Source organism: Heptranchias perlo, chromosome 8 (genome assembly GCF_035084215.1).
Source record: "Heptranchias perlo isolate sHepPer1 chromosome 8, sHepPer1.hap1, whole genome shotgun sequence".
NCBI classification, from domain to species: domain Eukaryota; kingdom Metazoa; phylum Chordata; class Chondrichthyes; order Hexanchiformes; family Hexanchidae; genus Heptranchias; species Heptranchias perlo.
Genome location: NC_090332.1, coordinates 59995702 through 60139880, shown reverse-complemented (window position 1 = coordinate 60139880; position 144179 = coordinate 59995702). Strand labels below are relative to the sequence as shown.

At 43.8% G+C, this 144179-nt stretch overlaps 1 protein-coding gene and 3 non-coding genes across 8 annotated transcripts; 1 reads left to right on the top strand and 3 right to left on the bottom strand.

Moving 5' to 3' along the window:
- Positions 1 to 23152: 23152 nt before the first annotated feature.
- On the bottom strand, positions 23153 to 23316 carry LOC137324872 (U1 spliceosomal RNA). The gene has a single exon (XR_010963748.1). It is a non-coding gene; the product is annotated as a U1 spliceosomal RNA (small nuclear RNA).
- Positions 23317 to 28063: 4747 nt separating this feature from the next.
- On the bottom strand, positions 28064 to 28227 carry LOC137324875 (U1 spliceosomal RNA). The gene has a single exon (XR_010963751.1). It is a non-coding gene; the product is annotated as a U1 spliceosomal RNA (small nuclear RNA).
- Positions 28228 to 37351: 9124 nt separating this feature from the next.
- LOC137324851 (U1 spliceosomal RNA) lies at positions 37352 to 37516 on the bottom strand. The gene has a single exon (XR_010963730.1). It is a non-coding gene; the product is annotated as a U1 spliceosomal RNA (small nuclear RNA).
- An 8424-nt stretch (positions 37517 to 45940) lies between these two features.
- serac1 (serine active site containing 1) lies at positions 45941 to 139999 on the top strand. Of its 5 annotated transcripts, none has more exons than XM_067989157.1 (16): positions 45941 to 46125; positions 50358 to 50394; positions 51873 to 52009; positions 64872 to 64961; positions 67449 to 67580; positions 78124 to 78242; positions 80535 to 80663; positions 84379 to 84492; positions 102578 to 102740; positions 103032 to 103182; positions 108148 to 108274; positions 116216 to 116316; positions 128932 to 129029; positions 133988 to 134170; positions 137335 to 137478; positions 139058 to 139999. In XM_067989157.1, the coding sequence occupies exons 1-16, from the start codon at positions 46035 to 46037 to the stop codon at positions 139192 to 139194; spliced, it is 1953 nt and encodes a 650-aa protein (XP_067845258.1). In that variant the 5' UTR covers positions 45941 to 46034; the 3' UTR covers positions 139195 to 139999. The 5 variants fall into 5 exon arrangements, with proteins under 5 accessions (XP_067845258.1, XP_067845260.1, XP_067845261.1 ...); XM_067989158.1 differs by lacking the exon at positions 45941 to 46125 and adding an exon at positions 47935 to 48751; XM_067989159.1 differs by lacking the exon at positions 84379 to 84492.
- Positions 140000 to 144179: the final 4180 nt, after the last annotated feature.

Sequence of the window (144179 nt, the reverse complement as noted above, 5' to 3'; positions counted from 1 at the left end):
CCTAGAAAACATCCTGGCTCGGGCTAATAAGTGGCAAGTAACATTCGCACCAGACAAGTGCCAGGCAATGACCATCTCCAACAAGAGAGAGTCTAACCACCTCCCCTTGACATTCAATGGTATTACCATCACTGAATTCCCCCATCAACATCCTGGGGGTTACCATTGACCAGAAACTTAACTGGACCAGCCACATAAATACTGTGACTACAAGAGCAGGTCAGAGGCTGGGTATTCTGCAGCAAGTGACTCACCTCCTGACTCCCCAAAGCCTTTCCACCACCTACATGGCACAAGTCAGGAATGTGATGGAATACTCTCCACTGCTTGGATGAGTGCAGCTCCAACAACACTCAAAAAGCTCGACACCATCCAGGACAAAGCAGCCCACTTGATTGGCACCCTATCCACCACCCTAAACATTCACTCCCTTCACCGTGGCTGCAGTGTGTACCATCTACAGGATGCACTGCAGCTACTTGCCAAAGCTTCTTCGACAGCACCTCCCAAACCCGCGATCTCTACCACTTAGAAGTACAAGGGCAGCAAGCACATGGGAACAACACCACCTGCACGTTCCCTCCAAGTCATACACCAATCCGACTTGGAAATATATCGCCGTTCCTTCATCATCGCTGGGTCAAAACCCTGGAACTCCCTCCCAAACAGCACTGTGGGAGAATCTTCACCACACGGACAGCAGCGGTTCAAGAAGATGGCTTACCACCACCTTCTCAAGGGCAATTAGGGGTGGGAAATAAATGCTGGCCTTGCCAGCGATGCCCACGTCCCATGAACTAATAATAAAAAAAGATGCTCTGGGCTATGTCACCTCCCTGATGTATAAAGACAGACTAGAGGAAGTTAATCCCAGGAATCCTACGTTAGTACAAGAATGAGAATTTTGGCTTTATGTTTGGCCTCTTCTGTGCATCAGATGGTGCCAAGGATATGAGGAGCCAAGGGCGGAAAACACAAATGGCCAGTCTGCTTTGCATTAGCCCTCAACCCCAGGCCAACATCACAACTGAGAAGATTATTTCACATAGGAACATAAGAACAATAGGCCATTAAGTCCCTCAAGCCTGTTCCACCATTCAATGAAACGATGGCTGCTCTGTACCCAAACTCTATCCACCTGCCTTGGCTCCATATTTTTTTTTTTTTATTCGTTCACGGGATGTGGGCGTCGCTGGCAAGGCCGGCATTTATTGCCCATCCCTAATTGCCCTCGAGAAGGTGGTGGTGAGCCACCTTCTTGAACCGCTGCAGTCCGTGTGGTGACGGTTCTCCCACAGTGCTGTTAGGAAGGGAGTTCCAGGATTTTGACCCAGCGACAATGAAGGAACGGCGATATATTTCCAAGTCGGGATGGTGTGTGACTTGGAGGGGAACGTGCAGGTGGTGTTGTTCCCATGCGCCTGCTGCCCTTGTCCTTCTAGGTGGTAGAGGTCGCGGGTTTGGGAGGTGCTGTCGAAGAAGCCTTGGCGAGTTGCTGCAGTGCATCCTGTGGATGGTGCACACTGCAGCCACAGTGCGCCGGTGGTGAAGGGAGTGAATGTTTAGGGTGGTGGATGGGGTGCCAATCAAGCGGGCTGCTTTATCTTGGATGGTGTCGAGCTTCTTGAGTGTTGTTGGAGCTGCACTCATCCAGGCAAGTGGAGAGTATTCCATCACACTCCTGACTTGTGCCTTGTAGATGGTGGAAAGGCTTTGGGGAGTCAGGAGGTGAGTCACTCGCCGCAGAATACCCAGCCTCTGACCTGCTCTCGTAGCCACAGTATTTATATGGCTGGTCCAGTTCAGTTTCTGGTCAATGGTGACCCCCAGGATGTTGATGGTGGGGGATTCGGCGATGGTAATGCCGTTGAATGTCAAGGGGAGGTGGTTAGACTCTCTCTTGTTGGAGATGGTCATTGCCTGGCACTTATCTGGCGCGAATGTTACTTGCCACTTATTAGCCCAAGCCTGGATGTTGTCCAGGTCTTGCTGCATGCAGGCTCGGACTGCTTCATTATCTGAGGGGTTGCGAATGGAACTGAACACTGTGCAGTCATCAGCGAACATCCCCATTTCTGACCTTATGATGGAGGGAAGGTCATTGATGAAGCAGCTGAAGATGGTTGGGCCTAGGACACTGCCCTGAGGAACTCCTGCAGCAATGCCCTGGGGCTGAGATGATTGGCCTCCAACAACCACTACCAACTTCCTTTGTGCTAGGTATGACTCCAGCCACTGGAGAGTTTTCCACCTGATTCCCATTGACTTCAATTTTACTAGGGCTCCTTGGTGCCACACTCGGTCAAATGCTGCCTTGATGTCAAGGGCAGTCACTCTCACCTCACCTCTGGAATTCAGCTCTTTTGTCCATGTTTGGACCAAGGCTGTAATGAGGTCTGGAGCCGAGTGGTCCTGGCGGAACCCAAACTGAGCATCGGTGAGCAGGTTATTGGTGAGTAAGTGCCGCTTGATAGCACTGTCGACGACACCTTCCATCACTTTGCTGATGATTGAGAGTAGACTGATGGGGTGGTAATTGGCCGGATTGGATTTGTCCTGCTTTTTGTGGACAGGACATACCTGGGCAATTTTCCACATTGTCGGGTGGATGCCAATGTTGTAGCTGTACTGGAACAGCTTGGCTAGAGGCGCAGCTAGTTCTGGAGCACAAGTCTTCAGCACTACAGCTGGGATGTTGTCGGGGCCCATAGCCTTTGCTGTATCCAGTGCACTCAGCCGTTTCTTGATATCACGTGGAGTGAATCGAATTGGCCGAAGACTGGCTTCCGTGATGGTGGGGATATCAGGAGGAGGCTGAGATGGATTATCAAGCGGGCTGCTTTGTCCTGGATGGTGTCGAGCTTCTTGAGTGTTGTTGGAGCTGCACTCATCCAGGCAAGTGGAGAGGATTCCATCACACTCCTGACTTGTGCCTTGTAGATGGTGGAAAGGCTTTGGGGAGTCAGGAGGTGAGTCACTCGCTGCAGAATACCCAGCCTCTGACCTGCTCTTGTAACCACTGTATTTATATGGCTGGTCCAGTTAAGTTTCTGATCAATGGTGACCCCCAGGATGTTGATGGTGGGGGATTCGGTGATGGGAATGCTGTTGAATGTCAAGGGGAGGTGGTTAGACTTTGTCTTTTTGGAGATGGTCATTGCTTGGCACTTGTCTGGGGCGAATGTTACTTGCCACTTATGAGCCCAAGCCTGGATGTTATCCAGGTCTTGCTGCATGCGGGCTCAGACTGCTTCGTTATCTGAGGGGTTGCGAATGGAACTGAACTCTGTGCAATCATCAGCAAATATCCCCATTTCTGCCCTTATGATGGAGGGAAGGTCATTGATGAAGCAGCTGAAGATGATTGGGCCTAGGACACTATCCTGAGGAACTCCTGCAGCAATGTCCCGGGGCTGAGATGATTGGCCTCCAACAACCACTACCATCTTCCTTTGAGCTAGGTATGACTCCAGCCACTGGAGAGTTTTCCCCCTGGTTCCTATTGACTTCAATTGAGCTTGCAACTACTACTTTTTGTGGGAGAGTGTTTCACATTTGTACCACCCTTTGTGACAAGAAATGTTTCCTAACTTCTCTCCTATGATTTTAAGGTTATGTCCCCTTGTCCTAGACTCCCCCACCAGCGGAAAAAATTTCTCTCTATCTACCCTATGAATTCTTTTCAAAATCCTAAAAACCTCAATCATAATTTCACAATGAAAACCATAGCTTCCCAGAGGCAATAGCAACAAAACAACAAAAATGGAAGGTTAAAGACTCATGATGTATTTGTGCCTGTGAGACGAGACAAGGAAACAACGAGATCTTCAACTTCACCAGTTCTGTGAAATCACTTGGCATCAGATTAAAAACTCTGGTCCAAGCAACTGTGTTAATGAACAGAAAAATAACGACAAGAGAAAAGAGAGTCATCTGAAGTTATTTGATCTCAGACAGCAAATGAAAGAAGAAAAGCATTATCTGGCAACTAACCGCTGTGCTTATGGGATTGAATAATAATAATTGGAATTACAGCAAAAAACAAAACAGGACATCAAAATATTCAAAACTCCCTCCACTACCAGTGGCTGCAGCGTGTACTATCTACAGGATACACTGCATCAACTCGCCTAAGCTTCTTTAACAGCACCTCCAAAAGCCGCAACCTCAACTACCTAGAAGGACAAGGGGGCAGGTGCATGAGAATACCATCACCTGCAAGTTCCCCTCCAAGCCACACACCATCCTGACTTGGACATATATCACTGTTCCTTTACTGTCTGTCACTGGGTCAAAATCCTAGAACTCCCTACCTAACAGTACTGTGGGAGAACCTTCACCACACGGACTGCAGTGGTTCAAAAAAAGGTGGCTCACCACCACCTTCTCAAGGGCAACTAGGGATGGGCAATAAAAGTTGGCCTTGCCAGCAGCACCCATTTGCAAAGAATGAATTAAAGAAAAACTTGAGCTTCAGAATAATATCCATCAGAAGAAAATGGATTCGTGTCCCTTGAGCTCAAGCTACACATTGGTGCATAAAAGAATGGGTGATTAAGTCAAAACATTCTCTGAGTTGAAGAGCTTGTTATTTCCTTGTCTCTTCTCACAAGCATAAATACACCGTGAGTATTTAGTCTTCAGATTTTATTGTTTTGTTGCTATTGCCTCTTTATAGCTACAGTTCTCATTGTGACAGAATCTTCTCAGTTATGATGTGAGCTCAGGGCTGTGAGTCCATGCGGGCCTAGTGAGCATGCTTGAAGGCCTAAATGCTCATCAGCTTATAGCAGACATCTTATATCAAGTGGAACGCCACCACCCACAACGGGTGCTAATGGCCTATCATATTTATCTCTGGCACCATGACATGCTGCATGATGTGCAGTTTGTATTGATATGAAAGAGCATAGAAATGGTCGCCATGGACACCCGCTGCCAAATTAGTGAGCCAGCACTTCTGAAACATATGCGTTTAGCTTCACTGTGGATGACTGCATCAAGAAGAACACGTCTCAAAAGCCCAGGATACTCAAGTGGCTTTCTGATTTCTTTCAGGTTTAGAATTTTTAATAAAGTTGTACAATTGATGATGATGATGATGACTACCCAGTGCTGAGGGCATGATTTGAAGCAAGGCCATACACAGTGAAGACACTAATAAAAAATAAAATGGAAAGGGCATGTGCATTTGCTAAAGTCCATTTCTCTATGATACCTTTGCTCATGAAAATAAAGAAAGATGACACGAAATCTGTCTTTGCCCTCAGCACTGGGTAGTTTCAGTACAAGCATCCTCATTTTTGTGAAAAATACAGAGAAAGCCACAGCACTTACAGTAATAAAAGAGGTTCCTCCGACATCTACCTTGCCTGTAATTTTCTTCTCAATGTGCAGCTCAAAGAGGAGGAAAGTAAAGTGAACATTACCATTACCATAGTGGAAGCTGTAGGCTGTCATCTCCCTAATATCCAAAAACAGACTAGAAGAGGAGCTAATTTAATCTCAGGATCACGTCTGTTCAAGAAACACTCAACCTTTTTTTACATCACCCATGGTCTGTGCTGTGTACCAAAAATTACCATGGATAGGAGAGGTCAGACACTTAAAACACAGATAGACAATCTGTATAACCATCTACTCCAATAGATTTATGCTCCTGTAGATTTTAATAAATGGCTCATTGCAAAGAATCACGATTACATCCTTTTCGGGTTCATTGTTCTGGCCCGAGTTTATACAGACCTCCCAATCAAGCCCAGCTAGAGAACAAGAATCAATAAATTATTGCAGGAACACTAACTGTGCTGAAGCATCTTATCAGCTTTGTCTCTTCAAAGCTAGAGAGTAAGAAGGTTAGACTGGGGCTGCCATGAAACCGATGCTTTTAGATAACAATAATAATGTGAAGAAGCTAATTGCCCAAGTAATATGTGCCAAGGCACATCAACATTACCTTAATTTAGAGGGAGGAAAGACAGTGGTAAAATTTATCATCCAACAGTTGTGCACAATCTTAATTCTATCCTGTCATGATCTAAATAAGATTACAGATAAAAACTTAATTAAACTATATCAAGGTAATGGAGGTTGAGGGGAAGGGGTGGGGGGTAGCAGGGGCATTTGGACTTGATCCCACAGCCTTCTAACTTAGAGGCAAGAGTGCTACCACTGGGCCAAGGCTGACAACTAAATGCCATTGACTGTTCAGCACAAGGTAACCTGTTGGAGTTGGGTTTTACGCCATGGAGCTTTGATGACCCCTTCAGTTGCCTAGAGGATTTTAAAACATAAATTACTCAAGAAGTTTCTTCAGCATTGTTGGGGACAAGTCTGATTTTGGTGTGCATAAACCTAAGAGCGCACCAGTTCTGTGTTACAGGTACTTGACACTATGGGCATCCCATGATCTTGTTCGATCCAAAATAAGGAGCACGTTCCACAAGTTAGAATCATAGAATCATAGAAAGGTTATAGCACGAATGGAGGCCATTTGGCCCATTGAGTCCATGTTGGCTCTATGCAAGAGCAATCCAGCCAGTAACACTCCCCCGCCCTATCGCCATAGCCCTGCAATTTTTTTCCTTTCAAGTACTTATCCAGTTCCCGTTTGAAAGCCATGATTGAATCTGCCTCCACCACCCCCTCAGACAGTGCATTTCAGATCCTAACCACTTGCTGTGTAAAAATGTTTTTCCTCATGTCACCTTTGGTTCTTTTGCCAATCACCTTAATCTATGTCCTCTTGTACCTCTATCCAATCTCCTCTGTCCAGGGAGAATACCCCCAGCTTCTCCAGTCTATCCACATAACTAAAGTCCCTCATTCCTGGAATCATTCAAGTAAATCTCTTCTGGACCCTCTCTAAGGCCTTCACAACTTTCCTAAAGTGTGGTGCCCAGAACCGGACACAATACTCCAATTGTGGCCAAACCAGTGTTTTATAAAAGTTCATCACGACATCCATACTTTTGTACTCTATGCTTCTGTTTATAAAGCCCAAGATCCCATGTGCTTTTTTGACCGCTTTCTCAACTTGCCCTGCCACTTTCAATGATTTGTGCACATATACCCCCAGGTCTCTCTGATCCTACACCCCTTTTAGAGTTGTGCCCTCCAGTTTATATTGCCTCTCCTTGTTCTTCCTATCAAAATGTATAATTTCGCATTTTTCAGCATTAAATTTCATTTGCCACGTGTCCGCCCATGCCACCAGTCTGTCTATATCCTCTTGAAGTCTATCACTATCCTCCTCACTGTTTATTACCATAAAGGAGATCTACTAATAGAAGCAGAGAGCATCTGCAAATTTTGAAATTGTGCCCTGTACACCCAAGTCCAAGTCATTAATATATATCAAGAAAAGCAGTGGTCCCAACACTGACCCCTGGGGAACACCACTGTACACCTCCCTCCAGTCTGAAAAACAACCATTCACCACTACTCTCTGTTTCCTATCACTTAGCCAATTCTGTATCCAAGTTGCTACTGGCTCCTTTATTCCATGGGCCGCAATCTTGATGATAAGCCTACCATACGGCACTTTATCAAACGTCTTTTGAAGGCCCATACACACCACATCAACTGCATTGCCCTCATCTACCCTCTCTGTTACCTCATCAAAACCTCTGTCAGGTTAGTTAAACACAATTTGCCTTCAACAAATCTGTGCTGGCTTTCCCTAATCAATCCACACTCATCCAAGTGACTGTTAATTCAGTCCCGGATTATCGTTTCTAAAAGTTTCCCCACCACTGAGGTTAAACTGACTGGCCTATAGTTGCTGGGTTTATCCTTACACCCATTTTTAAACAAGGGTGTAACATTTGCAATTCTCTAGTCCTCTGGCACCACCCTCGTATCTACAGATGTTTGGAAGATTATGGCCAGTACCTCTGCAATTTCCACCCTTACTTCCCTCAGCAACCTGGGATGCATCCCATCCGGACCGGGAGACTTATCTACCTTAAGTACAGCTAGCCTTTCAAGTGCCTCTTCTTTATCAATTTTTAGCCCATCTAGTATCTCAACTATATCTTCCTTTACTGAGACTCTGGCAGTAAAGACAGATGCAAACTTCTCATTTAGTACCTTGGCTATGCTCTCTGCTTCCATTAGTAGATCTCCTTTATGGTCCCTAATCGGCCCCAACGCTCCTGTAACTACCCGTTTACTGTTTACATGCCTGTGGAAGACTTTTGGATTCCCTTTTATGTTGGCCATCAGTCTATTCTCATACTCTCTCTTTGCCCCTCTTATTTCCTTTTTCACTTCCCCTCTGAACTTTCTATATTCTGCCTGGTTCTCACTTGTGTTATCAACCTGACATCTGTCATATGCCCCTTTTTTCCATTTCATCTTACTCATTATCTCTTTTGTCATCCAGGGAGCTCTGGCTTTAGTTGCCCTACCTTTCTGCCTCGTGGGAATGTGCCTAGACTGTATCTGAACTATCTCCTCTTTAAAGTGTTCAATTACAGTTTTGCCTGCCAATCTTTGATTCCAATTTATCCGGGCCAGATCTCTTCTCATCCCATTGAAATTTGTCCTCCTCCAATAGAATATTTTTACTTTAGAGTGATCCGTGTCCTTTTCCATAGCTAATCTAAACCTTATGATACTATGATCGCTGCTCCCTAAATGCTCCCCCAGTGACACTTGCTCCACTTGGCCCACCTCATTCTCTAAAACCAAGTCCAGCAATGCCTCCTTCCTCATTGGCTGGAAATGTACTGGTTAAGAAAGTTATCCTGAACACATTTCAAAAATTCCTCCCCCTCTTTGCCCCTGATATTATTATTGTTATCCCAATCTATATTAGGATAGTTGAAGTCCCCAGTTATCACTACACTAAAGCTTTTGCACCTCTCTGTAATTTCGCTGCAAATTTGCTCCTCTATATCCTTTCTACTAGTTGGTGGCCTATAGAATACACCCAGTAGTGTAATGGCACCTCTTTTATTTCTTAACTGTAACCAAATAGATTCTGTCCTTGACCCCTCCAGGACATCCTCTCTCTCCAGTAAGGCAATATTCTCCTTCATCAATAATGCCACCATCACCCCCTCCTTTCTTTCCTTCCCTATCTTTCCTGAACATCTTATATCCAGGAATATTTAATACCCAATCCTGCCCTTTTTTGAGTCAGGTCTCCGTTATCGCCACATTGTATTCCCATGTGACTATTTGCGCCTACATCTCACCAACCTTGTTTACCACACTTCATGCGTTTACATACATGCACTCTTTCTTGTACTTTCTCTTAGTCTGATCCCACCTAATACCATACCATTACTTGCTCTAGTGCTATCTTTCTCCCCCAATCCTTTGTGCCCCTTGTTTCTCCTTTCCATTACTACATCCTGGTGCCCATCCCCCTGCCAAATTAGTTTAAACTCCCCCCCTCCCACAGCACTAGCGAACCTCCCCGCGAGGACATTGGTCCCAGCTCCATTGAGGTGCAATCTGTCCGGCCTGCACAAGTCCCACCTTCCCCAGAACTGGTCCCAATGACCCAGGAATCTAAAGCCCTCCCTCCTGCACCATCTCTCCAGCCACACATTGATCTGCTGTATCCTCCTATTTCTATACTCACTAGTGCGTGGCACCGGGAGTAATCCGGAGATTATTACCTTTGAGGTCCTGCTTATAACTCCTTTCCTAACTCCTTAAAATCTGCCTGCAGGACCTCATCCCTCTTTCTACCTATGTCGTTGGTACCGATATGGACAATGACCTTTGTCCCCCCTCCCCCAAGAATGTTCTGCAGCTGCTCAGTGACATCCTTGACCCTGGCACCAGGGAGGCAACATACCATCCTGGAATCACAACTGCGGCCGCAGAAATGCCAGTCTGCTCCCCTAACTATAGAATCCCCTATCACTATTGCTCTCCTGACCTTTCTCCTCCCCCCCCCCACCCCGTACAGCTGAGCCATCCATGGTGCTGTGGTCTTGGCTCTGGCTGCACTCCGCAGAGGAACCCTCTCCCTCACCAGTATTCACTGATCAGAGAGTGAGATGCACTCAGGGGACTCCTGCACGACCTGCCTGGTCCTCCTTTTCTGTCTGGCAGTCACCGAGTCCCTCTCTGCCTGCAATCTCTTAAGCTTTGGGGTGACCACCTCCTGAAACGTGCTATCCACGTACTACCAACCTCGCGAACTAATTCAACACGAATGGACAGGAGTTAAAGGTTGAATGACAGGATGTTATACAACAGTTGAGCCTGTAGCCTAAAAATTCTGGTGGCGTCATTATGGCGCTGGAAGTGTGGCAGGGCAGAACTTCTATTTGTCACTCTGTTCCCGCTGTGACCCCCATCCACAGAAAAAGGCCCTTTAAATAATAGGGGCAGTCACCCATGCCTGTCGCAGCACTCAACCCAACAAAGGCAGTGTGATCTCGCCTTCTCTGCTGCTTAGGGTGATGAGATAAAGGTGCCACATTTTTCAAGTTAGTTTCTGCTGTGCGACATCAGGTCCTTGTCCCAATGGGAGTCAATCCTTACGGAAGTAATTTAGGCCCAGAGTGGGATCTAGACCTGCTTTCAGCAGACATAGGTTCCACTGGGTCAGAGGCCTATCTAGTGAGATTCCCACCCTCGCAAACTACAACTGCTGGGATGTAATGGTCAGTGGAAAGAAGTGCCTGCCCTCCTCACAACAGGCTTTCTACTACCCTGGTAAATAGGAAGGATTCCTGGCTGATCCAGGTTCTGTCCTATTTTTTGACTTTCCCTCCCTCCCAAATTGTGCTGATACTGGGCCAGAAACAAAGCACAGTTTCTACCTCCATGACTCCGATAGCCAGATTCATTCCAGTTGACAGAAACTGCCTTTCAACTTCATCAGAGCTGCTGATGAGAATACCTACGAGGTGCCCCTCTAATGAAATGCATATGTAGTAAGCTTTCAGTAGTTCAATAAGATACCTCCATAGCAAGATGGCAGTGTGGTAAACCAGGGGTTAATATAATTCTAGCTAGCTTTGCTAGCTAGAATTAGAACAATGAGCTTTTCTTTGATCATTCGTTATGTTATTAATTTTCTGTATGAAAATGTATGCTTTATGATTCATCAAGTAAAGAGATATGATAAAGCTGAATTCTGGGGTAAGGAGGTGCAGGGAATGTTGTTTTGCAGCTACCTAATGAATGGATCCTTATTTCGGACAAGGTCGAAAAACATCCCAGGCCAGAGATAAGCAAGACTCCCTTTCCTTTGAGCTACGCACGAACAGGTATCACCTGTGAGTGGTCGGTCATTATGTCAGTTAGTATGGCTTGCCCAGACTCAGCTTATGATTGGTTTTAACCCCTTGCTAATCATGTCCCTCCCCACTCTGAAAATGTATAATTGTGTGAACTCTGACTATGTATTTTGCCTGTTCTATGAGATTGACCAGACTCTGTCAAGAGTTGAAATCAATTCTATAGATAAGGTCAGCTGCAGCTAATAAAATTGTATTAAACTTTCAAGTGTATTCGCTTTCAGTTTTTGCTGAACCAGACTAAGAGTAAAGAAATCCGGTGGGAACACTTACTTTCTCCCATTGGGATTCCTTTGAAATCATTACGTTGTAGACATAGTTTTCCCTGTGGGGTCCCAACTCCCACGATATTAGTTAAGGCAAGGGAGTCTTGCTTATCTCTGGCCTGGGATGTTTTTCGACCTTGTCCGAAATAAGGATCCATTCATTCTTTACTTGATTAATCATAAAGCATACATTTTCATACAGAAAATTAATAACATAACGAATGATCAAAGAAAAGCTCATTGTTCTAATTCTAGCTAGCAAAATGGGCCACTTATATTAACCCCTGGTTTACCACACTGCCATCTTGCTATGGAGGTATCTTATTGAACTACTGAAAGCTTACTACATATGCATTTCATTAGAGGGGCACCTCGTAGGTATTTTCACTGACATATGTGCAGGAGCTTATCAAGGCTGAGTCAACAGGGCTGCTACAGAGTCCTTTTCAAAAGTCTGCAATGAATGCCTGCACATATCTTGTACAACTGCACCCTCAATTTAATAAAGCCCACATCCCTGACTCAAAACCTGCTGCAACGAATATTTTCAGCCGTGTACCTTTAGAATTTAATGAGAGGCACCCTGAGCAAGATTTCCGCATCGTTCACCTGAGGAAGGAGGTAGCCTCCGAAAGCTTGTGAATTTAAAATAAAATTGCTGGACTATAACTTGGTGTTGTAAAATTGTTTACAAGATAAAGAAGGTCACGTCATTCTGGTATTGCCACCAACAGGATGTGGGAGGGTAATACTCACCCAACCCTTTGCCTGAAATGTGTAATTTGATCCAGTCTGCTGCAGAGTAATTCAAATTGTCTGGAAAGTGTAATTTGATCCAGTCATTGTCAGGCAGGCTACAGACTTCAGGCAAGGCACAGTGTCAACACTACTGATTTCAGAGAACAGACAGTGCTAACACTACCAGCGCAGACCGGTAGTCTCCACATCATGACTACCGGTCTGCGCTTTTAGTGAATGCCAGCACTACAACGCGCACGGGCGGCTCAACACGCTCCGGGCCTGAGTGTGCATGCGTAACATTGATAGAGGAAGCAGTTAGTCCCTGGTGCTAGTCACAGCATTGCTTACCACACACGCTGTGACTGTCACCAGGGATTAAGTACTTCCTCTTTCAAAGACGTACATGTGTGGGTCGGCGATCTTCACGTGCATGCGCATTGCAGGTCATCAACTGCCCTCACTGCCGTTCACTAAAAGCACGGTGGGAAGCGGGGGGGGGGGGGGGGGAGGAGAAATCGGGGGTGGTGGGGGGAAGGCCCCATTAGAGCTGGATCAAGCTCTTGAGCATGAACACCAAGGCAGCGAGTTGATTTCTCAGAAAGCCTGGTGCATGCGCGGCAAATGACGTCATCGGACGCAGTGTCACTATTCACTTTCTAATGTAAAAGGTGACCCCCCCCACAATTTCTATCCAATAAACCTGAAAACAATCCATGACCCACACACAATGCCCCATCGGTCAATGCAGCTCTCACCCAGTGTGTTTGGTTTGACGGAGCGATTAATGACAGTGTGGGTACATCCAGTTTTCGATCAACACGTAACCTCCTCCTGCGCATGTGCCAGGCCACCCGACGACATCACTTTCAGCGTATGCTAAAAAGCTATGGCTCCGCTGGTGACGTCACTTCCAATGATGTCCCCCTTACCCGTTCTCGTTGAATGAAATGAGCCTCACTAAACCAACCTTGCAACTCAAATTATGTTAAATAGTCAGTGCTGCAGATTTGTCAAATTCAGCCTCAGAGAAACAGCTACAGCCCCCCGCATAATCTTGCAGTGTCCATTCATAGGGTCACATATTTGAAGGGGTCCACAAGTCAATTGCTGGGTTGGCTTGGCGTGGAGTGTTTTCAGAGTCAAAGCGAGGTGGGAGGCTGCTCAATGTGGAGGCCTCACTCCTCCAGCAGACAGGGGAGATTTTACAGATCATGCTCATACTGTGCCATGTGTGATGCCAGGCTCACAACGACTGGCACAAATTGGGACCATGCAGCCCTCCATAGAGTGGGGCCTTGCTTGCCAGTGGAAATAATCTTTCACTATTTGCCCACAGTAAGGTCCCCAGGTTTCACTCACCCGTTTACTAGCTGCTCCTCTCTCAGCATCACTCCCACTCACAGTGTTCTTGCTGCTGATCCCGACTCTGCCCGACTTATCCCACCGCATTCCTCTCTCCCCACCCCCATTCCCCAGTCTCCCTCTTATCAGGTTGCATCTAAGTCTACGCTGCTCTAAGTAAATAGACCCGGCTCTTTATGCCTATCTGAGTAACCAAGGTGCTTTAAGCTAGGAATTATTTTTGTAGCTCTCTTTGAACCTTTTCCAAAGCCACTATTATCACCCACCATGTGAGGGACCAAAACTGGGTGCAGTACTCCAGATGCAGTCCAACCAGTGACCTGTATAATGACAGAAGGGGTCCTTTGATTTGTATTGATACAACCCAATACTGTCAGTTTTTGCTGCAGCTTCTCTATATTGGTCATGAACCTTCCAGTCATAGCCAGAGTATCCCTGCAATGGCTTCTCTTCCCACCCCGCACCGTTACCTCTGGAGTCCCCCATGGATCTATCCTTGGCCCCATCCTATTTCTCATCTACATGCTGCCCCTTGGCGACATCATTCAAAGACATGACGTCAGGTTCCACATGTATACTGATGATACCCAGTTCGACCTTACCACTAGCACCTATCTCGACCCCTCCACTGCCTCTGTGTTGTCAGACTGCTTGTCTAACATTCAGTCTTGGATGAACTGTAAATTTTTTTTTTCAAAATTTCCTTTATTCATAAAATTTGCAGCAATACATACAATATAGTTGTCATCTGTACACAATAACACCTAGATCTTTTTCTCTCTCAACCTCTCCCTGTAAATGATAGCATATTCTTGTTGGACCTACCAACATGCATGACACTACATTCCTGTAATGTTCACCATTTTGGTGTTTAGCAGCAGGCAGGCCTTCATGGTAGTTTCACTAGGTTCATATGCCATTCAAAGGTACACCTGTTGCTGCTCCCGAGATGCCCTTCCACACCATGCATTGCAGCAGGCCTAGTCCCCAGGCATGGTGGTGATCAATGTCTATGGGTTATGAGGTTGAGGACGAGGTGGGGGATAGTGCACCATAGTGACAGTGAGTTCCTTGCAACTTGTTGGAGCTGAGGGGTAGGTAGGACCGAATTTAAGGAAATGATTGATGGTGCAGTAAAGAAATGGAAGGGTATCCTTTCTCTCCAGGATGACCCTGGAGTAGTAGGCGGTCTTGGCAGAGGAGGGTGAGGCCTGAAAGCGCTTGATGTTGTCCATCCTGATATGGTGATGGATGGTTAAGCATGTTATGCACTGGTTACAGCCAAGCCTACGCCCTTTGGGCTTGCAGTAGAGATGGGGGCCATACCAGGGGAAGGAAGGAAGGAAATAAAGGAACCAAAACACAGCAGCCAACTTGCACACAGCGAGGTCTCACAAACAGCAACGAGATGGTGTTGAAGAAGTGGCAGGGTGGGACTTATACTTGCCCAGGCAGCTTCTCGCTATGTGGAGACCTCATTGCCCCAGCAGACGGAAGTTTCATTGGAGTTTTTACAGATTATGCTGATAGTTTTCAACAAGGTTCCACAACAGAGACTGTTAACAAAAATGAGAGTGCATGGAATTGGAGGCAGCTTCTTGGCTTGGATTGGGAATTGGTTAGGAAGTAGGAGACAGAGAGTAAGGATAATGGATATGTACTCAAATTGGCAGGATGTGATGAGTGGTGTCCCCCAGGGATCTGTACTGGGGCCACAGCTTTTCACTATATTTATAAATGACTTGGATGAAGGAATAGAGAGCCATATATCTAAGTTTGTTGATGACACTAAGTTAGGTAGCACACTAAATAGTGTAGATGGGAGCAGAAAGTTGCAAAGGGACATTGATAAAGTGAGTGGGCAAAACTGTGGCAGATGGAGTTCAATGTAGGAATGTATGAGGTCATCCACTTTGGACCTATGTTGCTGTGGCAGTCCAGGAGATCAATGAAGCTGCTAGCCAAAAATTAGGAGGAGGATAGAAGTGCTGTTTAAGTGACAACAGTTACTGCCCCCTCCCCCCCCCCACCTCCCCTCCCTCTCCCCCCTCCTCGTTCATTTGATTCTGGTGGGTGCACTGACAGCAGAATGATCATGGGAAGGAAATCATGGCAGAAATTGAGGTGGCCGGTTCTGGTGGGGAGTTTTGGTTGAGGCGCCCTGCCCCACTTCACTTGCCAGACCACCACCCGGCAGTGGGTGATTTTCATAAGGAAAGTCCAGACCTTTATGTCAGAGGAAGTTGTGAACAGTCTGCCGTTCAAACCACACTTTGACTCTTTTGTGCAGTGCTGGTCACTGAGGCATAAGGGAGCCACTGATGTGCTGAGGCCAGTGCAGAGAAAAGGAGGATCACTAGTATAGGAGAAAACAACGTAGATTCAAATGTAGGAATGATATCAAGAAATCATTCTTCACACAAAGAGGGATCAACACTTAATTCAAGGTGAGACAAATGGCCTTGCTCATCCATATCTTGTGATCTCTTTTTCTTGAATGAAGAGAAGGAGCAATGGAAGGAGGATGAGCAGCATTCATAGACACACATAACCCAACTGGCAGAGCAGCTGTAGGAGTGAAGAGGAGGCACTGTGCAGTTTGTGTTCCCTGCAATTCCCAACAGCTATCACCTATATTCCAAAAGACACTGTGGGTTATCTGCAGCTGTGGAGTAGAAGGCAATACTGCTGTCCGTGGGCCCCATGAGACCCTGTCTGCCATCTTTCCCACAACTCCATGTTTGAATCTCTCCGATCAGGTTTTGGCCCTAAACAAGGTCAATAGTGACATCCTGTGTGACTGTGGCCGTGGTGCACTATCCCTCCTCATCTTTATTTCAGTAGCTTTTAAACATGGTTAACCACATCATCCTTCTCCAATGCCTCTCCTCCGTTGTCGAGCTGAGTGGGAATGCCCTTGCTTTGTTCCACTATTGCCTATCCAGTCATAGCCAGAGTATCCCTGCAATGGCTTCTCTTCCCACCCCGCACCGTTACCTCTGGAGTCCCCCATGGATCTATCCTTGGCCCCATCCTATTTCTCATCTACATGCTGCCCCTTGGCGACATCATTCAAAGACATGACGTCAGGTTCCACATGTATACTGATGATACCCAGTTCGACCTTACCACTAGCACCTATCTCGACCCCTCCACTGCCTCTGTGTTGTCAGACTGCTTGTCTAACATTCAGTCTTGGATGAACTGTAAATTTTTTTTTTCAAAAAATTTCCTTTATTCATAAAATTTGCAGCAATACATACAATATAGTTGTCATCTCACATTCCAAACGTACACAATGCAGATTATACAATTTGCAGGTTACATCAAGTACAGTTCAATGAACACATTGTACATAATTACAGTTCATGACACTCTGGGGTGCCTCATTGCATCACAATCAATACAGATTATTGATTACAGATTCATTACAGGTACATTACATCAATTTGAATTTTACATTCTGCCCAAGGGGTTTTTCCCTGATTGCAGCCCCTCGGTATACAATGGTGGGAAGGCTCTAAACGGTTGCCTTTCCCCACAGAGCCTTTGCGGCGGCCGCACCCATCCTCAGTGCGTCCCTCAGCACGTAGTCCTGGACCTTGGAATGTGCCAGTCTGCAACACTCGGTCGAGGACAGCTCTGTGCACTGGAAGACCAGCAAGTTTCGGGCAGACCAGAGGGCGTCTTTCACCGAGTTGATGGTCTTCCAGCAGCAGCCGATGTCCGTCTCAGTGTGCGTCCCCGGGAACAGCCCGTAGAGCACAGAATCCTGTGTTACGGAACTGCTCGGGACGAACCTGGACAGATACCACTGCATCTCTCTCCAGACCTTCTTTGCAAAGGCACATTCCAGAAGGAGATGGGTGACGGTCTCGTCTCCACCGCAGCCTCCTCGGGGACAGCGCGCGGTGGCGCTGAGAGTCCGGAGTGCATGAAGGATCTGACGGGAAGGGCCCTTCTCACCACCAGCCAAGCTGGGTCTTGGTGCTTGTTTGAGAGCTCTGGCGATGAGGCGTTCTGCCAAATGACATTGACAGTCTGCTCGGGGAACCAACCGACAGGATCCACCATCTCCTTTTCCCGCAGGGTCTCGAGGACGTTACGTGCGGACCACTTGCTGATCGCCTTGTGGTCAAAGGTGTTTTCCTGCACAAACCTTTCCACGCAGGACAGGTGGGGCGGAACGGTCCAACTGGACGGAGCGTTCCGTGGCAGCGTGGCCAGGCCCATCCTTCTCAACACCGGGGACAGGTAGAACCTCAGCACGTAGTGACACTTTGTGTTTGCGTACTGAGGGTCTATGCACAGCTTGATGCAGCCGCACACAAAGGTGGCCATCAGGATGAGGGCCACGTTGGGCACGCCTTTCCCCCCTTTCTCTGGAGATTTGTACATCGTGACCCTGCGGACACGGTCCATTTTTGATCTCCAGACAAAGTGGAAGATGGCTCGGGTGACTGTCGCGGCGCAGGAGCGAGGTATGGGCCAGACCTGCGCCACGTACAGCAACACCGAGAGCACCTCGCACCTGATGACCAGGTTCTTGCCCACGATCGAGAGGGATCGTTGATCCCACAGTCCCAGTTTCTGCTTAACCTTGGAGATACGCTCCTCCCAGTTTTTGGTGCACGCCCCGGCCCCCCCGAACCAGATCCCAAGCACCTTCAGGTAATCCGACCTGACGGTGAAGGGGACAAAGGATCGGTCGGTCCAGTTCCCAAAGAACATGGCCTCGCTCTTGCTACGATTTACCCTGGCCCCCGAGGCCAGTTCGAAACGGTCGCAGATGCTCATCAATCTGCGGACCGACAGCTGGTCCGAGCAAAAGACGGCGACGTCATCCATGTACAGGGAGGCCTTGACCTGAGTGCCTCCGCTGCCTGGGATTGTCACCCCTCTTATGCCCGCATCCCTCCTGATGGACTCGGCAAAGGGTTCGATGCAACACACGAACAAGACGGAGGAGAGAGGACAGCCCTGCCTGACTCCAGATTTGATCGGAAAGCTTTCTGATTCCCACCCGTTGATTGAAACTGCGCTACTGATGTTTGTGTAGAGCAGTTGGATCCAATTGCGGATTCCCTCCCCAAACCCCATTTTGGAGAGTACGTCCATCATGTACGTGTGGGATATTCTGTCAAAGGCCTTCTCCTGGTCCAGGCTGATCAGGCAGGTGTTCACCCCCCTGTCCTGTACGTAGGCAATCGTATCCCTGAGTAGCGCCAGGCTATCAGAGATCTTCCTGCCGGGTACGGTGCAGGTCTGATCGGGGTGGATCACCACCTCCAGGGCTGACTTGACCCGATTGGCGATGACCTTGGACAGAATTTTGTAGTCCACGTTAAGTAGTGAGATAGGTCGCCAATTTTTGATTTCTTCCCTCTCCCCCTTCCGTTTGTAGATGAGGGTGATGATGCCTTTCCTCATGGAGTCTGACATGCTGCCTGCCAGAAGCATACCCCCGTACACTTCCAGCAGGTCTGGGCCTATCCAGTCCCACAGAGCCGAGTACAACTCCATCGGTAAGCCGTCGCTTCCGGGAGTCTTACTCTTCTCGAAGGATCGGACGGCCTTTGTCAGTTCGTCCAGAGTTAGCGGGTGATCCAGACTCTCCCGCTTGCTGTCGTCTAGAACCTCCGTGATAGACGACAAGAAGGAGTGGGAGGCCGCGCTGTCTGTGGGCTTCGCGTCGTACAGTCCGGCATAAAAGGATTTGCAGATCCTCAGTATGTCGGGCTGCGAGGACGTGACCGAGCCGTTCTCTTCCTTCAGGCTGCTGATCACAGAGCTCTCTCTGTGCACCTTTCGGAAGAAGAAGCGCGAGCAAGTCTCGTCCTGCTCCACGGAGCGGACTCTGGACCGGAAGATGATCTTGGAGGCCTCGGAGGCAAAGAGCGAGGCTTGCTGGTCCTTCACCTCTCTGAGTTCCTCCCCGACATCGATCCCCATCGACTGCAGCAGGAGAAGATTCTGCATGCTTTTCTGGAGTCGGGACGTTTCCCTCTGCCTCTCTCTCGCCTTCTGAACACCTTTGAGGATGAAGAACCTCTTGATGTTCACCTTGATGGCTTCCCACCAGTGCACTGGGGAATCAAAGAGGGGCTTTACGGTTCTCCAACCTTTGTAATCCCTCGTCAGTTCCTCAATGTTTCCCGGGGTCAACAGTTTCACGTTCAGCTTCCATGTCCCCCTGCCCACTCTCTGATCGTCCTGTAGGTGACAGTCGGCCAGGAGGAGGCAGTGGTCAGAGAAGAACACCGGTGTGACCTTGGTGGATCTGACCTTGAGCTTCGGGGATACAAACAGGAAGTCTATCCTGGAACGGACGGACCCGTCTGGTCTGGACCAGGTGTATTGACGCGCCGCTCCGTCTGCAGGGTTGCTGAAGATGTCGCACAGCTTGGCGTCTTTCACCGCTTCCATCAGGAGTTTGGACGTGGTGTCCAGTTTGCTGTCGGCTCTGCCGGATCGTCCAGCCGCATCGATGATGCAGTTGAAGTCACCGCCGAGAATGACCGGCTTGGACGTCGCCAGCAGCAGTGGGAGCTGCTGGAAGACGGCCAGCCGCTCGTCCTTCAGAGCCGGGGCGTACACGTTGATCAGCCGGAGCGGAGCGTTTTTGTACATTACGTCTGCTACGAGGAGACGGCCCCCCACCACCTCCTTTACTTCAGTGATGGTGAAGTTGCCCCCCCGCAGCAGAATCCCCAGGCCGGAGGCACGGTTATCGTTGCCTCCCGACCAGATAGACGGCCCGTGGGCCCAGCGCTGCGACCATTGCCTGTAATTGCTGAGATGCGGCAGGCCGCACTCCTGTAAGAACAGCAGGTCGCTCTTGACCTTGGCCAGGTAGTCCAAGGTCGACACACATCACGTAGTGCATTTAACGCTACGCACGTTAATGGATGCGACTTTCAGACCCATTTTAACAACTGTTTAAAGTCTCACCCGTCAGTCCGTTTGCTGTTTCCAGCTCTTGGCCGTGTTTCTGCATATAGGTGATCTGTGTAAAGTGTTCCACGATCCCTGAGCTGAGGTACGAGTTCTGTTCTGCCTCAGAGAGGGGGTCGTCGTTCCGCCGGGGTGACATCGGCGGCCTGGTGTCGGGTGAAGAGTCCGTGCGATCCTCGATCGGTTGGGGCTCCTCGTTGTCGCTTCTCCCGGTTTCCCGGAGCTGGTCTTCGCTCTCTGCGGTGCTGCTCCCGGTGTCCCGGAGCTGGTGTGCGCTGGGCACTACGATGCTGCCGGCTTCCCGGAGCTGGAGGGCACTGGAGGTGTTGTCGCTCCCAGTGTTCTGGAGATGGGGGCTGCCGATCGCGTCGGGGTCACCTTGGGTATTTTGCCGCTTTCGGTGGGACGGCTGACCACTTCGCTCCTGTCGTCCCTCCTCGTCAGACTCGGGGTAGTCGTTGCAGTCCGATTGCGACTCGAGTGCTCTTTTAACCCCTGGTGTAGTGTCGGCAGTGGCTTGTTTCCTTTTCTCTGGCTTCTTCTTTTTGGTTTTTTTGACCACCAGCTGCCATCCTCCCTCTGCTGCCTCCTCGTCCATGGACTCTGTCGTCTGGTGGGGAGGCTCGGAGCTGGGTGTCGGGGTCTGGCAGTTTTCGGCTTGACCCTTTCCTCGTTCATTGTTTTCCTGGGCTAGGGGCTTCTTGGAGGAGGTCGCGGCCGGGCGCTGACTCTTGGCCTTCTTTGGGGCATCCTTGCTTGTTGCCCCCTCCTCCTCCGCTGTGTTGTTCTTGGCCGCCTGGGCGTAGCTGAGGTTGCGTTCGGGGCAGACCCTGCAGAGATGGCCTTCCAGCCCGCACAGGTTGCAGCGCTTGCTCTCCTTGCAGTCCTTAGTCTGGTGTCCTTCCTGCTTGCAGTTCTTGCAGACGGTTGCAGTGCAAGTGTTCGCCAAATGGCCGGATTTGCCGCAGGTGCGACAGACTCTGGGCTGCCCCACGTACGTGATGTATCCTCGACTTCCTCCGATGGCGAAGCTGGAGGGAGGGTGGACGATGTTGCCGTGGGCGTCCAGTCTCAACGTTGCCGTGACCTCCCTCTTGCTGGTCCAGATCCCAAACTGGTCGGTGACATCGACGCTGTTCTGCGCCCCGTCGACGTATCTGGCGAGGAACGTCAGCACATCGGCGACCGGGACGTGTGGGTTGTACATGTGTACAATCAGCTTGCGATTCCTCTGCGTTGGGAGGGTGAAAAGCGGCTCCGCAGCGAGCATGGCCAGCAGTCCGACGCTCCCCTTCTCCTTGAAGACTTGAAGAAGCTTCTGGCATCCAGCGACGGTCTTGAAGGTGACGTCAAAATGTCCGCTTCGAGGGAAATCCTGGAGGCAGAAGATGTCCGTCGCTTTGAATCCACAGCAGTCGAGCAGAACGCGTTTGACGAAAAGCTCCCGATCCACCGGCGAAACACATTCGACTGTCGTTACCGTCACCCTGACGGTGTTTGGCACACCATGGCCGACTGCCCGGGTGCCCTTCCCTGCCATTGCAGTGTTGATGTGGTCCTTATGCAAATTTTGGGGCGGAAGTGTTCCCCGACTGGGAGGGAACCCTCCTGTCTGGCGATTGTTGCGCGGTGTCCGTTCATCCGTTGTCACAGTGTCTGCATGGTCTCGCCAATGTACCATGCTCCGGGGCATCCTTTCCTGCAACGTATGAGGTGGACAACGTTGGCCGAGTCACAGGAGTATGAACCATGCACCTGGTGGGTGGTGTCCTCCCGTGTGATGGTGGTACCTCACTCATGCCTCGAGTTAAAATCTCTCCGGCACCTCACTCACGCCTCGAGTTAAAATCTGTCCAGCACCTCAAGCTATGTCTTGGTGCTTGTTTGAAAGCTCTGGCGATGAGGCGTTCTGCCAAATGACTTTGACAGTCTACTCGGGGAACCAACCGACAGGATCCATCATCTCCTTTTCCCGCAGGGTCTCGAGGACGTTATGTGCGGACCACTTACTGATCGCCTTGTGGTCGAAGGTGTCTTTTTGCATAAACTTTTCGACGAAGGACAGGTGGGGCGGAACGGTCCAACTGGACGGAGTGTTCCGTGGTAGCGTGGCCAGGCCCATCCTTCGCAACAGTGGGGACAGATAGAACCTCAAGGGTCCACGCAAAGCTTGATGCAGCCGCACACGAAAGTGGCCATCAGGACGAGGGCCAAGTCGGGCACGCCTTTCCCCCCTTTCTCCAGAGATTTTGTACATTGTGTCCCTATGGACACAGTCCATTTTTGATCTCCAGATAAAGTGGAAGATGGGTCGGGTAACTATCGCGGTGCAGGAGTTAGCTTTTGCAGCGGCTGCACCTCAGCACCCAGTCCTGGAAACGTTTTAATGTCTAAAGGTTGCTAGGTATTTTGCTGAAAAATGTAAGGGGACATTAACTATAAACACCATTATTAATCGGCCAGCCCCTCGTTCCCGCTGATATTTCGGATGGAGAGAGTTTCCAGCTTGAATGTCATTGCTCGCCACGATCAGAATGCATGATTGGTCTGTTTTTAAGTTAGGGGAGAGCGCGAACGCAGTCCCCCACTACCACAAATTTTGCAGTCGAGTATCCCGCATTTGGGGACATCGCAGGCGTCAGCACACCCGAAGTGCAATGGGCTAGCCTCGTCCTGGGAGAACCTCCTTCGTGATCAAGGTCTCTCCCCTGCCAGGTAAGTATGCTTAAACGGTGTTGCAAATCCCCATCCAACGGCAATCAATACTTTTTAAGTTTATTGTAAGTAAGAATCATAAACGCTTCATTTCCCCTTTTTAAAAGAGCATACACTGGAAATATAGGCATGGTTGTTTTGCCATCAGTTCTTTCGTTAAATACGATCGCTTTAAAGATTGTATTGCATTTCGCTGCTTCATTTGCATATCATCCATAAAAGGAAAGAGCATCACCATTCGCTGCATTCCTGAATGGTTCTGCCCATTTACAGCTCATCCAGACACATCTTTTGTTTCTCTCCTTGTCCCATTACCACCCTCCTTGCACCATCATCCCTTTTGTCATTTAATCACTCCTACCCTCCCACCCATTTGTTTCCCCCCCCCCCCTTTACCTGGCTCTGTACTTGATTAAAAACTTTTAAATCTTTTAACTTCTTCCGGTTCTGACTTGAAACTTTTTTTTCAAAAAATAGACTTTATTCATAAAATTTGTAACAATACATACAATACAGTCGTCATATCACATTTCAAATGTACACAATACAGATTATACAATTTGAAGGTTACATAAAGTACAGTTCAAATATGATTCCAACAATACAGTTACACATTGTACATAATTACAGTTCATGACACTCTTGGGGTGCCTCATTGCATTACACTCAATACAGATTATTGATTACAGATTCATTACAGGTGCATTACATTTCATTACATCAATTTGAATTTTACATTCTGCCCGAGGGGGTTTTTCCCTGATTGCAGCCCCTCAGTATACAATGGCTGGAAGGCTCTAAATGGTTGCCTTTCCCCACAGAGCCTCTGCGGCATTAACTCTGTTTCTTTCTCCACAGATGCTGTCTGACTTGCTGAATATTTCCAGCATTTTCTGTTTTTATACCTGAAACTGACCTCAGTCACTGTCATGAATGTGGGAATTTTTTTAATTTCAAAAATATACTTTATTTATAAGGTGCACAGTCCAATCCTAATATCACAATTCAAACAATACAATTACAGGTTATATATGATAAACCCAGTTCATGACACTCTAGGGTGCCCCCATTGCACTTGCAATCAGTACAGATTAGTTACATTACATCAATTACAGTCATCCCGAGGAGGTTCATCCCGAGGAGGTTCTTTTGGGTTCCAGCCCCTCGGTGTATGATGGCGGGAGGGCCCTAAACTTTGGCCTTTCCCCATTGAGCCTTTGCGGCGGCCCCACCAAACTTCAGTGTGTCCCTCAGCACCTAATCCTGGAAAAAAAATTTTCAAAAAATATACTTCTTTGCAAAGGCACATTCCAGAAGGAGATGGGTGACGGCCTCGTTTCCACCGCAGCCTCCTCGGGGACAGCGCGCGGTGGCGCTGAGACTCCGTGAGTGCATGAAGGATCTGACGGGAAGGGCCCTTCTCACCACCAGCCAAGCTGGGTCTTGGTGCTTGTTTGAGAGCTCTGGCGATGAGGCGTTCTGCCAAATGACATTGACAGTCTGCTCGGGGAACCAACCGACAGGATCCACCATCTCCTTTTCCCGCAGGGTCTCGAGGACATTACGTGTGGACCACTTGCTGATCGCCTTGTGGTCAAAGGTGTTTTTTTGCATAAACTTTTCGACGAAGGACAGGTGGGGCGGAATGGTCCAACTGGACGGAGTGTTCCGTGGCAGCGTGGCCAGGCCCATCCTTCTCAACACTGGGGACAGGTAGAACGTAGTGACACTTTGTGTTTGCATACCGAGGGTCCACGCAGAGCTTGATGCAGCCGCACACAAAGGTGGCTATCAGGATGAGGACCACGTTGGGCACGTCTTTCCCCCCTTTCTCCGGAGATTTGTACATCGTGACCCTGCAGACACGGTCCATTTTTGATTTCCAGATAAAGTGGAAGATGGCTCGGGTGACTGTCGCGGCGCAGGAGCGAGGTATGGGCCAGACCTGCGCCACGTACAGCAACACCGAGAGCACCTCGCACCTGATGACCAGGTTCTTGCCCACGAAGAACGTGGATCGTCGATCCCACAGTCCCAGTTTCTGCTTGACCATGGCAATACGCTCCTCCCAGTTTTTGGTGCACGCCCCGGCCCCCCCGAACCAGATCCCCAGCACCTTCAGGTAATCCGACCTGACGGTGAAGGGGACAAAGGATCGGTCGGTCCAGTTCCCAAAGAACATGGCCTCACTCTTGGTACAATTTATCCTGGCCCCTGAGGCCAGTTCGAACTGGTCGCAGATGCTCATCAATCTGCGGACCGACAGCTGATCCGAGCAAAAGACAGTGACGCCGTCCATGTACAGGGAGGCCTTGACCTGAGTGCCTCCGCTGCCTGGGATTGTCACCCCTCTTATGCCCGCATCCCTTCTGATGGACTCGGCAAAGGGTTTGATGCAGCACACGAACAAGACGGAGGAGAGAGGACAGCCCTGCCTGACTCCAGATTTGATCAGAAAGCTTTCTGATTCCCACCCGTTGATTGAAACAGCGCTACTGATGTTTATGTAGAGCAGTTGGATCCAATTGCGGATTCCCTCCCCAAAACCTATTTTGGAGAGCACATCCATCATGTACGTGTGGGATATTCTGTCAAAGGCCTTCTCCTGGTCCAGGCTGATCAGGCATGTGTTCACCCCCCTGTCCTGTACGTAGGCAATCGTATCCCTGAGTAGCACCAGGCTATCAGAGATCTTCCTGCCGGGTACGGTGCAGGTCTGATCGGGGTGGATCACCACCTCCAGGGCTGACTTGACCCGATTGGCGATGACCGTGGACAGAATTTTGTAGTCCACGTTAAGTAGTGAGATGGGTCGCCAATTTTTGATTTCTTCCCTCTCCCCCTTCCGCTTGTAGATGAGGAGTCTGACATGCTGCCTGCCAGGAGCATATCCCCGTAGGGATCTGGTTCGGGGGGGCCGGGCGTGCACCAAAAAATGGGAGGAGCGTATTTCCAAGGTTAAGCAGAAACTGGGAATGTAGGATCGATGATCCCTCTCGATCGAGGTGCTCTCGGTGTTGCTGTACGTGGCGCAGGTCTGGCCCATACCTCGGTCCTGCGCCGCGACAGTCACCCGAGCCATCTTCCGCTTTGTCTGGAGATCAAAAATGGACCGTGTCCGTAGGGTCACGATGTACAAATCTCCAGAGAAAAGGGGAAAGGCGTGCCCAACGTGGCCCTCATCCTGATGGCCACCTTTGTGTGCGGCTGCATCAAGCTGTGCATAGACCCTCGGTACGCAAACACAAAGTGTCACTACGTGCTGAGGTTCTACCTGTCCCCGGTGTTGAGAAGGATGGGCCTGGCCACGCTGCCACGGAACACTCTGTCCAGTTGGACCGTTCCGCCCCACCTGTCCTTCGTCGAAAAGTTTGTGCAGAAAAACACCTTTGACCACAAGGCGATCAGCAAGTGGTCCGCACGTAACGTCCTCGAGACCCTGCGGGAAAAGGAGATGGTGGATCCTGTCGGTTGGTTCCCCGAGCAGACTGTCAATGTCATTTGGCAGAACACCTCATCGCCAGAGCTTTCAAACAAGCACCAAGACCCAGCTTGGCTGGTGGTGAGAAGGGCCCTTCCCGTCAGATCCTTCATGTACTCCCGGACTCTCAGTGCCACCGCGCGCTGTCCCCGAGGAGGCTGCGGTGGAAACGAGGCCGTCACCCATCTCCTTCTGGAATGTGCCTTTGCAAAGAAGGTCTGGAGAGAGATGCATTGGTATCTGTCCGGGTTCGTCCCGAGCAGTTCCGTAACACAGGATTCTGTGCTCTACGGGCTGTTCCCGGGGACGCACAGTGAGACGGATATCAGCTGCTGCTGGAAGACCATCAACTCGGTGAAAGACGCCCTTTGGTCTGCCCGAAACTTGCTGGTCTTCCAGTGCAAGGAGCTGTCCTCGACCGAGTGTTGCAGACTGGCACATTCCAAGGTCCAGGACTACGTGCTGAGGGACGCACTGAGGAAGGGTGCGGCCGCCGCAAAGGCTCTGTGGGGAAAGGCAACCGTTTAGAGCCTTCCCGCCATTGTATACCGAGGGGCTGCAATCAGGGAAAAACCCCCTCGGGCAGAATGTAAAATTCAAAATTGATGTAATGTACCCGCAATAAATCTGCAATGAATCACCTGTATTGATTGTGATGCAATGAGGCACCCTATAGTGTCATGAACTGTAATGATGTCCAATGTGTTTCATTGAACTGTACTTGATGTAACCTGCAAATTGCATAATCGATATTGTGTATGTTTGGAATGTGATATGAGAACTGTATTGCATGAACTGCTGCAAATTTTATGAATAAAGTATATTTTTTGAAAAAAAAATACCCCCGTAAACTTCCAGCAGGTCTGGGCCTATCCAGTCCCACAGAGCCGAGTACAACTCCACCGGTAAGTCGTCGCAATCAGTACAGAGTACAGTTACATTACATCAATTATAGTCATTACACATTTGTTACAAGGAGTTTTTTTTGGTTTCCAGTCCCTCAGCGTACGATGGCGAAAGCGTCCTAAACTGTGGCCTTTCCCCATCCAGCTTTTGCGGCAGCTGCATCTCAGCACCCAGTCCTAGAAATGCTTTAATCTCTAAGGGTTGCTAGGTATTTTGCTGAAAAATTAAACGGACGTGAAAGACGAACACCACCATTAATCGGCCAGCAAGTCCTTCACGCTGATAGACAGTGATTAACGCTTGGAAGTTATTCCATTAAAAACTCACCACGCTAGGAGCGCACGTTATTTCTGTTTTTAGTTTTGAATCAGGGGAGAGCGCGAACGCAGTCCCCCACTACCACAAATTTTGCAGTCGAGTATCCCGCATTTGGGGACATCGCAGGCGTCAGCACACCCGAAGTGCAATGGGCTAGCCTCGTCCTGGGAGAACCTCCTTCGTGATCAAGGTCTCTCCCCTGCCAGGTAAGTATGCTTAAACGGTGTTGCAAATCCCCATCCAACGGCAATCAATACTTTTTAAGTTTATTGTAAGTAAGAATCATAAACGCTTCATTTCCCCTTTTTAAAAGAGCATACACTGGAAATATAGGCATGGTTGTTTTGCCATCAGTTCTTTCGTTAAATACGATCGCTTTAAAGATTGTATTGCATTTCGCTGCTTCATTTGCATATCATCCATAAAAGGAAAGAGCATCACCATTCGCTGCATTCCTGAATGGTTCTGCCCATTTACAGCTCATCCAGACACATCTTTTGTTTCTCTACTTGTCCCATTACCACCCTCCTTGCACCATCATCCCTTTTGTCATTTAATCACTCCTACCCTCCCACCCATTTGTTTCCCCCCCCCCTTTACCTGGCTCTGTACTTGATTAAAAACTTTTAAATCTTTTAACTTCTTCCGGTTCTGACTTGAAACTTTTTTTTCAAAAAATAGACTTTATTCATAAAATTTGTAACAATACATACAATACAGTCGTCATATCACATTTCAAATGTACACAATACAGATTATACAATTTGAAGGTTACATAAAGTACAGTTCAAATATGATTCCAACAATAGTTACACATTGTACATAATTACAGTTCATGACACTCTTGGGGTGCCTCATTGCATTACACTCAATACAGATTATTGATTACAGATTCATTACAGGTGCATTACATTTCATTACATCAATTTGAATTTTACGTTCTGCCCGAGGGGGTTTTTCCCTGATTGCAGCCCCTCAGTATACAATGGCTGGAAGGCTCTAAATGGTTGCCTTTCCCCACAGAGCCTCTGCGGCATTAACTCTGTTTCTTTCTCCACAGATGCTGTCTGACTTGCTGAATATTTCCAGCATTTAGCACTTGAAATGCCATAGCAGCACTTGAAATGCCATAGCATACAAGGCTACGGACCAAATGCTGGAATATGGGATTAGAGTAGACAGGGCTGATGGCCGGCACGGACACGATGGGCCGAAGGGCCTCTATCCGTGCTGTATGACTCTATGACATTTTCTGTTTTTATACCTGAAACTGACCTCAGTCACTGTCATGAATGTGGGAATTTTTTTAATTTCAAAAATATACTTTATTTATAAGGTGCACAGTCCAATCCTAATATCACAATTCAAACAATACAATTACAGGTTATATATGATAAACCCAGTTCATGACACTCTAGGGTGCCCCCATTGCACTTGCAATCAGTACAGATTAGTTACATTACATCAATTACAGTCATCCCGAGGAGGTTCATCCCGAGGAGGTTCTTTTGGGTTCCAGCCCCTCGGTGTATGATGGCGGGAGGGCCCTAAACTTTGGCCTTTCCCCATTGAGCCTTTGCGGCGGCCCCACCAAACTTCAGTGTGTCCCTCAGCACCTAATCCTGGAAAAAAAATTTTCAAAAAATATACTTCTTTGCAAAGGCACATTCCAGAAGGAGATGGGTGATGGTCTCGTCTCCACCGCAGCCTCCTCGGGGACAGCGCGCGGTGGCGCTGAGACTCCGTGAGTGCATGAAGGATCTGACAGGAAGGGCCCTTCTCACCACCAGCCAAGCTGGGTCTTGGTGCTTGTTTGAAAGCTCTGGCAATGAGGCGTTCTGCCAAATGACATTGACAGTCTGCTCGGGGAACCAACCGACAGGATCCACCATCTCCTTTTCCCGCAGGGTCTCGAGGACATTACGTGTGGACCACTTGCTGATCGCCTTGTGGTCAAAGGTGTTTTTTTGCATAAACTTTTCGACGAAGGACAGGTGGGGCGGAATGGTCCAACTGGACGGAGTGTTCCGTGGCAGCGTGGCCAGGCCCATCCTTCTCAACACCGGGGACAGGTAGAACCTCAGCACGTAGTGACACTTTGTGTTTGCATACCGAGGGTCCACGCAGAGCTTGATGCAGCCGCACACAAAGGTGGCTATCAGGATGAGGACCACGTTGGGCACGCCTTTCCCCCTTTCTCCGGAGATTTGTACATCTGCGGACACGATCCATTTTTGATCTCCAGATAAAGTGGAAGATGGCTCGGGTGACTGTCGCAGCACAGGAGCAAGGTATGGGCCAGAGCTGCGCCACGTACAGCAACACCGAGAGCACCTCGCACCTGATGACCAGGTTCTTGCCCACGATCGAGAGGGATCGTCAATCCCACAGTCCCAGTTTCTGCTTGACCTTGGCAATACGCTCCTCCCAGTTTTTGGAAATACTTTAATTACTAACAGCCAGATTTTGGCGAAAAAATAACAAGGCCTGAACAATGCATGCCATTATTAATGTTCTAATCGGCTAGCAACTTGAGGCGAGGAAGAGATACCCTGTGTTTGCGAAGTTGCTGGCCAAAGACGGCCTCTCGCCCTTAAACCTCCAGACACTTGAAATATTTCTTTGCTATTTGTTTCTTCGCTAATCTCCCCCTTTTCCTCCTCTCCCCATCACCTAGGACCAGTCTATATGTGGCATCCCTAGTGCCACGCTGCCTAAACTAGAACTACAGGACAGCATTGAACTGGGGCCTTCCTGCTTTGTACGACTCAACTGCAGACTGAACTTGCTGAGGCCTCTGCTCCTTTAAAAGCAATTTGCACAGAGTTTCATTCAAATATTAATTTGCAAAGCTCTGTTTCGGCCCCACGTCCACTTGTGATTACAACTGCTCCATCTTTTGGATGTTGGTGGAACTGCAGGCTTAAAAAAGTAAAGGGACAATTTTACAAAAGCGCGTTTAATTTGAATGGATTAGAAGTTGTGGGAATCACAGGCCCAAGTTCCTGAAATGCACTCCCGGTGGACGATGTTCCACATTGGGAGCACAAAAACTCAGTGTAATGCATTGGTCATAAACAATAACAACTTGCATTTATATAGTGCCAAAATGGTATGGGGAAAGGTTAGGGCAATGGAGTGAAGTGGGTAGTGCTTTGAGAGCTGAAACAGGTACCACAGGCTGAATGGTCTTGCGTTCGTAGGAACAACACGGGGGGTGGGGATTAAGCTAAAAGAGAGCGAGCGAGAAAAGGAGAGAGTGAGAAAACAAAGAGAGCGCGAGGAAAGGAGAGAGAGAAAAGAAGAGAGAGAGAGAAAAGAAGAGAGAGCGAGAAAAGAGGGAGAGAGCGAGCAAGAAAAGAAAGGGAGAGCGAGAAAAGGAGAGAGTGCGAGAAAAGGAGAGGGCGAGAAAGGGAGGAGAGCGAGAAAAGGAGAGAGAGAGTGAGAAGACAAAGAGAAAAAGAGAGCGAGGAAAGAAAGAGGGGATACTCACCCCGCACACGGGCACTGCTCCCACTCGGCAACTCATCGCCTCACAGATTTTTTTTCAAAAAATATACTTTATTCATAAAATTTGCAACAATACATACAATATAGTTGTCATATCACATTCCAAACGTACACAATACAGATTATACAATTTGCAGGTTACATCAAGTACAATTCAATGAACACATTGTACATAATTACAGTTCATGACACTCTAGGTGCCTCATTGCATTACACTCAATACAGATTATTGATTACAGGTACGGTACAGATTCATTACAGTTACATTAAAGATTCATTACAGGTACATTACATTAATTTGAATTTTACATTCTGGCTGAGGTTTTTTTTCCCTGATTGCAGCCCCTCGGTGTATAGTGGCGGGAAGGCTCTAAACGGTTGCCTTATTTCCATGTCCCCTTATGACACCATGCAGTCTGCAGTCTGTGTGTACACATCCCTGTGCTTCAGTCAGCCTTCGTCTCTCTGTCCATTTGAGTCACTGTACCGCAGGCTGTTTTTAATCAGCCCTCTCATTGTCCATTTGTATCACACAGAAGTGCGGACCCAGTGATACAGAGAGACACCAGCAGAGGGAGATAGAGAGCGGTGTAACTGAGTACAGTAACCATTTTGTGGAGATGCCGGTGATGGACTGGGGTGGACAAATGTAAGGACTTGCACAACCGAATCGGTTTCATTCTTAGACACACAAATCTCCATCAAAGACAGGATCTGCTCAGACGAGGAGGAACGCGATGGACACCTACAGACGCTGAAAGACGCCCTCGTAAGAACGGGATATGACGCTCGACTCGTCGATCGACAGTTCCGACGGGACACAGCGAAAAATCGCATAGACCTCCTCAGAAGACAAACACGGGACACAACCAACAGAGTACCCTTCGTCGTCCAGTACTTCCCCGGAGCGGAGAAACTACACCATGTTCTCCGCAGCCTTCAACATGTCATCGATGACGACGAACACCTCACTAAGGCCATCCCCACGCCTCCACTACTCGCCTTCAAACAGCCACCCAACCTCAAACAGACCATCGTTCGCAGCAAATTACCCAGCTTTCAGGAGAACAGCGTCCACGACACCACACAACCCTGCCACGGCAAACTCTGCAAGACATGCCAGATCATCGACACAGATACCACCATCACATGAGAGGACACCACCCACCAGGTACATGGTTCATACTCCTGTGACTCGGCCAACGTTGTCTACCTCATACGTTGCAGGAAAGGATGCCCCGGAGCATGGTACATTGGAGAGACCATGCAGACACTGCGACAACGGATGAACGGACACCGCACAACAATCGCCAGACAGGAGGGTTCCCTCCCATTCGGGGAACACTTCAGCAGTCAAGGACATTCAGCCTCCGATCTTCGGGTAAGCGTTCTCCAAGGCGGCCTTCGAGACACACAACTCAAAATCGTCGAGCAGAAATTGATAGCCAAGTTCCGCACCCATGAGGATGGCCTCAACCGGGATCTTGGGTTCTTGTCACGCTACATGTAACCCCACCAGCGAGAAAAAGTTATCTGTTTTTAATACAACTGGACATTCTCTCTCTCTCTGCCTTTCGGGTCTCTTTCTCTCTCTGTCTTTGTAATCTGACCCATTGTGTATTCAGTATACTGGGATGTAATGTTTTCCGTGGCTAACCTGTCTGAACACCAACGACACCTTTGATTGCTGTGATCGTCTCCCAGCCGAGATGTGTTAGGGGGCAGTTGGAAAGATTATCTGTAGTCACCAGGCATTGTTCTCTGACTATATATGCTATGCATTTTCAGAACCTGAGGAAGGAGGTAAGCTCCAAAAGCTTGTGATTTAAAATAAAACTGTTGGACTATAACCTGGTGTTGTGCAAGTCCTTACATTTGAGTACAGTAATACAGAGAGACACCAGCAGAGGGAGATAGTGAGCGGTATAACTGAGTACAGAGATACAGCAGAGTTTCCAGCAAATCAACCTTTTACCTGAAATCTGAGGCGAGATCTAAACTACACAGTGCAGAGGGAGCTTTACTCTGTATCTAACCTGTGCTGTGCCTGCCCTTGGATTGTTTCATGGGACAGTGTAGAGGGAGCCTTACACTGAATGAACCCATGCTCTATCTATCCAGGAAGTATTTGATGGGATAGTGTGGAGGGAGCATTACTGTATCATAGTAGGTACAGTACAGGAGGAGGCCATTCGGCCCATCGCACCTGTGCTGGCTCTTTGAAAGAGCTATCCAATTAGTCCCATTCCCCTGCTCTTCTCCATAGCCCTGTAAATTTTTTCCCTTCAAGTATTTATCCAATTCCCTTTTGAAAGTTACTATTGAATCTGCTTCCACCACCCTTTCAGGCAGTGTGTTCCAGATCATTACAACACACTGCGTAAAAGAATGTTTCATCCCGCCTCTGGCTCTTCTGCCGATCATCTTAAATCTGTGTCCTCTGGTTACTGACCAGTCTGCTACTGGAAACAGTTTCTCCTTATTTACTCTGTCAAAACTGTTCATGATTTTGAACACCTCTATCAAATCTCCCCTTATCCTCCTCTGTTCTAAGGAGGACAATCCCAGTTTCTCCACATAACTGAAGTCCCTCATCCCTGGCACCATTCTAGTAAATCTCCTCTGCACCCTCTCTAAGGCCTTGACATCCTTCCTAAAGTGTGGTGCCCAGAATTGAACACAATACTCCAGCTGAGGCCTAACCAGTGTTTTATAAAGGTTTAGCATAACTTCCTTGCTTTTGTACTCTATGCTTCTATTTATAAAGCCCAGAATCCAATATGCTTTTTTAACAGCCTTTTCAATTTGTCCTGCCACCTTCAAAGATTTGTGTATGTGCACCCCCAGGTCTCCCTGTTCCTGCACGCCCTTTAAAATTGTACCATTTTGTTTATATTGCCTCTCCTCATTCTCCCTACCAAAATGTATCACTTCACACTTCTCTGCATTAAATTTCATCTGCCATGTGTCTGCCCATTTCACCAGTCTGCCTATGCCCTCCTGAAGTCTGTTACTATCCTCCACATTGTTTACTACATTTCTGAGTTTCGTGCCATCTGCAAACTTTGAAATTATACCCTCTATACCCAAGTCCAGGTGAGTAATATATATCAAAGAGAACAGTCATCCTAATACTAATCCCTGGGGCGCACCTTTGTATACTTCCCTCCAGTCTGTAAAACAACCGTTCGCCAGTACCCTCTGATTTCTGTCCCTTAGCCAATTTTGTATCCACGCTGCCACTGTCCCTTTAATCCCATGGTCTTTAATATTGATAGCAAGCCTATTATGTGGTACTTTATCTGTAACCAACCCGTGCTGTACCTGTCCTTGGAGTGTTTGACCCGCTCCCCCCTCCCCCATTCTAGCCCCTTTCTCTCTCTCACCCCCACTCGTCCTGGAGAAAAGAGCCTCTCTCCCCCAGCGCCCATCCCTCTCTCCTCCTCAGCCTGGAGAAAAGAGCGTCTCTCACATCCCGCCAATGTCAGATACTGGGCCACCGTTTTGTTTTAGATGCTGGGCCACCATTTTATTTCAGATGCTGGGCCGCCATTTTGTTTCAGATACTGGGCCACCATTTTATTTCAGATGCTGGGCCGCCATTTTGTTTCAGATACTGGGCCACCATTTTATTTCAGATGCTGGGCCGCCATTTTGTTTCAGATACTGGGCCACCATTTTTTTCAAGTTACTGGGCCACCATTTTGATTTAGATGCGGCACCGTCATTTTGTTTCAGATGCTGTGCCACTATTTTGTTTGATACTGGGCTACCATTTTGACGAGATTATGCCCGAGCTGAAGCGAGACGTCGAGTTTTATTAACACAGCACAGGGGCACTTATTACAGAGTCTGACTCCTCACTGGGAGGGACACAGGGGGCTTCAGAGACAAACTCTTACCGACAGCGTTAGCTCCACATCAGTGTAAGATTCCTGTGTAGAACCTACTGTCTACTGCAACCTCAGAGGGCGAGCCAGGGTGGGGGGGGGGGGGGTGGCGTTGGGAATAGAGAGGGAGGGAGAGAGAACCGTCATGGCCAATTTGTGCACTGACCTTCTCTCTCTGTGGCCCTCCCTGAACTTTAACCCAGCCTGCCTTGTGAGAATGGGCCGAGAGTTTGACGGAGAGTAAAATGGGATGGGCTCCCAGTGGAGAGTCCTACAGCCCCTCAGTTTTCAAAAAATGACAGGGTACCGCATGGTAGGTTGTTACATAAAGTTAAATCTCACGGGATCCAAGGTGAGGTAGCCAATTGGATACAAAATTGGATTGACGACAGAAGACAGAGGGTGGTTGTAGAGGGTTGTTTTTCAAACTGGAGGCCTGTGACCAGCGGTGTGCCTCAGGGATCGGTGCTGGGTCCGCTGTTATTTGTTATTTATATTAATGATTTGGATGAGAATTTAGGAGGCATGGTTAGTAAGTTTGCAGATGACACCAAGATTGGTGGCATTGTGGACAGTGAAGAAGGTTATCTAGGATTGCAACGGGATCTTGATAAATTGGGCCAGTGGGCCGATGAATGGCAGATGGAGTTTAATTTAGATAAATGTGAGGTGATGCATTTTGGTAGATCGAATCCGGCCAGGACCTACTCCGTTAATGGTAGGGCGTTGGGGAGAGTTATAGAACAAAGAGATCTAGGAGTACAGGTTCATAGCTCCTTGAAAGTGGAGTCACAGGTGGATAGGGTGGTGAAGAAGGCATTCAGCATGCTTGGTTTCATTGGTCAGAACATTGAATACAGGAGTTGGGATGTCTTGTTGAAGTTGTACAGGGCATTGGTGAGGCCACACTTGGAATACTGTGTACAGTTCTGGTCACCCTATTATAGAAAGGATATTATTAAACTAGAGAGTGCAGAAAAGATTTACTAGGATGCTACCGGGACTTGATGGTTTGACTTATAGGGAGAGGTTGGATAGGCTGAGACTTTTTTCCCTGGAGAGTAGGAGGTTTCGGGGTGATCTTATAGAAGTCTATAAAATAATGAGGGGCATAGATAAGGTAGATAGTCAAAATCTTTTCCCAAAGGTAGGGGAGTCTATAACGAGGGGGCATAGATTTAAGGTGAGAGGGGAGAGATACAAAAGGGTCCAGAGGGGCAATTTTTTCACTCAAAGGGTGGTGAGTGTCTGGAACGAGCTGCCAGAGGCAGTCGTAGAGGCGGGTACAATTTTGTCTTTTAAAACGCATTTGGACAGTTACATGGGTAAGATGGGTATAGAGGGATATGGGCCAAGTGCAGGCAATTGGGACTAGCTTAGTGGTATAAACTGGGCGACATGGACATGTTGGGCCGAAGGGCCTGCTTCCATGTTGTAAACTTCTATGATTCTATATACTTTATTCATAAAATTTGCAACAATATATAAAATACAGTTGTCATATCACATTTCAAGCATATACAATATACAATTTGCAAGATACATACAGTTCAAAAATGATTCCAACAATACAGTTACATCGTACAGCCCCTCCGAGTTGCTGGGGAACAAACCAGGGGTGCTCAGGGTCTGTTTGATGCAGTGTTGAGATGTACCTGGCTGGAGCACTGATGGGAATCACTCATTAACCGGCCTAACTGCAGGGGGAGTTTACCTCCCCATTTGCAGGCAGGCACGACATCAAGCGATGGTGAATTCTGATTGCTTTAACAGCACGAGTGGAGGCTCATTTTCTTTCTGAACACTCATACCGAAAAAAAACATTAATTTTTGGTGCTGAGCTCACCGATGCCAGATCTTACTTATTGCGAACGCTAACACTCTTACAAGAGGTTGCAGCTCAATAACAACAGAGTTGATCTACTTTTGGTTATAAACCAGGGGAGAGCGCGAACGCAGTCCCCCACTACCACAAATTTTGCAGTCGAGTATCCCGCATTTGGGGACATCGCAGGCGTCAGCACACCCGAAGTGCAATGGGCTAGCCTCGTCCTGGGGGAACCTCCTTTTTTTTTCATAAAATATACTTTATTCATAAAATTTGCAGCAATACATACAATACAGTTGTCATATCATATTCCACACATACACAATACAGATTATACAATTTGCAGGTTACATCAAGTACAATTCAATGAACACATTGTACATAATTACAGTTCATGACAGTCTAGGGTGCCTCATTGCATTACACTCAATACGGATTATTGATTACAGATTCATTACAGGTACATTACATCAATTTGAATTTTACATTCTGCCCAAGGGGTTTTTCCCTGATTGCAGCCCCTCGGTATACAATGGTGGGAAGGCTCTAAACGGTTGCCTTTCCCCACAGAGCCTTTGCGGCGGCCGCACCCATCCTCAGTGCGTCCCTCAGCACGTAGTCCTGGACCTTGGAATGTGCCAGTCTGCAACACTTGGTCGAGGACAGCTCCTTGCACTGGAAGACCAGCAAGTTTTGGGCAGACCAAAGGGCGTCTTTCACCGAGTTGATGGTCTTCCAGCAGCAGTTGATGTCCGTCTCACTGTGCGTCCCCGGGAACAGCCCGTAGAGCACAGAATCCTGTGTTACGGAACTGCTCGGGACAAACCTGGACAGATACCACTGCATCTCTCTCCAGACCTTCTTTGCAAAGGCACATTCCCCCGCTCTTTCCCCGTAGCCCTGCAATTTCTTTCCCCTTAAGTATTTATCCAATTCCTTTTTGAAAGCCACGATTGAATCTGCTTCCACCACCCTTTCAGACAGCGCATTCCAGATCATAATTACTCGTTGTGTAAAAAAGTTTTTCATCATGTCGCCTTTGGTTCTTTTGCCAATCGCCTTAAATATGTGTCCTCTGGTTCTCGACCCTTCTGCCACTGGGGACAATTTTTTTTATTTACTTTATCTAAACCCTTCATGATTTTGAACACTTCCATCAAATCTCCTCTCAACCTTCTCTGCTTTAAGGAGAGCAACCCCAGCTTCTCCAGTCTATCCAAATAACTGAAGTCCTTCATCTCTGGAACCATTCTAGTAAATCTTTTCTGCACCCTCTCTAAGGCCTTCACATCCTTCCTAAAGTGCGGTGCCCAGAATTGGACACAATACTCAAGTAGTGGCCGAACCAGTGTTTTATAAAGGTTCAAGGTAATTTCCTTGCTTTTGTACTCTATGCCTCTATATATAAAGCTCAGAATCCCATATGCTTTTTTAACTGCATTCTCAACCTGTCCTGCCACCGTCAAAGATTTGTGCACATATACCTCCGTGTCCTGCAACACCTTTAGAATTGTACCACTTAGTTTATATTTTCTTTCCGTGTTCTTCTTGCCAAAATGTATCACTTCACACTGCTCTGCGTTAAATTTCATCTGCCATGTGTCCGCCCATTCCACCAGACTGTCTATGTGCTCTTGAAGTCTATTACTATCCTCCTCAATGTTTACTACACTTCCAAGTTTTGTGTCATCTGCAAATTTTGTAATTGTGCCCTGTACACTCAAGTTATTAATATATATATATATATATATATAAAAAAGCAGTGCTCCTAGTACCGACCCCTGGGGAACACCACTGTACACCTTCCTCTAGTCTGAAAGACAACTGTTCGCCACTATTCTCTGTTTCCTGTCACTTAGCCAATTTCGTATCCATGCTGCCACTGCCCCTTTTATTCCATGGATTTCAATGTTGCTGACAAGCCTATTATACGGTACTTTATCAAACGCCTTTTGAAAGTCCATATACACAACATCAACTGCATTGCCCTCATCAACCCTCTCTGTTTCCTCATCAAAAAACTCAATCAAGTTAAACATGATTTGCCTTTAACAAATCCGTGCTGGCTTTCCTTTATTAATCCACACTTGTCCAAGCGACTATTAACTTTGTCTCGGATTATTGTTTCTAAAAGCTTCTCCACCACCGACGTTAAACTGACTGGCCGGGTTTATTCTTACACCCTTTTTTGATCAAGGGTGTAACATTTGCAATTCTCCAGTCCTCAGGCACCTCCCCAGTATCGAAGGAGGATTAGAAGATTATGGCTGGCACCTCTACTATTTCCACCCTTACTCCCCTCAGCAACCTAGAATGCATCCCATCTGGACCTGGTGACTTATCCACTTTTAAGTACAGCCAGCCTTTTTAGTACCTCCTCTTTATCAATTTTTAGCCCATCCAATATCTCAATTACCTCCTCTTTTACTGTGACTGGCAGCATCTTCTTCCTTGGTAAAGACAGATGCAAAGTACTCATTTAATAACTCAGCTACGCTCTCAGCCTCCATGCGTAGATCTCCTTTTTGGTTCCTAATCGGCCCCACCCCTCCTCTTGTCACCCGTTTACTATTTATATGCCTATAGAAGACTTTTGGATTCCCTTTTACGTTAGCCACCTGTCTATTCTCAACCCACTGAAATTCGCCCTGCTCCAATTAAGTATTTTTACTCTAGATTGCTCCTTGTCCGTTTCCATAACTAATCTAAACCTTATGACACTATGATCCCTGTTCCCTAAATGTTCCCCCTCTGTCACTTGCTCCACTTGACCCATCTCATTCCCCAGAACCAAATCCAGCAATACTTCCTTCCACTTTGTGCCGGAAACATACTTATCAAGAAAGTTCTCCTGAACACACTTCAGAAATTTCTCCCACTCTCTGCCCTTTACACTATTACTATCCCAGTCTATATTAGGACAGCTGATGGCAATAGCAGATTGTGTTACTTCCACTACAGTGGTGGCAATATATGTGAGTTTTGTGGAATATTTTTGAAGCAATATAACCTGCTATTGCCACCAACCTCCTGTTGATAGCAATAGCAGGTTATGTTACTTCCATTATAGTGGTCGCAATCACAGGACTGCAAAGCTTCGATCTGTTACGTTGATTGTGGAATTGCTTAGCTCGTCTATAGCATGTTGCTTTCCCTGTTTAGCATGCATTTAGTCCTGTGTTGTAGCTTCACCACATTGGCACCTCATTTTTAGGTACACCTGGTGCTGCTCCTGGCATGCTCTTCTACACTCCTCATTGAACCAGGGTTGATCCCCAGGCTTGTTGGTAATGGTAGACTGAGGGATATGCCGGGCCATGAGGTTAGATTGTGGTGGAATTTGTCTCCACAAAGACTGTGCAGTGGTCACTCCTACCAATACTATCATGGACAGATGCATCTGCGACAGGTAGATTGGTGAGGACGAGGTCAAGGTCAAGTCGTTTTTTCCCGCCTGTTGGTTCTCTCAGCACCTGCCGCAATCCCAGTCTGGCAGCTACGTCTTTCAGGACTCAGCCAGCTCGGTCAGTAGTGGTGCTACAGAGCCACTTTTGGTGATGGACATTGAAGTCCCGTCCCCCCCCAAACAAATAGTATATTCTGTGCCCTTGCTACCCTCAGTGCTTCCTCCAAGTGGTGCTCAACATGGAGGAGTACTGATTCATCAGCTGAGGGAGGGGAGTAGGTGGTAATCAGCAGGAGGTTTCCTTGCCCATGTTTTATCTGGTGCCATGAGACTTCATGGGGTCCGGAGTCAATGTTGAGGACTCCCAGGGCCATTCCCTCCTGACTATATACCACTGTGCTGCAACTTCTAGTGGGTCTGTCCTGCCAGTGGGACAGGACCTCCCCAGGGATGGTGATGGAGGAGTCTGGGACGTCGGCTGAAAGGTACAATTCTGTGAGCATGGCTATGTCAGGCTGTTGCGTGACTAGTCTGTGGGACCGCTCTCCCACTTTTGGCACAAGTCCCCAGATATTAGTGAGGAGGACTTTGCAAGGTCGACTGGGCTTGGTTTGCCTTTGCCTTTGTCGTGTCCGGTACCTAGTGGTCCGAAGCCTGGTGGTCCATCTGGTTTTATTCTTATGATGACTTTTTGTAACAAGGTGACAAAAGATGCAACTCTTGAGCCCCTTGCTATTGTATGTGCTCTATAGGATATGCTCTCTATTCCAGAATCTGCAGAGGATGTAATCAAACTATATCTGCAGTTATTCTGCACCCTGCTAGTTCATCACAGCTCCTGCACCAATGTCTATTTGCCTGATGATTTTCTTCCCAATTGTGAATCAAGGCAGAAAGTTCAGCCTGAACTCAAACGTCCAAAGCAGAGATGCTTGGGTTTACACTGTGGAAACACTGATACCTATGCTGGCTCAGGCACCAAATGAAGAAGTGGTAAATTTCATGAATGAACACAGAGAATGGGAATGCACAATGGCTCCACGAACATACCACAAGGTAAGAGCAACAGTTAAATACACTGGGCCTCATATGATTGGTAGTCTCTCTTTAAATACTTGAATCCAAGAGCCATTGTAGCTGCCTTCGAAGAATTTTTAAAATATCCAGTGGTGCGATTCCTGGTACTCACAAACACGTTAATACAGCAGCTGCATGGATGTTGCATTTTCCTCTGGTTGTCCGGTTGCTCTGCATTAAGGCACTGGGTAAGGTTAGACTAGGGAGTTCCCTACCAGATCCAAAAATATTCCACAAAATTGCTGTGCAACATTTGGAGTGATGGAAAACAAGGACAACCAGAACCACCTCCTAAAGCTTGAGGTGATACCATTCCTTTCTAGAGTCTTCAATCAGTTAAGTACAAACAGTCACACCTTTCCTGATTGAAATATTCATTAGGATTCTCACTTTCTCTGAGGAAAAGTCTGATAAAGTGCAGGCTGCAGCATTTACTGTGCTCAGGCACTTGGTCGAGTGTGGAAATGAGTATTCAAAATCCAGCTTTTTAGAAGTGGCTCTGTTTGAAGATGGACAGCTTGTTGGTGCAAATTAATGAAAACAAAGAGGGCACCAGGGCTGGTAAATCAGCATTGGGCATATAGACTCATTTCTATTGGGTTATATGGCCTTTTTCAAAAGAAAGAGGCATGATCCTAGAGCAAATGTAATTTTCATTCAGTTTATTTTTGCTACCTTAAGAACATTTCCAAGCTGCCAGAGGGGAGCCGTTTTGGTGCTCCAACATCAACCAGCAAACTCAACTCAGAACAGGTGCTGATCCTCCTCCAAGTGCTCTGGACTAATGAGTCAGAACTGTTGTCTTAAAATGTCTGTCATTTTAACTTGCTTAAGACTGAAATGATTTCAGTGAGAAAGTGTTTTTTTGTTTGAAAAGGTTTTGTTAAATAAAATCTGTTGTGACATACATACATTATTAGAATGACAATACAGAAACAAGCCTTTCGGCCCAACTAGCTCATGTTAGTGCTTATCCTCCACACAAGCATTAGTCCTAATTTCATGTTTCATAGAATCATAGAAGTTACAACATGGAAACAGGCCCTTCGGCCCAACATGTCCATGTCGCCCAGTTTATACCACTAAGCTAGTCCCAATTGCCTGCACTTGGCCCATATCCCTCTATACCCATCTTACCCATGTAACTGTCCAAATGCTCTTTAAAAGACAAAATTGTACCCGCCTCTACTACTGCCTCTGGCAGCTCGTTCCAGACACTCACCACCCTTTGAGTGAAAAAATTGCCCCTCTGGACCCTTTTGTATCTCTCCCCTCTCACCTTAAATCTATGCCCCCTCGTTATAGACTCCCCTACCTTTGGGAAAAGATTTTGACTATCGACCTTATCTATGCCCCTCATTATTTTATAGACTTCTATAAGATCACCCCTTAACCTCCTACTCTCCAGGGAAAAAAGTCCCAGTCTGTCTAACCTCTCCCTGTAAGTCAAACCATCAAGTCCCGGTAGCATCCTAGTAAATCTTTTCTGCACTCTTTATAGTTTAATAATATCCTTTCTATAATAGGGTGACCAGAACTGTACACAGTACTCCAAGTGTGGCCTCACCAATGCCCTGTACAACTTCAACAAGACATCCCAACTCCTGCATTCAATGTTCTGACCAATGAAACCAAGCATGCTGAATGCCTTCTTCACCACCCTATCCACCTGTGACTCCACTTTCAAGGAGCTATGAATCTGTACTCCCAGATCTCTTTGTTCTATAACTCTCCCCAACGCCCTACCATTAACGGAGTAGGTCCTGGCCCGATTCGATCTACCAAAATGCATCACCTCACATTTATCTAAATTAAACTCCATCTGCCATTCATCGGCCCACTGGCCCAATTTATCAAGATCCCGTTGCAATCCTAGATAACCTTCTTCACTGTCCACAATGCCACCAATCTTGGTGTCATCTGCAAACTTACTAACCATGCCTCCTAAATTCTCATCCAAATCATTAATATAAATAACAAATAACAGCGGACCCAGCACCGATCCCTGAGGCACACCGCTGGACACAGGCATCCAGTTTGAAAAACAACCCTCCACAACCACCCTCTGTCTTCTGTCGTCAAGCCAATTTTGTATCCAATTGGCTACCTCACCTTGGATCCCATGAGATTTAACCTTATGTAACAACCTACCATGCGGTACCTTGTCAAATGCTTTGCTGAAGTCCATGTAGACCACGTCTACTGCACAGCCCTCATCTATCTTCTTGGTTACCCCTTCAAAAAACTCAATCAAATTCATGAGACATGATTTTCCTCTCACAAAACCATGCTGACGGTTCCTAATTAGTCCCTGCCTCTCCAAATGCCTGTAGATCCTGTCTCTCAGAATACCCTCTAACAACTTACCCACTACAGATGTCTGTAGTTCCCAGGCTTTTCCCTGCCGCCCTTCTTAAACAAAGGCACAACATTTGCTACCCTCCAATCTTCAGGCACCTCACCTGTAGCGGTGGATGATTCAAATATCTCTGCTAGGGGACCCGCAATTTCCTCCCTAACCTCCCATAACGTCCTGGGATACATTTCATCAGGTCCCGGAGATTTATCTACCTTGATGCGCGTTAAGACTTCCAGCACCTCCCTCTCTGTAATATGTACACTCCTCAAGACATCACTATTTATTTCCCCAAGTTCCCTAACATCCATGCCTTTCTCAACCGTAAATACCGATGTGAAATATTCATTCAGGATCTCACCCATCTCTTGTGGTTCCGCACATAGATGACCTTGTTGATCCTTAAGAGGCCCTACTCTCTCCCTAGTTACCCTTTTGCCCTTTATGTATTTGTAGAAGCTCTTTGGATTCACCTTTGCCTGATCTGCCAAAGCAATCTCATATCCCCTTTTTGCCCTCCTGATTTCTCTCTTAACTCTACTCCGGCAATCTCTATACTCTTCAAGGGATCCACTTGATCCCAGCTGCCTATGCATGTCATATGCCTCCTTCTTCTTTTTGACTAGTGCCTCAATCTCCCGAGTCATCCAAGGTTCCCTACTTCTACCAGCCTTGCCCTTCACTTTATAAGGAATGTGCTTACTCTGAACCCTGGTTAACACACTTTTGAAAGCCTCCCACTTACCAGACGTCCCTTTGCCTGCCAACAGACTCTCCCAATCAACTTCTGAAAGTTCCTGTCTAATACCATCAAAATTGGCCTTTCCCCAATTTAGAATTTTAACTTTTGGGCCAGACCTATCCTTCTCCATAGCTATCTTAAAACTAATGGAATTATGATCACTGGTCCCAAAGTGATCCCTCACGAACACTTCTGTCACCTGCCCTTCCTTATTTCCCAGTTACCATATCCTTTTATTTCCCCCTTTCCTTCAACCACCCATCTACCATATTCTTAAATGTTGACATGGTCTCTGCTTCAATCACTAACTCCCACAGTGCAGGCCACATCCTCACAATCCTCTACATAAAAAGGTTTCTCTTTCTTCCTGCCTTAATTCTCTTTGATTTAATCGTGTTTCTATGTCCTCTCGTTCTGGACCATTCAACCACTGGAAATAGTCAGTTTCTACTTATAATTTTTAAACACCTCCATCAAATCACTCCATAATCTCTGTTCTAATGAAAACAGCTCCAATTTGCTGATTGACAGTATGATTAAATACTTACACACTCAGGATATACTGACAATTAACTGGCCAATTCAGATGAGTGGTGCTCTGATAACTGTTTACTTGTACAGGCAGAATCAGTTTAATAAAAACATAGTAGTTCTCTTTCAAACTGAGTACAAGTGTAGGACCCATTGCTGTGTGAAACACTTATGTAGTAATTAAAAACCACTCGCCCCTCAATCATGGAATTCCTCTGTTTGTAACGATGCACACTTTAGGGGGTTAAGGTTATGAGTTAGTGTCAATAGCGAAACCCACTATTACAAACACGGAGTCACGCGACGTGTAATTTAAATATATTTTTGGGCTATTTATTTTGGGACAAAAAGAAATGAATTAAAGGTTCAGATGACAAAATCTCCCTGAAACCATGAGTTTAGCTCGGGTGGGGCGGTTATTACCCTAGTAGGGTTCCTCATTCCGGCCTGCCTACCTTCCTTTCTCTCTCAATTTCCAGTTTCAGCCATTTGCCCGCCGCTTACTTAACGCTCACACCTGTCCTCTGCGTATGACGAATCATGTCAGCTACGCGCTTGCGTAATGCGGATAATAGAGAGCACGCCGCGTTACGTTGCTACGGTGTGTGCGGAGAGGACGTCGGGTTGAGGCAGTTGTGGTTGGATCGGGGTTGAGTTTGCGCCCGGCCGGCCGGCTGCTTCATGTCGCTAACAGCGCGCTGCGTCTTCTGCTGCAGGGGTCTGGCTACGACAGCCTCTGCGGCCAAAGGCTACAATCGCTGGAGGAGCGTCAGTAAGAGAGACATTTGCTGTGTTTACCGCTTTTTAAAGGGCCTCAGCCTGTTAGGAGATTTTATTGTAGTAAATTACAATGCTTATAAAGTATGCGGCTTGTTAAGTAATTAATATTTGATTTGAAAGATTAGGCATAAATAAATTGTAGACCAGGCACCATGTGGCACTGCTTGCAGAGTGTCAGAAGTCACATCAAAGTGTGATGTCTAAATTGTGATAAATGTAAGGAATCTTACAACACCAGGTTATAGTCCAACAAATTTATTTTAAAATAAATTTGTTGGACTATAACCTGGTGTTGTAAGATTCCTTACATTTGTCCACCCCAGTCCATCACCGGCATCTCCACATCATAAATTGTGATAGGAAACAAGGTTGTGACAGGGATGCAGGAACAGAGAGACCTGGGGGTCTATGTACACAAATCGTTGAAGGTGGCAGGGCAGGTTGAGAAAGTGGTTAAAAAACAAACTCGATCCTGGGCTCTATAAATAGAGGTATAGAGTACAAAAGCAAGGAAGTTATGATGAACCTTTATAAAACACTGGTTCGGCCACAACTGGAGTATTGTGTTCAATTCTGGGCAACGCACTTTAGGAAGGATGTGAAGGCCATAAAGAAGATGCAGAAAAAATTTACTAGAATGGTTCCTGGGATGAGGTTTTTCATTTGCATGGATAGACTGGAAAAGCTGGGGTTGCTCTCCTTAGAGCAGAGAAGGTTGAGAGGAGATTTAATAGAGGTGCTCAAAATCAAGAGGGATTTAGATAAAGTAAATAAAGAGAAACTGTTCCCATTGGCGGAATGGTCAAGAACTAGAGGACACGGATTTAAGGTGATTGGCAAAAGAAGCAAAGGCGACATGAGGAAAAACTTTTTTACGCAGCGAGTGGTTATTATCTGGAATGCACTGCCTGAAAGGGTGGCGAAGGCAAATTCAATCGTGGCTTTCAAAAGGGAAATGGCTAAGTACTTGAAGGGGAAAATATTTGCAGGGCTTCAGGGGGGGGGGGGTGGTGGAACCAGCTGGATTGCTCTTGCAGAGAGCCGGCACGGGCTTGACGGGCCGAATGGTGGCCTCCTGTGATGTAACCATTCTATGATTCTATGAAATAAGTGTGACAAGGAAGTGAGCATTATTGGTGAGACTTTGTGTGTTGCAACAACAACCTGCATTTATATAGCGCCTTTTAGGTAGTGAAATGTCCTAAGGTGCTTCACAGGAGTGTAATTAGACAATAATTAGCTGAACTCGCGTGGCCTTGCTCTAGTGGTGCAGTCGTGTGAGACATTCCCCCCACCCATGAGGGTGCATTAATTGAACTTGACACCATATGGAGTGCTGTGCTGAGACAAGTTAAAAAAGTTCAGGTGATATACCCTGTTGGACCTCCTGGCTGTTTTATAAACCAAAACAGAACTTGTTTTAAATATTCTGAGAATGTAGATGCTATCACCTGGCCTCTCAGTGCATTTAACATTTATTGGCCTGGAGCAGGTCTGTGCATTCATGTAAGTACTTGTGTGTAGAACTCTCTTCTGGTCATGAGAGTCAGAATCTGAGATTGGTAGCTACAGTTTAACTGTGGCCAAAATACTTCTGAGGGCATAATATATTCCAGCTGCTTTCAAACTCATTTTAAAAATTGTTCAAGATATCACTTGTCATTTGGATATTTTCTCAGATTAACTTCACTTTTTTTTTCCTTTTTTAATTTGTTTTTTCTCTCTTACTTTAAGTGCCCTTATGCAACATTCCCAGCCAGGTGGGCAAGCAGGTGACTTAGTCCCTGGACTTTGGCAGTACTGCTGTGTAATTGGCCAGTGTGGAGGGTGTCTTCCCTTTTGATTTTCAAATCCTGGAGCATAGATTCCAACAGTCTCCTTCATGATGGTCCAGCTGTGGTTACCAACTCATCGGCTGTTCTGGTTAGGCCATATCGATATGAAAGACTGCCAGATGACAAAAGAGACCTTCAACAGTGAGCTGGAACAGTGCAAGTGGAAGCATGGTGCGCAGCTCAAGACAAACTTGAGCTATAAAAAAGAAAGAACTTGCATTTATATAAGCACCTTTCACAACTTCAAGATGTTCCAAAGCGCTTTACAACCAATCTTTTCAAGTGTAGTCACTGTATTAATGTAGGAAACGTGGCAGCCAATTTGCACACAGCAAGCTCCCACAAACAGCAATGAGATAATGACCAGATAATCTGTTTTAGTGATGTTATTTACTGGGAGAACTCCCCTGCTGTTCTTCAAAAATTGCAATGGGATCTTTTACGTCCATCTGAGAGGGCAGATGGAGCCTTGGTTTAACGTCTTATCTGAAAGATGGCACCTCTGACAGTACTCCCTCACTACTGCAATGGAATATCAGCCTGGATTATGTGCTTAAGTCTCGAGTGGGTTGAACTCACGACCTTCTGACACAGAGGCGAGAGTGCTACCACTGAGCCATGGCTGATACTTTGTAATATTGGTGTCAACAGTTGGGAAAATCTTGCAGCTGATCACACGAGCTGCCAAGCAGCGAAGCACGGCAGTGTCAGATGGTACAAGTACTAGCACATATGGCTTTTGCAACAGTGGAAACATGAACAGCGGCAACCTATTGACCGCAGGTGGGCTTGCCTTTCTCTTATTGGCCTTAATAGTCATCAGCGCAGTCATGAAGACTTAATCCTCTTTCCAAAAAGAATCATCTTCAAGTACGAAGGGCTGACAAAAAAATTATTGGTCTGCTATCTGAATACTTATTTTAATCTTGATAGTAGATTGAACTGGTGACCACTGTTCCAAGATGCTTTCCAACAGGAACTGTTTTTCTTCTTGTCATTTTTATTCAGGATTACTAATTGTCCTGGTTTCTGGAATAGTTGAAGTTTGGTGGTTCCTCACGGGAATGAATGAAGGGAGGGAATATCAGAGGGCAGGTTAATCTAGGTTGGCGCAGTGCAGCCCCTATACCTTTTTAGAGGCTTTGATGAAAACCTGGGAGTTGGTCACCTGTCTGCCTCTTCTGTTAACAAATGGAGCGTGTCATAAAGTGGATGGGGGAAGGGAAAGAACTAAAAACGTAAAGATGGTTAATGATTTTTAAAAAAAACAATACTGTGAATGTTTCAGCTCGACTAGTGTGCTGAAAATAGCTGCATTCCTGTTTGTATTAGAGCACTTCAACAATTGCACAGTGAAATGTACATTGAAGGGGAAGGGCACTCTTTGGGGAGCAGTGGGAGGTGGAAGAATACTTTTTAATTTCAATCAATGTATTCAGAAATACTGTGGTTTGTCTCTCAGAAGAAAGTTTTTATTTTGACTTGTAGAGGCCAGAAATGCAGTCTCATGGTGACCTGTTAAATACTAGCCATGACTATATATGCGGTAACCTTCAAGGAATTCCACACTCACCTGACGAAGGAGAAAGCCTCTGAAAGCTTGTGATTTTTAAATAAAACTGTTGGTATAACCTGGTGTTGTAAAAATACTAGCCAGGCAGAGAGATCAACCTCGAGTCTAAATCAGGCTTGTTTTACTGTGCATTTGTATTGAAGGGACAGAAAATCTAGCCCACCCAAATGGGGAGGCGGGGGTGGTGAGTGAATGTTTCAGACACAAGGACCAACAGGATAGGTCTCATCTTAGGGAGAAGGTATTCCCTCTGGATTTTCTTTCTCCCCTCAATATTTCTGGACAGGTGCTATATATTTCTTCTTCCATCCCCGGAATGTTATTCGTCCGTTAAGATGTAGTGTGTAATACATTTTAATTATTGCTGTGCCTTTAACAAAGTGTAAAGAATTTAGTGAACATGTTAATTGACTGTAATCCCCTTTTTATTTTCTCCGGGGAATTACTTTCCATTTCTAGACGTGGACATGTAAGTTGCTGCCTGGTGTCGCAACATTTCAAAGGTGACTTACAGACCTATTTGACACAATTATGTCAACACTCACCCATCAAGTGTGTTTGGATGACTTGAACTAGAAGAACAGAGTTTAAAAAAAAAGTTAGTAATAAAGGCATTGTTGGTTCTGCTAAGGAAAAAATAAGACATGAGCAGATAAAGCAGTCCTGTATTAGCAAACTGTCCAGTTCTCTGCAATCAGATTTATCATCTTCACAGCGCAGACTGTGTTTATCTGCTCAATGTGTGACCTGACAGCAGTACTCCTCTCTTGAATTTAATATTCTAAAATTCTTTTATCTTTCTAACTATTTTGGCAGAAAAATTTGGAAAATACGCTGGGCCTGTTATTGTGGGGTAAGTGGTATGTTTTAGAATGGACATTTAGCTATGTTTGAAGTTATTCTACTACATGTTGGGATCATATCTGAAGTATATACAACTCAAGCCTGCAGTGATTGGTTTGGGCCTGGCTCATCAAACACTGAAGGACCTGTTAGTTTGATGCATTTTCAAAAACATAAATGAGCTTCTCAAATAATATAAAAGCCTGTGTATCCCTTGCAGAGTCATAATAGTTGCACCCTTCACTATCATGCCACATAGCAAATATTCTTTCCACTGTGCTTCAGTCATTTTGAATGAAGTTGTTTTGAATTCTCCACATTTTTACAGAACTATATTATAGATGACCCTGAAATTGTTCAAGTATTATGATGTTAAACAGTTGTATACATTCTGGAAATTTTCATTAACAATTATATAACCTGAAGGGAAATGTGTCAATTAAATTGCTGTGAGCAATTTAAAAACATAATTAAAGTGGAAGGTAACTCTGTCTATGTATTTGCTTCACAGAATCTTCCTGCTGTTTACTTTTGAAGTGAAGAGATTGCGGGGGAGGTGGTGGGGTGGGGGGAGATGAGATCGGGGGTCAGCCTGGCGATTGCCGGGGCAGGGGGATCGGATCGTGGGGTTGGGTGGGGGGAGTCAGCCTGGAGATCGCGGGGGCGGGGTGGTTTGTTGGATAGTGGGGACAGAGGGGGTATGGCTGGTTTGCTTGGGGAGGCCAGGGGGAAGCACTCCTGCTCCTCCTGGCCCACAAGCAGTGCTGGAAAAGCACTTACCTGTTGGGTCTGGAAGTTTCTGCCTCCCTTTAGCTGCTGGGTTTCCTGAGCCCTGGGCAGCTGATCAATCTAAATGGCTGCTAAAATCTGAGGCACGCAGCCTCATTAACATATTTAAATTACTGACCCGTCCCTCGAGAGCAGGTTACTTGCCCGCCCTCAAACCTGCCCTGGTTAAACCCGAAGTAGGCGTTTTCGTGGCGGGTTGGGGTTGAGTTTCGCATTTTTAAGAATTTAACCCCCCCCCCCCCCCCCCCCCCGGTGCCTCTCCCGCTGACCCTGGAGGGGGTTACAATTCCCCCCCATTGAGCCTCAGGCTTCTGTCATTTTTGTATAAAAACTTCATGCTTCATTCTTGGTATGCCATGTCACCAGAAAAAATTGATCAAATTTGCCACCTTTTATTTCAACTGCCAACTGAACAGCGTCTCAGAGAGAAAGCTAGGCTCATGAATTGCGTGTGATCCTTCATCAGGATTACATTGAAACATTACCCAGAGATTCTCGTCCAAGTGCTCACTGGGACACAATGTATTTCCAACATTTTCGGATATTTCAGATTTCCAATATCCACGCTTTTTCCATTACCCTAAACATTATGTATTCAATGGAAATGTGTTTATTTTTAAAAAATCAGATTACTTGACCGTGAAAACTTTTTTGCGGTTTGTTGAAGTATGTTAATCTGTCTTTTCTTGCCTACTTTAGCGGCTGCATATTTATTACCTATGAAATCCTGGCATTGGGAGAAAACGTGACTCTTGACACACAGGCTGTGGAACAAGAGAAGCTGAAATCATATATCTATGTGCACACTATTCCACTAGAACAGCAAGGGTTGCAGGGTGAGTACTACCATTACATTAAGTTCACTCCTATTGTGTGTTTTTTTTAAAAGATGCAGTCCTCTACAATGTTTGTGTATGGATGACCCCTGCAGATATTGACACACTTCTAGGGACCTCCCAACTTCTGAATGACAGTGTCACCTAGCCAAAGGAATACAGTGCTATCATTTGTAGAAAGCAATCTTTTTTACAGCAATAGAAATAATATGCTAGGAAGTCAACAAATGTGGAAACTGATGACATCAAGGGCCCCATAATTCCCCATGAGCATCCAAAGGCCTAGGGAGCATACGTTATGTTATACAATTTCTACAGAACATAAGAGAACAATGAGAAGTCTATATGTAATCATGACATTTGGATTACACAAATGGAAAGACCGTCTTGTTCGGGTTACCTAGCCGATTTTGTATGGCTTTATAAAAGATGTTGTGGAGTTTGTTAGAACTGCAATGCTTTTGAGGTTTTGGTTGGTTTAGTCTGAAAATGTAATATGATATTTGTGGTAGAAATCGTGTTTCTGGATGCGCAATGAATGAAACTCATCCGGCTATCCGAAAACGAACTAATGTTTGGCTGGAGTAAATGCTCACTTGTATTTGTTTAATGAGATAATATTTGAAGTTACTGCACCACACTGGCACTTGATGAGTTTTTAATGCAAAATCTGACGTGTGGAGTGTGTTGCAGAAGGATGGTAATATTGGTGAAATTAGTCTGTGAATGTTACAGAAAGTAAGAACAATTGTGAAAGGAGAAAAATATATAAACTGTCAATATGCCTGACACAGTTCTACACCAGCACTGGCTTTGATTACTGTTTTCTAGATAGAAACATACAAAAAGGGCAGAAAAAAGACCACCAGGCCCATTAAGCATGTCCAATCTAATACAGTATAACTACACACAGCACTGACCCACCCCCTAACCATGCAATCTCCTGGGGACAGGCAAACAAAAACCGAAAAATACCTATGGCCAATTCAAGAAAAACTCTGGGGAAATTCCTCTCTGACTGCCTGAGCCCACAGCGGCCCATAGCTCCTGACTATCAACTAGTGACTCACCAGCAACTTACCCTCTAAGTTGAAATGTGCTCTTTGCACAGGAGCCCGTCAAATTCCCTTCAAAAGGCAGTAGAGAATCCACCCTCACTACATCTTCAGGTCGTCTGTCCCAGAGGGCACTGACTCGGCAAAAATAAATACTTGCTGACAAGTCGCCTATGTGTGCTGCAAGTTGTCATCCTCCACCCCATCTTGTAAACTAATTTCTGCCACATTGGTAACCAATATGTTGCCATTCAATATATGTGTTTTAAAATAAAGTAGCACTGCCTTTTAATAAAGAATCCAGTACTTCCAGGAAGTACAATTTCAAAATTTGCAGACGATACCAAATTGGGGATTATAGTTAATACTGAGGAAGACTGCAACAAAATACAGGAAGACAATAATAAACTTGCAGAATGGGCATGTAATTGGCAAATGAATTTCAATATAGACAAGTGTGAGGTGTTACATTTTGGTAGGAAGAATAAGGAGGTCACATACTGCTTGGAAAATAAGAGTCTAAATGGGGTAGAGGAGCAAAGGTATCTAGGGGTACAGGTACACAAATCATTAAAAGTAGTCATGCAGGTTAATAAGGCCATTTAAAACAAAAGCAAACCAAGCAATGGGGTTCATTTCTAGCTGAATAGAATTGAAAAGCAGAGAAGTTGTGTTAAACTTGTATAGAACCTTGGTCAGACCACACTTGGAGTATTGTGCACAGTTCTGGTCTCCATATTATAAAAATGATATAGAGGCAGTGGAGAAGGTGCAGAAAAGATTCATAAGGGTGATTCAGAACTGAGAGGATATACTTACCAGGAAAGGCTGAACAGGCTGGGGCTCTTTTTTTCTCTAGAAAAGAGAAGGCTTAGGGTTAACCTAATAGAGGTCTTTAAAATTATGAAGGGGTTTGATAGGATAGATGTAGAGAAGATGTTTCCACTTTTGGGGAGACTAAAACTAGGGGCCATAAATATAAGATAGTCACTAATAAATCTAATAGGGAATTCAGGAGAAACTTCTTTACCCAAAGAATGGTAAGCATGTGGCACTCGCTACCACAAGGAATAGTTGAGGTGACTCCAGAGAGTATAGGCCCATTCTACTCAACCTTTCCTCATAGGACAACCCTCTCATCCCAAGGATTAATCTAGTGAACTTTCGTTGCACTGCCTCTAAGGCAAGTATATCCTTCCTTGGATAAGGAGACCAAAACTGTATTCAGTACTCCAGGTGAGGTCTCACTAAAGCCCTGTACAATTGTAATAAGACGTCCTTATTCTTGTATTCCAACCCTCTTGCAATAAAGGCCAACATGCCATTTGCTTTCCTAATTGCTTGCTGTATCTGCATGCTAACTTTGTGTTTCTTGTACGAGGACACCCAAGTCTCTCTGAACATCAACACTTATTTTCTAAGTGGTGAGAAACAATTATTCTGTTTTTCTATTCTTCCTGCCAAAGTGAATAACCTCACATTTCCCCAAATTATACTCCATCTGCCACCTTCTTGCCCACTTACTTAACCTATCTATATCCCTTTGCAGATTCTTTGTGTCCTCCTCACAGCTTACTTTCTCACCTAGCTTTGTATCGTCATCAAACTTGGATACATTACACTCGGTCCCTTCATCTAAATCATTAATATAGATTGTAAATAGCTGAGGCCCAAGCACTGATCTTGCGGTATCCCACCAGTTACAGGCTGCCAACCTGAAAATGACCCGTTTTATCCCTATTCTGTTTTCTGTCCGATAACCAATCCTCTATCCATGCTAATGTGTTACCCTCCAACCACACGAGCCCTTATCTTGCGTAACAACCTTTTATGTGGCACTTTATCGAATGCCTTTTGAAAATCCAAGTATACTGCATCCACTGGTCCCCCTTCATCCAACCTGCTAGTTACATCTGCAAAGAATTCTAATAAATTTGTCAAACACGATTTCTCTTTCATAAAACCATGTTGACTCTGCCTAATCATATTATGATGTTGTAAGTGCCCTGTTACCATTTCCTTAATAATGGATTCCAGCATTTTCCCGAGGACCGATGTCCAGCGATTGGCTTGTAGTTCCCTGTTTTCTCTCTCCCTCTCTTGAATAACGGGGTCACATTTGCTACCTTCCAATCCGCTGGGACCGTTCTAGAATCTAGAGAACTTTGGAAGATCATAACCAATGCATTCATTATCTCTGCAGCCACCTCTTTTAGAAACATCGAAACATAGAAAATAGGAGCAAGAGTAGGCCATTAGGCCCTTCGGGCCTGCTCCGCCATTCAAAATGATCATGGCTGATCGTCTAACTCAGTACCCTGTTCCCGCTTTTTCCCCATATCCCTTGATCCATTTAGCATTAAGAAATATATCTATCTCCTTCTTGAATACATCTAATGACTTGGCCTCCACTGCCTTCTGTGGTAGAGAATTCCACAGGTTCACCACCCTCTGAGTGAAGAAATTTCTCCTCATCTCTGTTCTAAATGGCATACCCCTTATCCTGATACTGTGACCCCTGGTTCTGGACTCCCCAGCCATTTAGAACCCTCGGATGTAGGCCATCAGGTCCAGGCGATTTATCAGCTTTTAGTCCCATTAGTTTCTCAAGTACTTTTTCTCCACTGATAATTACTTTAAGTTCCTCACTCTCATTAGCCCCTTGGTTCCCCACTATTTCTGGTATGATTTTTGTGTCTTCTACTGTGAAAACAGATATAAAATATTTGTTTAACACATCTGCCATTTCCTGATTTCCCCATTATAATTTCTCCAGTCTCAGCCTCTAAGGGACCAATGTTTACTTCTGCTGCTACTCTTCCTTTTTACATACTTGTAGAAGCTTTTACAATCCGTTTTTATATTTCTTGCTAGTTTACTTCCATATTCTATTTTCTCTCTTTTCATCCATTTTTTGGTTGTCCTTTGCTGGTTTCTAAAACTCTCCCAACCCTCAGGCTTCCTACTCTTGGGAACATTTTAGGCCTCTTCTTTTAATCTAATGCTATCCTTAACTTCATTAGTTAGCCACGGGTGGATTACTTTTCCCGTGGAGCTTTTATTTCTCAATGGAATGTATATTTGTTGAGAATATTGAAATATTTCTTTAAATGTCATACCCTTTAATTTAATTTCCCAATCTACCTTAGCCAACTCGCTACTCATACCTATGTAATTGGCTTTATTTAGATTTTAAGACCCTAGTTTCTGACTTAAGTACGTAACTCTCAAACTCAATGTGAAATACGATCATATTATGATCACTCTTCCTCAGAGGTTCCTTTACTGTGAGATTACTAATTAACCCTGTATCATTACACAATACAAGATCTAAAATAGCCTGTTCCAGGTTTGTTCCATGACACATTGCTCTAGGAAACCACCTTGAATGCATTCTATGAACTCGTCCTCCAAGCTACCTTCTCCAATTTGATTTGCCCAGTCTATATGAAGATTAAAGTCCCCCATGCTTACTGCATTACCTTTGTTACAAGCTCCTATTATTTCTTGATTAATACTCTGTCCAATGGTATTACTACTATTAGGGGGCCTATAAACTACTGCCACCAGTGATTTCTGCCCCTTGTTATTTCTTATTTCCACCCATACTGATTCTACTCCCTGATCTTCCAAGCCAAGATCCTTTCTCACCACTGTCTTTATGTCATCCTTTATTATTAGGGCTACACCCCCTCCTTTTGCATTCTGCCTGTCTTTTCTAAAAGTCAAATACCCTGGAATATTTAGTTCCCAACCTTGGTCACTTTGCAACCATGTCTCTAATGGCTATTGGATTAAACCCATTTATCTCTATTTGTGCAACCAATTCATCTATCTTGTTGCGAATGCTCTGTGCATTCAGATAAAGAGCCTTTAATTTTGACTTTTTACTATTTTTTTTTCCTGCTTCGACATTATTTGTTGATGCACTACTATTGGTAAACTGTCTGTCCCTTCCTCCCCTCATGTGGAGCATATACACCAGTACAGACCAGTTGGGCTGAATGGCCTGTTTCTGTGCTGTGCATTCCATGTAATTCTGCCTTATTTATTTGTCCTTTTTTAAGTTCAAATTAATCTATATACTTGGGCACAGGATATGAAATGAAGTATTATAGGGTAGGCTGGTAGTACACCATCAGATAGAACATGTCTGCGATTTATCTTATCTGGGTGTTGGGGAGTCACAGAGTGCGCCCCCATAGGATGCACAGAACATCAGTGGACAAGGCACCAGGATGATCTCCGAGTAAATGGTGGGTGAGCGGCATTTAGGCTGTACTTCACTTTCCGGTCTTTCTGCTGCCACTAGTGTGCGATTATAAGGTAATTAAATGTTGGAGAAAATAAAGATGAATGATTAATACGGCAAAGTTTTCAAGGACTAGTCACAAATGTTGGAGATGTGCGAGATTTTATTGGTAAGCAAAAAGGTCTCTTGATTGCATTCTGCAAAAAAGATGCCTTGGACAGTTCAGAAAACAAGTTGTGAAATTAGGACATTTAAAAAAAAAAGTCTGATATTGCCTGGCAGCCTCTGAGTGATTGGAATGAAATTGTTAATCATAATTCAGTAGGTTCAATCAGTGTAAACTGGGATGAATGCATATTGTAATGCTGGTGAAATGAGGAAAGCCTCTGATGGATTATGCTAGAATTTCCATTCATGTCTGTCCGACTTTCCTTCAGTTCACTTTTAGTCATCCTTCAAAGACAAAGCTTTTAGGAAGAGGTAGATTAACCAGAATTTAACGACATTGGCTAAGTGACAGGAAACAGAGAATAGTGGTAAACGGTTGTTTTGCGGACTGGAGGAAGGTATATAGTGGTGTTCCCCAGGGGTCAGTACTAGGAGCACTGCTTTTTTATATATATATTAATGACTTAGACTTGGATGTGCAGGGCACAATTTGTAAATTTGCAGATGACACAAAACTTGGAAGTGTTAAGAACAGTGAGGAGGATAGTAATAGACTTCAAGAGGACATAGACAGGCTGGTGGAATGGGCAGATGCAATTTAACGCAGAGAAGTGTGAAGTGATACATTTTGGCAGGAAGAATGAGGAGAGATAATATAAACTAAATGGTACAATTCTAAAGGGGGTGCAGGAACAGAGAGACCTGGGGGTTTATGTGCATAAATCTTTGAAGGTGGCAGGACAGGTTGAGAAAGTAGTTAAAAATGCATACTGAGCTTTATAAATAGAGGCATAGAGTACAAAAGCAAGGAAGTTATGTTGAACCTTTATAAAATACTGGTTCGGCCACAACTGAAGCATTGTGTCCAATTCTGGGCACGCACTTTAAGAAGGATGTGACGGCCTTAGAGAGAGAGTGCGGAAAGTTTTACTAAAATGCTTCGAGGGATGAGGGACTTCATTTACGTGGATAGACTGGAGAGGCTGGGGTTGTTCTCCTTAGAGCAGAGAAGGTTGAGAGGATATTTGATGGAAGTGTTCAAAATCATGAAGGGTTTAGATAAAGTAAATAGAGAAACTGTTCCCATTGGCGGAAGGGTCGAGAACCAGAGGACACATATTTAAGATGATTGGCAAAAGAACCAAAGGCAACATGAGGAAAAGCTTTTTTATTCAATGGGTGGTTATGATCTGGAATGTGCTGCCTGAAAGGGTGGTGGAAGCAGATTCAGTCGTGGCTTTCAAAAAGGAATTGGATAAATACTTGAAGGGAAAAAAATTGCAGGGCTACAGGGAAAAAGCTGGGGAGTGGGACTAACTGGATTGCTCTTACAAGGAGCTGGCATGGGCTTGATGGGCTGAATGGCCTCCTTTGATGTAATCATTCTGTGATACTAACTGAAGAAATGTGAAAGAAATGTGCAAAAGTCCTATAGATTTGGTGACAACTCATTCATTTTTCTTTGTGGTTTTGAGCCACAAATAATTTGCCAACAAGTCTCACCCAAATGAACAGGAACTTGTGCAATTGTAATGGAAGTCCTGAAGTTTCACACCTCAATTCTTGGAAGACTCTCTTTCGTTACTAAATTGGAGTCGGGATGTAGTTGGATAAAACAAAAGCAGTTCACTGAGATGCAGAAAGCGGGTTATCAATCAGTATAGCCAGGTCACATGCCATGGTGGAATCAATTTTGTCAGTACACAACGGCCAAGAATTTGCTTCAGGTTTTAATTATTGTTGGAGATTTAACAAAAATGTAAAATTATTTTTTTTAATTTTTTTTCTTTGTCTCTTTTTTTTTTCTCTCACTCTTTATCTCTCTTTCTGCACCTGATTTGACATTGAATTCACCATTCTAACTTACACTTCCTTGTTCAGTCTCTGCGCTGCTCATTTCACAATCCTGTAATGTGATTGGTTAAGGAGATACATAGTTGCTTGCCGTATTCACTCAGATCCCAGATACCCTGTAGAGGGCGTCGTGCTGTTTCCATCTCACACTTCCAGCAACTTGCAGCGCAAAATATTACGCTGATTAAACAGGCAAGGGCGGGTGCCATTCGGTGACCGGTTACAGCAAATTCTGGGTCATTATTAATCTGCTTCAGCAGACTTGGCTCTGCATACACCTCAGCAAGATATCTTGAATTAAATACTTTTGTGTTACACAAGTAATATCTTAAAACTACTGTTAACAAAGCCAAAAAGAAAGAGACTAGCTCAATATCTCGATTGAAAGAAATGGTGCTCTTCAAATTCCAATCAAATTAGGAACATAGGAACAGGAGTAGGCCATTCAGCCCCCCAAGCCTGTTCCGCCACTCAATTAGATCATGGCTGATCTGTATCTTAACTCCATCTACCCGCCTTGATTCCATAACCCTTAACACCCTTGCCTAACAAATTTATCAATCTCAGTTTTGAATTTTTCAGTTGACCTATCCTCAACAGCTTTTTGGGGGAAGAGAATTCCAGAGGATAAATTTTAACCTGGAGCCGGGAAGAGGGCAGGGTGGGGAGAAGAGGATTTCTGATGGGAAACCCGGAAGTAAGGGTTTCCCAGATGTCCTTGCGATTTTGACGTAAGGATGTCTTTTAATCTTTCTTTATTGTCGGTTTCCCGCCCAACAGGCCAGCCAGAATGACAGGCTGGTCATCAGTCAGAGGGGAGAAGAGCCAGGAAGTGGATGCCAGCATACAAGTCTTGGGTGGGGGGGGGTCGGGGGTCATTGCGGGTCATCGAGGGGAGTCGGTCATTGGGGGGAGTCGTGAGTCATTGGGGGTTCGGTCATCGGGGGAGTCATTGTGGGGTCGGTCATCGGGTGGCTCAGTGGTCGTCGGGCGTCTGGGGGGGGGTCAGTCATCAGGGTTGGGGGTCGTGAGGGGGGCTCGGAGATCTTAGGGGGGCTGGGAGATCGCGGGGGGGGGGGGGGGGGTTGCGGGTCGGGGGTCGGTCGATCGCGTGTGTGGGATCGCTACAGGTAGGCTTGTGTGCCTGGGGGAAGCATTCCTGCTCCTCCGGGCCCACAAGCAGTGCGATAAAGGCACTTACCTGCTGAGCTGGGCTTCTTGCCTCCCCTCACATGGCATGAAGCAGAAGGTCTAGGAATCTCGGCCCCTGGGAGTTCAAAATAAAAAAGCTGTCAAAATGGAGGCCCGCAGCCTCCTTAAAAGCTTTCACTACCGACCCGCCTCCTGAGAGCAGGTTGGTCACCCGCCTCTGTTAAAACCGGAAGTGAGCGGGTTGGAGGCAAGTTGGGGTCAGGCTTTAGTTTTTTACAATTTTTGCCTTCCCTCCTGCCTCCAATCCTCCCATTCGTGTGCTTAAAATTTAGGCCCAGATTTCCACTACCTTTTGTGTGCAGAAGTGTTTTCTGACATCATCTCTGAATGGCCTAGTTCTAAATTTAAGGTTATGCCCCTTTGTTCTGGACTTTCCCACCAGAGGAAATAGTTTCTCTCCATCTACCCTATCAAATCCTTTAATCATCTTAAACATCTCAATTAGATCACCCTTTAGTCTTCTATATTCAAGGGAATACAAGCCTAGTCTATGCAACCTGTCCTCATAATTTAACCCTTCAGCCCCAGTATCATTCTAATGAATCTGTGCCACACCCCTTCCGAGGCCAATACATCCTTCCTGAGATGCGGTATCCAGAACTGAATGCAATACTGAAGATGGGGTCAGATCACAGCTCTGTACAGCTGTAACATAAATTCCACCCCTTTGTATTCCAGCCCTCGAGATAAAGGCCAACATTCCATTAGCCTTTTTAATTATTTTTTGTACCTGTCCACTAGCTTTTAATGATTTCTGTACTTGGACCCCTAAATCTCTCTGGTCATCCGTAGTTCCTAGCTTCTCGCAATTTAGAAAGAAATCAAACTAGTTTGATTGTCCTGCCAGCCCAACCTTATCAGGGCAGTTCTGCCAAGGTTGACTTCATTTCTTGTCATCTGTCATCATGGCAGATTTAGGATTAGCACAGAACACCGATTTCAGACATTGCATTGTTGGCAGCAATGGATTTCTATTTGGATTCTTGAGGGTAGATTTTCCATTTCTTCCAATGTTTGAGCAACAGTGTGTATCTTTAAAAGGAATATTTGTTAAAAGTGGCTAAGTGGATTAGCACACTGTTTTTTCACTTAGCAGCGCAGCTTGAATCTGGCTCAGACTGATATGCTTAATTCTTCTCGCTGTGCTGGAGATGGATCTTAAGTGAAATGAGCTTTAACAATCTTAACATAGCTCCCACTTGATGGGAGCCCCTGCAGTTCAACACTATGGCAACAAATTGATGATCCCATTCAGAGGTGTCACTGAAGGTTGGAGCAATATAGCAGCAGCTTTATCAAGGTTTACCCCAGCTATGGTGTGAAACTGTTAATGGATTTACAGAGTAAGAATAACATTCCTATTCTTCAATATATCTAAGTTAATAAAAACAAAAATTCTCCCTTCTACCCCTACCCTCAAAGTGGAGTGCAAATTTGATTTTTAAAAAAAAATTGCTCTTGGAATGAGTGTAAGGGCCGATGAATGGCAGATGGAGTTTAATTTAGATAAATGTGAGGTGATGCATTTTGGTAGATCGAATCGGGCCAGGACCTACTCCGTTAATGGTAGGGCGTTGGGGAGAGTTATAGAACAAAGAGATCTAGGAGTACAGATTCATAGCTCCTTGAAAGTGGAGTCACAGGTGGATAGGGTGGTGAAGAAGGCATTCGGCATGCTTGGTTTCATTGGTCAGAACATTGAATGCAGGAGTTGGGATGTCTTGTTGAAGTTGTACAGGGCATTGGTGAGGCCACACTTGGAATACTGTGTACAGTTCTGGTCACCCTATTATAGAAAGGATATTATTAAACTAGAAAGAGTGCAGAAAAGATTTACTAGGATGCTACCGAGACTTGATGGTTTGACTTATAGGGAGAGGCTAGACAGACTGGGACTTTTTTCCCTGGAGAGTAGGAGGTTAAGGGGTGATCTTATAGAAGTCTATAAAATAATGAGGGGCATAGATAAGGTAGATAGTCAAAATCTTTTCCCAAAGGTAGGGGAGTCTATAACGAGGGGGCATAGATTTAAGGTGAGAGGGGAGAGATACAAAAGGGTCCAGAGGGGCAATTTTTTCACTCAAAGGGTGGTGAGTGTTTGGAACGAGCTGCCAGAGGCAGTAGTAGAGGCGGGTACAATTTTGTCTTTTAAAAAGCATTTGGACAGTTACATGGGTAAGATGGGTATAGAGGGATATGGGCCAAGTGCAGGCAATTGGGACTAGCTTAGTGGTATAAACTGGGCGACATGGACATGTTGGGCCGAAGGGCCTGTTTCCATGTTGTAACTTCTATGATTCTATGATTCTATAAGGAATCTTACAACACCAGGTTATAGTCCAACAGTTTTATTTGAAAATCACAAGCTTTCGGAGATTATCTCCTTCGTCACCTGACGAAGGAGATAATCTCTGAAAGCTTGTGATTTTCAAATAAAACTGTTGGACTATAACCTGGTGTTGTAAGATTCCTTACATTTGTCCACCCCAGTCCATCACCGGCATCTCCACATCTTGGAATGAGGGCATTGCTGGCAAGGATGGTATTTATTACCCATCCCTGGTTGCCCTGAGAAGGTGGTGGTTGCCCTTCTCCTGGAATCACTGCAGATCCTATGGTGATGGTGATCCCACAATGATGTTGGGTAGGGAATTCCAAGATTTTAACCCAGTAACATGAAGGAACAGTGATACGTGTCCAAGTCTTGGACTTGGAGGAGAATTTGGAGGTGATGGTGTTCCCACCTTAGGAAGGATATATTGGCCTTGGAGGGAGTGCAGTGTAGATTTACTAGAATGATACCTGGACTCCAAGGGTTAAATTACGAGGAGAACTTAAGGTTGTTTTCGCTGGAATTTAGAAGATTAAGGGGTGATTTGATCGGAGTTTTCAAGATATTAAGGGGAACTGATGGAGTATCATAGTAGGTTCAGCACAGGAGGAGGCCATTTGGCCCATTGTGCCTGTGCTGGCTCTTTGAAAGAGCTATCCAATTAGTCCCATTCCCCTGCTCTTTCCCCATAGCCCTGTAATTTTTTTCCCTTCCAGTATTTATCCAGTTGCCTTTTGAAAGTTACCATTGAATCTGCTTTCACCACCCTTTCCGGTAATGCATTCCAGATCATTACAACTTGCTGCATCAAACATGTTTCCTCATATCACCTTTGGCTCTTTTACCTTAAATCTGTGTCCTCTAGTTACTGACCCTTCTGCCACTGGAAACAATTTCTCCTCATTTACTCTGTCAAAACTGTTCATGATTTTGAACACCTATCAAATCTCCCCTTAACCTGAGAACAGTCCCAGCTTCTTCAGTCTCTCCACATAACTGAAGTCTCTCATCCCTGGCACCATTCTAGTACATCTCCTCTGCACCCTCTCTACAGCCTTGACATCCTTCCTAGGTTTGGTGCCCTGAATTGAACGCAATACTCCAGCTGAGGCCTAACCAGTGTTTTATAATGGTTTAGCGTAACTTCCTTGCTTTTGTACTCTATGCCTCTATTAGTAAAGCCCATGATCCCATGTGCTTTTTTAACAGCCTTCTCAACTTGTCCTGCCACCTTCAAAGAGAGAAACTATTTCTGCTGGTAGGGGAGTCTAGGATTAGGGGACATAGCCTAAAAATTAGAGCCAGGATTTTCAGGAGTGAAGTTAGGAAACACTTCTACACGCAAAGGGTGGTAGAAGTTTGGAACTCTCTTCTGCAAATGGCAGTGGATGCTAGCTCAATTGTTAATTTTAAATCTGAGATTGATAGATTTTTGTTAACCAAAGATATTAAGGGATATGGGGCTAAGCCGGGTACATGGAGTTAGGTCACAGATCAGCCATGATTTCATTGAATGGTGGAACAGGCTCTAGGGGCTAAATGGCCTACTCCTGTTCCTATCTTCCTATGTTTCATGACATTTGCAACTCTTGTCTTTCTCAGTGGTAGAGGTAATGGGGTTGGAAGGTTGTGTCACAGCTTGGTAAGTTTCACCATTGGTTCTTCTTTTTAAAAATCAAATTGTTATGAAAATGGGCTACTCCAGATCAGTTCCAGCTACAGATTTGATTGGTGGATAGTTGGATATGTTGTTTAACCAAATATGTCGAAGTTAACTGTGGCATGTTTTAATATTCAATTTCAGTAACAGTTCATTTGTTTTTAAAGTCTTGTTTCTTTTGTACACTTTTTCAGCTGATGATACAGTTTTTATATTTAACTGTGATTTGTTCCAACCAGAAAGTTTGTACCTTTTTGCCATCATCTTCCCATTTTCAAAGCCCATATTTTGTTCATACTTTGTTCATTGTTGGTTTTGCTGTATTTCAGGAATTACAAGCAAGGCCAGGAAGGAACTGCACAGGGCAGTTAAAAGACTGGTGCAAGCCACGGCCGAGATTTTCTCATGGCCACTGGATGGTCAGTAAGTCTCAATACTTCCATTGTGAGGATGGAGTCATGGCACTAGACAAAAATTTAACCTTTAAAATATGAATATAAGCTGCTACATTGAAGTAGTTGCATAGCATGTTGGGGTAGCCTTATGTGATGCAACATATTGAAGTAAGAGACACGTGGGTGCAGCACATTGGGGTAGTGATGTGTAAGTTTGCACATTGGTGCAGCGATATGTTGGCGCAGCGGATTGATGTACCAACCTGCAGCAGCAATGTGCAACATGGCACATTTGAAGCATCAACTGATATAGTTGGTATTTCACTTTCTCTAATTAAACTAAATGGTCTGATGCTGATTCTATATTCTTGATTCCGAGTTGTGGATCTGCTGTAATACACGGACGCTTGATTTGCCATCGGGATCACCAGCTACTGTGACTCAGTCCTCTGCTGGGAAGAAGCTGGTTGGTGCATCAAGCCCCATTTACTTAAGGAATCGGTGGCAAGTCCTGGAAATGAAAAGGGCTTGGAGCAGCTGGCAGTTGAATTATCGGTCACAGTGGTATAGCACGCTGTACACAATACTCAGGAATGGGGCTACAAGAAAGAAAGAAGAAAGAACTTGCATTTATATTGCACCTTTCACGATCTCTGGATGTGCCAAAGTGCTTCACAGCCAATGAATTACTTTTCAAGTGTCATCACTGTTGTAATGTAGGAAACTCAGCAGACAATTTGCGCACAGCCAGGTCCCACAAACAGCAATGAGATAAATGATCAATTAAATTGTTTAAGTATTGTTGGTTGAGGGATAAATGTTGGCCAGGACACTGGGACAACTCCCCGGCTCTTCATCGAATAGTGCTATGGAATCTCTTACATCTACCTGAGAGAGCAGACGGGACCTCGGTTTGACGTCTCATCCAAAATACGGCACCTCCGAATGCGCAGCACTCCCTCACTACTGCACTAGAGTGTCAGCCTAGATTTTGTGCTCAAGTCTCTGGAGTGGGGCTTGAACTCATAACCTTTTAACTCCGAGGCGAGAGTGCTACCACATGAGATAAGGCTGTACCCAATTTTTTTATCCCATAGAATGTGTTTGACTTGTTGAGTTCCACATAGCATCTTAGATGTTCTGGTAAAGATTGCCAATTTGTGTTGCTTGCCTTATTAACTTTCCTCCTTACCCTTCCTGTGCATGAAAAACCCCGAAGCAAATAATGATATTCTGGGATCATCTTGAATCATCAGATTTAGAAATATTCTGTTGCTAATGTGAACGGTGGACTCAGCTGTTGATGCCAATCACAATCAAATAGCAGTCAACACTGACTGAACTTGGTTTTTGTTCCTTGTTGGGTTTCAGGCGTTCTGCCCCTCTTTTAAAAAAAAAATAGTGGCATTCTTGCAAGCACAGAGGCAATGTCATTCTTCATTTGGGCAGCGACTTATGTTCAAATCCTAGCTTTCACTAACATTAGGCTTTACTCTGGGAGTCACTTTTCCAAATGACGGCTGGGTCACCTCAGATAAGAGAGAAAAGTTTAGTGTATGTTTTTCCACTTTAGGCAGGTGCTCCCCCATTTTTCTGCAGTAAGGTGACAGAGTAACAGCGCTGACTCATCCCTGGAGATACCAGTGTGAGCTGGATCATTCCATGCTTTATCGTGGAGGATCGCATGTATTTGGGGCAGAGGAGAAAATTACACAAGCAGCACTTTTAAAGTACTAATACTCAGTAAAATCAAGTATTCTTAGGAGTGTTTGATTTTGTTTTAATTGACTTTCGGTAGTCCCTAACATTTGATGTAAATCTGGAACACAGGAATTGCTGGACGAAAAAAGACCAAGGTCCATCTAGTTCGCCTTCTACCATCCTGATATCGCATGATACAATCATAATGGAGTTATTGATTAATCACGGCAATGAATCTCTTAGCAATTAGCCTTCAACTGACCCAGACACAACGTGAGGAAAATGCCAGTAGTGGAGAGCTTTGAGAACCATAGGTCCTTAGTCACATTTTTCCTCCCAAGTATGCTACCCTTACCACATGTCATGTCTCAAATTACTCCTATACTGTATCCCAAAATGTTATTTTGGAAAAACATGCAGATTCTGGTGGTCAAAATGATGCTGTATGTGCAATTTAGTTTGATTTTTATTTCTTTTAATTTAGATCAAGTGAGTACAGCCTCCTGAGCGTTTTGTCCCTGCCATTGCAGATGTTTGTCTTGGATACAGTGCACAGACTTTGTGCTATTTCCTTGTTTGTAATGTTGTAGAATTTTAAAATGAGAACTTTGGTTGATGTCTTTGAGTTAAGCTCCACTCTGTCACTGCAGTAGACCCCACTGTTGTTCTGTTTTACCAGTTGCTTTGCTCAATTTTTTTTTCTAAAAACAAAAATCACAACAGGTGACTGTGTTCCAAATAATGTTTTTAAGTACGTAAGTGACCTGTTGTAGCGCAGACGCTTAAATTGTCATACTTTGTGTTTTACAGAGCATTACATGAAACTAGATGTGGAAGACCATGAGTCTGGTTTGTGGCTTCTTCTAAAACGGACTCAGTCTAGAATTAAAGCAGTACGAGTGCAGGCTGTCCAGGAACTGGCAAAGAAGCATCACTGGCATGGTACAAAATGGGACTAGTTGCTCATACTTAACCAGTAGATAAAAAAATAAATCCAGATTTTACCATTGTTATTGTTGCCATTTAGCACTCCATTTCTTATACTTCCAGAGTTAGTGTTTGAGCTTCAGAGAAGAAATGACACATTATGGAGTGTGGAGAACCATACAAGTTTACAGCACAGAAGGAGGCAATTTTAAAACAACAACTTGCATTTATATAGCGCCTTTAACATAGTAAAATTCAGCCCATTGTGTCACTGCCAGCTCTTTCCTTGATCAATCCTAAACTAATCACACTGCTGTCCTCTCTCCCCATACCTATGCAGCATCTTTTGCTTGGAATGTTTATCTAGTCTTCTATTAAAATATACAATATATTGGTTAATAAATCTTCAAGTGAATCTTGAGAAGGAGAAACAGATAGAAAGTAGAATATAATGTGTGAAAACTGGTGAATCAGAAACTAGGTGGTGCATTGGGTTAACACATTACCTTTTACTTTTGGGAGCTATGTTTGATTTCAGCCAGTCAAGACAGAATGAAAGCATGCTCTTTCTGCCAGTTATAAGAGCTAGATATGAAGCAAGTTTAAGCAGACCAAACCTTGGTCCAGTAGGCACAAAACTGCCCATAGAATGACAATATTACTGAGGCTTTGAGGAGAACTGGTAAAGGGAATGGTAAAATTTATACCAAAGCAGGGGTTGTTTTCCTAATGTCAGGTTAAATGTACGTTGTCGGGGCAGAGTAATGGGAATGTTAAAAATTTCAGGTCTAACATAGATATTCTCTTGGGTTCAGTGGCACTAGTCACTCCCATAAGTGGACCCCATATTTCTGCCATTGACTCTCACTGCCCAATACCTACATATGAGAAGGTATAGCCTGGGGTTGTAACAATGCATCTCCCTTGTCATACGATGTGTCACTTTTCCAATCTCCCGGTAGGTGGAACTGATAAGCACTCTGGTGAGACAAAAGCAATGCAAAGTCAAGAAGCTAGTTTATTTTACAGAACATAAGTGACACAACAAGATGGTATTTCCAGACTTTTTACTTCCTTCATATTTCCCGTGACACACAGAACAACAGCTGTACTACGCTATCCTGAGTGTTAGGCAGAAAGCTCACTTTTGAATTTTTCTTCCTTTCTGGTCAGCCTCTAACTGTAAAAACTGGCTGATGCATCTTAATTTCCAGCCCAGTTCAAGGCCTGCCTCTCTCAGCCTCTTTTAGAACTGATTATGTGTTTTACTCTTTTTTTTGTTTCTTCTCAGTACAGGAAGTGGAGCTTGTTTCCTGAACTTTTCCCTCTATAGGGGTTGGTTGGTCGACAAATCACACCTACTTCCACCTCCCCTCCCTACCCTACCCCACCAACAAGAAGATTCTCACCAGACATATGACACCTGACCTCGGCTGAGCTCCAATGAATTGGGTCATCCCAACAATAATAGGCAGGGATGTTTACTTGGAGCTCTGGGTCAAGATATCAACCCCACCTATTTTCCCAGATCATAAGGAAGGCAGCTTCAATGTTATTTGCACGTCTAGCTTCACTACACAACTCTTTTTCCCAATCTTAGCTGCAAGCTGGACTTTAACCCTTTGTAGACTCACTTTAATTTGAATGTAATCACTACAATATAACTCATTCCCAAATCCTTTCCATGGAAAAATGGTCAAAAAATCCATAAACACAACAGAGAGCTTTATGATACATTTGTGCAAGCTATATCTGACATGGGAATGCTTGCTGCTGATATTGGGAGACAAGGGTTGAAACACGTTCCTTTCTCCACTACTGACATCTTAGTGAAACACTTGGGTAAATATCTTAGCAGGGTGGGAAGTTAACAGCTTAACTCTTTTGCCTAGTTCATTCTGCATGTTAACTCACCACATTATTTAGGTTCTTCTCAGACCATCTTCATTTCCCTGCTATCGTGTATCTGTATTAAATCAAAATGTGCCCATTTCTTCAAATGTATCAGTGGGATGCACATTTATTGCACTGGGCAGCAGTCTATCCCATTAACATCTAAGTGTGAAATGGTTACTCTTCAAGTTGCATTCAGTGCATGATTTCCTCAGATTCTAATCATGCTGCATGATTTTATATACCTGAATTCTTTTCTACTGCAACTAGACTGTGCAAGTATTAACTTTCTTCACTGTTTGAACTTGTATCTAAGAGTCGAGAAAACAAATAATTTTCAAGCATTAAGTGATAAAGTACCACACATTGGGTTAATGAGTTCTTTTACTGCTGTAGATTAATATTTATCTGCTTTGTTGAAAAGGATATATAGAATCATAGAAAGGTTACAGCATGGAAGGAGGCCGTTTGGCCCATTGAGTCCGCGCTGGCTCTACGCAAGAGCAATCCAGCTAGTCTCACTCCCCCGCCCTATCCCCGTAGCCCTGCAAATTTTTCCTTTCAAGTACTTATCCAGTTCCCTTTTGAAGGCCATGATTGAATCTGCCTCCACCACCCTCTCAGGCAGTGCATTCCAGATCCTAACCACTCTATGTGTAAAAATGTTTTTCCTCATGTTCTTTGGTTCTTCTGCCAATCACCTTAAATTTGTGTCCTCTGGTTCTTGACCCTCCCGCCAATGGGAACAGTTTCTCTCTATCTACTCTGTCTAGACCCTTTGTGATCTTGAATACCTCTATCAAATCTCCTCGCAACCTTCTCAGTTCCACGGAGAACAACCCCAGCTTCTCCGTCTATCCACTTAACTAAAGTCCCTCATCCCTGGAATTATTCTAGTAAATCTCTTCTGGACCCTCTCTAAGGCCACCACATCCTTCTGAAAGTGTGGTGCTCAGAACTGGACACAATACTCCAGTTGTGGCCGAACCAATGTTTCATAAAGGTTCATCGTGACTTCCATATTCTATGCCTCTATTTATAAAGTCCAGGTTCCCGTATGCTTTTTTTAACCCCTTTCTGAATCTGAACCTGCCCTGCCACCTTCAATGATTTGTGCACATATATCCCCAGATCTCTCTGTTCCTGTACCCCTTTTAGAGTTATGCACTCTAGTTTATATTGCCTCTCCTTGTTCTTCCTACTGAAATGTATCACTGCATTTTTCTGCGTTAAATTTCATCTGCCGCGTGGCCGCCCATGCCACCATTCTATCACTATCCTCCTCACTGTTTACTACCCTTCCAAGTTTTGTGTCATCTGCAGATTTGGAAATTGTGCCCTGTACACCCAAGTCCAAGTCATTAATATATATCAAGAAAAGCAGTGGTCCTAGCAATGTCCCCTGGGGAACACCACTGTACACCTCCCTCCAGTCCGAAAAACAACCATTCACCACTACTCTGTTTCCTGTCACTTAGCCAATTCTGTATCCATGTTGCTACTGCCCCCTTTATTCCATGGGCTGCAATGTTGATGATAAGCCTACCATGCGGCACTTTATCAAATGCCTTTTGAAAGTTCATATACACCACATATATTGTCAGAATTATTGAGTTAAAAATTGTCAGTACCCAGCTCTGAATACCCCTGTTTAAATAACTGCTTAAAGACATCGATAACATTAACAAGGCCTCTTCAACATGTTTAGTAACAAGGAGGCATGTTCTTGAGATTGTCACTTGAAGCGTGAAGGGGGAAGTTATGAGAACATTTTTCTCACACATCATGATTAAAATACGTTTCTGCTTTGGGGGCAATCAGGAAATCGCGCTCAAAATGCGCTTGAAATTGCACTCGTTAGGTTAGGCTTCAAATTTCTGCTAAATTTAATTTGCACAATAACAAACGTAAAATCTTCCACGAACCAGCGCAATTGGTCAGTGTAATAGAACATAATTGTTTCTTTTTTTTTCTCTTTCCATTAAAAAGTATTTCTTGACTTATTTAAGAGTGGTAACCTGGTACAGTTTTATTAATACAGCTGAAAATGGGTTTATCACCAAAAATAAGCATTTCTAATAAGGGTGTCCAGTCCTCCACTTAATTCATTTTCAGTGATTTTAAATCTTAAAAAATTATACATAAGAACATAAGAAATAGGAGCAGGAGTAGGCCAATCGACCCCTCGAGCCTGCTCCGCCATTCAATAAGATCATGGCTGATCTGATCCTAACCTCAAATCTAAATTCATGTCCAATTTCCTGCCCACTCCCCGTAACCCCCAATTCCCTTTACTTATAGGAAACTGTCTATTTCTGTTTTAAATTTATTTAATGATGTCGCTTCCACAGCTTCCTGGGGCAGCAAATTCCACAGACCGACTACCCTATGAGTGAAGAAGTTTCTCCTCATCTCAGTTTTGAAAGAGCAGCCCCTCATTCTAAGATTATGCCCCCTAGTTCTAGTTTCACCCATCCTTGGGAACATCCTCACCGCATCCACCCGATCAAGCCCTTTCACAATCTTATATGTTTCAATAAGATCGCCTCTCATTCTTCTGAACTCCAATGAGTAGTGTCCCAATCTACTCAACCTCTCCTCATATGTCCGCCCCCTCATCCCCGGGATTAACCTTCTTTGTACTGCCTCGAGAGCAAGTATGTCTTCTTAAGTATGGACACCACAACTGTATGCAGTATTCCAGGTGCGGTCTCACCAATACCTTATATAACTGCAGCAATACCTCCCTGTTTTTATATTCTATCCCCCTAGCAATAAAAGCCAACATTCCGTTGGCCTTCTTGATCACCTGCTGCACCTGCATACTAACTTTTTGATTTTCTTGCACGAGGACCCCCAGATCCCTTTGTACTGCAGTACTTTCCAGTTTCTCGCCATTAAGATAATAACTTGCTCTCTGATTTTTCCTGCCAAAGTGCATAACCTCACATTTTCCAATATTGTATTGCATCTGCCAAATCTCCGCCCACTCACCCAGCCTGTCTATATCCCCTTGTAGGTTTTTTATGTCCTCCTCACTCTCCACTTTCCCTCCCATTTTTGTATCATCTGCAAACTTTGATGTTACACTTGGTCCCCTCCTCCAAATCGTTAATATAGATTGTAGAGAGTTGGGGACCCAGCACCGACCCCTGCGGAACACCACTGGCTACTGGTTGCCAGTCCGAGAATGAACCATTTATCCCAACTCTCTGCTTCCTGTTAGATAACCAATCCTCCACCCATGCCAGAATATTACCCCAATCCAGTGATTCTTTATCTTGAGCAATAATCTTTTATGTGGCACCTTGTCGAATGCCTTCTGGAAGTCTAAATACACGACGTCCACTAGTTCCCCTTTATCCACCCTGTACGTTATGTCCAAAGACACAAATCAAAGAACTCAAGCAAATTTGTCAGACATGACTTCCCCTTCATAAAGCCATGCCGACTTTGTCCTATTAAATTATGTTTATCCAAATGTTCCAAATGATACTGTCTCCTTAATAATAGTCTCCAAAATTTTACCCACCACAGATGTTGGGCTAACTGGTCTATAATTTCCAGCCTTCTGCCTACTACCCTTTTTAAATAAGGGTGTTACATTAGCAGTTTTCCAATCTGCCGGGACCTTTGCCGAGTCCAGAGAATTTTGGAAAATTATTACCAAAGCATCCACAATCCCTACTGCCACTTCCCTCAAGACCCTAGGATGTAAGCCATCAGGTCCAGGGGATTTATCCGCCTTGAGTCCCATTAATTTACTGAGTACCAATTCCTTAGTGATTTTAATCGTATTTAGCTCCTCCCCCCCCCCCCCCCCCCAGAGCCCCCTGTTTGTCCAGTGTTGGGATATTCTTAGTGTCCTCTACCGTAAAGACTGAAACAAAATATTTGTTCAGCACTTTTGCCATCTCCATGTTTCCCACCATTAATTTCCCGGTCTCATCCTCTAGGGACCTACCTTTGCCTTAGCCACCCTTTTTCTTTTTATATAACTATAGAAACTCTTGCTATCTGTTTTTATATTTTTTGCTAATTTATTTTCATAATCTATCTTCCCTTTCTTAATCAATCCTTTAGTTACTTTTTGCTGTCTTTTGAAGAATTCCCAATCTTCTATCCTCCCACTAAGTTTGGCTACCTTATATGTCCTTGTTTTTAGTCGGATACTATCCTTAATTTCTTTACTTAGCCACGGATGGCTGTTATTTCTTTTACACCCTTTTTTCCTCTCTGGAATATATATTTTTTGAAAGTTGTAAAATAACTCCTTAAATGAACACCACTGCTCATGCACCGTCTTACCCTTTAATCTATTTTCCCAGTCCACTTTAATCAATTCCGCTCTCATACCATCATAGTCTCCTTTATTCAAGCTCAGTACGCTCTAATTGGATATGGAATGTAACTATGTATGGTCACTCATTCCAAGGGGATCCTTAACTCGGACATTATTCATTAATCCTGGCTCATTATACAGGACCAGGTCCAAGGTTGCTTGCCCCCTTGGATCAGTTACATACTGCTCAAGAAATCCATCCCTAATACACTCAATAAACTCTTCCTCAAGGCTGCCCTGCCCAATTTGATTTGTCCAGTTAATGTGATCGTTAAAATCCCCCATAAATATAGCTGTTCCCTTATTACATGCCCCGACTATTTCCTGATTAATACTTCTTCCAGCAGAGTTGCAACTATTAGGAGGCCTATATACTACGCCCACTAGTTTTTTTCCCCTTATTATTCCTTATCTCTACCCAAAATGTGTCATTATCCTGATCCTTTGTCCCAATATCATTTCTCTGTATTACAGTGATTCCTTCCTTTATTAACATAGCCACCCCACCTCCCCTTCCTTCCTGCCTGTCCTTCCTGATTGTTAAATACCCTGGCATATTTAATTCCCAGTTGTTGTCACCCTGCAGCCATGTTTCTGTAATGGCCACAAGATCATACCCATACGTATACAGAGCCATTTAATAGTGTTATTGGTGTACACTAGTCAGTTTCTTAGTAAATGAAATATTTTTTGATAAGAAAATACTTTTAAAACAAAAAATACTTTTTGTGGTGTATATTAATGATGTGGATTTGAATGTTAGGGGGCATGATTAAGAAGTTTGCAGATGATACAAAAATTGACTGTGTGGTTGATGGTGAGGAGGAAAGCTGTAGACTGCAGGAAGATATCAATGGACTGGTCAGGTGGGCTGAAAGGTGGCAAATGGAATTCAATCCAGAGAAGTATGAAGTAATGCATTTGGGGAGGGCAAACAAAGCAAGGGAATACACAATAAATGGGAGGATACTGAGAGGTGTAGAGGAACAGAGGGACCTTGGAGTGCATGTCCACAGATCCCTGAAGGTAGCAGGATAGGTAGATAAGGTGGTTAAAAAGGCATACGGGATACTTTTCTTTATTAGCTGAGGCATAGAATGTAAGAGCAGGGAGGTTATGCTGGAACTGTATAAAACATTGGTTAGGCCACAGCTTGAGTACTGCATACAGTTCTGGTCACCACATAACAGGAAAGATGTGATTGCACTAGAGAGGGTACAGAGGAGATTTATGAGGGTATTGCCAGGGCTGGAGAATTTTAGCTATGAGAAAGGATTGGATAGGGTGGGGTTGTTTTCTTTGGAACAAAGGAGGCTGAGGGGAGATTTAATTGAGGTATATAAAATTATGACTGGACTAGATAGAGTGGATAGGGAGGATCTATTTCCACTTAGCAGAGGGGTTAGTGACCAGGGGGCATAGATTTAAAGTAATTGGTAGAAGGATTAGAGGGGAGCTGAGGAGAAACTTTTTCACCCAGAGGGTGGTGGGGGTCTGGAACTCATTGCCTCATTTAAAAAGTACTTGGATGTGCCGTAACCTACAGGGCTACGGATCAACTGCTGGAAAGTGGGATCAAGCTGGATAGCTCTTTTTCGGCCGGCATGGACATGATGGGCCAAATGGCCTCCTTCTGTGGCGTAACTTTCTATGATTCTATGAAAACGTGCCTACTAGTGCCTGTGCACCTAAGAAAATGAGCACAATTTGAAGAATCTTCCCAAACCAGTGCAATAGACGGAATCTCACAATTTTGACCTAGGGTCGTGGCCAGTTTTGCGGCCGGGCCCTGATTCGGGCGCATTGAATCTTGAACCAGCGTAAAAGATCACGGAAAATATGAACATAAGTGGTTTTGGACGCAACTCACTTACGTTTAAAATTCCCTGATCTTTTGTGTTGGTTCAGCCGATTCTGCCCGGATTGCACTGATGTAACGAGCGGAAACAAGTGGAAACTCGACCCCGGAATGTGTTACCACAAGTGACTACTGAGGTAAAGATTATAACATAATTTAAAAGGGAATTGAATAAATATCGGAAAAGAAAGAACAAATAAAGGATACAGGGCCAGGCGAGGCAATAGGATTAGAGTAGATTGCTCCAGTTGAAGAGGTAGCACAGGCATGATGGACTGGGTGGCTGCCTCCTGTGCTGTAATATCCATGTTCTTTGTGTGTTGCAATTGAGTTGCCTTTTTTAAAGTATGTGACTAATGATCTTTGTTTATGCTCATTCTATGATATCCTTGAATACCATGGAATACTTTGCTTTTTGAGAGAGCAGTGCTTTTATTTTTGAAGTATTTTAAGGTATATATATATAGGCAATGACAAGTGAGTACAAGATAGTTCTACAAATTCAGTGATTCGAATAACACGATAAACCACCTTAGCTCTGATAATTTGTGTCTTAATTTAACTGTGGTATACCTCCCAGTAACACTTTGTGTGAATAATAGCATAAAACTGATTTAGAGTAAAAGGATAGTCAAAGGAAGGGTGGGGCTGTTTAGGGACTAAATTGCAAATTTTCTTGTGGAGGCAGATGGCATAGCTGAGGTACTAAATGAGTACTTTGCATCTGTCTTTACTAAAGAAGAACATGCTGCCAATATCACAGTAAAGGTGGAGGGGGTAGAGAAATCGGATAGGATAGAAATAAATAAAGAGGAGGTTCTTAAATGACTGGCAGAGTTCAAAATAGAAAAATCACCCGGTCCAGATGGGATGCATCCTAGGTTGCTGAGGGAAGTAAGGGTGGAAGCAGCAGAGGCTTTAGCCACAATCTTTCAATACTCCTTGGATATGGGAGTTGTGCCAGAAGACTGGAGGTTTGCAAATGTTACACCCCTGTTCAAAAAAGGGGAGAGATAAACCAGGTAACTACAGACCAGTCAGCATAACGTCAGTTGTGGGGAAATTTCTAAGAGACCATAATTCGGGACAAAATGAATTGTCACTTGGAAGAACAAGGGTTAATAAATGACAGCCAACATGTATTTGTTAAAGGCAAATCATGTCTGACAAACTTGATTGAGTTCTTCAATGAAATAATGGCGAGGGTTGATGTAGGTAGTGCAGTTAATATCATGTAAATGGACTTTCAGAAGGCACTTGATAAAGTGCCACATAGTGGACTTTATATCATATCATAGTAGGTACAGCACAGGAGGAGGCCATTCGGCCCATCGTGCCTGGCTGGCTCTTTGACAGAGCTATCCAATTAGTCGTGGGCATAAATTCAAAGTTTGCAGATGACACAAAGCTTGGAAATGTAGTAAATAATGTTGAGGGTAGTAACAGACTTCAGGAAGACATAAACAGACGGGTGAAATTTAATGCAGAGAAGTGTGAAGTGATGTATTCTGGAACGAAAGAAGAGACGAGGCAATATAAATTAAATGATACAATTTTGAAGGGAGTTCAGGAACAGAGAGACCTGGGGGTGTACGTACACAAATCTTTGAACGAGGCAGGACAAGTTGAGAAGGCTCTTAAAAAAGCACATGGGATTGTTGGCTTTATAAATCGAGGCATAAGAGTACAAAAGCAAGGAAGTTATGTTAAACCTTGATAAAACACTGGTTCGGCCTCAGCTAGATTATTGTGTCCAATTCTGGGCACCACACTTTTTAGGAAGGATGTCAAGACCTTACAGAGGGTGCAGAAGAGATTTACCAGAATGGTACCAGGGATGAGGGACTTCAGTTATGTGGAGAGACTAGAGGAGTTGGGATTGTTCTCCTTAGAGCAGAGAAAGTTAAGGGGAGATTTAATAGAGGTGCTCAAAATTCTGAGGGGTTTTGATAGTAGATTGGGAGAAACTGTTTCCACTAGCAGGAGGATCGGTAACCAGAGGGGACAGAGTTAAGATAATTGACACAAAATCCCAAGGAGAGATGAGGATAATTATTTTTTATGGAGTGAGTCGTTATGATCTGGAATGCATTGCTTGAAACGGTGGTGGAAGCAAATTTAAAAGTAACCTTTAAAAGGGAATTGGATACATACTTGAAAAGGAGAAATTTTCAGGGCTATGGGGAAAGAGCGGTTGAGTGGGACTAATTGGATAGCTTTTCCAAAGAGCCAGCACAGACAAGATGGGCTGAATGGCCTCCTTCTGTGCTATATAATTCTATGATTCTAGACCGTGGATGATTTTTCATACAGATAAATCATGCCATGTGCTAACCCTTGTAACTGATCAACATTTTAACTTCTCATTTGTACAAAAGATCACTCCAGTGGGTAGTGAAAATGTTAATTCTCATCTAAGTAATAGTATTAACTTCAGTAAGTATGTAAATTTTCTTTATTTGCAGATTATCAATATAGAACGGTGGCCCAGGCATGTGATCAGAAAACCAGCATTGGGCTAGCCAGATCTAAAAATGTTGACGTTCGCTTTTTTTTGTGTCCTCCTTTACCAAAAGTAATTGAGGTAAGTAAATCCTTTCAGTCTTGGTTTGCACTACAATGATAACGTTCATGTGCAGTGGTATTGATTTAGCGAGCATTTACACAATAGTGGTAGTGTTGGTTTGAAGCAGTTTCACTTTACATTGACACTAAAGTTGTAGTACCATTCCAGAGTTAAAGGCCAACAGGATTCCAGAGCAAAGTGGAGACTCCTTGGAGGAGGGAGTACCACTTCAATTTCATCCAGAGCCAAATCTGGATTTGCACTACAAAGTTTTAGTGTCAGTGACGGCAAAGCTGCTGTGCACTAACACCACTACTGTAGCATAAATGAGTCCTAAGATTTTTACATGTAAAGGTTTTTTCAAGATAGAAGGTGCTCTATACAGGCTTCCCTAAATTAAGACATTGCTGCTCATACAACTGATAGTTAGAACATGCTGACAGTTGATAGATTTATTACAGTGTAATTTTTAGATTAAATCAGTCTGACTATTTTTAGTGAGCTTTTTATATCAGCTTTTTTAATGAAAATCTCGCACTGTAAACTGTTGAAGAACTGTCTGATATGATCTTCAGTATTGCTCAACTGGTAGCTTTCTCAGTAAATGAAAGATTAAAAGATAACAGATCAATAGGTTCATTAATGTTTGCAACTCTATATGTTATCTGTGAAATAATCACAGCTACATAAACAGAATTAGTGAAGAAAGACCACTGTTGTTGGTAATGTCAAGACGTTTAACATTTGAGCCTTTCCCCATCTGGCCCACCCTGCCTCTGCATAGTACATAAAGGTGAACCCTGCACTCGAGGATCAATTAGTTTTTCCCCCAGAAAAAGGTAAATTTATCGCTCAAGTACTCTATCTGATTTCCAAATCTAAAGTCTGTTGTACTATTGCTCCAACTCTTCAGCTGAGTTTTATCTTCGGAGCAATAATTCTCCTTAAAATAATAAATTTGCCATTAGTTTCTTCAAAATATTTGTTCTTCACCCTCTATGCAGCTGCCCTACATATCTGTATCAAGCAGAATATGAAGTGCTCTTGTGCTTTCACTGTGGCTAATAATCATGATTGTTGTTTTCACTGTTTTGAATTGAAACACATCGTAAGCTCTTATAACACCTGCCTGGGCTTTTCAGCTCATACCAACCGGATTGGCTCTGAAGGTTTCCGGACATCCTGTTTTTAAAAAAAAAACCACCACACCAAGATGCTCAGTCCAAGCATCATCTGGCACCACTGTTCAGTTGGTGCTCCTAGCACCAGCTCCGCCATCACTGGCTGACCTAGTGGTGCGCCTATACTCATAAGAAAGCTGTTTGTCATCATTCTGGATACTGTTCCGATACTGAGCAGTGCCACAACATCTTTGTCTTGCCAGAGGGACAGGAAGACTCTCAGTTACTCTTCCGAGGACTAGTACTTCAATTCTGTAACCTCAACAAAGCACAAAAAAGCCTTGTTCACTCTTCTAAGAATTGGCATTGGCCATACCATCCTGTCTTCTTTTTAGTTCTTTTTAGGTGCTGATAGGCCTACTGTGTATTTCCATATCAGTTATTTTTCCCACCACTGTTTTACAAGGTTAATTAGTGTGCAATTTGATGCATCGGTACTAGCTTTATATCTAGTTCATACAAATAAAAATATTCAAGATGCTTACACACTTTTGTTTGTACAGTATCTGCTTTGCATCTGTATGAATCTACGGTTGTTTGATTGTAAAATACTTGATTGTAATGTCACTCCACCCAATTAGGTACCAGAACGACAGAATACTGCTCCTTCTACTAATCACGTCCCAGAATTTCAACCAATCAGATCATAAAGTTCACTGTACCTTCAACATTCCAGAACTATATCTCATTGATCCAAATAACCATTTTACCAGAAGATTTGATTTTTTTTTCAGACGCCATGATAGTTTCCTATTTCTTAACTATTCTATTTCTATAGCTATCAGAAAAATGAAGTACTGAACCAGATGCCAGAAAAAGTGAGACAAAGATGGGTTAGAGAGGAAACGTAAGGAAGACTAAACTTACAAAGTGAGGGAGAAAACAAGAGCAGAGACGATGAGGGGACAGAGTGGGTGAGATATATATGTAGGGAAAGAGAAGGAGGTGAAAGAGTTGAAGAGAAACAGAAAGAAGACAACATGCAATCAGTAAATGGAAAAAGCAGACATTTGTAACCAGAGAGATGCACAATTTTCTAAAATTTTTGTCAGTGAGCAATGTTGCAGCAATACAGCTTATGTTTATACAAAAGCCCTGTCCTGTTCTCCTGTTTATTTCCTGCGTGTAGGACTCCTGCATTGAAGATGAGCTAAGGTATCTGCTGGCTTCCCTACCGCAGTCTGAAGTGGATCAGTGTGTGCAGTACTTTACTTCACTAGCTCTACGAGAAAGTAATCAGTCCTTATCAGCACAAAGGGTAAGCTTCGAAGATCCAGTCCCGTGCTGTCATCCTATTTGTGACATTTGTAACATTACTGGAATAGCATTTACTGCTTCCAGACTGGATGATATCTTTTTAAAAGATTCCTGCTGCTGTGCAACTGCAAGGACTGCAAATGAAGCATTCCTAATGGCCAGTAGTTGCATCATAGCTCTATGTTTTAGCCTCCCAAATCCATGCCCATCTTGCCCGCTTGAACCCATCCAATCAGGTTTTCGCCTCTGCCACATCACTCAAACAGCCCATATCAAAATCACAAATGCTATCTTATGTGACTATGACCGTGGTGCACTATCCCTCCTCATCCTTCTCGATCTGTCTGCAGCCCTTGACACGGTTGACCACACCATCCTCCTCCGACACCTCTCCTCCATTTTCCAGCTGGGTGTGACTGCCCTCGCCTGGTTCCATCCTTATCTAGCCAATCGCAGCCAGAGAATCACCTGCAGTGGCTTCTCTTCCTGCTTCCGCTCCGTTACTTCTGGAGTCCCCCAAGGATCTATCCTTGGCCCCCTCCTATTTCTCATCTACGGGCTGCCTCTCGGCGACATCATCCAAAAACACAACGCCAAATGAACTTCCGACCACATATCCGCTCCATCACCAAGACCATCTACTCCATAACATCACCGGTCTCCGCCCCTCATCCATGCCTTTGTTACCTTTAGACTTGACTCTCCTGGCTGTCCTCCCAAATACCACTCTCCATAAACTTGAGCTCATCCAAAACTCTGCTGCCCATATCCTAACTCGCACTAAGTCCTGTTCACCCATCACCCCTGTGCTCGCTGGCTTACATTGATTCCAGGTCTGGCAACACCTAGATTTTAAAATCCTCATCCTTGCTTTCAAATCTCTTTGTGGCCTCACCTCTACCTATTTCTGTAACCTCCTCCAGCACTACAACCCTCTGAGATCTCTGTGCTCCTCCAATTCTGGCCCCTAGTGCAAGCCCGATTTTAATCGCTCCACCATTGGCGGCAGTGCCTTGAGCTGCCAAGGCCCTACGCTCTGTAATTCCCTCCCTAAACCTCTCTACCTCTCTCTCCTCTAAGACGCTCCTTAAAATCTACCTCTTTGACCAAGCTTTTGGTCACCCCTCCTAATATCTCCTTATGTGGCTCGGTGTCAAATTTTGTTTGATAACGCTCCTATAAAGCACCTTGTGACGTTTTACTACGTTAAAGGTGCTTTATAAATGTAAGTTGTTGTTGTAAATCTTTCCATTAGTATTAAATAATATCGGAGATTTAGCAATCGCCAACAGGTGGGGTCTAAATGTTTTAAGCCTTGGTATGCGGCTCGAAAGAAGATTTTAATGTCAGCTTTGTTCAGTTTTTAGTATTCTTGCCTCTGAGTCAGAAGTTCTTGGGTTCAAACCCTTGTATATACTAGGCTGACAGTACTTTGGAAATGCTGCATTGCCACAGGTGTCATCGTTCAAATGAGATGTTAAACTGTGGACCCACCTGCCTGTATAGAATCATTAAGTTTTACAGCACAGGAGGAGATCATTTGATCTACTGTATCTGAGCCATATCTTTGCTAGAACAATCTAAAACTCATCCAACTGCCCTGCTGTCTCCCATAGCCTCGTATCTTCCTCTGCTTGAAATTTTTATCCAATTTTCCCGTAAAAATGCAATGATCTCTGCCTCAACTACTGCCTGTGGCAAAGCATTCCAAAGTCCAACAACTCTCTGTGTAAAGAAATTTCTCCTAATCTCTCTCCTCGGTGACAATTGTAAATTGATGGACCTTTCATCACTGACTCCCCAACCAAAGGAAACAGTCGTTTCCTATTTACCCTGTCAAAATCCTTCATAGAGTTAAAAGCTCCTATTAAATCTGTTAGCCTTCATTGGAAAAAGTCCCAGTATTTTAAATCTCTATAGTCTCATGACTATAGTTTCCCAACCCTCCTATTGTAAAGGTGAATCTATGCTGCATGTTCTCTATGGCATTAATGTCCTTTCTGTAATAGTGTACCCAAAACCACACACTAACTGTGGCCTAACCAATTGCCTTGTACAAATTTATCATTATCACTTCACTCCTGTACTTTATCCCCCTATTTATAAAATCAAAATGCCTCTGGTCCCTTTTATGGTTTTACCTACCTTCACTCGCACTTTCAAGGATTTATGTATTTGGACCCATAGGTGTCTCTGTTTACCCACACCCCTCAGAGTAGTTTTTCAAAGTTCAGGTAGGCATTACAGGTCCCATGACACTATTTGAAGAATAGCAAGGAGTTCACCCAGTCTACTGACCGTTGATCTTTCCTCAACCAGCCCCAGCAAAAGTAGATGAACTGGACAGTCATCTTGTTGCTGTTTATGGGCCTCTACTGTGCAAAAAATGCATGCTGAGTTTGCCTACATAAAAGCAGTCATTGCACTAGAGAGTAATTTTTGGCACATGAAGCACTTTGGAATGTTTCTGAAAGACGTGTTATATAAATGCAAATTCATTCTTTCTTTGTGTTTCTCCACTTTTACGTTTGCTTCCCATATTTTCCGATATTCATCTGCAAGCACATAGCTTTGAGGTCCAGAACTTTTCTCCAACCCCGACCCCTCCTTCATGTGCCTCCCTTCTCCACCCACTAGTTTAGAAAAGCGGTCCTACACTCTGAGCCTTGCAAGACAGGAGCATGAATTGGAGAACTGGGCCTACAGTGCTCCTTCAAACTCCCTCTGCCTTCTCTGCCGCATCCCTTCATATTCATCTTGGAACTCCAACCTATGTTCCTATCTAGCAAGACTCCGTGCTGAATATAGGATTGCTGATTCAAACCCTTACATTACAGCTTGTCTGCCTGCTCCTGCCTTGTTCAGCTGCAGCTCATCTCTCTTCGATCATCCTGCTTTTTCTCAGAAACTATCCCAGTTATCTAATCAGACACCTTTTGACAGGCACCATCTGGCCAGCCACTTATTCACCTCACAAAAATCCTTACAAACTTGTCATCTTTACCAATGACCGGTATCGTTTCAGACAAATTTCTATCTCACTTCCTTCAATTTCCAGGCAAGATAACTGAACTTTCTCTTTAGTATCTCAGACTGTGTCTCTTGTGTTTATTTCAAAATGTGCAAGTACTGCCAATTTGTTTTCCACTTTCTGAACTGTCTACGAATATAGTATCTTCCGCTAACTTTCCATCTTGTTAGCTTGGTTTTTATGGCAGAACTGGGTATGCACAAACCAGTGATGCTCATATAACCATTACCTGCTGTTTCCCTCAATTAAGCATCCTCCCTTCTTATCTCTGCTGCATTGACTCTTCCTCAAATACTTCCATCCCTCTCATCAGAAACATGTTTGGTATTGCCCATTGCCTAAAATCTCTTTGACCCCGCTATTCCCTCTTTGCTGATTATCCCCTCTCCCTTACAACCTGTCCTTATTGTCCAGTGATTGTCTGAATGACCAAACTCTCTCTTCTCTGCTGCATCCCATCATATTCATCATGGAACTCCCTCAGTTGGTTCTCTGCTTTTGCCATCTCATTTACTGTGTCAAAATCAGTGAGCCATTTATTACACATAGGATTACATATGGAGTCTACAGCACATAAACAGGCCACTTAAAAATAAAACTCTACCCTGTCTTAAAAGAAGAGTGCAGTGCCATTATAGGGTATAGAGCAGATCTGAATCCAGTTATTCAATCTTTTGTGTTTCAGGGAGGTTTGTGGTGCTTTGGGGGGAATGGGCTTCCTTATGCACAGAGTCTAAGCTCCGTTCCATGTGAGAAGGTTGAATCATTTTGTCTGCAAGCTCTAGCTAAACATTCTAAGGTAAAGCTTTATTTTATTCCATGAGAGCTCTGAACCAAAGTATTGTGTTTTCTGTTAAGGAGGTAAAACTAACCACTTCAGTTTCTATGTATTATGACTTCGGTAAGTAACCAGTGAACACTCCACAGACTAAATCATCCGTTATTGAGCGATTATTTAGATGATTAGTAAATAAGAATGGAGGAAAAGAAAAGGCTATCTAGCCACACAGTTCGTTCTACCATTCAAGTCTCTTTCGATTTTGCGCTTATGCTGAATGGTTTACTGCGATGTATTCTAAAAATACAGTGGGCTTCATTTAAGTTAATACCAAATTGGTTACCATTTAAAGAATGCAGTTGTTAGTTTTTCCCTTTCCCTCCATCTGTCCTGGAGACTGGGTACGGTCCTATGGGTGATGATCACCCCCTGGTACTTCACCAGAGTGACTTATACACGGTCACACCACAATAATGGTTGCCTTATTAAATTGGTGAAATACAAAAAAAAGACCTGGTTGTTATGCATGATCCTTGACCGTGAGTGTTGGCAAAGTATTAAATCATGGGATAAGCACAATTGAGCCGGCACCTGTCCCCCTCTGATGTTCACACATTCACACCTCCAGCAGATGTTGCTGGATTGTCATCTGAAGCCAATCTCAGGTTAATTGTAACACCCCTACCATGGTCCTGGCTGCAATTAGCTAATTCAGCTAAGACTGGAGGTTGCACCTGGGACCATCCTGGTCAGTACGGCTCATCTCCTCACTGAATCAACTTATCAGGGGAGCTAATTGAATATTTCTGTTTGATTGATAGAGGATAGTTTTGGGTAATTCACACTTGATTTCCTGGCTTTTTTTTATTCATTCATTAGATGTGGACATCGCTGGCAAGGCCAGCATTTATTGCCCAACCCTAATTGCCCTTGAGAAGGTGGTGGTGAGTCGCCTTCTTGAACCGCTGCAGTCCGTGTGGTGAAGGTTCTCCCACAGTGCTGTTAGGTAGGGAATTCCAGGATTTTGACCCAGCGACGATGAAGGAACGGCGATATATTTCCAAATCAGGATGTTGTGTGACTTGGAGGGGAACGTGCAGGTGGTGGTGTTCCCATGTGCCTGCTGCCCTTGTCCTAGGCAGTAGAGATCGCGGGTTTGGGAGGTGCTGTTGAAAAAGCCTTGGTGAGTTGTTGTATTGTATCTTGTAGGTGTGCCAGTGGTGAAGGGGGTGACTGTTTAAGGTGGTAGATGGCATGCCAATCAAGTGGGCTGCTTTGTCCTGGATGGTGTTGAGCCTCTTGAGTGTTGTTGGAGCTGCAAGTGGAGAATATTCTATCACACTCCTCACTTGTGCCTTCTAAATGGTGGAAAGGCCTTGGGGAGTCAGGAGGTGAGTCACTCGCCGCAGAATACCCAGCCTCTGACCTGCACTTGTAACCACAGTATTTATATGGCTGGTCCAGTTAAGTTTCTGGTCAATGGTGACCCCCAGGATGTTGATGGTGGGGGATTCGGCGATGGTAATGCCGTTGAACATCAGCGGGAGGTGGTTAGACTCTCTTGTTAGAGATGGCCATTGCCTGGCACTTGTCTGGTGCGAATGTTACTTGCCACTTATCAGCCCAAGCCTGGATGTCGTCCAGGTCTTGCTGCATGCGGGCACAGACTGCTCCATTATCTGAGGGGTTGCGAATGGAACTGAGCACTCTGCAATCATCAGCAAATATCCGCACTTATGATGGAGGGAAGGTCATAGATGAAGCAGCTGAAGATGATTGAGCCTAGGACTCTGCCCTGAGGAACTCCTGGGGCTGAGATGATTGGCCTCCAACAACCACCACCATCTTCCTTTGTGCGAGGTATGACTCCAGCCACTGGAGAGTTTTCCCCTGATTCCCATTGACATCAATTTTACTAGGGGTCCTTGATGCCACACTCTGTCAAATGCTGCCTTGATGTCAAGGGCAGTCATTCTCACCTCACCTCTGGAATTCAGCTCTTTTGTCCATGTTTAGACCAAGGCTGTAATGAGGTCTGGAGCCGAGTGGTCCGGGCAGAACCCAAACTGAGCATCGGTGAGCAGGTTATTGGTGAATAAGTGCCGCTTGATAGCACTGTCGATGACTCCTTCCATCACTGTGCTGATGATTGAGTGTAGACTGATGGGGCGGTAATTGGCCGGATTGGATTTGTCCTGCTTTTTGTGGACAGGATACACCTTGCCAATTTTCACTTTGTCAGGTAGATGCCAGTGTTGTAGCTGTTCTGGAACAGCTTGACTGGAGGCGCAGCTAGTTCTGGAGCACAAGTCTTCAGCACTACAGCCGGGATGTTGTCAGGGCACATTAACTGCTCTAAACTGATTTTTCAATTATTGCTTAGACAAATTTCCTTGTGGTTACAGATTGAAATGCACATACCTCCTTTTTGTTGCATTAAGCTCAGAGTAATAGTATGAAAATGGTTATCATTTTGGGAAATCTCGAATTAAATCAAAATATATTAGACATTGTGAATCAGGAGCCTTACTGATACAATCATTATGATGCAATCATTTATTCCATAGGCATTTTTGTATATAAAGAGTATCAGTCTTCAAATCTGATCTTTCCCTTTATAGTAAATGTACTGTAACGTGTTTGCATATTAAAGGCAGGTTATGTCCCTGGTGACCATTGTGAACAATAAAACTTGCCTGCAGCGGTTATAGAGTTAATTCAACGGCCATACTTGAAGGCAATTTGCATGTTGTATAAAAAGATTGAGTACTTTGGTTCTTGATGCTGACTAAATGACCACCTAGCGTCATCTCTAGATGTGTGTGTGGCAGGAGACTATGCTATCCTTGCTTCTCAAGATAAAATTAGTGAACATTTAGAGATGCATGTTATAATCAAGGACAGCCAGCACAGATTTGTTAAAAGGCAAGTTATGTTTGACATATTTAACGTTTTGAAGAAGTGAACAGTTGGGTAGATTAAGGGAATGCAGTAGATGTGGTGTATATAGATTTTCAGAAGGTGTCTCAAGAGAATTGTTAAGAAAAAGATCAGGTATGATGAAATGTAGCAGCATTGTTAGACGGTTGGTGAACAGACAAGAAACTAAGAGTTGGGGTAAATGAGTGTTTGCTTGGAGTGAAGAAGAGTTGAAGTGGTCCTATGGGTCAGTGCTGGGTCCACTTTTTCTTGGGTATATGTAGATGATTTGAACTTGGTTATGGGAAGCACAATATTAAAAATTTGCTAATGACACAAAAGGAGGAAGTTTAATAAACAATGAGGAGGGCTGTAAAAGACGTCAGAAAGACATAGACTGGTTGGTGGAATGGGCAGACAGATGGCAGTTGCAACTTAATGTGGAAAAGAGAGAAAAAACAAAGATGGGAGTATACATATAAACTAAAGATACCGAAGGGTGTGAATGAAGAGAGAGATCTGGGGTTCAAATACATAATCTCCTGAAAGTGCTAGTGCTGATAGATAATGCCTTAAAAAAGACTAATAGAATCTTGGGTTTTGTAAATAAGAGTGTACAGTACAAGAGTAAAGAATGAAGTAACGATAAGTTTATACAAAACGTTGATTATACTGTGGACTACTGTTTGGTGTTCCATTATAGGAAGGAGATTACAGCCTTAACGAGTGTACAGTGTAGATTCACCAAGATAAAAGAAAGAAATTGCATTTATGTAGCATATTTCACCACTTCAGGACATCCCAAAGCGCTTCACAGCCAATGAAGTATTTTTGAAGTGTAGTCACTGTTATAATGTAGGGAAATGCAGCAGCAGCACTGTAAGGTCCCGCAAACAGCAATGAAATAATGACCAGGAAATCTATTTGGTTGTGGGGTAAATGTTGGCCTGGACACCGGGAGAACATCTGCTCTTCAAATTGTGCTGTGGGCTCTTTTATGTCTATCTGAGAGGACAGACCCCGGGGCCTCAGTTTAATGTCTTATCAAAAGATAGCACCTCTGATAGTGAGTCAGCCCCTCAGCCCTGCAGTGAAAGTTCAGCCTAGATTATGTGCTCAGATTTCTGAAGTGGAGGTTAAACCCACGGCCTTCTGAGTTAGAGGAAAGAGTGAGCCAAGGCTGATGCCATAGCGATGGGAAACTATGGTTATGAGGAAGAGATACAGGGACTGCTTCCACTGAAGCAGAAAAGGGTAAGAGGAGATTTAATAGTTTTTAAAATTATGAAGGGTTTTGATAGAGCGACTGGGGGAAGACTACATCCTCTAGTTGGGGAGTCAGTGACCAGAGACCATCAATTTAAAATTATCACCAAGAGTCAGGAGAGAGGTTGGGAGAAATTTCTTTACATGGGACAAAATTAGTAGAGACTTGGAGAAGTGTGGATTAATGAAGGAAAGCCAGCAGGGATTTGTTAAAGGCAAATCATGTTTGATTGAGTACTTTGATGAGGTAACAGAGAGGGTTGATGAGGGCAATGCAGCTGATGTTGTTTATGTGGACTTTCAAAAGGTGATTGATAAAGTGCCCCATAATAGGCTTGTCAGCAAAATTGAATAAAAGGGGCTGCGGCAGCATGAATACGAAATTGGCTAAGTGACAGGAAACAGAGAGTATTGGTGAACGGTTGTTTTTCAGACTGGAGGAAGGTATACAGTGGTGTTCTCCAGGGGTCGGTACTAGGACCGCTGCTTTTTTTGATATATATTAATGACTTGGACTTGGGTGTACAGGGCAAAATTTGCAGATGACACAAAATTGGAAGTGTGGTAAACAGTGAGGAGGATAGTGATAGACTTCAAGAGGACATACAGGCTGGTAGAATGGGTGGACACATGGCAGATGAAACTTAATGCAGAGAAGTGCAAAGTGATACATTCTGGCAGGAAGAATGAGGAGAGGCAATATAAACTAAATGGTATAAATCTAAAGGGAGTGCAGGAACAAAGAAGCCTACGGTAAATGTGCATACATCTTTGAAGGTGGCAGGACAGGTTGAGAAAATGGTTAAAAAAGCATACAGGATCCTGGGCTTTATAAATAGAGGCATTGAGTACAAAAGCAAGGAAGTTATGTTGAACCTTTATAAAACACTGATTCGGCCACAACTGGAGTATTGTGTTCAATTCTGGGCACCGCACTTTAGGAACGATGTGAAGGCCTTAGAGGGTGCAGAAAAGATTTACTAGAATGGTTCGAGGGATGGGGGACTTCAGTTATGTGGATAGACTGGAGAAGTTGGGGTTGTTCTCCTTAGAGCAGAGAAGGTTGAGAGGCGATTTGATAGAAGTGCTCAAAATCATGAGGGATTTAGATAAAGTAAATAAAGAGAAACTGTTCCCATTGGCGGAAGGGTCAAGAACTAGAGGACACGATTTAAGGTGATTGGCAAAAGAATCAAAGACGACATGAGGAAAAACTTTTTTACGCAGCGAGTAGTTATGATCCGGAGTGCTTTGCCTGAAAGGGTGGTGGATGCAGATTCATTGTGGCTTATGAAAAGGAATTTGAAGGGAATTTAAAAAGGAAAGGGAATTTGAAGGGAAAAAATGTTCAGGGTTATGGGGAGAGAGTGGGGGAATGGGACTAACTGGATTGCTCTTACAAAGAGCTGGCAGGGGCTTGATGGGCTGAATAGCTTCCTTCTGTGCTGTAACGATTCTATGATTCAGAGGGTTGTTGGAACAGGGAATGCTTTGCCACAGGGCATGCTTGAGGCAGACACCATTGCATCTTTTAAGGGAAAGTTGGATAAATATTTGAAGCAGAGGAAGATACAAGGCCATGGGTAGAGAGTGGGGCTGTGGGATTAGTTTGGATTGCTCAAGCATGGAGCTGATATAGGCCGAGTGGCCTCTTTCTGTGCTGTAAACTTCTATGGTTCTAAGAATATCCAACCAACCATTTCTTGCCTAGAGCAATCTCCCTTTTAAATTGTGACTTCAAAATTCTGCACAAGGTTAAAGTTGAATAATCTTTCCACTGAATTTAATAGATCACAATCCAACATTTGGTATTATTCTGTGGCTTACCCTCTTAGTAACATCCATTGCTTCTTAAACTTTCACAAAAATATCCAGAATGATGTGTGATGTTTTCTTTGGATGCAGAGAAATCCTTCAACCAGGTAGAATGGAACTTTCTCAAAGCTAGCTTGAGGGGATAATGTTTGGAAGAGCACATAAATATTACACTGGATCTATTACACTCCAATACATTTGCACTAGTAAATTCTGCTGTCTCTAATACTTGTTAGAGTAGGTCCGGGGGGACTGACGATGATTTCCATGTCTATTGGACATACCCAGTTGTTCAAGCATACTGGGTATCAACAAGGAATTCATTGTAATTGAACCTCTTGTATTGTGAGCTAAGGTTGCCAGTTCCACTCTTCAGATCCTGGTGCAAGCTGGTGAATTGATGTGCTGCTATTCACTGCTCAGTGGTGTGTTCCTGTCCCGTGGTGCGTGTGTAATTACCACATTAGTCTTTTTCAATTTAACTGTTGTGGAATTGAGCGTGACTGAATGTATTATGCATCTCAACCTCTGGCTGGACATGTCCCTTCAGATACGGTTTCCATTTTGTGGGCTGCTTTACCTGACTTTCAACTTTTATGGGGAGGGAGGGGTCCCCGAGTTAGGTCATGACGGGGGGGGGGGTTGGGGAAAGAGGGTGTCCCTGAGATAGGTGGCGACCGGGAAGAGGGTGGTGGTGGGGTGGTGGTGAAGAGGATGTCCCTGAGATTGGTGACGACCAGGGATGTAAGCAGATGACCCTGAAACAGGTGGTGACTAGGGGAGGCTGCCCCTGAGATAGGTGGCAACCAGGGAAGACTACCCTGAGATAGTTGGTGACTGGGGAGGAAATGGGTGTCCCTCAGATAGGTGGTGACTGAGAGAAGGTGTCCCTGACATAGATGGCGACTAGGGGAGGGTGTCCCTGAGACAGGTGGTAATTCTGGACAATCTCGTAGTGCAGAGCCTCAGTGGCATGTTAATATTTGAGATTTATACTTAAAGGGAGCAGCCACCACTGATGATGGGGATTTTACTGGCCCAGAGTAAGTACCGTTCTCTAATATGTCACTGCCCACATATCTCATTCTGAAGTCTGGGTCAGTATTTTCCTGGATAGTGTTTTGTAACTCGGTACTTGATTATGTTTCATTTTTTCTGCTAACTCTTAAAATGCTACAAAAATATTGCACTTATAATGGCCACCTGTAGACTATTGACAATGTACATTGATTTCAATGAACATATAGATTTCATAAACAATAATAGAGGAATCAAATTGGGACAGTGTCTGCATGGTTGGGTGGAGAAGCAAGTATTTTGTAAAAGGTATTATTGCTTTTCTTTTAACCTTAACTGAAGTCTCTTGAGCAGCTGTGTGACGTGGATTCAGTTTTAGGTGGTTTGAAAAAGTTACAACTGAGTGCAGTATTCACATCATGCCATGAGATGGCAGTGATGCAGTTCTGAATCATAGAATGACATAGCACAGAAGAAGGTCATTCGGCCCACTCTGCCTGTGCCGGCTCTTTGAAAGAGCTATCCAATTAGTCTCATTCCCCTGCTATTTCCCCATAGCCATGCATTTTTTTCCCCTTCAAATATTTATGCAATTCCCTTTTAAAAGTTTTATTGAATCTGCTTCCACCACCCTTTCAGGCAGTGCATTCCAGATCATAAAAACTGGCTGCGTAAAAAAAAAAGTTCTCCTCATCTCACTTCTGGTTCTTTTGCCAATTACCTTAAATCTGTGTCCTCTGGTTACCGATCCTTCTGCCACTGGAAACAGTTTCTCTTGATTTACTCTATCAAAATCCTTCATGATTTTAAACACCTCTCAAATTTCCCTTTAACCGTCTCTGCTCAAAGGACAACAACCCCAAGCTTCTCTAGTCTCTCCATGTAACTCAAGTCTCACGTTCCTGGTACCATTCCAGTAAATCTCCTCTGCACCTCTCTAAGGCCTTGACAGCCTTCCTAAAGTGTGGTGCCCAGAATTGGACACAATACTCCAGCTGTGGGGCCTAACCAGTGGTTTATAAAGATTCAACATAACTTCCTTGATTTTGTACTCTATGCCTCTGTTTATAAAGCCAAGGATCCCGTGTGCTTTTTTAACAACCTTCTCAACTTGTCCTGCCACCTTCAAAGATTTGTGTACACCCCCATGTGTCTCTGTTCCTGTACTCCTTTTTAAAATTGTACCATTTAGTTTATATTGCCTCTCTTCATTCTTCTTACCAAAATGCATCACTTCACACTTCTCTGCATTAAATTTAATCTGCCATGTGTCTGCCCATTTCACCAGTCTGTCTATGTCCTCCTGAAGTCTTTAAAAAAAAACCCCACCCTCTACCTCTCTGTCCTTGTATACTAACGTCCCATCTCCAACCTCCCTTTCCTCTCTAGAGTCCTTTTAAGATGTTGTTGACTCCTCTTTTCCGCAGCTCCATTGAAACAGCCCTAATCAAAATCGCAAATGATATCTTCTGCGATTGTGACCATGGTATATTTTCCCTCCTCATCCTTCTTGACCTCTCTAACACATTCGACCATAACATCTTCCTCCAGCGTCTCGCCACTGGCTGCTGGTTGTATTCCTCCATCTCAGATTACATTTGGTGATAATAAATGGGTAGTGTCTGCTACAGCATGGGTTGTTGCTTGGCTCAAGGTGTCAGCCTTGGCTCAGTGCTAACACACTCGCCTTTACATAGAATGTACAGCACAGAAACAGGCCATTTGACTCAATAGGTCCATGCCAGTGTTTATGCTCCACAGTCTCCTCCTTCCCTACTTCATCTAACTCTATCAGCATATCCTTCTATTTCTTTCTCCCTCATGTGATTATCTAGTTTCCCCTTAAATGCATCTATGCTATTCACCTCAACCACTCCTTGTGGTAGTGAGTTCCACATTCTAACCACACTCTGGGTAAAGAGAGTCTGAGTTGGAAAATTGTGGGTTCAAGCCCCACTTCAGCGACTTGAGCACAAAATCTAGACTGACACTCCAATGCAGTACCGAAGGAGTGCTGCACTGTTGGAGGTGCCGTCTTTCAGATGAGATGTCAAACCGAAGCCCTGTCTGCCACATACTGCTTGGATAATAAGAGTCTAAACAGGATAGAGGCGCAAAGGGATCTAGGGGTACAGATACACAAATCACTAAAAGTAGCAACGCAGGTTAATAAGGCCATTAAAAGGGAAATCAATTACTAGGGTTCATTTCTAGAGGGATAGAATTGAAAAGCAAAGAAGTTATGTTAAACTTGTATAGAACCTTGGTTAGAACACACTTGGAGTATTGTGCATAGTCCTGGTCTCTATATTATAGAGGCATTGAAGAGGGTGCAAAAAAGGTTCACAAGGATGATACCAGAACTGGGAGGATATCCTGATCAGGAAAGGCTGAACAGGCTGGGACTCTTTTCTCTATAAAAGAAAAGGCTGAGGGTGACCTGACAGAGGTCTTTAATATAATGCAAGGGTTTGATAGGGTAGACATGGAGAAAATGTTTCCACTTATGGGGGAGTCCAAAACTAGAGGGCAAAAGTATAAAATAGTCACTAATAAATTCAATATGGAATTCAGAAAAAACTTCTTTACCCAAAGAGTGGTAAGAATGTGGAACGTGCTATCATGGGTATAGTAAATAACGTAGATGCATTTAAGGGGAAGCTAGATAAGCATATGAGAGAGTAAGAAATAGAAAGAAGGGTATGCTGATAAGGTTAGATGAAGGAGGGAGGGAGGAGGCTCATGTAGAGCATAAATGCCAGCGTGGACGAGTTGGGCCAAATGGCCTGTTTCGATGTAACTCTCAGGTGGACGGAAAAGATCCCGTGGCACTATTTCGAAGAAGAGCAGAGGAGTTCTGCCAGTGTCCTGGGCAATATTTATCCCTTAACCAACATCACAAACAGATTGTCTCGTCATTTATCTCATTGCTGTTTGTGGGACCTTGCTGTGCGCAAATTGATTTCCCAACAATACAACAGTGACTACACTTCAAAAGTAGTTAATTGGTGTAAAATGCTTTGGGACATCCTGTCGTGAAAGGCGCTATATAAATGCAAATTCTTTCTTCATTCATTCTTTCTTACCTGAAACAATTACCATGAAAAATTCTGTTTAATTTCCCCCCTTCCAAAAACCTATAATGGTTACAATAAATAACCATATCAATTAATCATTTCATCAAGTAAACTCCTGATGCCATAGTAACATTACTGTCAGACCAGATGTAACTGCTCTATATGTAGTATTTTCCATTTGCAATTGTTAAATGAAGTTTATTTCCTCCTCCCCTCCCCTGAAGGTGGCAAGGAACAGTTATGTGGGTATTGGCAGCCCTCTGTCAACTTTGTCAAGCTCGCCATTCTTCAACTGGAGTCTAGAGAGTCAGCAGGCTATTTGACTATGGAGGGCATCAAAGTCTACTCCAAGCGGGTTCTCACCTAGGACTGCCAACTCTGAACGTATTCCTAAAGTTTCATCACATGACCTTCCACCTCCAACCACTCCGCCCAGTCAAACAGCTATTTTTTGCATCTCCAATATTTTTAAAACTAATAAATGAAAGTATTTACAGAAAAAATTTTAAAAGTACAATTTCTTTTACTGTCCCTATGATTTTTCTGCTCACAGCAGTGTCCACAAGATCAATCATCAATTCCTGGAGACATCAGGACAATCCTGGAGGGTTGGCAATCCCATTATCTCAACTGATATGTCTGTACAAACAGGCATGCTTGATTGCTCTCTTTCTCTTTCTCTCTCTCTCTGTTTCTCTTTCTTGCTTTATTTGTTTCACTTTCTCTTTTTCCACTTTCTCTCTTTCTCGCTTACTTTGTTTCTCTCTTTCTTGCTTACTTTGTTTCTCTCTTTCTCTCCCTCTCGTGCAATACATAGATATGTTCAAGCCTGAATTTCCATCTGTATGCTCAATAGTGTGAGGTCAGTTTAAGGTTGCTTGACAGCTGGTTTTCCAGTTGATTTTGGTACAATAGAGGTCAGATGCAGGGATTGCTTTGAGGTCGCTACTTACTGCTGTTTCTAGACAGCCATGCACATTCTTCTGTACCTGACTGTGGATCATGGTTGCCCAGTGTACAGCAAGCAATATAGTGAGTAATTTTTCATCTGATTCCTCTGCTGGCTTTGTTTTGTTTTGCTCTGCTTGAAACCTGACTTGGCCCAAAAAATTTAGATACAGCAAAATATGCAAACTGTGCTCCTTCTTGGCAGTTATCCCACACATAAAAACCTGGAGTGAATTCCCCCATGGATATTAATCAGAGATATGAGTCAAGACTAATGTTTCATTTTGAGGCTAACACTTTTTTTTTCATTAATTGGTCACTGCAACAAATAAGCTGCAGCCAAGAGGACAGGAGGGGCATCGTACTCCCAGTGCCACTCTGAGGTGGCTTCCAGGAGGTGCATGATGCTTTCACAAAGTAGTTCAGCTGAGATTAGGAACTCAGCAAGGCGAGGGATTAAGGAGGGAATCTGTACTTCACAACCCCGTGGTGCCATGTGCTCGGGTTCTGATGTACTGCACCAAAGCACCATCCTACAGGAAACCAGCTCAGTGCGAGCGAGGCTCTGCACCACAAACACAAATTCATAAAGCCTACCCTAATGTTTTGTCAGAGGAAGATCACTCAGTAATGTAAGACAGAAATGAAGATAGATATTTCACTGCTCCTTGAGCTTTGACAAAGGCGAGGGTACACAGTGGGTGAAATAAGGAGTGCTCCACTATAGTTGGGAGCTTCATTGTGCCATCCGACTGTGCTGTGCCTGACATGGAAGTACTTGATGCTGATGCTGGATGCCTGAAATGGAAAACATTCAGTTCCCCAGCACTGAGTTCCCACACTTTGAGCACAAAATTCAAGAAAAGTTTTTTTTTAAAAAGTGGGAGTAATTTTAACTTTTGGCGATAGTGTAAAACACGCGATATTGGCTTGGCCACCCTTTAAACACCTTTCCCAATTTTGGTTTCCATTCACTTCAGAGCAAATGAAAATCAGGAGAGGTGTTTAACGGACTGATGATCCAATAGCGCCTGTTTTACACTATCACCCAAAGTCAAAATTACTCCCAGTATTCAGTATCACTGTCTTCCATTATTTAGTCAATTTATTGTCCAACTTGTAGCACCCTCCTTTATCTTAACAGCTTTCACTTCAGAGTTGTTTGTGAGCCACCTTATCAGATGCCTCTGAAAGCCAAGCTATTCATTTTGTTCCACATTACACCTATTTGGTTTCATCCTCAAACAACTTCAGTAAACTAGTCAGGTTTAACTTGCCATTCATAAACCCATGTCATCTTGAAATTAGCTTCTATTCTGATTAAATGCTCTCGAATTGCTTCTTTTGTTATAATGTGGAGATGCCGGTGATGGACTGGGGTTGACAATTGTAAACAATTTTACAACACCAAGTTATAGTCCAGCAATTTTATTTTAAATTCACAAGCTTTCGGAGGCTTCCTCCTTCGTCAGGTGAACGATGTGAAATAGACTGCAATGTTATAGACTGCAATGTTCCCCTCCCCCTCCCCAGTATAGCTGTTAGTCTAACAGACCTGTCATTCCCACATTCATGCGTTTGATCTTAAAAAGAAGTGAAACCATTGCTGTTTTCTAACCTGTTACTACCCCTGTGTTTAATGAATTGATAAAACCCCATCAGCCACTGCTTCCCCTATTTTTATCCTCATTCCCTTGAGTACTCATGGATGCATCATCTGTCCTTTTCTTTATGAATATTCAAGCACTCTGGTTTTTAATGACCATGTCATTACTATCTCTATATATTCTCTATAAATGCTGATGTACACCACCAGAATGCGGAATGCTACTGAAGTAAAAAAAGGTAATTACATTTTTTCCATATTATGTACTCCCCTGCTTTATATTACCTCTCATCGTGTGTTTTTGTCAGCATTTAAAAAAAACTCAATTCTTTGCAGTTTTCAATTTAGCGTCACATATTTTCCATTCCTCTTTCGTTAAAACATTTTTTAAAAAATGACTTGCTATGTAATGTACTGCTTTTAACTTAATTATTTAAACACTTCAGTCTAGGTTTTGACAATCTCCTAGTTCAGCATGATATAAATCAACTTCCACTCTCCAATATTTTAGCAGAGGTGTTGACTCATTTAAAATAAATTGACAAACACCTACTTTACAAAAGGAAAGAGAAGTTCAACCAAACACAGTACACTTCCTTACTCTGGTATCCCACAACATAACTTCAGGGGCACTATGATTTCACACAATACCTTTAAAATGGGAAGTGCATACCAGCTACAAATAAGGTGAGAGTTTTATGCAAGCCTTTTCCACGACAACAGCAAGGAATGGATCTCTTCCCCGCTCCCCTTTCAACTTCTTCCTCAAGGTAATTATCTCCTGTTTTCATTGGATCCTGTGGCTCACAAATCAACCATGCTTCATTGGCTGTAAAGTGCTTTGGGATTTGAGCCCGTTCCTGATGTTGTGAAAGGTGCTATAGAAATATTAGTTGTTTCTTTTCTTTATGCAGGTGCCTGCTCCCAGCAGTGCTGCCACTAGGGACTGCATGACATCTTCCCTTCCCTGGGAATGATAGGCCTGTTAAAGTTTCCCCATACTGTATGGGGAAGTACCAGACCTCTAGGCATTGCCTCACCACAGCAGGTATAAGGCATGGGGGACTGAGCTGAGTCCATCTGCTTTGTGACATGTCATATTGGTCTCTACCCATCTGGATCGTTTTAATGCTCAGTCCTATAAAGAGGCTGCCATATAATTTTTATAGATCTGATGAAATATAAATCTGCCCTTTCTTGTTTCAGATGCTAATGGGCCAGATCTGTATTTCCAGTTTTTAGTTTTTGGGCAGCACTTCACAAAGGAATTACTATCAGTCCATTGCTGATTGCACAGCAAAATGAATGAACTGCTTTATAGTTGTGATTTAACTTGTTCACTAATCACTAAAACTCAGAGCTTATTTATAGCATATAAACTGAAACAGAATAATGAGGCCATTATTTCTGCAGTCACCTTAATAATCACTTAACACTGCAAGTGAGAGCCGAATGTTAATTTCATATTCTTAATAATTGCTAATCGTACCTCTTTTGCTGTTTTTTTAAAAATCCAGTTTAAAAAGTTGCATAAATCTGTCAACTGCTGCACTCATTTTGCTAGCTGGGAATAATGCAGATTATGTAATGTACATTTAGCAGCATCAGCCCATTCTGACATATGAGAAACCAGTTGGCGTTAGAATAGAATGGCTCATTTAGGTTCTGGTAGGTGTATTTGAGCACGGGGTTGGCAACTCTTGACACCATCTTCATTTTGCTAGGTCACATTAGCTTCCAAGTTTGGGTTAACTTTAGTTAGTGGATCATTTCATCTGGAATCTACATCATTCATTTCCATGGCCCCCCACCATTCTTGTTGGAGCGTTTGCTATAGTTATGTGACATGTTGGAGGATTTGTGATTCAGCTCTTTGTCAGCCATGGGGAATTGTGTGTTTATTAGGAAGGCTGAGCACAGGTGTTCCTATGAGCAAGTAAATAGCAAACTTTATTATAATAAAAACAGAAAATGCTGGAGACGCTCAGCAAGTCAGGCAGCATCTGTGGAGAAAGAAACGAGAGTCAACATTTCAGGTCAAAGACCTTTCGTCAGAACTGGAAGATGTTAAAAGAGTTAAAGTTTTTAAGCAAGTACAGAGCCAGGGAAAGGGGGGAGGGGAGGAGAGGAAAGAACAAAAGGGAAGGTCTGTGATAGGGTAGAGGGCACGAGCGAATTAGCAAATTTTAATTAATCGGCATCGAGTTGCAATGTTTACTGCTTGCTTTTGAACTAGCCAAGCCATTCAAATTCAAAGAAAATGAATAAATGTATCTATTTTTTCTCTCGCTCTCGCTCTCTCCAAGCACTGCAGAGAATCTTTATAGTCATGTTAAAATATTTTCCCCCCTCTACATGCAACGTTGCTGTTGGCACAAACTTCAACAAGCCCCAGTATGGGTAAGAGAGAGAAGTGGTGAAAGAAACCAGGACGGAGACCAGACATGGTCCAACCTCTGTTGGTTTAGCAGAGCTGTTGGTGTCTTAGACAGTGCAGCAAAAAGGGGAAGTAGAAACATAGGAAATAGGAGCAGGAATAGGCCGTTCGGCCCTTCAAGCCTGCTCTGCCATTCAATATGATCATGGCTGATCCTCTCTCTCAATACCATATTCCCGCTCTCTCCCCATACCCCTTGATGCCTTTTGTGTCTAGAAATGTATCTAGCTCCTTCTTAAATATATTCAGTGATTTGGTCTCCACAGCCTTCTGTGGTAGAGAATTCCACAGGTTGGCACCCTCTGAGTGAAGAAATTTCTCCTAATCTCAGTCCTAAATGTCCTACCCCGTATCCTGAGACTGTGACCCCTCGTTCTGGACCCCCCCCAGCCAGGGGCTACATCCTCCCTGCATCCAGTCTGTCTAGCCCTGTCAAAATTTTATGTTTCAATGAGATCCCCTCTCATTCTTCTAAACTTGAGTGAATACAGGCTGGGTCGACCCAATCTCTCCTCATACGACAGTCCTGCCATTCCAGGAATCAGTCTGGTGAACCTTCGCTACACTCCCTCTATGGCAAGTGTGGTAGTGGAGCCAGGAATAAACTTAAAAAGATGTTTTTGAGTGGGTGTTAGAGTTTGAAAGTTTTTGGTACTGTTTTCTCTTTCAATAGTCTAGTAGCTGTTCATGTAAGTGAGCCTTTTCCCCCTTCAATTCGAATATTTTTAAACAGTCCATCTTCACAGAGGTCCCAAGGGGCTCCACATTACAGTAACATCTTGTTAGATTTAAAATAGTCTCATTATTCTATCAAACTCTCTTCGGAATGACACATACTACCACACAGAACAAGACTTTACATGATAAAGCCGCTAATAACTTTATTTACAACCAAATTGCAATATGAAGCATAGTAAATGGCAAATACTAAGAGGCAGATGCGCACAATATGCAATTGAAGGTAGGTTTCAGGGTAGTTGAGATTTAGTGATACTTGTGCTTTACTGTGATCTCCTGGAGTTTTGCTTGATTGCCTTAGGGGTCAAGAGGACAATTTTCCAGAGGTTTTTCCTAAATTGGCCTCAGGTTTTTTTTCCCCTCTCAGGAGATTGTGTGTAGGGGTGGGGGGGGGGGGGGAAGTGAGAGTTGGGTTGTTGGTGCATGTGGGCTGCTTTATGTCTGGATGAGGTATGACTTTTGGTCCAGATAGTGGTTCCCCATCTATTTTGGAATATAAACACGAGAATGTCAGTTATGAACCGATTATGTTTACTGAGAGCAGCCTCTGATTTTGTTCATGGTTACTGTGCTGCTAATTCCACCTGTCTTCACTCCAGCTTGAAGTTTAACATTTGTTTAAAAACTTCAGACTATATCCCCACCAGCAGCTTTCAATAGGATCCCCTTGCTGTCATAAAGCTCCTGCATTTTAACCCCTTAAGTGTAATAAACAACACTACTGATGTTAAATGAATGAAACAGTGGCTAATTACATAAAATGTGCATTACAGAAACAGGCCATTCGGCCCAACTGGATGCTGGTTTTTATACTCCACACGTGCCTCCTCCCACCCCTCTTCATCTAACCCTATCAACATAACCTTTATTCCTTTCTCCCTCGTGTGTTTATCTAGCTTCCCCTTAAAGGCATCTATTCTATTTGCCTCAACTACTCCTTGTGGTAGTGAGTTCCACATTCTAACCACTCTGGGTAAAGAAGTTTCTCCTGAATTCCCTATTGGATTCATTAGTGGCTATCATATATTTATGACCCCGAGTTTTGGTCTCCCCCACAAGTGGAAACATCTTCACTACGTCTACCCTATCAAACCCTTTCATAATCTTAAAGACCTCTAATACATGAGTCCAATTAAAAATAGGTCTGAACCTTTAGAAAATACATATCCTAATTTATAGGACAGCAACTGAAAGATATGAATGCTTTGCATATCCATGTTAAATGTGTGTGTCATCATAATGGAACAAACCAATTCATTTTGATCAAAGGAACCATTTGCTAATTAAATCAACAAACCAACTGATCTAAGACTATTTAAACATTAAGGTCAAGGATGAAAACATTTCACACTGTCACAGGAAGGAACTTTAAAGGAGTAGGTTATAAATGTTAAAATAGAATCTTGCATCAAAAAGACTATTAACTACTTTTATTTTGGTGTGCTCACATTCATATTGTTCCATTCTTTTTCTTGGCTTGCCTGCTCATTTGAACCCAGGGAATGTGATTTATGCCACCTGACCTGTCTGCCTGTGAACTGTATCTTGTCATCTCAATAATTTAACAATTGATCAGCTTTCAGCCCAATTTCATAAGTTGCCCTCCATCAAACACTACCTTTTATATACTCAAGTATAAGGTGACCCATGTAGAAGACAATACCCCACCAAAAAGTTGAAAAGATGAGTCCAACAAAATTCTGACCTTTATGTTGAGGGCTACCCACAAATAAATCTTCTCTCTGTTCTTTCTCATTTCATCAGCACATTTCTAAGTGCCATTGCTCTGCTCCTCCAGCTCTGATATTTAAATTACATCTCTGCCTCCTGGCTGCTGCTTTAATGTCATTTCTTCCTGTACCTGTGCTGGTGGTCTGTTTCTAATTTTAAATCGGCAGCAGGAGTTTTCATGAGGGAATGTTGCCATTTCATTGTCGCAGTGCTGGAGGAGCAAAGCAGAACAGCTGATGGGAACGTACTGCTGCGGTGCTGTTGCTGGGTCTACCGTCATTTGAAAAATTGCTCCACTAGGAGGGAAACATGAGGCAAGATATGAGCCTTGTGTAGGAGGAGCTCCCCCCCCTTTATTTCCATCACGAAATAGAGAAATACATTTCTACTCTTAAATGTAAGTGTAATTAATAGGTCCTTTTCAAAAAGGGAGACCTTTTCTCTATGCTGTCATGTCATTTTGCTGTGTGATGCTGTCTCTACAGTATTTGTACTGGTTTCTTTAAGCTGAAATGACTGTCACTTCTTTTTTTAAACTTATAATAATACCAGGTTCCCAGCCACTGTGACAAGATTGTAACGAATGGAGGCCTGCAATTGCTTCAGAAAATATACCAGCTGCGTCAAGATTCTCAGAAAATTCAAAGAAATATCATTCGGATAATTGGAAATTTGGCTTTAAATGAACGTCTGCACTCAGCCATAGCACAGTCAGGTGCGGTGAGAGCATTACTTGCCAGATCTCCTGTTTATTCTGAAAGGAATGAAGATTAATCTAGCACTAAATGCACTCGTGTACTATTATGTACTCGTGAGAAAGATGTATTCTTTCTTTTTATAACAGCTGGTTTTATAAAATTTTCTCATTAACATATTCAAAATATTGTTTCATCTATTGACTTCAAAATATTGTGAAGATATCAGCATTGTTGAATATATTTTTCTTACTGAAGAAATGATGAAATGTGGAATCTGCAATCTAATGTACAGGATTCTTGAATTATAGGATGGATTGGTATACTAGCTGAAGCAATGAAATCACCATATGTTATTCAGGCTTCACATGCAGCGAGAGCCTTGGCTAATCTTGACAGGGACACCGTGGAGGAGAAGTATGAGGACGGAGTATATATTCTTCATCCTCAGTATAGAACCAGGTAAATGGATGTTGAAATGCTCTTTGCTCTTTGAAAATAATTAACCTTTAGTGCGTACACAATAGACAAGCTATTTAAGGAGCTGACCTTTCAAGAACATAGTGCCATTCTGCCTACAGTACAGTAATTCATTGCTTTGTAATTTAGACCAGTTCTCTGACCCACACTCTCTTCAAGCATAGCTCACCTCTCAGTGCACTGAATCAGTGAATTAGTCTTATCCTTTTTTGTATTATAATGAGGCGTTTATACAACAACAACTTTATATAGCGCCTTTAACGTAGTAAAACATCCCAAGGCGCTTCACAGGAATGTTATCAGACAAAATTTGACATCAACCCACGTAAAGCGATATTAAGACAGGTTGGTCAAAGGGTTAGGTTTTAAGGAACATCTTTAAAGGAGGAGAGGGCTAGCGGTTTAGGGAAGGAATTCCAGAGCTTAGGGCCTGGGCAGCTCAAGGATGGAAATTGGGGATGCACAAGAGGCCAGAATTGGTGGGACGCAAAGATCTCAGAAGGTTGTAGGGTTGGAGGAGGTTACGGAGATAGGGAGGGGTGAAGTCATGGAGGGATTTCAACACTAGGATGAGAATTTTAAATTCGAGGTGTTGCCGGACCGGGAGCAAATGTAGGTCAGTGAGCATGGGGGTGATGGGTGAACAGGATTTGGCATTTGGTGCGAGTAAGGATACAGGCAGCAGAGTTTTGAATGAGCTGAAGTTTACGGAGGGTGCAAGGTGGGAGGCCGACCAGGAGAGCATTGAAATGGTCAAGTCTGGAGGTAGTAAAAGCACGGATGAGGGTTTTAGCAGCAGATGGGCTGAGGTGGGGAGGGGGGACAAATTTCATGTCGTGATCTCTTGCAGCAATCTCCCCGGAAATGCACTGGCTGCCGAATTGAAAGCAGGTGACTTCCAATTGCTGAGGGCACCCGCCTGAAGCAGGCATTTAGGTACCATGAGTATGCAATCTTGGAGTCCTGACGCTGGTTTTAGGACCCGTTTCAAAATCATGTCATTAACTGAGTTGAACTTACGCTGAGCATGTTCCGCTCAGTTGTTTTGGATCTTCAGCGTCCTAACCGGCATCCCTTAAAGGGGCCACTGGAGGCTACTGATAAAAAGATAACTAACATTTTCATAGTTTCATTTCTGTGGAGCCAGGAGCAGCAAGAGTGCTCCTGCTGATTCCACAAAAATACTGCTACCGCTGCTGGCCTGGGCTCACAACCGCCCCCCTCTCCCCCCCCCCCCCCCCCCCCCCATTGCTTTCCCCCACCCTCCCAGAATCTACCTGCAGGCTGGCTTGGCATCGAAGGTGGCTGAATTTCCTAAGGCCCTGACCAGTGAGCGGCACTGGGACGTCTGACTGATGTCTACAGCTCGCCGGTTTTATACAGATGAGGCCCAAGGCCCAGTTTCGAGTGGGCCTCTTCAGGTGCGTGTTTGCATCGCAACTCCCATTTTGCTCCAGTTTCCGGGGTCTACTCAAATGTCTCGGCCACAAGTATGATTTATGGCTCCTAGCTCCCTTTCCTGGGCTTTGTCAATTTGTTGATCTTGAACAGAAAGGCAGATTTTTTTTTTGTGGGCTCACAGAATACGATAATGGCCCCGAAAATCCGCAGGAACGCTCTGCCAGTGTAAGTGCCCGGGAGTGCCCATTGACGACTTCACTCTTGACCTTATCAAAGTATCTGAGGTCAAGGGGCGGTACCCTGATTTACATAATCCAGAAGGGCACCTGCGCCACTATGGGCATCCGCCAGCTAGGGTAGGGCAGGAAATATTCTCAGGCCGGCGCCACCAGCACAATGGTGAATCTTAGTGCCCCCATTGTCCCCCTGTAACAAATTTTCAAGGTGGCTAATGTACATGAGCAGCAAGCAAATTTTTTAGGTTGGGGGGGGGCGGGGGAGGTATGCCTGGACTCCAGGTAGGCCATACATCCGCTGCTGAGAGACCTGGTACGCCTATTTGGTCCTGGCACACCAGCCACTCAGTGCATGTAGGGCCAGGGGTGAGGGAATTCCTAGTGTGGAGTGGACGATAAGAACAGTAGGCCAGTCAGTCCCATTCAAACCAGTTCCGCCATTCAGTTAGATCATGCCTGATCTGTATCTTAATTCCATCTACCCGCCTTGGTTCCGTAACCCTTAAAACCCTTGCCTAACAAAAATCTATCAATCTCAGTTTTGACATTTTCATTTGACCTAGTTTCAACAGCTTTTTGGGGGGGGGGGGGAAGAGTTTTCAAGATTTCCACTGCTTTATGACATCACCCCTGGACAGCCTAGCTCTAATTTTGAGGTTATGCCCCCTTGTCCTGGACTCCCCCACCAGAGGAAATAGTTTCTCTCTATCTACCCTATCAAATCCTTTAATCATCTTAAACACCTCAATTAGATCAACCCTTAATCTTCTATACTCAAGGGAATACAAGCCTTGTCTATGCAACCTGTCCTCATTATTTAAGCCTTTTAGCCCCGTTATCATTTTGGTGAATCTGTGCTGCAGGCCTGAGGTGCGATGCCCAGAACTGAATGCAGTACTCCAGATGGGGTCTAACCAGAGCTCTCTACAGCTGTTACATAACTTCCACTCCTTTGTATTCCAGCCCTCTTGAGAAAGGCCAACATTTCATTAGCCTTTTAAATTATTTTTTGTACCTGCCCATGAGCCTTTAGTGATTTCTAAGGTCCCAGCTGTTATTCCTTCCCAAACACTGCACTTTAGGATTTTTGGGCCCAATGTTTCTTTCAAAATTGTTGGGAGTCACTGGGCATGATTTTAGCTCGGAGCCGGGAACCCAGCCCTTCCCTAGGTATTCGCATGAAGAACCCGGAAGCCAAATGAGTGCGTCGCAATCTTCGAATGCAACTCAATTGAAGGTAAGTATTTGTGCTTCTGGGTTTCCCATGCGCCAGGCAGCCAGATTGACAGACTGCCTGCCTGTCGGAAGGGAAAGGATCCACGAATCGGAGAGGGGGGAGGGAGGGAGGGAAGGAGAGATCATGGGCCGTGGACAATATCATGCCGTGGGGGAGGTGGGGGTAGCTGGATGATATTGTGTGGGCCTTCGAGATGATCGGGGCGGGGTTCTAGCATCGGGGGGGGTGGGGGGGGGGGTCCACCATCGGTGGGAGAGGGTCGGCCGATCACCGGGGTTCGATCACTCCAGGTGAGCTGCTTGGGCCTGGATGAAGCACTCCTGCTCCTCCTGGCCCACAAGCAGTACAATAAAGGCACTCTCCTCATCGATCCGGCCTTTCCCGTCTACTTTCACCCGACGAGGGGCGGAAGCGATGGGAAACCTGAACAGGTAAGTTTAAATTCGTTTGACGTTTCTAATACACAAAAAATTAAATGCCTCAACTATTGCAATGAAGTACATTGCCCCTTTAAATATCGGCCCGCCGGCTTTAAGGGGGATGGAACTTAGGGGTTTTTGTTGCGCGCACTAAACGTCCCTGGGTTAGACCCGGAAGTGGGCGCGTTGGAGCCAGGATGTGGTCCCGCTCCAAAAATCAACTATTTTTACTGCCCACCCACCTCCAATCCAGTCATTCTTGGGGGTTAAATTACCCCCATGAGATCGGGGTTGGTTAGTAAGAAACATGTCCGCAAGCTCCACAAATTATTTTCCCTTGGTCAGCTAGTTTGGCATCTGCAAAGTGTATATCAGGCCTTACTCCTTCTAGGTCTGGAATTTTGCTGCCTCCTAATATGAGGGAACATTTACATTGTTGCCAATGAGAATGGCTTGTCTCATTTCCCCCCTACTTCACCCAATTCGGGTGAATTGGAAGTGTCCAGATATCTCCTAAAGGGTGTTAATACCCAGGCCTGAGGATCTCCAGCCTTGGGGCTGCTTAAACTATGATAAATTTGCATAAATTATAATTTATTGCATGAATAATAATATATTTGTAGTGCTTTGTTCTATTCTTGTGATATTTTCACAAAATGATGCCTACATGTAACCATTTGAATATGGGTAATGTTAATATATGCTTAAAGAAGCAGTATAATCTTTTATGCCCCATTTATGAACCTTTTCCCTTTGAATCCCGAATACCACATGCCCAATACCTAGGGTTGATACAAGACAGGCATTAGGATCCCAGGCTTCTGTTATTACCACTAGTTACAAATAAACTTTGGCTGCCCTTTGATTTGGTCAGGGAATGACACAGGGCACCTCCGGACCCAGCTGAGATCAGGAACTTTCCACGTGGGAATCATGGTTACAGACCTGTATGCTACTGTCCATCAGTGAATGTGTCCATATACCCAGGGCAATATACAACTGGGTCACCTTAAAATAGCTTTCAGTCTAATAAAGTGGACAGATGTTTCCCGATTACTAAAGGAATTTAACATTCTGTTTTAAAAGAAAAAGTGATCGTTGTTCCCTGTTCCCTTTTAAGCAATTCTATAAAACCTACATCTTGAGATATATATATATATATATCTAACCAACCCCGATCTCATGGGGGTAATTTAACCCCCAAGAATGACTGGATTGGAGGTGGGTGGGCAGTAAAAATAGTTGATTTTTGGAGCGGGACCACATCCGGGTCTAATTTTTATTTTTTTTATATATATATATATAAAATAAAAATTAGATTCCTATTACACTACTTTTCACTGCTTCAAATATTGATGTGATTCGGCCCCAACTCATTTCTTTCCCTGAGTTCCAAATGTGTTTCCCTTGTATACGGTGGCCAGGCAGAGTCTGCTGTGTTGAGTGGTCTTTAATAACATGTCTAATGGTGATAAATACAATATTTTTAGTTAAATAGTCAAACAGCCTCACAGTAACAATATGGGATTATTTCCTTCAATCAATCCCAGACTACAGTAACCATAAAACCGCCAAATGTTCTGCAGCTTTTATACACAAATTATTACTGAGCAGTAATGCTGTCCATGTTGACTCTGATTCCTTTTGTCTTCAGTCAGCCAATCAAAGCAGATGTGCTTTTTATCCATGGTCTGCTGGGAGCAGCTTTTAAAACATGGCGGCAAAAGGACCGCAGTGATGCGGAGGATAAGGAGGCCAATTACACAGAATGTTGGCCAAAGGTATCAGCAAAATCTATCTGAATTGTTTGGATTCAATGCCCTATTGTTTGTGATCTGTTGGTATTACATTCAACCCAGCTGTAATTGTAGAAACTCTCCTATGATGACTATTATAGAATCATAACAGCACAGAAGGAGGCCATTCGGCCCATCGTGCCTGTGCCAGCTCTTTGAAAGAGCTATCCAATTAGTCCCACTCCCCTACTCTTTCCCATAGACCTGCAATTTTTTCCCCTTCAAGTATTTATCCAATTCCCTTTTGAAAGTTACTATTGAATCTGCTTCCACCACCCTTTCAGGCAGTTCATTACAACAATCATAATAACAACAACACCAACAACTTGCATTTATATTGTGTCTTTAACGTAGTAAAATGTCCCAAGGCGCTTCACAGGACCGTTATCAAACAAAATTTGACGCCGAGCCACGTGAGACACCAAAAGCTTGATCAAAGAGATAGGTTTTAAGGAGCATCTTAAAGAAGGAGAGAGAGGTAAAGAGGCGGAAAGGTTTAGGGAGGGAATTCCAGAGTTTAGGGCCTAGGCAGCTGAAGGCACAGCCACCAGTGGTGGAGCAATTAAAATCAGGAATGTGTAAGAGGCAAGAATTGGAGGAATGCAGAGATCTTGGAGGGATGCAGGGCTGCAGGAGGTTACAGAGACAGGGAGGAGTGAGGTCGTGGTGAGATTTGAAAACAAGGATGAGAATTCATTAATTTGTTTGTTTGTTTGCTTATTTATCACTAAGCGTTCAGGGGCCCGAACAGTACCAAAAGGAGCTGGCATTGTACAATGACTGAATGGCCTCCTTCTGTGCCATACATTTCTATGATACTATGAACTGACCCACAGCAAAACCTATGCACCCACCACAGATGTAAAATTAAACCAAGTGAAAACTTCCTTTCCAAGATCAACTCAAACAATCATGAAAGTTTTTAAATACATTTATTTCACTGGAGAAGGAGCTCTGTATAATTGAACCTTGTTCACTCAAAGAATGAAGAGTGTTCAGCTCCGACTTGATGGGCTTGAATGGCTTCCTTCCGTGCTGTAACCTTTCAATGATTCTGTACAAACCAAACCTTACTATTATCTGGGTGAAAATAGCTTTATTTTGGATTTATAACAATGAGTCACAAAAATAAGAGTAAATCCATATTAGAAGACTTGTGTCTTAATGGCACAAGTAAATTTAAATCATATCACTCTTGTACTGTAAAGAGATTTAACAGCCTGTTTGACATCTTCATGCTTGCACAGTTATGTTATTTTTGGACTAGAAGGGACAGGAAGTTCAAATTGAATTAATTCAATCAGAATAATTCTTAGTCCACCATCAGAATTCAAGTGAGCTCAGGTTTCAGGATCATGATTTTCTCTAATATCACACTTCCATACAATTAGACTATTGAGATGAATCAATTTATTCAGTAATGGTGTTCTTTTATCCCTTCTCTCCTAAATCTGGTAGCTCGCTCATAGTTCCATTGGGCTCTGCCAGCCTTTGATGCCTCACCCAAGTAAACACTTTTTGTGCGTGTATGAGCAGTGAGTGTAGGCAGATCGTTTGAAAGTGATGGGCGTCACAGCTGAGCTTAATCCTGCCCTCACTCGACACCCACACCGAACACTGGCCACTGGATAGCAATCACAAATGGAAACCTTAAATCAGATGTTTTCTCCTCCGCCAATTGTACTGCTTCTGAAATCCGCTAAGTCAGACCGGAGATCAACCTTGGAAAACCGTGGTGTGCATGGCTCAATATATTGCAGTGCATTTTCTCAAATGCCATTAGGGGAGCTCTCCTCCAAACTATTTTAATGTTCACAACTCGACACACAGAACAGAGAATCAACAGTAGGACCAACCCCATTATCATTGTATCATTGTACCATATGACCACCAGGATGGTAGAAGGCAAACTTGGTGGACCTTGGTCTTTTTTCATCTAGCAATTCTTATGTTCCTATGTAAATAGGGGTTGGCTTTTGTACAGTACAACTGAGCGGTGTAGCATCTGTGCGCACACATACTGGTGAATAATGCAGCAAGTTCTGATACCCTATGGCTCCACTTGAAGTATAGCATTCACTTTTTTTAATGTAAGGCTTGGAGCAAATTCTCTGGTACAGAATTATTAGCACAAGCAAAACTTACTCCAAAATGGAACAAAAAGCACTGCTAAACAGCAGGCAGCAGATTACACCAGACCACGTTATAGATCTGACCATACTAATCTTTTAGTTGTGAAATAAGTCAATAATAATACCTCATTATACTGTGACTGTCCAGCATAAATGTCTGAACTGATTCCGCTGTCTAAACTGTTCTAGTATCAATTTAGACTAGTATTTAGAAAACATGTTTTTCTACAACATACTTCAAATATACTTCTTTTCAGTGCATACCTCGGATAAGGATATCTAAAACTCTGCAAAATTGACTTCACTTAAGAGGATCACAGAGTATTGCATGTAATTCAGTGGTGAGAACAGGGGAGCTTTGTTGTGTGAAATTTTCAGTTAGCTGCCATAATGGACATTGTTGCTTCCCAAATTCACTCTGTGCAGTTACTTCTGAGAGCTTTTAAATAAACAAAGAAGTTACAACATAGAAACAGGCCATTCAGTCCAACAAATCCAATCCGTCCAATTACCGCCCCATCAGTCTACTCTCAATCATCAGCAAAGTGATGGAAGGTGTCATCGACAGAGCTATCAAGCGGCACTTACTCACCAATAACCTGCTCACCGATGCTCAGTTTGGGTTCTGCCAGGACCACTTGGCTCCAGACCCCATTACAGCCTTGATCCAAACATGGACAAAAGAGCTGACTTCCAGAGGTGAGGTGAGAGTGACTGCCCTTGACATCAAGGCAGCATTTGACCAAGTGTGGCACCAAGGAGCCAGAGTAAAATTGAAGTCAATGGGAATCAGGGGGAAAACTCTCCAGTGGCTGGAGTCATACCTAGCACAAAGGAAGATGGTAGTGGTTGTTGGAGGCCAATCATCTCAGCCCCAGGACATTGCTGCAGGAGTTCCTCAGGGTAGTGTCCTAGGCCCAAGCATCTTCAGCTGCTTCATCAATGACCTTCCCTCCATCATAAGGTCAGAAATGGGGATGTTCGCTGATGATTGCACAGTGTTCAGTTCCATTTGCAACCCCTCAAATAATGAAGCAGTCCGAGCCCGAGTGCAGCAAGACCTGGACAACATCCAGGCTTGGGCTGATAAGTGGCAAGTAACATTCGTGCCAGGCAATGACCATCTCCAACAAGAGAGAGTCTAACCACCTCCCCTTGACATTCAACGGCATTACCATCGCCAAATTCCCCCACCAACAACAGCCTGGGGGTCACCATTGACCAGAAACTTGACTGGACCAGTCATATAAATACTGTGGTTACAAGAGCAGGTCAGAGGCTGGGTATTCTGCGGCAAGTGACTCACCTCCTGACTCCCCAAAGCACAAGTCAGGAGTGTGATGGAATATTCTCCCCTTGCCTGGATGAATGCAGCTCCAACAACACTCAAGAAGCTCGACACCATCCAGGACAAAGCAGCCCACTTGATTGGCACCCCATCCACCATCCTAAACATTCATTCCCTTCACCACCGGCGCACAGTGGCTGCAGTGTGTACCATCCACAGGATGCACTGCAGCAACTCGCCAAGGCTTCTTTGACATCACCTCCCAAACCCGCAACCTCTACCACCTAGAAGGACAAGAGCAGCAGGCACATGGGAACAACACCACCTGCACGTTCCCCTCCAAGTCACACACCATCCCGACTTGGAAATATATCGCCGTTCCTTCATCGTCACTGCGTCAAAATCCTGGGACTCCCTTCCTAACAGCACAGTGGGAGAACCTTCACCACACTGACTGCAGCGGTTCCAGAAGGTGGCTCACCACCACCTTCTCAAGGGCAATTAGGGATGGGCAATAAATGCCGGCCTCGCCAGTGACGCGCACATCCCATGAACGATTTTTTTAAATGTCTGTGTCTGCGTTTACGAGAGCAAATAGTTCTGATCACATTTACCCACCCTGTTCCCACATCATTTCAACCCCTGTTCCTTCATCCACATATCAAATCTAATCTTGAATGTTGACATAATTTCTGCCTCAACCAATAACCCTGGAAGTAAATTGCACAGCCCCAGCTCTGTGTGAAGAAGTTTCTCCTGCCCTCTGTTCTAAATCTCTTACATTTAATCTTGTATCTGTGGCCTCTTGTCCTTACCTCCTCAACTACTAGAAACAGTCTGTGTATCTATCCTGCCCCATCCTTTCATAATTTTAAACACTTCTATTATATCACCTCATGATCTGTGTTGTTCTAATGAAAAAAGCCATCATTTTTCAAGTCTTTCTTCAGATTTGCATATCCTTATACCAGGCAACATCCTAGTGAATCTATGTTGTACCCTTGCTTAAGGCTCAATATCCTTCCTATAGTGTGGGGCCCAATACTGCACACAGTACTCTAACTGAGGTCTTACTAAGGTTTTATATAGGCTCATCATTACCTTTTGGCTTTTATATTCCATCATTAAAAGTAGCAATGCAGCTTAACAAGGCCATAAAAAATGCAAAGCACTGGGGTTCATTTCTAGAGGAATAGAATTGAAAAGCGGAAGTTATGTTAAACTTGGTCTGACCACACTAAAGGTACTGTGCACAGTCTGGTCTCCATATTACAAAAAGGATATAGAAGCGGTTGCATATGGTGACACTACTATTCCTGGCCAGAATAGAGATGATTGGCTAATTCCCCCGTCAATCACGCCTGTAAGTGACTGGGATTGATTTTACGCACGTAATCTGTATTATGTGACTATCCTCCACTCACTGTATTTTGCTGGGGAAATAATCAATTTGTAATATGTAACTATCCTCCACTCCACTTTGCTGGAGAAGAAAATCCTGCTGTACTCGGGAGAAATTACTAAGTTTTAGTCCTAGAGACTCTTTTTAAATAGACTCTATAAATAGACTTTGTTTGCTTTGCTGTTTGCCAAGTAAATAAACTTTGCTGTAAGTCCCGCCCCACCTTCTCATTACCTGACACAATGCAACCCATTGGCTGACACAGTGGTGTCAATAGACACTCTGGTCAGCCAATGAGTCGCACTGTGTCAGTTAATGAGGAGGTGATGGGGCAGGACTTACAGCAAAGCTTATTTACTCTGCAAACAGCAAAGCAAACAAAGTCTATTTATAGAGTCTATTTAAAAAGAGTCTCTCGGACTCTCTCGAGTGGAGGATAATTACATAATACAGATTATGTGCGTAAAATCATCCCAATCACTTAGTTTTGATTGATGGGGGAATTAGCCAATCATCTCCATTCTGGCCAGGAACAGTGGTGTCACTATATGCAGCCTTGGCTGACACAATGGTGTCAATGGACACACTGTATAGGATGGCACTAGAGAAAACGCAAAAAAGATTTGCAAGGATGATACTAGAACTGAGAGGTTATCAGTAAAGACTGAATCGGCTGCGGCTCTTTTCTCTAGAAAGGAGAAGGCTAAGGGCCGACCGAATAGAGGTCTTTAAAAATATGAAGGGGTTTGATAGGGTAGACATAGAGAAGATGTTTCCACTTGTGGGGGAGTCCAAAACTCGGGGTCATAAATATAAGTAGTCACTAATAAATCAATTAAGTAATTCAGGAGAAATGGCTTTACCCAGAGAGTGGTTAGAATGTGGAACTTGTTACCACATTGAGTAGTTGAGACGAATAGCATAGATGCATTTAAAGGGAAGCTAGATAAGTGCATGAGGGAGAAAGGAATAGAAGGATATGCTGATAGTTAGATGAAGTATGGTGGGAGGAGTCTCGTGTGGAGCATAAACAACGGCATAGGCCAGTTGGGCCGAACGGCTTGCTCCTGTGCTGTTAATTCTATGTAATACCTCTCGGCTTTTATATTCTATACCTTTTCAGGTAAAACCTAGAATCCTATAAACTTTTCTTGTACCATTTTCAACCTGAGGTACTGTCTTTAATATTCTGTGAACCTGTGCCCTCAAGTCCCTCCTCTTCCAGCACCGAGTCTACTTCCATTCAGAGTATAATTACTGTTGTTTGTTTTACCAAAACACATCACCTCACACTTACTGACATTGAATTCCATCTGCCACTTTATAGCCCATTCCCTCATCTTATCAATCTCATTAACTATACCTGCTATTTTGGTAACATTTGAAAATTTCAGCACCACTCTCTCTCAAGCCAAATCATTAATACACAGTGAACAGAAGTGACCCCAGAACTGAACCCTAAGGGACACCACTTCCAACTTCCGAGTACACTGAAAAACTGCCCTTAACTCCTACTCTCTCCTTCCTTCTAAACAATTTTTAATCCAGTTTGTTTTCCTCCCCTTAAGTCCATACCCCTTAATCTTCTCGTAATCTCCCATATTTCCCATAGTTTTTAAGGAACAATCATAAATATTTAGATTTTATATAAATTATTTTAAATTTAGTTGCAACACTCGCTATAAGGGTTTCTTAATAAATTCCATTTTATGGTTACACGTTTGCTGAGATCACTAGAGGGGATGAAACTGAAGCAATGCAAAGGTCAGTTGAATCTGCGAAAATGTAATATGCAGTTGATGATGGCCATTCAGCCCCATTACATGCAGCTCTGATCCGGTCTTAATTGAACATAAAATTTCATACCAAATACATTCATTTATCGGATTTACTGTAACATCATAGTGGTGCCAGCTACAGTGATAGAACTGGAAACTATTTCCAGTTTTGTTTTGTTTGATCTCTAATGTATTGGTGATGTACAAACTATGAAGCCTCAATGCAGCACTGGTCTAAATTTAAAAGCGTTCAGTAATGACTGCTGACTGTAAATCAGTGCAACTCTGATGTAATCAGCAGTGTGCTATATAGACTGGTGTGATTCAAAATAATGATGTAAAAAGCTGTCAAGCAGACCACTTATTTAAAAGTATCATTATTGTAATAACCCTGCTGAATGCACATGGAAAATCTGTGCTGAGACTTGACATTTTGTACAGCAACAATACACTAGCAATCAGAACTATTCTTAAAGAGGAATGTCACTATAGGGGGCACAAGGGCCGGCATAAACTACTTGCTCACTGCTTTGAACAGACTCCAACTTCTTTAATTGTTATTTGAAAGGCTTCTCGTTCATGGAAGTGGATGTAGTTAACTGATGTTAGGATGGGGAATTGATGCAGAATGTGCCTCCTAGGCGTCATATAGTGTGCCTGCATACAGTCCTTTTTCTTTCTGAAGAAGACCTGACTGAAGTTTGCCGAATTATTTTCCCCCCAATCTTTAGGAAAACTGGAATGACTGTTCTGAGGGGAAGGAGGTGGCCTTTGGTCAATCTGCAAACTGTGCAGCGCTCATTATTTAGCTCACTCATGCCCCATGATGAATTCCTGTACCTGATACTAGTGGAGCAGGCCTGCTGGGCTTTCCAGAGGAGACCTCCGATGAATGACTATTCTTTGAAATTAGGAGTCCTGTCATTGTGGAATGTTTGTTGCTTTGCATTGTTGGCTTAAAGATTAAGAAGAATTGTAATAAACCAACCACCGTAGCCACATCACAATATATTTCTCTACGTGTACTGAATGTGAATACATCTGCAAAAATTAGGATTTCACCGATCCTAGCCACACTGCCTTATTGGACTCCACAGTAGAATCAAATTCATTTATGTAACTTAAAGTACTCCAATTGTTTAGGTTTTTAGCGTGAACAAAGTTGTATTTTATAGACTAGGCATAAAACATTGATCTGGCATTTTCTTAGAACTTGCAGTGGGGACAGTGTGAAATGTAATCTACAGTGGGTGTGAGTTTCACTAAATGTTTTTTGACATTCCTTCCCTTTGGCTTAATGTTTCTGAATTGTTGATTTGCATTTAGACCTGGTTGGCTGCAGACTGTCCCAGCCTAAGGATATTATCAGTGGAGTATGACACTCACCTCAGCGACTGGAAATCCAAGTGCCCTGTGGAGAATGAGAGGTAACACTTGGCTCTTGTTCAAGTACATATTTTATTATATTTATCTACAGTACAAACATAAATTCTATAAGAAGAATTTGCATTTATATAAAGCCATATCATATTTTGAGGACATCTCCAAGCACTTTACACTAATTTGAAGTGCAGTCACTGTTAATAACTCCAATTGTGGCAGTCAATTTGCACACAGTAATATCCCACAAACAGCAAATGAATGAATGACCAGATAATCTGTTTTTGGTGGTATTGGTTGAGGCTGGAAACTGGGAGAACTCCCTGCTCTTCTTTGCATTGTGCCATAAGATCATTTACATCCACCTGAACAGGCATATGGCTTTGGTTTTGCATCTCATCGAAAATGCAGCACTTTTGACAGTGCAGCACTCCCTCAGTACTGCACTAAAGTGAGCCTAGATTGTGTGCTGAAGTCCATGACCTTCTGACTCGAGGCGAGAGTGCTACCAACTGAGTCAAGTTGGTGCCTCCAAACGTAATCAGTTATGCTACGTAATATTTGTAATGTTGAAGTCATTGCAGAAATTCGTCAGCCAATTCGATTCGCTCCACGTGATATCAAGAAACGACTGAGTGCACTGGATGCAGCAAAGGCTATGGGCCCCGACAAAATCCCGGCTGTAGTGCTGAAGACTTGTGCTCCAGAACTAACTGTTCCAGCACAGCTACAACACTGGCATCTACCCGACAATGTGGAAAATTGCCCAGGTATGTCCTGTTCACAAAAAGCAGGACAAATCCAATCCGGCCAATTACCGCCCCATCAGCCTCCTCTCAATCATCAGCAAAGTGATGGAAGGAGTTGTCGACAGTGCTATCAAGCGGCACTTACTCCATAAGACCATAAGAGATAGGAGCAGGAGCAAGTCATTCGGCCCCTCGAGCCTGCTCCGCCATTTAATGAGATCACGGCTGATCTGATTTTTACCTCAACTCCACTTTCCCGCCCTTTCCCCATATCCTTTGACTCCCTTGCTGATCAAAAATTTGTCTAACTCAGCCTTGAATGTATTCAATGACTCAGCCTCCACAGCTTTTTGGGGTAAAGAATTACAAAGATTCACGACCCTCTGGGAGAAGAAATTCCTCCTCATTTCCGTCTTAAACGGACGACCCCTTATTCTGAGTCGATTCCCCCATGCGGGGTAACATCCTCTCAGCATCTACCCTATCGAGTCCCCTCAGAATCTTGTATGTTTCAATAAGATCTCCTCTCATTCTTCTAAACTCCAATGAGTATAGACCCAACCTGTTCAATCTTTCCTCATAAGACAACCCTTCCATACCTGGAATCAACCTAGTGAACCTTCTCTGAACTGCCTTCAATGCAAGTATGTCCTTCCTTAAATAAGGGCACCAGAACTGTACGCAGTATTCCAGGTGTGGTCTCACCAGCACCTTGTACAGTTGTAGCATGACTTCCCTGCTTTTATACTCCATCCCCCTAGAAATATAGGCCAATGTTCCGTTTGCCGTCCGGATTATCTGCTGCACCTATATGTTGACTTTTTGTGTTTCATGTACGAGGACACACAGATCCCTCTGTACTGCAGCATTTTGTAGTATTTCTCCATTCAAATAATATTTTGCTTTTTTATTTTTCCTCCCAAAGTGGATGACTTCACATTTTCCCACATTATTTTCCATCTGCCAAATTTTTGCCCATTTGCTTAACCTGTCAATGTCCCTTTGCAGATACTTTGTATCCTCATCGCAACTTGCTTTTCCACCGATCTTTGTATCATCAGCAAATTTGGCCACAAGACACTCTGTTCCTTCATCCAAGCCATTGATATATATTGTAAATAGTAGGGGCCCCAGCACTGATCCCCGCGGCACTCCACTAGCTACAGATTGCCATTTTGAAAATGACCCTTTTATCCCGAATCTTTGTTTTCTGTTTAGTTAGCCAATCCTCTATCCATGCCAGTATATTACCCCCAACACCATGAGCTCTTGTGCAGTAATCTTTTATGTGGACCTTATCGAATACCTTTTGGAAATCCAAATATACTGCATCCGTTGGTTCTCCTTTATCAACCCTGCTCGTTACTTCCTCAAAGAACCCTAATAAATTTGTCAGACATGATTTCCCCTTCATAAAACCATGTTGACTCTCATAGGAACATAGGAACAGGAGTAGGCCATTCAGCCCCTCATGCCTGCTCTGCCATTTGATAAGATCATGGCTGATCTGTGATCTAGCTCCATATACCTGCCTTTGACCCATATCCCTTGATACCTTTGGTTGCCAAAAAGCTATCTATCTCACATTTAAATTTAGCAATTGAGCTAGTATCAATTGCCATTTGCGGGAGAGAATTCCAAACTTTTACCACCCTTTGTGTGTAGAAATGTTTTCTAATCTCGCTCCTAAAAGGTCAGGCTCTAATTTTTAGACTGTGCCCCCCTACTCCGAGAATCCCCAACCAGCGGAAATAGTTTCTCCCTATCCACCCTATCCGTTCCCCTTAATATCTTTTAAACTTTGATCAGATCATCCCTTAACCTTTTAAACTCCAGAGAATACAACCCCAATTTGTGTAATCTCTCCTCGTAACTTAACCCTTGAAGTCCGGGTATCATTCTAGTAAACCTACGCTGCACTCCCTCCAGGGCCAATATGTCCTTCCGAAGGTGCGGTGCCCAGAACTGCTCACAGTACACCAGGTGTGGTCTAACCAGGGTTTTGTATAGCTGCAGCATAACTTCTGCCCCCTTGTACTCCGGTCCTCTAGATATAAAGGCCAGCATTCCATTTGCCTTCTTGATTATTTTCTGCACCTGTTCGTGACACTTCAATGATCTATGTACCTGAACCCCTAAGTCCCTTTGGACATCCACAGTTTTTAACTTTTTACCATTTAGAAAGTACCCTGTTCTATCCTTTTTTGATCCAAAGTGGATGACCTCACATTTGTCTACATTGAATTCCATTTGCCACAATTTTGCCGATTCACCTAATCTATCAATATCCCTTTGTAATTTTATGTTTTCATCTGCACTGCTGACAATGCCACCAATCTTTGTGTCATCGGCAAACTTAGATATGAGACTTTCTATGCCTTCATCTAAGTCGTTAATAAATATTGTGAGTAATTGAGGCCCCAAGACAGATCCCTGCGGGACTCCACTAGTCACGTCCTGCCAATGTGAGTACCTACCCATTATCCCTACTCTCTGTCGCCTTTCGCTCAGCCAACTTCCTAACCAAGTCCGTACTTTTCCCTCGATTCCATGGGCTTCTATCTTAGCTAACAGTCTCTTATGTGGGACCTTATCAAATGCCTTCTGGAAGTCCATATAAATAACATCCATTGACATTCCCCTGTCCGCTACTTTAGTCACCTCTTCAAAAAACTCAATCAGGTTTGTCAGGCACGACCTACCTTTCACAAATCCATGCTGGCTCTCTCTGATTAACTGAAAATTCTCGGTGTTCAATCACCCTATCCTTAATTATAGACTCCAGCAATTTCCCCACAACAGATGTTAGGCTAACTGTATTATGAGTCTTCATGTCCAGCTACTACTTCCTTAATAATGGATTCTAGCATTTTCCCAATGACAGATGTTAGGCTAACTGGTTTCTATAGTTACCTGCTTTCTGTCTCACTCCCTTCTTGAATAGGGGTATTACGTTTACGGATTTCCAATCCGCTGGGAGCTTTCCAGAATCTAGTGAATTCTGGAAGATTTTAACCAATGCATCCACTATCTCTGTAGCCACTTCCTTTGAGACCCTTGGATGCAAGTCATCAGGTCCAGGGGACTTGTCAGCCTTTAGACCCATTAGTTTACCTAGTACTTTTTCTCTAGTGATGGTGATTGTTTTTAGTTCCTCCCTCCTCTTTGATTTTCTACTATTATTGGTATGTTATTAGTGTCTTCTACTGTGAAGACAGATACAAAATATCTGTTCAATTCCTCTGCCATTTCCTGGTTTTCCATTATTATTTCCCCAGTCTCATCCTCTAAGGGACCAATACTTTAGCTACCCTCTTCCTCTTACTTGTAGAAGCTTTTACTGTCAGTTTTTATATTTCTTGCCATTTTACTCTCATAATTTGTTTTCTCCCTCTTTATTATTCTTTTAGTCATCCTTTGCTGGTTTTTAAAGTTTTCCCAATCTTTGAGCTTACCAATAATCTTTGCCATGTTGTATGCTTTTTCTTTTAACCTGACACCATCCTTGACTTCCTTAGTTAACCATGGTTGGTTCACCCTTTTTGTGGAGTCTTTCCTCCTCATAGGCATATATTTTTGTTGCGAGTCATAAAATAACTTTTTAAATGTTTGCCACTGCTTATCCACCATCATACCATCCAATCTGTTTACCCAGTCCACTTTAGCCAATTCCGCTCTCATTCCTATATAATTACCCTTATTTAAGTTTAATACAATAGTTTCAGACCCAAGATCCTCGCTTTCAAACTGGATTTGAAATTCTGTCATGTTATGATCACTGCTTCCCAAGGGATCATTTAATTTGAGATAATTAATTAATCCTGTTTTGTCACCCATTACCAGATCCAAAATGGCCTGTTCCCTGGTTGGTTCCCCGACTTATTGGTCTAAGAAACAGTCCCTAATACACTCTATAAACTCCTCCTCAGGGCTATTTTTGCCAATGTGATTTGTCCAATCTATGTGAAAGTTAAAATTGCCCATGATTATTGCATTACCTTTTTTACAAGCCCCCCCCCTTATTTCCTGATTAATATTTTGCCCTACAGTGTAGCTACAGTTAGGGGGCCTATATACTACTCCCACCAGTGATTCCTTTCCCTTACTATTTCTTACCTCCACCCTTGATTCGACACCTTGATCTTCTGAGCCAAGATCATTTCTCACTATTATACCAATTTCATCCTTTATTAACAGAGCTACCCCACCACCTTTTCCCTTTTTTCCCTTCCGAAATGTTAAATAACCCTGAATATTTAGCTCCCAACCTTGGTCACCTTGCAACCACGTCTCTGTAATGGCCACGAGGTGATACCCATTTGTTTCTATGTGTGCCTTCAATTTATTTATCTTGTTATGAATGCTGTGCGCATTCAGATAAAGAACCTTTAATTTTGTCTTTTTACCATTCTTTCCTACCCCGGCCCCATTTGCTAGTGCACTCTTATGTTTGTACGCTCTGTTCCTTCCTGACACACTCTGTTTATCACTACCCCCATCACTTTCCTGTACTACTTCCTTGTCTTTTCTCTATCAATCTAAACTTCGCCCCACCTGAGCCCTCCCCCACCTATTTAGTTTAAAGCCTTCTCTACCGCCCTAGTTATTCGATTTGCCAGAACATTGGTCCCAGCATGGTTCAGGTGAAGCCCATCCCAACGGAACAGCTCCCTCTTTCCCCAGTACTGGTGCCGGTGCCTCATGAATTGAAACCCACTTCTCCCACACCAATCTTTGAGCCACGCATTCATCTCTGATCTGATTTACCCTGTGCCAATTTGCTCGTGGCTCAGGTAATAATCCGGAGATTATCACCTTTGTGGTTCTGCTTTTTAATTTAGTCCCTAGCTGCTCAAACTCCCTCAGCAGAACCTCTCTCTTAGTCCTACCTATGTCGTTGGTACCTACGTGGACCACGACAACTGGATCCTCCCCCTCCCACTCCAAGTTTCTCTCCAACCCTGAGGAGATATCCTTAACCCTGGCACCGGCTCGGCAACACAGCCTTCGGGACTCTCGCTCTTGGCTGCAGAGAACAGTGTCTATCCCTCTAACTATACTGTCGCCTACTACAACCACATTCCTTTTTACTCCCCCCACTTGAATGGCCCCTGAACCACGGTGCCGTGGCCAGTTTGCTCATCCTCCCTGCAGTTCCTGCACTCGTCCACAAGGGCTGCAAGAACCTCGTATCTGTTGGACAAGTGCAGAGGCTGCGGCTCCTGCAATGCTACCTCCTGGATCCCCGTACCTGCCTCACTCGCAGTCACACCCTCCAGTCCCTGACCACGTGCCAATTCTACAGTATTTAGTCTAAGGGGCGTGACTGCCTCCTGGATCAAAGTGTCCAGGTAACTTTCTCCCTCCCTGATGCATCGCAATGTCTGCAGCTCGGACTCCAGCTCCTCAACTCTGAGCCGAAGTTCCTTGAGCTGCAGACACTTCGCGCAGATGTCGTCGCCCTGGACAAAACTGTCCAGTAGCTCCCACATATTGCAACTGCAACACATCTCCTGCCCTGTTATAATTATTTTATTTATTTAATTGATTACTACAATGCCAATCAAATTATTTTTAGGTTGAACCAAGTACTGGCCTTGTTTAATTTATTAAATTAAGTTTAGTTTTTTTAATAAAAAATGTAGCTTTATGCTGTAAGTTACTTAACCCACAGTCCTAAGAAAGAAGAAAACAGAAGAGATACTCACCACCAACCACCTACCTGCCTTACCTGTGACGTCACACTGCAGTTTTGTTTTGTTGTTGCTGTGACCCGCTCTCTGTACGCCCCTCTCCACTCTCGGTACGCCCCTCTCCGCTCTGCTGACCAATCAAATGTACCTCACCCCTTACTGCACTGAATCCCCTCACTCATTGAATTCCCAATTATAGACTCTGTCGAAACCAGACTCCGTTGATAGCTGCTACTCCGTGCGTTGGCAAAACCCTTCTGAATTTATGCTAGCTAGAATGCCAATTCACGAATAACCTACTCACCAATAACCTGCTCAGCGATACTCAGTTTAGGTTCCGCCAGGACCACTCGGCTCCAGACCTCATTACAGCCTTGGTCCAAACAGGGACAAAAAAAATGAATTCCAGAGGTGAGGGGAGAGTGACTGCCCTTGACATCAAGGCAGCATTTGACCGAGTGTGGCACCAAGGAGCCCGAGTAAAATTGAAATCAATGGGAATCAGGGGGAAAACTCTCCAGTGGCTGGAGTCATAGCTAGCACAAAGGAAGATGGTACTGGTTGTTGGAGGCCAATCATCTCAGCCCCAGGACATTGCTGCAGGAGTTCCTCAGATCAGTGGCCTAGGCCCAACCATCTTCAGCTGCTTCATCAATGACCTTCCCTCCATCATAAGGTCAGAAATGGGGATGTTTGCTGATGAGTGCACAGTGTTCAGTTCCATTCGCAACCCCTCAGATAATGAAGCAGTCCGTGCCCGCATGCAGCAAGACCTGGACAACATCCAGGCTTGGGCTGATAAGTGGCAAGTAACATTTGCGCCAGGCAATGACCATCTCCACCTCCCCTTGACATTCAACAGCATTACCATCAACATCCTGGGAGGTCACCATTGACCAGAAACTTAACTGGAGCAGCCACGTAAATATTGCGGCTACAAGAGTAGGTCGGAGGCTGGGTATTCTGCGGCGAGTGACTCGCCTCCTGATTCCCCAAAGCCTTTCCACCATCTACAAGGCATAAGTCAGGAGTGTGATGGAATACTCTCCACTTGCCTGGATGAGTGCAGCTCCAACAACACTCAAGAAGCTCAACACCATCCAGGACAAAGCACCCCGCTTGATTGGCATCCCATCCACCACTAAACATTCACTCCCTTCACCACTGCGCACTGTTGCTGCAGTGTGCACCATCCACAGGATGCACTGCGGCAACTCACCAAGGCTTCTTCGACAGCACCTCCCAAACCCGCGACCTCTACCACCTAGAAGGACGAGGGCAGCAGGCACATGGGAACAACACCCACCTGCGTGTTCCCCTCCAAGTCACATACCATCCTGACTTGGAAATATATCACCGTTCCTTCATCGTCGCTGGATCAAAATCCTGGAACTCCCTTCCTAACAGCACTGTGGGAGAACCTTCACCACATGGACTGCAACGGTTCAAGAAGGCGGCTCACCACCACCTTGTCAAGGGCAATTAGGGATGGGCAATAAATACTGGCCTTGCCAGCGTCACCCACATCCCATGAACGAATAAAAAACAAGAAATTCTATGTGAAAAGCAAAGATTTTCTTTGGGAATGGGCACCAAAAACTTGTTACAGTGAAGGATCACATGATACTGAGAGCGCTTTCTGTGATTTCGCTCAGAGGGAGATGTTAGCAATTTGTGATATCAGAACCAATATTTTACTACAGTTTGTTATAGTGAATGGATGTATGAGTAAATAAATCTGTGTCTAGATCTTGCACCTTTATTAAACTTCTTTTCCTCATATCTTGAAGTACCTGTTGACTTGTAGGAATCATTCATATTTATTTTTAAAAGTATTGTCCTATTCAAAACATACTTTGTGTTTAGATACTCCCTCCAGCAAAACTAAAATATGAATAATAATTTGAAGTGATTTATTTTAAATCCATTTGAAATTATAGTGTAGTTCTAATTATGAAGATCAGTGAAATGGATCCTTAAATTGTTTGAGGTGGTGATGCAGTGTGTTTGTCATCAATCCATTGTAAAGTGCAGTGGTAAAATGTGGGTATGTCCCTGCAGTTCTTTATCTGGCAAGTTCCTAGTGTTGGGTTGCATCATTGGGGTGTTGCTGAGCAGAAACTGAGGGCTTACCCACGATTAGGAAGGACAAATTCAGTGGAGCAAATCCATCCTATCATTATATATCTCCCAGCACTTGGTAACAAATCTACATAGGCACAGGTTTTGGAGCATATCATTTACAGATCATTTCAGGATCTGAAAAGGAACGTGGGAAGGAGGTGGGTGATATTTATATTTCTGGCAGTCATAAGCTTGTGACTTTAGTCATTGGGATGTGAGTCACTCTTCTGAACTTTTGGAATTGGATGAGAAGGATGAAAGCAGGCATTCAGGTTATTGTGCAATGAGAAAGGGTTAATTAATAATCTTGTTGTAAAGGAGATAGAATTTTTCATTAAGTTTGAAAGTGATGCAGTTCAATCCGAAACTAGGATCTTAAATCTAAATAAAGGAAACTACAAAGGTATGAGGTACAAGTTGGCTATGGTTGATTGGGGAACTACATTAGACAGGCAATGGCTAGCATTTAAAGAATTAATACATAATTTGCAACAAATATATATTCCTTTAAGGAACAAAAACCCAACAGGAAAAGTGGTCCAACCATGGCTAACAAAAGAAATTAAAGATAGTATTAAATCAAAGAAAGAGGCATATAAAATTGCCAGAAAAAGCAGTAAGCCTGAGGATTGGGAGAATTTTAAAATTCAGCAAAGGAGGACCAAGAAATTGATAAAGAAAGGGAAAGTAGAATATGAGAGTAAACTAGTGAGAAACATAAAAACGGACTGTAAAAGCTACTATAGGTATGTAAAAAGGAAAAGACTGGCGAAGGCAAATGTGGGTCCCTTACAGACAGAGACGGGAGAATTTATAATGGGGAATAAGGAAATGGCAGAGAAATTAAACAAATACTTTGTGTCTGTCTTCACGGAAGAAGACACAAAAAACCTCCCAGAAATACTCGAGAATCAAGGGTCTGGTGAGAATGAGGAACTGAAAGAAATTAGTATTAGTAAAAAAATATAGTACTAGAGAAATTAATGGGACTGAAAGTCGATAAATCCCAAGGACCTGATGATCTACATCCCAGGGTTTTGAAAGAGGTAGCTATAGTGATAGTGGATGCATTGGTTGTCATCTTCCAAAATTCTATAGATTCTGGAATGGGTTCCTGCAGATTGGAGGTTAGCAAATGTAAGCCCACTATTTAAGAAAGGAGGGAGAGAGAAAACAGGGAACTGTTAGCCTGACATCAGTAGTAGAGAAAATGCTAGAATCTATTATAAAGGATGTGATAACAGGACACTTAGAAAATAATAATAGGATTTGGCAGAGTCAACATGGATTTATGAAAGGGAAATCATGTTTGACAAACCTATTGGAGTTCTTTGAAGATGTAACTAGTAGAATAGATAAGGGGGAACCAGTGGATGTTGTGTATTTGGATTTTCAGAAGGCTTTTGATAAGGTCCCACACAGGAGGTTGGTGAACAAAGTTAGAGCACATGGAATTTGGAGTAATATACTGGCATGGATTGAGAATTGGTTAACAGACAGAAAACAGAGAGTAGGAATAAATGGGTCTTTTTCAGATTGGCAGTCTGTGACCAGTGGTGTATCGCAGGGGGCGGTGCTTGGGCCCCAGCTATTCACAATCTATATCAATGATTTGGATGAGGGGACCAAATGTAATATTTCCAAGTTTGCTGATGACACAAAACTAGGTAGGAATGTGAGTTGTGAGGAGGATGATGCAAAGAGGCTTCATGGGGATATAGACAGGCTAAGTGAGTGGGCAAGAACATGGCAGATGGAATATAATGTGGAAAAATGTGAAGTTATCCACTTTGGTAGGAAAAACAGAAATGCAGAGTATTTTTTAAATGGTGAGAGATTGGGAAATGTTGATGTTCAAGGGACCTGGGTGTCCTTGTATATGAGTCACTGAAAGCTAACATGCAGGTGCAGCAAGCAATTAGGAAGGCAAATGTTATGTTGGCCTTTATTACAAGAGGATTTGAGTACAGGAGTAAAGATGTCTTACTGCAATTATATAGGGCCTTGGTGAGACCGCACCGATAATATTGTGTACAATTTTGGTCTCCTTCCTTGAGAGAGGATATACTTGCCACAGACTGATTCCTGGGATGGCGGGATTGTCGTATGAGGAGAGATTGAGTAGACTAGGCCTGTATTCTCTAGAAGAATGAGAGGTGATCTCGTTGAAACATACAAAATTCTTACAGGGCTCGACAGGGTAGGTTGGGGAGTCAAGAACCAGGGGTCACAGTCTCAGATTAAGGGGTAGGTCATTTCGGACTGAGATGAGGAGAAATTTCTTCACTCAGAGGGCGTTGAATCTTTGGAATTCTCTACCCATAGGGCTGTGGAGGCTTAGTCATTGAGTACATTCAAACAGGGATCAATAGATTTCTAGGTATTAAGGCATCAAGGGATATGGGGATGGTGTAGGAAAATGGAGTTGAGGTAGAAGATCAGCCATTATCTTGTTGAATGGCAGAGCAGGCTCAAGGGGCCGGATGGCCTACTCTTATGTTCTTATGTATACCTTATGTATATTCTTATGTATTCCTGCACCTGGGCACATTTGCTTTTACTGAGTTCAGTGCTCAGGTAGAATCCATTTCAGGTGTGTCTATGCATTGATTCCTATCGTGGGGTCTGACCCAGTACGACACCTAAGAACATAAGAAATAGGAGCAGGAGTAGGCCAATTGGCCCTTCGAGCCTGCTCCACCATTTAATAAGATCATGGCTGATCTGATCCTAACCTCAAATCTAAATTCATGTCCAATTTCCTGCCCGCTCCCTGTAACCCCTAATTCCCTTCACTTCTAGGAAACTGTCTATTTCTGCTTTGAATTTATTCAATGATGTAGCTTCCACAGCTTCCTGGGGCAGCAAATTCCACAGACCTACCACCCTCTGAGTGAAGAAGTTTCCCCTCATCTCAGTTTTGAAGGAGCAGCCCCTTATTCTAAGATTATGCCCCCTAGTTCTAGTTTCACCCATCCTTGGGAACATCCTTACTGCATCCACCCGATCAAGCCCCTTCACAATCTTATATGTTTCAATAAGATCGCCTCTCATTCTTCTGAACTCCAATGAGTAGAGTCCCAATCTACTCAACCTCTCCTCATATGTCCGTCCCCTCATCCCCGGGATTAACCAAGTGAACCTTCTTTGTACTGCCTCGAGAGCAAGTATGTCTTTTCTTAAGTATGGACACCAAAACTGTATGCAGTATTCCAGGTGCGGTCTCACCAATACCTTATATAACTGCAGCAATACCTCCCTGTTTTTATATTCTATCCCCCTAGCAATAAACGCCAACATTCCTGCGGGGACATTCTGAATCCCCCAGCTTTCCAGCATTCCCCCTTTCTAACTTCTTTGTGATCCATCACACATTTTATTTGGGAAGGCCTCAGCAGGTGCTGGAGATACTGAGCTCTTCAAAAGGCAACAGTAGAACCTTGGCAGTAGAAGCATCCCGGCCATCCTACAGGCCAAGCAGGGTTGGCTTTAAGGATCCTTGTGGCTCTTATATGCCTGAATTCAAGTCTCCTATAGCACCAGGAGATGTCTCACTCCTTCAATTCCCCCAGCATCTCCATGTGTGACATTGCCTCTTTACTGATGAGAGAGGGCTGTGAAAGCTGTAAGTGCTAGTACTCCAGGTTCAGCACATGAGGATTAAATTCTCTTCTGTCTGAAGTCAATTCCCATGGTATTCACAGGGTCTTGAAAGTAGCAGCAGAATTCCTTTGACTGCAGTACATATGTCTCTCCCTGTCTCGACAACTGGGTGTTTTTTTTCAGTACGTTGTGGAGTTTCACTTGGAGTTGATGTACTTGGTCACAGCCTTTGTCCCTTCAGACCCGGTGTGCTTGGTCAACTCCCCGGGCAGCAGCAGGTGTCCACTGGTCTGGATAGCCCAGAAACTGATTGTCGAGTGTTTGTATTAATGGGTTGAATTCTCTCTCAACTTTATAAAGACTGCATTCCGGCAAGTTAGGAGTCCATTGTGCATTTTTTTTTAAAATTCAGAAGCCACTCTTAAGTTTGAAACCAGCGTGAATTTACAGCTGCAGTGAAACTGGACTTGTCTCGCTTTTTGTTTTTATCTAGGAAATCCTTGGCTTACAGGAGTCGGGAGCTGCTGACTAAACTGAAAGCTGCAGGGGTTGGGGATAGGCCAGTGGTGTGGGTAGCTCATAGTATGGGAGGTAAGAATTTTACAAAAACAAACAAACAGATTTCCCTCTGTCCCTGTTTTATAGTTTACACTTTATGAAAAATATTCCTGTACCTGTATCAGACAGAAATGATTGCACTAATATATTTGAAAATCTCCTGCAGCACAGAATTATGGGTCAAGGACACAGGTATTTAGTAGCTTGCTCCAGGAGACATCACTCACAGGTTTTTCTTTAATTTGCACTCAGAATTGGTTAACAAGTTTCAATATTGCCATGAATACAAAAATGATTGTTATTCAATTTTTATATCTTTCCTTTCTATGAAATACCTATACAGCAGTGCTTGGAGGTTCTACTTAAAAATCCTGATGTATATAAGTATATTTATTGAGAACCTCCTTCCAAACTTGAATAATGGTACAGTATTTCCAGAGCTTGCTACAATTTTTATAAACAATGATTGTACGGTTCTGAGTATAAACATAAATAAAGGAAATGCAAATGGTATAACAGTTTATAATATATTACAAGATATAATAACCTGTATTGAGCCCCAGTCCTTCCCATTTGTTGGTTTTCTCCTCTGTTGTATTTGTATTCGATCCTCTGTCCATTCTTGCCGACCGTATTTCCAGCAGATCAGCTAGTATGTGCGTATATATAATTGTATTGCCATGGAATTTCTGCAGGGGTTTCCCGATCTCCTGTTGTAATTCCAGCGGAAGATTGCTCGAAACCCTGGAGAAATGTTTACGCCAAGGTTTCTCCCAATTGTCCACTGAATTTACGGGAGAACCCCTATAGAAATGCTACCCATTGGTCTACTTGATCTTTGCTTTTAAAATTAAGGAAGAACTTGCATTTATATGGTATCTTTCATGTCCTATTCCAAAGCACGCACAGCCAATAAAGTACTATTGAAGCATAGTCACTGTTGTAATGTAGGCAAACGTTATAGTCAATTTGCACTGAGCAAGATCCCACAAATAGCAATGAGATAAATGACCTGATAATCTGTATAACCACAGAAAAATAGAAGAGCTCAATATATTATTCTGAGGCTAATGTTTAGGCGTTCGTATGAATTTGAAAATAAATAGTGAATGTGAATTGTGCCACACAAAGTGTAACGCTTTAAGACTGCAAGGTATAATTGCTCTGCATTCTTGGGTCAGTTATAGGTCAGACTGGTTTTCTCTTTTTTTGTGTTTAAGGCCACAAAGCCTAATTATTACATTAATGGAGGCTAAGTTTAATTCTTTTGGTCAGGGAATTTTGTAGAATTGTTAGTGGTCAGTTTCGTGTGTAGGTCAGAAGCAGCCAGCATTCAGTCACTGTGTTTCTCTTTAAAGTTATTTTGCATCTGGAACAAAGTGTGACATCAGACTTCTTTTCTCCTCTACCAACCATCTCCTTAAACCCCTCTCCCCTACCCCCTCCACCCTTACCTCCAACAACGTGCAAGGAGCTCATGGACTTCTTTGTCAATAACATTGATACCATTCATTCAGCTGCCTCTGCCGCATCCCTCCCTTCCCCTAGCCCACCAAGCCAAGTTTCCACCAAGGTTCGCCCCGCCATAGAACTGAACTCATCTCTCTCTAGTTTCTCTCCTATCTCCCCTCATACCCTTGCCAAGCTTATCTTGTCCATGAGTCCCACCTCCTGCTCTCTCAACCGTATTCCCACTAAACTGCTGACCACCCAACTTCCTTTCTTGGCCTCCATGCTAACTGACACTGTAAATGGTTCCCTCTCCTCGGATACTGTCCCACTCCCTTTCAAATCTGCTGTCATCAGATCCCTCCTGGAAAAAAAACACACTTGATCTCTCTATCCTTGCAAACTACAGCCCCATTTCCAACCTCCCTTTTTTCTCAAGTCCTTGAATGTGTTGTCGCCTCCCAATTCCGTGCCCATCTTTTCCGCAACTCCATGTTTGAACCTCTCCAATCAGGTTTCTGCCCCTGCCACAGTCCTAATCAGTGTCACAAATGACATCCTCTGTGACTGTGACCACGGTGCACTGTCCCTCCTCATCCTTCACAACCAGTCTGCAGCCATTGACACAGTTGACCACACCCTCCTCCTCCAACACCTCTCCTCCGTTGTCCAGCTGTTTGTGACTGCTTTTGCTTGGTTCCACTCTTACCAATACAGAGTATTGTAGCCAGAGAATCTTCTGCAATGTTTTCTCTTCCTGGCCTCGCCCTGTTACCTCTGGAGACCCTCAAGGATCTATCTTTGGCTCCCTCCTGTTTCTTATGTACATGCTGCCCCTTGGCAACATCATCCAAACACACAATATCAGGTTCCACATGTTTGCTGATGATAGCCAGCTCTACCTCACCTTCGCCTTTCTCAACCCCTCCACTGCCTCTGTGTTGTCGGACTGCTTGTCCGACATCCAGTCTTGGATGAGCTGAAATTTCCTCCAGTTAAACATAGGGAAGACTGAAGCTATTGTCTTCAGCCCCCACCACAAACTCCGTTCCCAAGCTACTCATTCCATCCCCCTCTCTGGCTAATGTATCAGGTGGAGCCAGACTGTTCGCAACCTCGGCATTCTATTTGGCCCCGAGCTGGGCATCCGACCCCATGTCATCTCCATCACAAAGAACGCCTACTTCCACCTCCATAATATCATACGTCTCTGCCCATGCCTTAGCCCTTCTGTGGCTGAAACTCTCACCCATACTTTTGTTACCTCCAGACTCGACTATTCCAATACTCTCCTGGCTGGCCTTCCATCTTCCACCCTCTATAAAGTTGAGCACATCCAAAGCTCTGCTGCCTGTATCCTAACTCGGACCAAGTCCCGTTCACCCATCACCCCTGTGCTCGCTGACCTACTTGGCTCCCGGTCCACCAACGCCTCAATTTTAAAATTCTTAACTTGTGTTCAAATCGCACCATGGCCTCGCCCCATCCCAGCTCTGTAACCTCCTCTAGCCCGACAACCCTCCGCGTACTTTGCATTCCTCCAACTCTGGCCTCTTGTGCACTCCCCATTTCCCTCACTCCACCATTGGTGGCCATGCTATCAGCCGTCTAGGCCCTAAGCTCTGGAATTCCCTCCCCAAACCTCTTCGCCTCTCCACCTCTCTCTGCTCCTTTCAGACTCTGCTTAAAACCTACTTCTTTGGCCTAGCTTTTGGTCACCTGTCCTGATGTCACCTTGAGGGGTCAGTGACCAGGGGAGATAGATTTAATGTAATTGGTAGAAGGATTACATGGGAGCTGAGGAGAATTTTTTTCACCCAGAGGGTGGTGGGGGTCTTGAATTCACTGCCTGAAAGGGTGGTAGAGGCAGAAACCCTTGACTTATTTAAAAAGTACTTGGATTTGCACTTGAAGTGCCATAACCTACAGGGCTACGGACCAAGTGCTAGAAAGTGGGATGAAGCTGGACAGCTCTTTTTCGGCCGGCACGGACACGATGGGCCAAATGGCTTCCTTCTGTGCCATAACTTTCTATGATTCTACCTTCTTTGGCTCGGTGTCCATTTTTTTCTGCTTACGCTCCTGTGAAGCATCTTGGGATGTTTTACTACATGAAAGTCGTTATACAAATGCAAGTTATTGTTGTTGGTATGCTTATGTACCATTTTCAATAGGTTCTCCTGTTGTGTTGCTCACGGTGACCCGAATGATGCACTGTTTATAACAATAAGGATGTTATGCCACATAGTGAACAACATATTATCAAGCCCAATGACTTACGGTGACTAAAAAAGTCAAATTAAGTTTTTATTCGCTTTCCTGCTGTATATTTACTGGTGTTTTGGGGATCAAATTTCCCATGTGTCCAATGAGTGGCCTTGATGATTATAATTATGTGCTCCTTTATCTATTTATTTAATTTTATTTCTTAGTTAAAGCACAGAATGTACAGGAAGATGTTAGATAAGATGTATCAGGTTGGAGGTGGGCCACTATTGCCTAGCACTGGGGTGGGAAGAAGAGAGAGCCCCGAGGGGCCTTGACTTTTGAGGGGAGGGGGGTGTGGGTGAGGGTTGCAGACCCGCAGTTTGGCTGAATTGGGTTGTGGGTTTGGTTGTACAGTGGTGGAGGTGCTGACGTTTTACAGTACAGGGAACAGTCCTAGAGTTTAGTGGCACTAAGATGGAGTGGTCCTCACATTCAGCAGCAATTTGATAGGGACCCTGGGGTTTTGGAGCACCACGGTTACTGGGATTTAGCAACAAGGGCAAGAGGATTGTAGGTCCTGGTGTTTGGAAGTACTGGGAAGGGGTCCTGGAGATTGGGAACGCTCCCAGATGTCCCAGAGTGTGATAGCACTGATGGTCTGCCTGAATTGAGGAGGAAGGAGCGGCTGAAGATTTGATAGTACCGTTAGGCGGGTTATGGAACCTGACGGTGCTGAGAAGGTCCTGAGGTTTGGCAGAATGGGTGGAATCAGGTTAAGAATCAGTGCCCACCCCACCGATCTCTTGCTTGCTCACCTTGGTCTCCCCTCGCAACCTGCCACTGTCAGACCCCAGATCTGTCCTGGTCTCCATCCTAAACAATATCTTTATCATTATCTTCCCACGCCAGTCTGTGGTTCCTGCTGCCCATTTAGCAAGTGGTGATTTACTCACACAGACACTAAACCAGTGCTGACATTTTGCATACCAAAATACATTGTCAATGTATTTAGAGTTTTGACGTCCTAGGACAAATTTTTGGAGACTCCACTCCATGCAAGAAGTCTTGTTCGATCAGAGTAAGACTCCACACAAGGAGTAGAATCTCTATATCTACTTTTTAAACACTGGTTTCTTGTTGCATGGCTTTGTGATTGCTAAATCTCAGCTTCATAGTGATGCATAGCTAGTGCATTTACTAGTGTAGCTGATGCATTTGCTTGTATCAGTGGTCTGGGCTGGATACATTTGAATTTAACTGCTATTGCTGTAATAGTAATCTCTATGTGAAGTCTGATGTCCCTGCATGTAGCTAATATGATCTTTCCATTACAGGCTTGTTAGTCAAAAAGATGCTTTTAGATGCTTCAGAGGATCCTGAAATGAGGTCAGTTGTTCAGAATACCCAAGGGATTGTATTTTACAGTGTACCTCATTGTGGATCTCGCTTAGCAGAGTACTCAGTCAGTGCCCGCTTTCTGCTGTTTCCTTCTGTTGAAGTCAAGGAGCTCAGTAAGGGTAAGATTGCCTTATCTGTTCAACTCAATCTTCTGTTTGCTTTTATGTCATTCATTGTGTATATCACTTGACATTTGAATTTTATATGGAACTTTATAGCCGATTAGTAGCAAATGTAACATTACTGTTTACGTTTTTCTCTGCATACTTCAAAAAAAAGCCACAGTCAAGCCTCTCCTGCAGATTTCTGTCCAAAACATTTTCAGCGGACATCCAGAATCTGTGATGACTTTTTAATGTTACTGAGCTTTTCTTACGGTAACTATTCGGTATCATTTTGAGTCCATCCGTAACCGATCTGCCATTTTCTCCAAGGTTGCAATTTTTTTTCCCTGATAAGCCGCTGCCCTTCTCAACCTCTGGTCACAATCAGTTGCATCCACTTTCTGTAATGTCTGGGTTGAGAGTCTTAAGAACTTTTCAGAAATAAGGGAAATGGAGATAAAACTTAGTAACCGAAAATAGAGCAACAGCAAATGCACCCAGCAGACCTATTGAAAAGTAGACAAGTAAACCTAGGCAGAATATAATCGGTGAAAATGAGAAGTGACCTTGTTTGCCAAATGTGAAACACTGGCTGAGCACTGAATTCTACGTTACTGACCGTTTTGGAATCAGTATCCAGGGCAAGAAAGATTGTGGGTCCAGCCATTCACTGTGGGCTTGCAGCTTATCTCAGTTACATGCTTTCCAGCTTTTTGACCATCTCTGGTGGTGGAAGAGAAAACAGGGAGGAACAATATTTGGTGTGTGTGTTCTGTCCCTACGCTTAACAAAATACAATATGGGGCATACTTGGCTTTGAAAGTACTCCCCCTGCAGCAATTCCAATGTGGAGTATTGTTCACTTTAACCATTTCTCAGTTAGAGGGATAACATCCAACTCTGATATCCACGTCTGGGTGTCTTTTACAAATGCACTGCCCCCAATCAGATAAATTAGTGGCCTGGGGGAGAAGATTAGCTCTCAGTTTGTCCTTACTTTCTGTACATGAATTCTGAAAGCGTACAGACTTTTAGCCAGGTTGTTTTAAAAGGCGGTTACAACTGATTGTGACGAGGCTGTAACAGATTCAGGCTTATTAGGGGGCAAAAAGGTACAGGTGGATTTGGTGGCCTCAGGGAAATTGTGAAATCAAATATGATGGACACAAAAGGGAGAAATTCTGCTACCTTTGCAGGGAAAGCAGAAAACACATTAAACATACACTGTGAGACTCAAACATTTAGTGACTTGAGAATGTTAAAAGTTCAATTAGAGAATATGGAAGAAAGAATAGGGGAAAGGGAAACAATGGGCAGAGCAGAAGTAAAGTTTTTAAAACTTTTATTTTTAAAATATTTTTGAAGTATAAATTTTAGTAGCATTACATTAATATTATAGTGATAACGCTACTCCTGACAGCTCAGCAGCATTATTACTGGAATCCTAAGTGATTATTTATCTTCAGTCTTTTTTTTTATTGGCTCATGAGATGTGGGCGTCGCTGGCGAAGTCAGCATTTATTGCCCATCCCTAATCGCCCTTGAGAAGGTGGTGGTGAGCCGCCTTCTTGAACCATTGCAGTCCGTGTGGTGAAGGTTCTCCCACGGTGCTGTTAGGAAGGGAGTTCTAGGATTTTGATACAGTGATGATGAAGGAACAGCGATACATTTCCAAGTCGGGATGGTGTGTGATTTGGAGGGGAACGTGCAGGTGGGTGTTGTTCCCATGTGCCTGCTGCCCTTGTCCTTCTCGGTGGTAGAGGTCGCGGGTTTGGGAGGTGCTGTCGAAGAAGCCTTGGCGAGTTGCTGCAGTGCATCCTGTGGATGGTACACACTGCAGCCACTGTGCGCCGGTGGTGAAGGGAGTGAATGTTTAAGGTGGTGGATGGGGTGCCAATCAAACGGGCTGCTTTGTCCTGGATGGTGTCGAGCTTCTTGAGTGTTGTTGGAGCTGCACTCATCCAGGCAAGTGGAGAGTATTCCATCACACTCCTGACTTGTGCCTTGTAGATGGTGGAAAGGCTTTGGGGAGTCAGGAGGTGAGTCACTTGCCACAGAATACCCAGCCTCTGACCTGCTCTTGTAACCACAGTATTTATATGGCTGGTCCAGTTAAGTTTCTGGTCAATGGTGACCCCCAGGATGTTGATGGTGGGGGATTCTGCGATGGTAATGCCGTTGAATGTCAAGGGGGAGGTGGTTAGTCTCTCTCTTGTTTGAGATGGTCATTGCCTGGCACTTGTCTGGCGCAAATGTTACTTGCCACTTATTGGCCCGAGCCAGGATGTTGTCCAGGCTTTGCTGCATGTGAGCACAGACTGCTTCATTATCTATGGGGTTGTGAATGGAACTGAACACAGTGCAATCATCAGCAAACATCCCCATTTCTGACCTTTATGATGGAGAGAAGGTCATTGATGAAGCAGCTGAAGATGCTTGGGCCGAGGACACTGCCCTGAGGAACTCCTGCAACAATGTCCTGGGGCTGAGATGATTGGCCTCCAACAACCACTACCATCTTCCTTTGTGCAAGGTATGACTCCAGTCACTGGAGAGTTTTCCCCCTGATTCCCATTGACTTCAATTTTACTCGGGCTCCTTGGTGCCACACTCGGTCAAATGCTGCCTTGATGTCAAGGGCAGTCACTCTCACCTCACCTCTGGAATTCAGCTCTTTTGTCCATGTTTGGACCAAGGCTGTAATGAGGTCTGGAGCCGAGTGGTCCTGGCGGAACCCAAACTGAGCATCGGTGAGCAGGTTATTGGTGAGTAAGTGCCGCTTGATAGCACTGTCAACGACACCGTCCATCACTTTGCTGATGATTGAGAGTAGACTGATGGGGCGGTAATTGGCCGGATTGGATTTGTCCTGCTTTTTGTGGACAGGACATACCTGGGCAATTTTCCACATTGTCGGGTAGATGCCAGTGTTGTAGCTGTACTGGAACAGTTAGGCTAGAGGCGCGGCTAGTTCCGGAGCCTCATGTTGAATAAGTTAAAATCTCAAAAAAAGTGGTATCCCCAAAGGATACAAAAATCCCACTGCTCTAGAGTTTCCTTTTGTAACAGACGTTGAACCATAATAACAAGCCAATTGGACTTCTCCCATAAAACTAAAACTTCATAAGGATTAACTATCCACTTTTTATTTAACTTTGTTGATGAATGTTCTCTTGTAGATTCACCTGCTTTGAGAGAACTGAACAATAATTTCACTAAGCTGGTACGGGAACAAGAAGTCAACATATTGAGTTTTGGTGAAATGTTACCAACAAACATTGGCAGTATGATCAAACTGCATGTGGTACCTCTAAATTCAGCAGGTAGAGTATTATGTTATTGAAAATATTTCATATATATTCAGAATAAATCTTAAATTTAATAGGTTTGTGTTTTTCTTTTACATGGTAAAAATGTTTCAATTCAGATTATTATGCTCCAAACAACTATACAGTTTTTTATTTTTGTACCTTATTCGTCCATCAAGGTGAAGAATATCAGTGCTGGGGAATGCAGTGTGTTCTTATTTTTGTCACCCAGTATTGGTATTGAGCAATACTATTCGCTCTACTCTGCCCCAACAATGCTTCTTAACCCCAACTTCGAAAGAGTATACCCCCTGCTGCATCAGCTTACCTTGTCAGTGAGACAGAACTAAGTGCTGAATGTTGGACACTTTGTGCCTGCCTCCCATTAAAACTGGAGAGCAGATGCTTCCAATTTTTTTCAACAATTTTGTTTGTATGGAGCACTGTATCTGTTCCTCCTAGAGTAGGGATGGTCATTCTAGTGGTAGTGGGTAAACACACAAAAAGTAACTGAAAATTAATTTTTATACATTGAAATTATTGTAAATCACAGAAAAGATTGCGAATTTGTGTTCTGGTACTAGCAATGGCAGTTAGTGTTACTCCCGTGATTAAACTGATAGCAATTGCAAAATTCGGCTTGTACCACCTGCTACAGAGGATTACTGATCAACATGGAGGCAGCAGCTGGCATATCGCACAAAAGAAAGAAAGACTTGGATTTATATAGCGCTGGTCACAACCTCAGGATGTCCTAAAGTGATTTACAACCAATTAAATAGTTTTGAAATGTAGTCACTGATGTAATGTAGGAAATGCATATAAATTCAAATCTTCCCCTTCTGCACAATCATTCCCCTCCCCTTCGAATATGATTGGTTCAAAATCTTTTATAGCCTGTTTGAATTTGAATTTAAGGGAGAATTCCTGGCATTTAATGTAGTCAATCATTGATGGAACTCAATTGATAAGAGTGTAGTGACTGAAAATCAAGTACTATAAATGTACTTCAAGTATATATTCTTCACACAGGGTGATTTATGAAACAGAGCTGAGGCTTGGAGCTGTTGTTGTTCATTAGTTCCATTCATTGTGCCATGGGAAATGTAAGTAGTAAAATTGAGGAACATCTGATCCTTTAGATATATTTCCAGCCACTTTAAGTTAGACTGTAGGTCAGGGCTTGGTGTGTTGGAACCCCAGAATGATGGGATATGGGCTCACACATTTAGTTCCCAGCCCAAGCCGTGGCATTGTGGGGAGGTGTCAAACTGACATCAGGTGTTTTTCCACAGGAAAGGGCAAGGAAAATTAGAAACCGCAGCCTGAGCTACTCATGTGCACCTCCTAGACTTCAACTTGAAATTAGCATTGGGAGGAGGCCGTCTGGCACCTTCCTGGTCTAGTTGGCTCAATACCAGAGTATGTGGCTCACCTATCCACTGAAGCCGTTGGTAAAGTGTTCACCCCTTTTTTGAACATATTTTTTTGTCACCATGGTCCCCAGGCTCACTTGTAACAGCTCTGATAATTTAATCGAATCTGCATGATTTTGTGTTGCACACTGTTCATTTCGTTTTTAATTATTTTTCAGACTTGGGGATTGGCGATTTTATTCCCTTGGAAGTCAATCATCTAAACATTTGCAAACCTCGGAGCAGAGATTCCTATCTTTACCAGCAGAGTCTGAAATTTATAAAAGATGCTTTGGCACAAGAACTGAAAAGGTGAATCACTGCCTTACCAAGCAGCCTGTGCTCTTTCAAATGCCATAGTTTTGACTTTAGTAAACAGATCCTACTTTACATGGTGCTTTCTAGTAACGCTTTCCTCATGTAAACCAAATTTTGCAAATGTCATGGATGAACACATTTTAGGATTATATTAAATATTGTAGTATATAGTAAATGAAACAGACAATGTATATTAAATATTCTTATTGTGGGTCCACTAAAGACAATCTGCTAGTGCTCAAATATCTATTTTGTTACAAAAATATAGTTTAAACGGTAGATGACCATGCTAAAAAAAACTATATTTCAAAATCTTCATGTTTAAAAAAGCTGATGTTATTTATTTAAGACTGACTGTTTGCAACCTTTCAATTCATTTTATTTTATTCTTTGACTTTACAAGAAAGGTGTCACTCCTGTCTTACAATAATGTCAAAACTGGATTTGTCAAATTTACACAAACTCCTGCTGGTTTTCCACTGTAAATGCTTTTTGTTGTGCCTAATACTGCAGCCCATGGTACATTGCAATTATTCGACTAATGGTAAAAAGTTGAAGGTGCCAACATCTTTACGGAAATATTTTGCTGGGGGTATATGTTGGGTTGTAAAGCCAATCTTCCTGCATTTGGAATGTTTTTGCCCTGCTTAGTAATAGAGAAGCCAAAAAAAGAAAGTCCACTTTGTGGTTGTCTTGAGCAAACATTCTGAGCACAAGAAGCAATGGAGACGCTTTTGTTCTCTATGGACACTGCCTTGACAACATTTACCTTCAAAACAAATATTAAAGACATTTGAAAACTAGGACATGTTTCTGAAGCTTCTGATCTTTTAAAAGAGAATGTGCCTTTTTGATTGATATATAACAAAATTTTATTTTTCTGGGTTCTTCGTGAGGTGAAAGAAATTACGCCTTTCACGACCATAGGATGCCCCAAAGCGCTTTACAACCAATGAACTACTTTTGAAGTGTAATCACTGTTGTCGTATAGGAGCACAGCAAGGTCCCACAAAGAGACTGAGATTAATGACCAGATAATCTGTTCTATTGATGTTGGTTGAGGGATAAATATTCTCAGTACTGCACCAAAGTGCCAGCCTGGATTATGTGCACAAGACTCTGGAGCGCAACTTGAACCCACGACCATCTGACTCGGAGGCAAGAGTGCTACCAACTGAGCCACGGTTGATACTAGGGAGTTGAATTGTGGAACTACCACTACAGATCACATCATGGAGAAAATTATAGTTGGCAAGTTTAAGTCAAGGAAGTAGGAGTTAGATTGCAGTGCTATCTAGGGCGAAGAAAGAATGAACCAAATAATTGGATTCATTGAGTGGTCAGTTAAATGGTGCATGCCAAAATAAATTTAATTTTTCAGGTACAAGGCTTGTACAGGAAGGATAATCTGTGCATAATCAAATGGGGAGTTAAGTAGTTGATGAAAAAGCAAAAACTAAAACAGTAATTTTGGGGAGGTGCTACTGCTGTGTAAAATATGAAGAGCAGAGGGCACTGGGTGATCAGGAGGTGGATCATGGTATTATTCAAGGTCCAAAGGGAAATGTAAATATAAGGGATAAAAGGTGCTGGAAGGTGAACCAAAATGATTTATAGTAATGCAAATAACATTAGGAAGAAGCTTTTGAAATAGAAGTGAATACGACCAATGAAAATATTGTCAGTGACATCACACAAACATAGCTGTAAGTGGAAAATGGGGATGAGATGCAGCCAGGAGATAGGGAATGTTTTAGAAAGACACCTCTGTAGCTAGGTGGAGAACTGGCCTTATTAATGAAACATTATATAATAAATATCAGCAGGGTGGATGTCAAAGTAGAAGGGAAGATAGTAAAGGCATTAGGGTTATAAATTAGTAATGAGGGCAGAATTCCAGATCTGGACTTTGACAATTTTGCACCGAATCATATTTGAAAACAAGATTCTGGGTGCTCATTACTAAACGGAGGTTAGCAAATTGAATGTTGTGACATATTCTCTTGCCTCCCACCCTGCTAAGAAATAATAGCTCAAGGAAATTAGAGGCTTTAAGATAATCACTTAAGGGGTATGTTAAGCTCTATCACCAGGCATACAACTATAGTAAAAATACATATGATAAACTAAAATTTTATATGTAAGAATCGAATCGCCTTCAGGCAGTCTGAAACAAAAAGGACTATTAAGTTACACCTTGATAAAGACCACACAGAGAAGAACAGAACACCACAGCAACTTGCAGAACCTGGCTCCAAATCGGCTGGAGATCTAATTAACTTGGCTACATGAAAGACACTAAAAGAAAGCCAATAGAGTGTCAATCAATCCTGGGGTTGCACTTGAAGAAGCCTATTGTTGGCAAGCAACCACCCCAGAGGTGTAGTTCAAAATTAAAAGGACTAAAAGCCCAACCATGTAAAGGAAGGGTTCACTTCCTCACTGCTCTGCACTACCTCACTGCTTTCTACCTAGATGCAGGCTTACAGATTGCTTCTGGAATGGCTGACCTGACTACGAGAGAAAACTATGTGCTACACGACAACCGGTGTCCATCAAGGTATTTAGAAGGCCTCGACAAGCCTGAGCAAAACCATGAGTTTATAAACTTTTGTTAAGGGGTTAGTCTAAGATAGTCTTTTGTTTTCAAAAAGATTATGCATTTTGGGAAGTCAGAAGATGTTTTTATTTTTAAAGCAATTCTAAATCGTGTTTGAACCGAAGATGTTGTTTAATTCTAATGTCGATTTCCTGGTATATAGTAAATTATTGTTTTCTTTTAAAAAGCCTTGATTTATGTCTGAAGTTTCTTTAGGAAAAAGAGCCCATTAAAGTAAATAGTAAATTTAAATCGTGTGGCGATAAAAAGGCATTTCCCCAAATTAAAGAATAACACATTACGTCTTTTGTCCCTACACAACACTCTAGCCACATTTAGCAGGTGGAATGTTGGAATTCCACAAGAGTGTTGGAAGGGATTTGAGAAGGTTGGCATCCTTTTTCATAATTTATACTGTACAATATTGTGCCAGATTCAGAAATTCCTGAGATTAATATTCAGTTGGGTCCCTATCACTGTTTGCTGAGTCTCCCGATGAATGTCCTAATTGAACAGGCAATTGTTAGATTGTTGGACTTTTTTCTATATGTGGGATGCTAATGTATTCTAGTTTGACAGCATCAAGTTTTAGTGCCTATTGATGAGGCATGGATAAGCACACTGAAAAATGGCCCAGTTGGTGAGGATTATATATCCTGTCTGATTGGAGCAACAAAAGTTCTTGGGCCCGATTCCTTTTGTACTGTGAATAACAGGTGAGGGATCGAGTACTACAGTTATTCTTTAATGTAGGACCCAGAGTATGGTGTAGACTGTGGAGTGATGTCCAACATGCAGCCTCCAAACGCTGTCAATCCGCTCCTCAAAGATGAGGCAGCAAAGATGAGGCACTCCTACTTCTTATTTGCCTGTTTGAATTTTGTGGGCCTGTAGGTTGAAAAGGGTCATTCTCAATGATGTTGCTACATTCATGGATAAGAACACTAAGATCTGTTAATATCAGCAACTTCAAGATCAGCAAATTAATGAGAACATGGATTTGAATATTATATGTGGCCCTGAAGTTCCAAGGGACATGCTTTCATGACCCATGAAGACAAAAGCTTGGACACCCCGAACAATGGTACCATAAATATTGATACCTATGTCTGTTCCTTTTCTTTAAACTGTGAGATGAAGTAAATGGTAGCACTCCATATTTTGTGCACATTTGTCTTGGCATTGTGACTTAGTAGAGTAAAATGGATAAGTAAACTATTTTAGAAAAAGCTGAAACAAATAACTTAAAAGGTCTACATTTAAACTTAAAAAAAATGTAAATGAGAGAAATTAATGAATAATTCTGAAAAATCAGTTTCTAGCAAAGTCCTGCTCTTCTCAATCATAAAAATTTCACTAGAAGTCAGAAGTGGTGAACAAGCTCCGATCTTCTCAATTGCCGGGGACCGTCCCCAGTGGTTCCCAACTGCTGCCTTCTGCAGTAGGCTTTCCCGCCCGACAGCTAGCCAGCCTTCAATCTCCGCTTTCCCGGTATTTCCAGATTTCCCGGCCACTGACACATGCAGCCGCTCCCTCCCCACCTCCCTGTAAATATCAGGGCCTATTTCTCTCTATTTACTCTATCAAAACCCCTCATCATTTTGAACACCTCTATTAAATCTCCCCTTAACCTTCTCTGCTCTAAGGAGGACGATTACAGCTTCTTTAGTCTCTCTACATAATTGAAGTCCCCTATCATTGGTACCATTCTAGTAAATCTCTTCTGCACCTTCTCCAAGACCTTGCCATCCTTCATAATGTGTGGTGCCTAGAATTGGACACAGTATTCAAGCTGAGGCCTAATCACTAATTTATCCCACTGTTCCTTTAATCTGTTGAGAATTTTTATCATTTAAAGTACTTCAGTGCTTCACATTTATCTTTGTTGAACTGCACTTGTCACATATCTGCCCACTCCTCTAATCTGTCTGCATCCTCTTCCAGTCTCCCTCACAGTTTCCTGTTCCCCCTAATTTGCTATTGTCAGCAAATCTTTCTATTCCTTTTATGCTTATGTCCAAATCATTTATGTATATGAGGAACGAGAGAGGTCCCAACACAGGTCCGTGGGGTAAGCCATTACCTATATCTTGCCAATGAGATACACATTCATTTATTCCCACTTTCTGCTCCCTATTTATGCTATCACTACTATTAATTCCACAGGCCTTAATTTTCACAAGAAATCTATTATGCAGCACTTTAGAAATGGGTTTTGAAATATACCACATCCTTTGCATTCCTTTTGTCTATATACTTGGTCTTTTTCTAAAAGAGGTCAATTAAATTACTCAAGCATGGAGTGCCCTTTACGGATTCATGTTGACTGTTCCTAATTAACCAATACCTTTCGAAATCTAACCTAAAATCCAAACCAATGAAAT

Bases quoted from the DNA above. Each gene is read 5' to 3' on its own strand.
- serac1 (XM_067989157.1), top strand. From the start codon at position 46,035: ATGTCGCTAACAGCGCGCTGCGTCTTCTGCTGCAGGGGTCTGGCTACG. The intron at 67,581-78,123 runs GTACAAAATGGG...CTTTATTTGCAG, and splicing joins AAAGAAGCATCACTGGCATG to ATTATCAATATAGAACGGTG. The intron at 78,243-80,534 runs GTAAGTAAATCC...TCCTGCGTGTAG, and splicing joins CTTTACCAAAAGTAATTGAG to GACTCCTGCATTGAAGATGA.